The sequence below is a fragment of the Rhinolophus sinicus genome, chromosome 1, assembly GCF_057876585.1.
Source record: "Rhinolophus sinicus isolate RSI-liver-muscle chromosome 1, RSI-T2T, whole genome shotgun sequence".
NCBI lineage: Eukaryota > Metazoa > Chordata > Mammalia > Chiroptera > Rhinolophidae > Rhinolophus > Rhinolophus sinicus.
In genome coordinates this window covers 155,257,830-155,402,008 of record NC_142501.1, presented here as the reverse complement: position 1 = coordinate 155,402,008, position 144,179 = coordinate 155,257,830, and the positions used below count along the sequence as shown (strand labels likewise).

Here is a 144,179-nt window from a genome sequence, read left to right as displayed (position 1 = left end):
GGCAAATAAGAGTACCTCTGAAGAAAAGTGTAAAATGATACATAATAAAAGAGGGTATATTTGCCATAACTAGAACGTAATTCTAAATTGAGATCATTTTTATTAAGTTCTACTCGAAAATCCTCAAGTAGTATTTTTATCCTTTGATTTTCTTAATCCCAGTAGTGTGCTTAATTTTTTTTAATTGAACATACAGAGTTGAATGTACTATATTGATGTGATATATTTTAAATATATACAAGTATACACATTATTTCTTTTGCTTCAATTAAATGATTTATTAATGTTTGTAAATTAGTCTTGCCACTTGTGTTTTGAAATACTGTATGTTGAGATAAGATCCCTCCAATGAATGTGTTCAAACCTTTGTTAGTCATCTTTCAGAGGAGATGTTGAGGAAGGATCGTAGGCATACAAATGATTGGTCTACAAGGCCTTGATAATTCCTCCTAAGCCTGACATTTTGTGATTCAACCTGCCTATTATAATTTTTGATAAGGTTGGAAGGCAATTTCTCTCCAAATCATCTCTATTATAGCAATCATTCGTATTCCTACAAATAGTACGTAGGTTAGCATAATTCTCTTTCAAAAAGCATTTTAATATAGATGCATAACATTTCCTCCTTACACAATTTGTTCTTGCCCGGTTTCCATTTAATTATATGCACATACAAAAAGAACTTTAAAGAGTTTGGAGATATGTTTCAACAGTATTATCACTTGCATAATTCTTATTTCCCAATTAACCCTACAATTAAGGTTACTTACCTCACTGTGGGATGTGGTCTTATGGCTCCTGATCTCAATTTGCTTTATATCGGACTATTGTGTTGTAAAATGGAATAAAAATTCTAGGTTTAAATGATATGCAAAGTGTTATATTCAAATAATTTGCTATTTTGTATATTTCTTCTGTGAAGGAAGATTCACTTATTCAAAACCTGTACTGTTTAATATGTGATATGTCTTGTAAAATATGAGAGAACAAATAATTGCTTTAAGAAAATTATGTGTTGGCAAGGATGTCTATACGCAGAAGGAAAATGGGCCCTGGGAAACCACAAATCTGATATAGGAGGAGTCCTGCAGTTCAAAGCAGGACTCGTTCCCTTGAAATCTCAGAGGACTCAAATTCTGAGACAAGTCAAAATAAGTAATGTATTGGCCTAAGTATATAATTAGAATAAATTGAGTCAAACAGAAGACAAAATTAGTTATGAAGGAGAGCAACCAAGACAAAAAAAATATTACATTTAAGCATCAATCATGAAGTGTTAAATTATCTATAAGGAAGAATTTCCCCGCAAACAAAGAATATTAAAGTTCTAAATTCTAAATATTGTAATTTAAAAATTACATTTTAATTAGTCTATGGAATCTTATTTTGAGAAAGCCTCTAAAATATTTGATTCATCTATTGTATAAATATGAGAATTTACCTAAAGGAAGGATATTATCTTTTGATAATTTTAAGATTCCTTTTCTCTCTAGTTTCTATGGAATTCTCCAAGGGAAGGTTAATCAATTCAGAAAAATTTTCTTGAACTTTGGTTTATTTTTTCAAGTCTATTTTTATCTTGATAGGAACTAGTTTGTATAGAACAACCATTTGTTTTACACCTTTTCTAGAGTGTAATAGGATTATATTAATAGTAGTTTGGTGTGCTAAATTAATTGCAGTTTTTACAATTGTTTTTAACCTTTTAAACCACAATTACTTTTTCACCGACCTAATACATTGAAATTTAGTGTTGTTGTTTTTTTAATTTTCACTGACCATAAATGCTTTTCGAAGTATTAAAATATACTTATAGCTTGAGTTATTTTTACGTACTTGATCAAACCACATGTATATATTTGCTTATGTTAAAAATTATCAAAAAGGTGAAATTGTATTGAAAATACTTCTTTTAATAAGGATACTTTTGTTTTGTGTTGTTTTGCCTGGGGATTTTCCTTAGCCAGCAAAGGAAATATCTCAGAAGTGTCACCTCTTTTTGTCTTCTTGCCTGTCTTGGGTTTCAGTTGTATTGGTCTGGGCCATCATTTCCAGTCTGAATAGTATTTTCCTCCATGGAGAAATAAGAAAACTGAGAATTTAGTGGTTCCAGGTTCTCTCTGTTAACACTGAGTCATTTGTCCTAAGCAGGGGCGTAGCCTGTCCGTTTTGTTCTGATTCTTCCTTTAAACATAGCTTTAACAGCCCTCTTCATTGTCTGCAGCATGTTTCCCAGCTCATCTTATTCTGTGCATTGACTTCCTGACAGTGTTCTTATAGGTTTATGTCATTGTTTATTTGCCCTTGGTCCTGCCCCCTCCCTTCCATCTTTTTTTTTTTTTTTTTTTTAAAGGTCTAATAAGGACAAGTTTCATGGTGCTTTGGTTAAAGGAGGCTTTGCAGACACCTATAGCTTGAATTAATCATTTGTTTTACACTCCAAAGTATTTTTTGTTTTTGTTTTCATTTTGGTAATGTATACCATGGTTAGATTTGGATTGAGCAAAGGTATGCCTTTAGTTTCCTTTAAATAGAGAGCCTGTTACTGGGATATAGTAGACGAGAAAGGTAGACCAGCATGGTACCTCCACCATGTGTTCTCAGTACAAGAGTTTAGAGAAGAATATGTTTGAAAGCTGAGTACCTGTAAATTTATTTCTTAAATATACCCATGTCTCACACTCCTTGGACCATCTTAATGAGCCCCAAGATGTAGCTATAAGTTTGAAGATTGCTGTTCCATGCAATTATAATTTCATGTTAAATATAACTTTTCTTTACTATCGGCCTCTTAAATGAATGCCCTCAAATACTTTAAAAGAAATCTGGTTTTCACCTGGAGGACACATGTCTCCCCTGAATCCCACATAAAAGAATACAACTAATTTTTTCATTAATGGTCCAGAAGTGGTTTAATATTTTTCTCACTTTCTAATATTACTTACAAGCTTCTAATTCTCCATTCATTGTAAAGTGTCTGATTCTCTGAAACTTACACCATTTGATATGTGACTGTCTACCCTCTTATACCGTCATCTACCAAACTCCTCATATCTCAAACTTAGTCACTGAGGACTATGACCTCTTCCTCAAAATCTTCCTCTTGCCTCTAAGTTCTACAGTCATAAAAGTCCATTCAGCAGTCTTCCACGACTCATTCAAAATCCTAGGCATTGCTTCTCTATGGGGCCCTATTGTCATTTGGGAAGAAATAGTCTTTTTTGCTTGTGTTGTTTCATTTATTCAGGATATTAGAAATGCTTGATTTGTCCCTAAGTGACAGTAGCAACCCCTCCCCAGTCTTGTAAATAATCAAAACCAATTCTACATATTTCTATATGTTCCTGTTGAGGAGAGTTAGGAGTGTTATCCAATCCAGTCAAGAACCACTAATTCAATTATTTCACCTCCTCATTTCCACCTATTTCTGCAACCTGCTATTAAGGCTAACTTCAACTTGGACTCAAAAAATGTTGATTAGGGGCTGGCCCGGTGGCTCAGGCGGTTAGAGCTCCATGCTCCTAACTCCGAAGGCTGCCGGTTCGATTCCCACATGGGTCAGTGGGCTCTCAACCACAAGGTTGCTGGTTCAACTCCAAGAGTCCCGCAAGGGATGGCTGGTGGGCAGCGCCCCCTACAACTAAGATTGAACACGGCACTTTGAGCTGAGCTCCCGCTGAGCTCCCGGATGGCTCGGTTGGTTGGAATGCATCCTCTCAACCACAAGGTTGCCGGTTCGACTCCCGCAAGGGATGGTGGGCTGTGCCCCCTGCAACTAGAAAAACGTCAACTGGACCTGGAGCTGAGCTGCACCCTCCACAATTAAGACTGAAAGGACAACAACTTGAAGCTGAACGGCACCCTCCACAACTAAGATTGAAAGGACAACAACTTGTCTTGGGAAAAAAAAAGGCCTGGAAGTACACACTGTTCCCCAATAAAGTCCTGTTCCCCTTCCCCAATAAAATAATAATAATAAAAAAAAGTTGATTAATTACCTAGAATTCCTCCACTTTTAAAAGGTTAATTTGAATCTGTTAGTCTTTTACCCTAACTTTATAAGCTTCTATTTCTCTTATTTGACTATTTTTACAACTGTAGTTATACTTTAAGGGACATCTGTTTCTGCAACAACAATGTTTCTCCTTTCCATTAACTATTTTCTAAGTTGTTTAAAATCCATGATCCATTCAGCCATTCTATTGCCAATATTCTAAATTTCCTAGCTCCAGTGTCCTTTTAAGCTAAATTGCAAAATCCCAATTCTCAGTCTGCCCTGAGTGATGAAGTAGCCCTTAGCCACATGCAGCTATTTAAAATTAAATTTTTAGTAATTAAAATGAATAGATATAAAAAATGTAGTTCCTCTGTTACACTAACCATATTTCAAGTGTTAAAAGCCGTATGTAACTGGTAGCTGCTGAATTGAACAGCACAGAATAGAACATTGTCATCATTGTGAAACATTCTGTCAGATATCCCTGGCCTGAATGATCTATTCTGACACTAGGCTACTGAACCTGCAGAAAACAAAAATAAAAAACAAACAAAAAATCATGCATTTTGATGCCATTGTATATTTCTATGCTTCAAGCTTATCTGGACTGTGAAAGCTTCCCACAAAAATGTATACATTTCCTATTTTCCATTCTTCTATTTCAAATGCTCTATACTAGACATAAACCTGACTACATCAAATCTGCCCTCACTGTTCCTGCCAGTAAACCTGAAAATTTACTCATCTCTACTTTCCTTTACTTTTTCCCTCCCTTTTCAGTAGAACACGTGTCCTGCTTCCTCTTTAAAGTCAGGTCTGCCCGCTATCCTGACTGAGCATCATAAAAGGGACTTTTCTCTAGTAACGTTCTCTTCACTGAACATTTTCAACCTTCTGTCTTTAATGATTCCATTTAGCATGTTGAAGAAGCAATAACAACAAAGCCTTTTTAATCCCACATTCTACTGCTAGGTCTTCTTTAACAGTTTCTTAAAATAATGCCCTATGATTATTCTCTTTACAATCTTACCTGCTGCTCACTCCCTAACATACTGTAGAGTAGCCCCCTCTTATGTGCAGGGATATATTCCAAGTCCCCCAGTAGATGCCAGAAACTGTGGATAGTACTAAACTTAATAAAATAGAACAATTATAACAATGCACTGTAATAAAAGTGGTCTCTCAGAATATCTTATTGTACTATACTTAACTTTTTTCATTTAAAGGAAGCAGTTTATGACTTCTCCTTGGCATCATCACTCTTGTGCTTTGGCACCATTGCTAAGCAAAATAAGGGTTAGTTGAACACAAGCACTGCGATACTGTGACAGTCAACCTGATAACCTAGATGGCTACTAAGTGACTAATGGCCAGGAAGAATATACAGTGTGGATATGCTGGACAAAGGGATGATTTATGTTCCAGGTGGGATGGAGTAAAAGGGCAGGAATATTCATCATGGTACTCAGAATGGCATGCAATTCAAAATTTATGAATTATTAATTTCTGAAATTTTCCATTTAATATTTTTGGACAGTGGTTGATGACATGTGACTGAAACCATGGCCAATGAAAACAAGGGTAAGGGGGGAATACTATAATTTGCCTTCTGCCTCATTATTCCTGGAAATTGTCCCCTGCAGAGCCATTAATGACCTTCTATGGCTGGTTCCCAGTGGATACTCCTCAGTCTATGTATCCTATTAAACTTTTCTGCAGCATTTGATATTATTGGCCTGCATATTTTCAAGGAATGCTCTTTATATATCATCTCTAATAAAACATTTTTCTCCTATCTCTCTGATTTCCTTAGATAGCTCTGCTTCCTTGACTACTCCTTACATATTGATATTTCCAGGAATTTCTTCTGAGTCATTGTAGCAAATATTTGTTATATGTAGGGGTATTCATCTTCCTTGGAAGAACAGTTCTATATATTGGTAATTTCCCATGTTACAACACCTTATCTTCTCAAGATAGAAGCTTTAAATTTTATTTTCTGAGCCTACCTTGCTACCACAGTGAGTCATGTGACCTATGTTTCACCCACCATGTTCACTACGGAGGTATCATAACTGGAAACTCAGTGAACATGAAGAAGAAGGTGTGTGGGAAATTAATTTATTGGTAAGTGTGATGACTAAGGGCTCTAGCTCTACTGGTTGGAGTTTCAGAACTTCTGATGTCTATTCTCCAGTATCATCTGTATGAACTGCAAGTTCTCAAGGGATTGGCCGAAACTGTGTGAGTTTCAGCATTTACCTAAAAATGCCGCACTGTAGGTTTTAGCACTGCTCCTCTAGTTCCATGCCTAGATCTTTGAACCAGATTTTGTGAACTACTGAAAAGCTTTCAATAAATTTACCTGCTTACAAATGGAATAGGTTTTTATGTCAGCAACTGAGAACAATAGCCTTTATGTCAGGCTGTGATCAACACAGCCTTGATTTTCTTTCTTCCTTCCCTCCCTCCTTTCCTTGTTTCCTGTCTTTTTCACTGTGTGAGTGTCTTAAGTAATCTGATTCACTCCCACAATTACATTACATTTATTATTTATATTCTAAAGACACCTGAATCACATAAACCACCCAGACTTGTCTCGTTAGCTTCATATCTGTATGTAAATTGTTCACTATACTTCTCTGCTTACATTTATTCATTCAACAAGTATAAAAAGTATGTGTTCATCATATGCCAGCATCAGACTGGGTTCTGGAACCTCAAAGATGAGTTAAATCAGACCCAGTCTTGTCTTCATTAAACCTAAAGCTTAGTCGCTCAGGAAACACTATTATAATCGCATAAACATACACAAAAGTTCAACTTTGACTAGTGCTACAGAGATGCATGGTGCCTGTGAAAGATGTGTTTGATCCAGACATATCAGTAAAAGCTCTTTTTCCTGAGGCAATGGTACTTAAAGCTGCAATCAGTAGAATCAGAAAGAGTTGAAATGGGCATTGAAGAGTATTTCTGGCAAAAGCAGAGCATGTTATGCAGAGCTTATTGAAAGAGGATCAAGAAGCAACTGCAGGACCAAAGAGACTCAGTGTTTGTTGGAGTGAAGTGAATGTGGGGATGGGGAGGGTAAAGGTGGAAGAGGATACTGGAAAGGTAGAAGCCAGGCCATTCGGAAATTTGTAGGCCACTTTAAGGATTAGGCCTTAGTTTTGAGAATAGTAGGGAGTTACTGAAAGGTTTTAAATAAGAATCTGGTGGGAGGTGACAAGCTCAGATATAGTATGTATAAATAGCTCACTCTGGCTTCAGAATGGAGAAGACATTGCAGCAATGAAGAGTGAAAGCAGGCAGAGTAGTTCTGAGCCTTTCAGTGTTATGCAAATAAGAGGGTTGGTAGAGATCGAAAGAACTGGACAGATTCAAACGAGTTTAGAGAAGAATATATATGGAACTTTGTAATAATTTGGGTATGGAGGGTAAGGGAAATAACACATGCATGGATGTTAATACCATTCATTGAGACTGAGAACTCTAAGGATATCAGGAAAGTCTTACAGGCCTCTCAAATTCAGTGTGTCTAAAAGGAGCATATCACCTTCTGCCTGAGCCTGGCTCTTGTTCCCCTCGATCATTCCCTGAATTTCTCAGTGCAGACACCTACACACCATCCTTGACTCCTCTCTTTTTCCCCACTAGCCAACCTGGCATTAAATCTTTTTGAGTCTACCTACCAAATGTTTCATTTCTAGTTAAGCTACCACCATCATCTTACTAGTCTCTTTCCTCCTCTCACTGCCTCTGAAATTGTTCCTATCTAATCTGTGTCCCACACTTTAGCCCAAGCAATCTCTCAAAAATGCAAAGCTGATTGCGGAACATGTCTTATTAAAAAACATTTTTTTCCCCATTATGTCCCCATTGCTTATAAGATAATAGTCAATCACCTAAAGAATCTGTCCAGTTCTTTCGATCTCTACCAACCCTCTTATTTGGATAACACTGAAAGGCTCTTATAAAATAAATTTAATAAGCAGTTTAATACTTTATAGAAAATAAATGGTTATCAAAATGGCAGCGTGAGGTGAGCCTCTGGAAATCTTCCCTGGAATTTACAACAAATTAAATAGCTATAATTCCACAAAGGACTCCCTGCGCAGCAGACAGGCAAGACGAAGAGTCTTACTATGGAATTCACCTAAAGGTGGGCAAATTGCGTGAGCAGGGGAAGAGGGAAAGGAGAAGTGCAGAGACAGAGCCCTGCAGACACAAGATGCAGACCTAGCTCAGTGCTCCGAGCTTGCTGCATCCCAGAACTACCGCAGCTGTGGGAGAGGGAAGAACTCAGACTGCTAGGGCTCCGTTTATGGCCCACGGCTGAGGGGACAGCATATAACACGGCTGAACCCAATGCTCATGGCAGAGACCTTGGAGAAAAGACTAAGGGAAGAAGGCTGAAAACAGTAGTTTAAGCCCTCAATGCCAAGCAGAGAACGGAAGCCATAGGCACTGAGACTAGCCGACCCCCTCTACCCTCCCAGAGCTCACCCCAACCCCCACCTGCCCAGTGCTAGCAGCGTCAGGTCAAAAGAACAGAATATTTGCAGTTCTGAGAACTGTGGTCCGCAGACACAGATTCATAGCCCAACTAGTTCTAGCAAAGGGGAAGGAGCCGTGGAAGCAGGACAAGCTAAAATGGTGGTGGTCACTGCCATTGCTCTGGGCCAATTCTCACAACTCACCCCGCCCCTGTCCCCACCTATCTGGGCGGATCCCTGCAGGAGTAAACAGAACTGCTGAAACACTGGGGCTCTGAATCTGGTGCAGGAAAGCTTTGGAACGTCAAAAGCTCTCTGCATCCCCACAGGGATGCGATGCCCTATGACCCAGGCAAACTGTTAACAGAGGAGAAGCCTGCCTTCCAAGGAATCACACCATTGTGTGAGAAGTGGGGATAGTACAGAGAAAACATAACACTACAGTGTGAGAGAGACAATAAGGCTGTAGTCGGAGACAAAATAAAACATTCTACCAACACATACTGGAAAACAAAAGAAAGACCTCTTTCTATCAACCTGTTGGGGAACCCACTCCTGTAAATGTCTAGGAAAAGAAATAATAAATCATTAATTGCCATGAATAACCAAGGCAACAAGACAGCTCAGAAAAAAAGTGAAGTGTATCCAGAAAACGAAATTAAAGATACGGAAATATGTATCTTAAATGACAGAGAATTCAAGATTGCAATTCTGAAAAAACTCAACAAGATGCAAGAAAACACAGAAAGACAGTTTAATGAATTCAGAAACACAATCAAAGAACAACATGAACATTTTACGAAAGAGATTGAAATTTTAAAAAAGAACCAAATAAAATTTCTGCAGATTAAGAACTCAATAGAAGAAATTAAGAATGAAGCAGCCAGCTTAAGTAGTAGAGTTGACCAGATGGAGGAAAGAATCAGTGATATTGAAGATAGAAACCTGGAAATGACATGGATGGAAGAAGAAAGAGACTTGAGACTTAAAAGAAATGAAAGAACTCTACAAAACCTTTCCGACTCCATCAGAAAGAGCAATATAAGAATAATGGGCATACCAGAAGAAGAAGAAAGAGAGGGGGGAGCAGAGAGTATATTCAAACAAATTGTTGATGAGACCTTCCCAAACTTGTGGAAAGAACCAGATCCTCCAATCCAAGAAACAAATAGAACACCTAATTACCTCAACCCCAACAGACCTTCTCCAAGGCACATTGTACTGAAGCTGTCTAAAATCAATGACAAAGAAATAATCCTCAAGGCAGCCAGGGAAAAGAAGACAGTAACCTACAAAGGAAAGCCCATTAGATTATCATCAGATTTTTCAGCAGAAACTCTGATTTTTCAGCAGGAGGGAGTGGAACCAAATATTCAAACTATTGAAAGAGAGAAATTATGAGTCAAGAATAATATACCCAGCAAAGATATCCTTTTGATATGAAGGAGGAATAAAGACCTTTCCAGACATACAGAAGCTGGGGAATTTATAATACATGACCTGCACTATAAGAAATAGTAAAGGAGGTTATTCGACCACCATCAACAGGGACAATTTGTGGCAACCAAAACATAAAAAGACGGAGAGTAAATGCCTGAAAGTAAAAACTGGAATATGGGAATGGAGAAAGTAGGCATGCTTAAGAAAATGGAATACTCTAAATATCAAACTTTCTTTTACATAAACTTAAGGGTAACCACTCAAAGAAAATCCAGAACTGAAATATATACTATAATAAAATAAGAAACAAAGGGAAACATTGTAGAATACCACCACACAGAAATAATAGACAACAACAAAAAGACAAAGAAACAATGGAGACACAGCCTTACCAGAAAACTAAAGATAGAATGATAGTAAATCCTCACATATCAATAATCACCCTAAATGTAAATGGACTGAACTCACCAATAAAGGAAGAGAGTAGCAGATTGGATACAAAAACTAAACCCAACCATATGCTGTATCCAAGAGACGCATCTCAGCTACAAGGACAAGCATAGACTCAAAGTGAAAGAGTGGAAATTGACACTCCAAGCAAATGGTATCCAGAGAAAATCAAGTTTAGTCATACTGATATCAGATGAAAAAGACTTCAGGGTGAAAAAAGTAACAAGAGACAAAGGTGGACATTTCATAATGGCAAAGGGGACTATACAACAAGAAGACATAACAGTCATCAATATTTATGCCCCCAATCAGGGAGCACCGAAATATACCTAGCAACTACTAACAGAACTAAAGGGAGAAAATGACCAAAACAATTATACTAGGGGACATAAATGCATCATTGACAGCTATGGATAGATCATCCAAACAGAAAATAAATAACGAAATAGCAGCCCTAAATGACACATTAGATGAAATGGACATAATTGACATTTATAGAACACTTCATCCTAAAACATCAAACTATATATTTTTTTGTAGGGTACATGCAACATTCTCAAGGATAGACCATATATTGGGACATAAAAGTAGCCTCAGCAAATTTAAGAAGATTGAAATAATACCAAGCATATTCTCTGATCACAAGTCTTCGAAATTGGATATCAACTGTAAAAAGAAAGCAGGAAAAGCCACAACACATGGGGATTAAACAACATACTTTTAAAGAACGACGGGTTCAAAGAAGAAATTAGAGGACATGGGCTGGCCCCATGGCTCAGGCAGTTAGAGCTCCAAGCTCCTAACTCTGAAGGCTGATGGTTCAATTCCCACATGGGCTAGTGGGCTCTCAACCACAAGGTTGCCAGTTCAATTCCTCAGGTCCACAAGGGATGGTGGGCAGCGCCCCCTGCAACTAAGATTGAACACGGCACCTTGAGTTGAGCTGCTGCTGAGCTCCCGATGGCTCAGTTGGTTGGAGCGTGTCCTTCCAACCACAAGGTTGCTGGTTCGACTCTCTCCTGCAAGGGATGGTGGGCTGCACCCCTGCAACTAGCAATGGCAACTGGACAACTAGACTGAAAGGACAACAACTTGAAGCTGAACGGCACTCTCCACAACTAAGAGTGAAAGGACAACAACTTGACTTGGAAAAAAGTCTTGGAAGTTCACACTGTTCCCCAATAAAATCCTGTTCCCCTCCTCCACCCACAAAAAAAAGAAAGAAATTAGAGGAGAGATCAAAAGATACATAGAAACAAATGAGAATCAAAATACATCCTACCAAAATTTTTGGGATGCAGCGAAAGCAGTTTTAAGAAGGAAATTTATATCATTACAGGCCTATCTCAAGAAACAAGAAAAATCCCAAATAAATAACCTCACGTTACAGCTTAAAGAAATAGAAAAAGAAGAACAAATGAAATCCAAAGTCAGCAGAAGAAAGGAAATAATAAAAATCAGAGCAGAGCTAAATGAAATAGAGAACAAAAAGACAATAGAAAAAAAAATGTAACAAAAAACTGGTTCGTTGAAAAGATTAACAAAATTGACAAACCCTTGGTTAGGCTCACTAAGATAAAAAGAGAGAAGACACTAATAAACAAAATCAGAAATGAAAAAGGGGAAGTTATCACGGACACCACAGAAATACAAAGCATCATCCAAGAATACTATGAGGGACTATATGCAACTAAATTCAATAACCTAGAAGAAATGGACAAGTTTTTAGAAACACATAGTCTTCCTAGGCTGAACCATGACGAACTGGAAAATCTAAACAGACAGATTGCCAGTAACGAAATTGAATCAGTCATCCAAAACCTTCCCAAAAGCAAAAGACAGGGACCAGGTGGCTTCACTAGTGAATTCTACCAAACCTTCAAAGAGGATCTGATACCAATCTTGCTCTAACCCTTCCAAAAACTTGAAGAAGAGACAGTACCCCTAACTCATTTTATGAGGCCAACATTACCCTGATACCAAAACCTGGTAAGGAAAACACAAAAAAAGAGAACTACAGACCAATATCTCTGATGAATACAGATGCAAAAGTCCTGAACAAAATTCTAGCAAATCGAAAACAACAATGCATTAAAAAGATTATTCATCACGACCAAGTGGGGTTCATCCAAGTGGCACAAGGATCATTCAACATCTGCAAGTCCATTAATGTGATACATTATATAAACAAAATAAAGGACAGAAACCATATGATTATATCAATTGATGGAAAAAAAGCATTTGTCAAGATACAGCATCCATTTATGATTAAAACACTTAATAAAATAGGTATAGAAGGAAAACACCTTAACATAATAAAGGCCATATATGACAAACCCTCAGCTAATCTCATAATTAATGGTGAAAAACTGAAGCCCTTTGCTCTATGTTCAGGAACACAACAGGGCTGTCCCCCTATCACCTCTGCTTTTCAACATGGTGTTGGACGTCCTCGCCAGAGCAATCAGGCAAGACAAAAAAATGAAAGGCATCTAAATTGGGAATGAAGAAGTTAAATTGTCACTCTTTGCAGATGACGTGATGTTATATATAGAAAACCCTAAAGACTCCACCAAAAAGCTATTAGAAACAATCAAAGAATACTGTAAAGTTGCTGGCTACAAAATCAATGTACAAAAGTCCATTGCATTCCTATATACTAACAATGAAATCTCAGAAAAAGAAATTAAAAAAGAAAATTCCTTTTGCAATTGCAGCGAAAAGAATAAAATACCTAGGAATAAACTTAACCAAGGATGTGAAGGACCTATATGCTGAAAACTACAATACATTTTTAAAAGAAATTGAAGAAGACACAAAGAAATGGATAAACATTCTGTGCTCATGGATTGGAAGAATCGACATAGTTAAATGGCCATATTACCCAAAGCAATATACAGATTAAATGCAATCCCCAATGGCATTTTTTAAAGAACTAGAACAAAAAATCATCAGATTTGTTTGGAACCACAAAAGACCCCAAATATCAAAGCTATCTTAAGAAAAAAGAACAATGCTAGAGGTATCACACTCCCTGACTTTGGCCTGTACTACAGGGCAACAATAATCAAAACAGCATGGTATTGGCAGAAAAAAAGACACGTAGACCAATGGAATAGAATTGAGAACCCAGAAATAAAACCACATAAATATGGACAGATAATTTTTGACAAAGAAGCGAAAAACATACAATGGAGAAAAGACAACCTCTTCAAACATGGTGCTGGGAGAATTGGAAAGCCACGTGCAAAAGAATGAAACCGGACTGCTATCTGTAACTGTACCACAATTAACTAAAAATGTATCAAATACGTAAGCATAAGACCTGACACAATAAACTGCATAGAAGAAAATATAGGTACTAAACTTATGGACCTTGGGTTCCAAGAGCATTTTATGAATTTGACTCCGAAGGCAAGGGAAGTAAAAGCTGAAATAAATGAATGGGACTATATGAAACTTAAAAGCTTCTGCACAGCAAAAGAAACCATCAACAAAATAAAGAGGCAACCAACTGAATGGGAGAAGATTTTTGCAAACAGTGACTCTGATAAGAGGCTAATATCCAAAACATACAAGGAACTCATACAACTCAACAACAACAAAAATAAACAACCCAATTGAAAAATGGGCAGAGGACCTGAAGAGACATTTCTCCCAAGAGGCATACAAATGGCAAATAGACATATCAAAAAGTGCTCAATGTCACTAATCATCAGAGAAATGCAAATGAAAACCACGAGATATCACCTCACCCCATGGTTATCATCAAGACAAATAGAAACAAGTGTTGGAGAGGCTGTGGGTAAAAGGAACCCTCATACACTGTTGGTGGGAATGCAGACTGGTGCAGCCTCTATGGAAGGCAGTGTGGAGGTTCCTCAAAAGATAGAATTACCATATGACCGAGCAATCCCTCTCCTGGGTATCTACCAAAAAAATCTGAAAACATTTATTCACAAAGATACGTGTACTACAATGTTCATTGCAGCTTTATTTACAGTGGCCAAGACATGGAAACAACCAAAATGTCCTTCAATAGATGAATGGATAAAGAAGTTGTGGTTTATATACACAATGGAATACTGTTCGGTGATAAGAAAAGATGAAACAGGATCTTTTGTACAACATGGATGGATCTTGAGATTATAATGCTAAGCGAAATAAGTCAGACAGAAAAAGCAGAGAACCTTATGATTTCACTGCTATGTAGTATATAGACCAAAAACAACAAAAGAACAAGACAAACAAATGAGAAACAAAAACTTATAGACACAGACAATAGTTTAGTGGTTACCAGAGCATAAGGGGGGTGGGGGGTGGTAGATGAGGGTAAAGGGGATCAAATATATGGTGATGGAAGGAGAACTGATTGGGTGGTGAACACACAATGGGATTTATAGATGATGTAATACAGAATTGTACACCTGAAATCTATGTAACTTTACTAACAACTGTCACCCCAATAAACTTTAATTAAAAAAAAAAAAAAGAAAAGAAATGAGAGTGAATAATTTTACAGGAAAGATTCATTAAATATTCAAAGAAAAAAATGTTTATATTTTTAATTTCTGTTGGTGTTAAAAGTGATAGTCTCTTTAGTTCCAGTAGGAGGAGGTAAAACCTAAAGAATTTTAAGGAAAGAAGCAGAGCAGAAACATTGGATTTAAATGTCCAAGGCCTGGTCCATTGATGACAGAAATATCTAGACAAATGAAACTGGTAATGCTTATTTTTCAGCAAAGATAAAATAATTCATATAATAAAGTCATATTTAATTGTATGATTTATAACAAGTATTTTGTTATGATTTTTGATGAAGATAGGTTATCTTTCATGAAATTTTTAGAAATCTGTTTAATACTATTTCAATCCAGAATGTCTGCTGCCTAATTAAGCAAAGATAATTTATCACAGAATCTATTTAGTTTTCTACTTTTCTTCGCATTTTTTCATTTGAGCATATCATATTGCTCTTTGAGGCTACCTAATGATCAAAAGTGATATTTCCTTTCTGAAAAGGGATCAAAATTAAAATAAATCTACAGTCCCTTCTCAAATCTATAGGGTAGATAGGGGATTAACTCTCCCCAGGTGTTTGTGTGTGTGTGTGTGTGTGTGTGTGTGTGTGTGTGTGTGTGTGAGAGAGAGAGAGAGACAGAGAAAGAGGAGGGAAGAAATGGTACTTTGTAGTTTCCCTTAATACATTTATTTAACATTGCTTGGTCACCACAACTCTTCCCAAACACAAAATTCAAATATTTTCATTTGGAATGGTCAGAAAGCACCTAACCTAGAAAGCAAAACTTTGAACTTTTTTAAGACTTGGAGTATTTATCACTAAGGTGATTGGAGTTAAAATCAATCTTGTACTCTGGGTTTCTGCTTAGCTTTCAGTTTCTACTCTGCTATGGTCTTTAAAATTCCTTAGGTTTTACCACCTCCTACTGGAACTAAAGAGACTATCAGTTTTAACACCAACAAATTAAAAACATCAACAATGTTTTCTCTGAATATTTAAGACCTTTCCTGTAAAGTCATCTACTCTCTTTTATTTTCTGTAAAGTATTAAATTGCTCATTAAATTTCTTTAAAGGCTATATTATTATTTAATTGTTTATTAAATTATTAAATTTCTTAATTATTTTAGCAGAGTTCTCAATACTTATTAAATAAATGTAATCAAAATTAATGTTTTTTATTTTTGTTATTAATTAAAGTCACATTTTGTCAAGACTATCTCCATTTCATCTTTATTTTAATTTATTGGCAAATAATGGTGCTCATAGATGTCCCATCATTTTCATTTTATAAATCACTTGTTCTCATTTCCAATATTTTTTTGTGTGATATTTTTAACTTAGTCTATTTTGCCTGAATTTCTTCAATTTTAATCTTTATAGCAAATTAAAAATTGCATGACTGGTCTTCTTTAAGCGTTCTTTATTTTCTGATCTTGTTTGTAATACTGAGTTGTGTATTAAGTTTATTCTAATATATTTTTCTCTCTTCTAGTTTTTAAGCTGAATTGTTATTTCATTATTTATTTAATAGTCTTTTAATTTTATAATAGTTTTATTTTTACAGAAAAACTGTGATGATAATAGAGTTCTCATGTACCCTTCACTCAATTTTTCTATGATTAACATCTTACATCAGTAGTACAGTGCATTTGTCACAGTAACTGGACTAGTATTGATTACATTATTAGTTAAAGTCCATACCTGATTCAGATTTCCTTAATTTTATTTAATACCCTGTATCTGTTCTAGGATCCTGTCTAGGCTACCACATTGTGTCCTCATTGTCTCCCTGAGGCTCCTTTTGTCTAGGACAGTTTTTTGTTTTGTTTTGTTTTTTTGGGGTGTGTGTGTGTGTGTATGTGTGTGTGTGTGTGTGTGTGGTTTTGTTTTTCATGTTCTTGAAAATTTTGAGGAGTAATTTCAAGTATTGTGTGGACTGTCCCTTAATTGAGATTTGTCTGATGTTTTTTCATCATTACACTGGAGTCATGGATTTTGGGGAGGAAAAGCACAGAGGTAAAGTGCCATTTCATTTCAGTATATTAAGGGTATATGTTATCAACATGATTTATCATTGTTAGTGTTAAACTTGATCTTGATCACTGGCTGAGGAAGTGTTTCTCCAGTACAAAAGTCTTCTTTTCCCTTCTTTTCTACTGTATTCTTTGGAAGGAAAATACTACATCAACTCACATTTAAGTAGTGGGCAGGTATCTCCTCAAAGGCAAAATACTACACAAATTATTTGAAATTCTTTTGCATGGGAGATTTGTCTCTTCTCTCTTATTTATTTATTTATTTATTTAGTCAGTCATTTATTAATTCATTTATGCATTTCTTTATATCAATATGAATTTTTTGACATTCTGAAGCATGGAGTCATCATTTTAATTTTTATATGGATAGACGTAAAAGTATTTTAAAGTTGTCTGATTTTTGTATTTATGTATTCTACAAATGGTATTACCTTTATTCCATTAGATATGATTTCTTGCTACTTTGTACCTTTTCAATTTGGCATAACTTTATAATTTCACTAATTATTTTGTTTTATGTTTTATCAGACATATTTGGCATATTGAATTTATTGCTTATTTTCTTACACCAAACTGATAAAAAAAATCTTTAAAATTTACAGTGAATAAGTAGAACATCTAAATGTGGAAATCAAAATGACTTTTCATGTTTAATTTGTTATACCATCATTGTCAGTGTTTAATTAGAGCACAGCAGGCTCATCTCAATATTCTTCTTTGATGTTTCTGTAATAACTGTGTGACTACACAATGTCCTCCAAACTTTTCAAGGGCTCCCTAAATTTTTTGCCATCTGAAAAAAAAAGAGTCATTGCTCATTCCAAAATTCAAAAAGAATATTATGCAATAAAAGCTAATTAATGTCTGCAAAAATATCATATTTACTAAACTTAACAATACCCTTAGTTGTTAATACAAAATTTATTTACAAATATCTCATTTGATTTAAAAACAATTTGCTCATCAGGTTTGTTTGTTTTTTTTCTGCAAGAATTCTTCTGTATACCTATTAATTGACCAGGATGTGAACTTTTCATGCTAACACTTCTACCAAAGGGCAAAAATTCCCTGATCCAGGCATTTGAGATTTGCTAGACAAATTTATGATTGGAAAGGATAGGTTTACATATCAAGTTGATTTTCAGAGTTCTGGGGAAAATGTCTAAGGATGTCCAGTTATGCCTTATGGATTAACAAATATTTGTTAACAGATAATTCTCAGTGCAATCCATTCCCGAGGCTCTAACACAAGCCTAAATAAGATTAAGAGGGCATTCCAAACATATAAAAGTCTCAAACATAGGCACGGAATTAGGAAAAGACAAGGCCTGTATAAATTAAGAATATTCCAAATTTGGATGGAGCTAAGATTTTTGGAAAGTGAGTTGGAAGTAAAGTTAAAGATTGAAATATGTTACAGAAAGAATTAAATACCAATGAAATATATTTCTAAAGTATTATATTTAACATAAAATTTCAAGCCTACTCAAAAGTAGAGATACAACAAAATCCATCTACCCATCACCCCGATTCAGCATCAACATTTTCAAAGCTTCTATCTCATCTCCAGTTTGATTTTTCTTGAAGTATTTTAAAGCAAATCTCAGACATTTTGCCTCTGAACACTGTAGTGTGACTCTCTAAAAAATATTTGTAATATAACCACTGCTATAGACTTACTGTTTGTGTATCCCCCAAATTTATATGTTGAAATCCTCCTCCCCAATGTGATGGTATTTTTATTTTCAACCTTTGGGAGTTGTAGTTCCACCCGCTAGTACATTTATAAATCATACAAAGATACATCTTTATTTTGAAATAAAGGCATTAAAGATGAAATCAGTTCATGGCATTTTTTACTAATATAGTGGTGAGCAATATTTTGCGGAAAATAAAAATTGAAGGAGAAAAATTACTTTTAACTTTGATGTCTAATGTAACATCAACTCTACAAATCACATTGTTCCCCTTCATATCTGTCATGCTAATAAGAAAACATAGAAAATGGCTCTGAGCATGATAAATGGATTTTTACATTTTAAACATTTTTTAAATAAAAGATAATAATTCAAGTCCTATTTTGTATCTCTACTTGTTTACATTTCATTAAAATGACTTTACATGAAAGAACTAGCTGTATCATGACATAATACTTAAGAAACATTCTTTTACATTTACATGTCTACGTTAATGGATATTTCACAGTTCACTTAAATAAATCTTCTAGTATTTGCTAAACCTTCCAACAAAGAACAAAATTTGACATTGATCTCTGAAAGCAAAGGTATTCAATATTTATTATTACAGTCTTTAGAAAATACATTTACTTTCAAAACACGTGTAAATCACACATAGTAACTGGTAATAACATTTGACTAATATCCCAAAATTCATCACTTATGGTTGAGTCTCTACATGGCTACTTTTTGTTTGTTTAATAGACAATTTTAATAGAAATTTATTAAGATTATTGAAAAATTACACAGAAAATAAAGAGAGTTCCAATATAGCCTTCCCACCCAGTTACTCCTATTACTAACATCATACATTAGCATGGTACATTTATTACAATGATGAACTAATATTGATACATTGCTATTAACTAAAGTTCATAGTTTACAGTAAAGTTCACTACTTGTGTTGTATAGTTCTAGGGGAGATTAAATAAATGTTAAGTATCCACCATTACAGTATCACACAGAATAGTTTCACCACTCTCAAGATGTCCTATGCTCTATCTATCCATCCTTCTCCTGCCCCCTGAACCCCTGATCTCCTTACCGTATCCATAGTTTGCCTTTTCTCATATAATTGGAATCATATAGGCTTGCATTCATTTTAGACTGACTTCTAATTAGCAATATTAATTTAAGTTTTCTCTATGTCTTTCTTGATTTGATAGCTCATTTCTTCTTATTGCTGAATGATACTCAGTTGTATGGCTGTGCCAGTTTGTTTATACATTCACCTATTGAAGAACATCTTGGTTACTTCCAACTTTTGGCAATTATTAATATAGCTGCTATACACATTCATGAGCATGTTTCTGTGTGGATTTGTTTTTAACTCATTTGGGTAAATATGTGGGAACATGATTGTTGGATCAGGTGGTAAGATTGTTTAGTTCTATAACAAATTTCCAAGCTATCTTCCAAAATGACCACATTATTTGAATTCTCACCAGCAATGAACAAGAGTTCCTATTGCTCCACATCCTCACCAGCATTTGGTGTTGTCATTGTTTTGGATTTAGCTACTCTAATAGGTGTGAAGTAGTAGCTTATGTTTTTTTTATTTTTAATTCCCTAACGGAGTATGATGTTGAACATCTTTTTCATATGCTGTTTTGCACTCTGTATGTCTTGCTTCCTCAGATATCTGTTCATATTTTTTGTCCATTTTTTAACCAGTGATTTGGTTTTTGAGGTGTTTTTTTTTATGGTTTTTTTTTTTTTTTTATGTTATCCACGTTGTTTAATTTGTTCCCTGGTTTCAAGGAAGTACTTTCGGTACCTGGGATCTATAACATCACATCTGCTGAATCTGAAAATGGCCAACAGGATGGAGCTGCCAGGAACAGTTGTCTTTAAAGGACTTGGTGTTACTTACTGTTTGCTAACATTTTTTTTTTAAATTTATTGGGGTGACAATTGTTAGTAAAATTACATAGATTTCAGGTGTACAATTCTGTATTACATCATCTGTAAATCCCATTGTGTGTTCACCACCCAGAGTCAGTTCTTCCATCACCATATATTTGATCCCCCTTACCCTCATCTCCCACCCCCTAACCCCCCTTACCCTCTGTGGTTTTTGAGTTTTAAAGTTCTTTGTATATTTTGAATGGCTACATTTTTAAGGAGAGTGTTTATTTGTGTTAAAATGTTAAAATATGTTTTTAAAAAAGGTTTTCTTTTATCTATGGCATACAATTAGGAGAAGAGAACTAATACCAGTACTGCAATCTTGATTTCTAAGCTATTGTTACAGAATTTAAAAATTCAGCTCACATCTTTCTGTTACAATATATCCAAGCTTATTTCTTTTATAACAATAAACAATATTGGAATATTTTTAAAATCAGGACTATAATGAAAATCTTGGAACAACATCATCAAGCTAAAGGCAACACCTTGGAATTAGTTCTACTTCCAAACAGCCTTTAAAAGTCTTTAAAAAAACAACAACAACAAAAAAAAGCCACTAATTGTCCAACATCGGCTTAAGGATTTTTCAATACTCCAAACTACAACATTTGGAATTCAAAAAGTACATTAAGTACTTTTCATCTGTGAAGCAGAAAGAAAAGAAAAATGGAAGGGTAAAAAAGGAAGAAAGAAAAAAACAACAAAACTAGAATACCAGTGTTTCCTGTGACCTGGTAAATATCCAACCAAATGTTCTATACAAATATTATGGTAACATCTTATTTATCTCTCTGACAGCTTATTAAAGAGCGTGGAATGAGGGCAAGATTTTGCTTATAGTCATGGTGAAAAACTGCTTTATAATTTCCTATCTTGTGAAACATAGGCTTATGAGGAACTACTATAAATGGAATTAAGAGATGAACCAGGATGTAATCTTTTTGGAATTCCATGGTGTCCATAAACATAGTTCATTTGGTTCCCTCATAGTAAGACACTTCAGATTCTGCAAAGCAGTTCCTAATTGCATTTGCCCGTGGTTTACATCAAACGCATGAAATATTGTCTGTCCTATTGCTCCAGCCACACCACGGTGAATAATTCCTGTAGAGGGGTGCTCACCTTTCACTTGGACTAATAGGTACCCTAATTGTGGCAAAAAGGTAAGTGCAGGTAACTGCAGTCACATCTGCGATGGGTCTAGTTATCAATCTGTGCACATGCCCAGAAACCCCCAACACACTTTATAGTGCTCAAACTCATAAACTGGGTTGCACTATAGGGAAAGATTTGAATCATGATTGCATCATTTTCTTGATACAATCCTAGGTCTTGCCTTTTGGGGAACAGCTCACAATGCAGAATACTCCATCAAGGAGTATAGCCTGTAGATGCCAGTGGCATCACAGGAAGGGTTGGCAGCTGCCTGTGTTGCTAACAATAGGGACTGCAGTTGCCAAGACAGAATCCAAGGCCATGGTTACAAACAGCCTATCTTCTAACACCGTGGGGCCTGGTGCAGTCCCTCCTGTTTTCCCATGTCTTTGACTTGCTGAAGAAATCAGGCCTTTCTACATTTTGAAGAAGTCCTGAATTCTGAATTTTTGCAGGTTGCTTCCTTATGATGTTAACTTGTTCTTTTATCTCACATGTTTCTTGTAGATCGGAAGGTAGATCTAAAGTTAAATTAAATTCGGGTTTATTATCTTTTTCAAGAATACTTCATAAATAATTATTTCAAATTGCATCACATAAGAAGACCAATATTGTCTGGTTCTCTCATATTTAGGGATATTGATTGATCAACGCATTAAAAGGATGATAGAATATTCCATTTACATAATGGTGTTGCCATTCTTTGAAAAATCTTAGCCTTCATTTTGGCTGATTTGTTGAGAAATGTTGATTTTTCTTATTCTACCATTCCTATTGTATTTATTATGGAAAATTTCCTGCAGAGATGAATTTTTCCCTCTGTGCTAGGTCTTTAGAGACTCTGAAACCCAGTTCATGCTGGAAGACAGGGTACATGCAAGGGACAAAAGCTGTTCTTTCTGAAATGCTCAGAATAATTTAATGGAAATTGAGATCAAAGGCTGGAGGAAAACACAGGAAATTATTTGACTTAGCTATGAGTTAAAAACCAGCAATATTTTAAATCAAAGGCAAATTAATCCTAGCATTTTATACTGTTTGTGATTAAGTTGTGGTATTTAAGATAATGTGATCTTGGACTGAGTACCAACTGGGCAAGAGAAAAAAGACTACACATGTACGGAAGATATTGAGATAGGTTTAAGCAATTAGAATCTTGGTATTTTCTGAGATAGCTTGAGATAAAACTAAGAAACCTTTTCATCTCCTCTTTTAGTAACTTTTTTTTTTTTTTTTATGGAACAGTGTTGTCCCATATTTCCTCACATCCACGTACCTATTTACGTATATTCCATACTCTTATGCTGTCCCAAATTGTCCTCATTCCTCTGTTTCTTTCCCTTCTTTTGAAGTGTCCTAAGCTCAGAACATGCCTTTACTTTTCTTTTGAAGTGTCCTAAGCTCAGAACATACCTTTACTTTTCCATCCTCTTTACTATTCCAACTCTTCCCTAGTAAACACCCACAGATATCTTATCTATGAAATCAAGTAAAATCTCCTTAGGCAAAAAAAGCCATTCTCAATAAACCTCCATTTATCTTTCAAAGCTTATCACCTATTTAGTATTTTGTTTTCTATCATAGTCGACTGATTGTTGTTCTATGAAAATGTTCCTGATCGTTTTATTTCTGTATTTGTTTATATGGTTGTCTTATTCTTCTTGGCCTGCCAATGTCCTACCTAAGGCCATTTCAAGGTTTTCTGGGTTTTGTTTTCACAAAAGCTTTTGCATATCTTATTGCTACAACTCCCAGAACTCTGTGTTTTATTTCTCCTCTTATTTTATATTCTTTCTTATAGCAAAATATTTATATAATTTGCCTATATATTCAGTCACTAATTCATTAGTTGATTATAGAGTAAATTATAGTGAGGGGGAAGTTAAGTTAAATGAATGGATCATGGATTATTTGTTAAACATAAATAATCCTTAAAATATTCCTTAAGTATTCTTATTAAAACTCTAAATAAAATAGACATCAAGTTAATCAGGCTAGAAACCATTGTTTAAGTTATTTTGTTTTTCCCTTTAGTGTGTTAGTGTGTCTGAAATGACCATGTAAAAAACTGCATGCAGGGAGAGTAATGATCATGGCATATTTTTCCTACACTATGAGTATATCCAAGAGATCAGGATAATCCTAAAAATAAGAGAGAAAAAGACCAGAACCTGCAAAGGATTTTCCAAAAAGTAACATTAAGAACTGAATTTAATTTACACTACTTCATGAAACAGTGGAAGTGTTGGGACGGTTTTTCCTGCAGGCTCCCTAAGAGCTCAATCCCCCTCCTCCTCCCTCCTTATCGGAGTTGTCTCCCGCAGGCACCATAGTTAGAGGCCTTCCTATCAAAACAAAGTTGAGGGATCACAGCTGCTGGGGACAGATCTCCCTGGCATCCCAGCCAGATTTACCCCTCAACCCGGAGGCCTAAACATATAAAACAAAGCGCCTGACGCCAGTCAGTGCTCAGTTCTTTGGGAACAATACCACTGGGCTCTCTAGTGTAATAAAGCTGTGTTCTACCTGCCCTCTGGGAGCCGCTTGAGTTTCTCAGTCCTTGCCGCTTTTCCACAACAGAAGCTGAAGCTAGGAGTTGATAGGACATTATCTGGGAATGTGATAGCTCTTCTCTTATAGAGTCAATAGTTTAAAGATAATTAAACACACAGCAAGAGAAAAGAGATTTAAGGAAGTAAACATACATTAAACAAAAGTTTAATCAAATGTTTAAGGGATTCAAAGTTCTACAGACACAGGTCAACAGGCCAAATCCTCCAAAGGAAATTGAAACCAGCTGCATTATGCTCTTTCACTACATAGTCCTAAGATTCTATAACAAATACACGTCTTCCCATGACATTGACTCCAAGACTGATGATGTTTTCTTCTAAGACTCCATAGCCAAAACAAACTTTTCCATATTTTTGCGGCTGGGTGGATTCTGTTACACGTAGAATTTATACTGGGAAAGTTTCTTTGGTGGGTGATGATGTGGAGTGAGGCACTAGTGGTAAAAAAGAGTTGGTGATCCAGTATTCTGCCTACTGACCAATTCAATAATCATTCTTGTAAAGTGAATGTAAAAGACACCATGTAGTTCTTAGTTTATTGATTCCCTGGAATATCAGGTTTTTATCTCTTTTTCTATAATATCCAAAGTATAAATTGTTAGAACTTATGCATTTTCCAGAAAAGGACCATTCAAGCAAAATTATAGATGAAATTATCCATGACACTTTATTCAATGTGGCAAAGGACAATCCACAAACCAATTATACAAGACTAGATTCCTTTGGCACTAAACAATAGTTTTCACATTTACGAGAAAGGGTGAATTCTGTGAGGCATTTGTGCCACAGAGAAAGTAGCAGTGCTAAGAAGGATTACTTAATATTATGTATTATTGGTAGAAGAAGGAATTAGGAAACAATTTAAATATTATTTTGCATTTACCTTTATACACAAAGCAATCCTTAAATCTAGTCATACTCAGTACTTTCTAAAAACCATACAAGACATTTTAAGAATAATTAAAGGTAATCTTTAGTTCTGGCACTCAGAATGAAGGAGAAGGAAGACATTACTAAGGAATGAGCAAATTATTTAAATGTCTCTTTAATTATTTTTCCTAATAAGAATCTCAGGAGATTGGAAGAATCACTACACTGTGGTTCAAAATGAAAGGTTTGACATGGATTATGTGGAAAAGATTGACACTGAACTTCTGAATGGATATTTGAAAAACCATGTTTTTATATCTTCTTAATATTCAGACCTATGTTTTTGCCAATTAAAAAGTTTACTTTCTACAATGAACATCGGAGTACATACATCTTTACAAATAAATATTTTCAGATTTTTGAGGTAGATACCCAGGAGAGGGATTGCTAAATTATATGATAATTCTATTCTTAATATTTGAGGAACCTCCATACTGTTTTCCATAGCAGCTGTACCAAATTATATTCCCACTAATGGTATATGAGGATTCCTTTTACTGTACAACCTCTCCAACACTTATTATTATTTGTCTTATTGATGATAGCCATTCTAATTGGTGTGAGGTGATCAAGACATGGAAACAACCAAAGTGTCCTTCAATAGATGATTGGATAAAGAAGATTTGATGTAATGTAATATATATATATATATATATATATATATATATATATATATATTATACATAATATGTTTATATATATATGTAAAATGGAATATATAATGGAATATATATACTCTGCCATAAGCAAATAAGAAGTACTGCCATTTGCAACAACATGGATGGATCTTGAGATTATTATGCTAAGTGAAATAAGTCAGACAGATAAAGTCGAGAGCCATATGACTTCATTCATATGTGGGATATAAAACTGAAGGAAACAAAGGAACAAGACAAACAAGTAAAGAAACAAAAACTCATAGACACAGACAAAAGCTTAATGATTATCAGAGGTAAGGGGGCGGGGGATGGCAGAAGAGGCAAAGGGGATAAATATATGGTGATGGAAGAAGAACTGACCCTGGGTGGTGAAAGCATAATGCAATATATAGATGATATATTATAGAATTGTATACTTGAAACCTATGTAGGTTTTTTAACCATTGTCACCCCAATAAATTTTAATTAAAAACAAATTTTTTTTAAAGCTTACTTTCTTTCCTATATTTGAAGAGATTTTGTGGTTCTTTAGAATTCTTTTCTCTAAATATGTTACACTTACTCAGAACTTAAAAGATTTGAATACATGATTTAGAATATTCTTGGTAGACACTTCGTTATACAAAGTATGGTCCATGGTTTAGTAGATTGGTGTCACCTAGGAGTTTTTTAGAAATACAGAATCTCAGACCCCACTCCAGATCAGCTGAATTTAATAGAATCTGTATTTCAATAATATCTTCAATGATTCATATGCACATTTAAAAATCCCTAAAAATGCCTTGAAATAGATTAGTTGATGCACAAATTTATGATCAAAGCATAAAACGATTTTGAATAACAATATTAAAATAAAGCAAACTTTACTAAATTGTAATTAGTTAAAATCATTTGTATAATTGGAGATTATTTCATTAAATGGAGTGAATAGTAATGAAATATACAATAATGAAGCACAATACTAATAGAATTTAAAATACAGGAAATTCTACAATACAGCACATGTAGGTATGGTGTTGGTATTAGGAATGGAATGAACATTTATATGATCTAAAAATCTAAAAGATAAAACTGTACTTCAATACATCAATAAATGCAAAACTCCTGGATATTTCAGAAAACAAATATTTGTGAAACAGTCTCCTTTTATCTGGGATAATTTTATCTCTTTATATGTATATTCATGAACCTAAATATATGGCTTTCCAACTCTTTATGTGATGTAAAACTCCTGCAATTTTTATTTTGGAAAAGTCAGATTTTAAAGACTTTCTGTAATGCTTTTTGGAGGTAATCCCAGTTGAAGATTCTCCATCCATTAAATTTAGAAATAACGAAAAATGAAAACAATGAAATCATAAGAACAGAAATTAATAAAGTAGGATTAATAAAGTCATAATTTAATTACATGTAAAGGATAATAAAATTGAGAAACCTATGGTGAAACCAACCAAGAAAAAAAGTTGACAAATTTTTAAAATATGTTTCAAAAGCTAGTGATTTTATATGCTATCTTTCACTTAGAAGCTTGTCAATAAAAATATAGAACACTGAATTTGGGCACAAATACATATAGATATATTTTTTTAACAACTGTTAGGGAAAAATCAGCAAATGTACAATTTCCAAGTTTATGAAATTATCTTTACTTAAGTTTTATCTAACTTTAGCTCCACAAACATCTTTTTTTCTAGGTTACCTTAGTATTGTAAAAGAAGGGGTAGATGGACAGAAAGATGGATCCTTATAAATTATTGTTTAGGAATAGACATAGATATTGAGATTTGTAATTTCATTTTATGATTTAATACAATAAAGTTTATAATTAAACATTTGAAAGAATTGGAAAAACATGTTTAAATCTAAAATGGAGGTATTTATCCAGTCATTAGTGTTCACATTCTTCATTTCTTCTCATATTTTTTTTTCAAATAGATTCCTCCTTCAGGAAGTCTACTGTATTTTCAAAAAATTGATTTTAAAACAATAGCCGCAATACCATAAATCAACTTGAATACACATCTATTCATAATTGTACATTAACATAGCCCAAAGTATTTTCAATTCTACACAAATTAAGATTCTTTCACAGAATTCAACTCAAAGAATAAACACTTTCTTGATTGACCAAATGACAGTTACTAATTTCCTTTTTAACTGGTGAAACATACACTAGGAAAATTTATTAACTTACAATGGGAAAGCACAATAAAAGTAAGCTTAAAATCACTTTAGAAACAGCAACTTTTTTCCATCCAGTTCATGTCAACAAAACAGACACAAACCATGTTAAAAATAATTTACTAAAATTTCAGAATTTGAAAATTAATTACACAAATTAGTGCCATTTGCCAGAAACACCAAAAGCCATATTTTATAAACAACAGTCTCCATAATTTCAGTAACGTAAAATTTAAAATTCATTTATGTATTTGCTTAGGTTGTACAAGTATCAAAAAATCACATTTGCACTCTTTCATTTTGGGCATTAAACTCTAGTATTTGAAACATGGTATTTATGAATTTATGTATCTTGTACATCTAAAATCTACAACTGGTAACCAATCTGTGCTTTCTTTTCTGTAAAACTTCAGAGTGTACATCTGAATATTTTGGTGTTGGTGATCCGGTCTGTAAATCTAAAAATTGCCTCATATGACCATAGTAACTGTGACAAAACTGATTTGCTCCTTAAAAAGCCTGCTGTTCTTTGCACAGAAAAAGGTGTCATGCTTTGGACTACTAAACCAAATGTTAAGGAAACGAGAAACACAAATGACACAATGAAGAAAGTATGTGAAGGAGACTCCGAGAGATCCAATCAATAGTGGGCAACAGAAGCCACCTGGTGACACACAAAAAGAGGCACTCCCTTTCAGAACTTTCCCATATTAATGTAGAGTCTCCGCGACATTGCCCCCACCCCCAACCCCTTCCACTAGTGGGATTCCATCAAGCAGGAGCTTGCACGCTACTCAGGTACACTTCTAAGGGCATCCATGGGTGTCACTGTTGCAACTTCTGACCAGGTTGAAGGCTCTGGCTTCTTCTGGAGTCAGGTGGTTCTTCAGGGTACTTCACAGAGATTTCTGTTTGGCCTGGGAGTGCTTCATCTCCTGGGGCACCACTCACCGACTGGGCACTTGCGTAGCCAGCTTGACTAGGCAGTGCATGATCTCATCGACTCCATCATCCTTGACATTCAGGCAAGTCATCAGTTCCCATAGTCCTTCAACTAGCAGATCCTTCAGATCTTTGGCTTGCTTGCCTGCATGTGGGGATTTGTAGTCCCTGTAAAGTGAAAGTCTTATGATCCCAGTTAACTCCAAAGTGGCTAAGAATAGTAGTCTTCCAAATGTCCGCGAAGGGTAGGAACACCAGGTATTAGGAAACAATTACAGTCTATATAATTGCTCACTCAGAATACTCAGAAAGTTCCCTCTGTTTAATATTACAACAGCTCTGGGATTTTGATCTTCTTACTTATAAATATACAAAAATAAGTTGTTGCATAAGTATTTATTGAACAAATATTATGTGTCAGGAAATGAATGGGGAAATTGCAATAACTAATAAATATTCTGCTTTCATGAAGATTATACTTTATTGTGATGGTTGGGCGGGGGAGAGAGAGAAAGAAAGAGAGAGAGAGAATAAAACAATTCATACAAATGTATAACCTTCCATATGGAGATAAATCCTATGGATTACCATAACAAGGACTGAGAAGCTCAGGATTTGGGGAAGGCTGCATTTAATATAAATTGGTCTAGAAATGCCTACAGAAGTGATATGTGAGCAAAGAACTGAATGACAGTTACACCTCATTAAGAACTGAATACCCCATCTATGTAGTACAGTATTATCTCCATATAGGAATTCTTTTCTAAAATAAAAAATCTATTAGACATCTTCACATAGATACCTAATTGATATCTTAAAATTAGAGTCCAAATCTGAACTCCTATCCTCCCTTCCCTAAAGAGAGTAAATTCGAAATAAAACATTCTTTGACTTGCTCAGCCCAAAAACCTTGGGGTTGTCCTTTACATTCTCTCACTTACCTTTCAGAAATACTGTTGGCCCTATGGCTACTTCTTACCAATTCCACCACTTTAATTTTTGGCCAAATCAGCACAGTCCATTGTCTGGATAGTTGTAAACGCCAAGGCTTTTCTTTTTGTTTTTACTCTCACCTCTACCTCCAACCTAATCTTTATTTTCAATACAGTTGCCAGGGTAAATCTTTTAAAACAGAATTGAGATCTCAGTCCTCTGCTCAGATCCCTGTGATGAGTCTTTCCAGGACAGCCCAAAGAAGTTACAGTGTAGTACAAACCCCTCTGTGATCTGGCTCCCCATCTTTCTTACCTCATCTCTTCCTACATATAGCTTTTTCTCCGCCATCCATATTAACCTTCTTGCTGTTTCCCAAACATATTAGGTATGTCCTTGACTTGGCACATTTGCACTCACCATGACATCTTTTCTGGAACGCTCTTCCACAAATTTATGGCTCACTCATCTTATTCAGATCTCTGTTCAAATGCTACCTCCCCAGAAACAACTTTCCTGGCCACCATGTTTAAAATAAACTACACCCTACCATCCTAGAAATTGATGCTATTTGGCATTCTAAATGATTCACTTGTTTATTGTGTCTATTGTCTACCCCATCCTAACATATTGTGAGGATTTAGGACTGTTGTTAAACTCTCCTGTACTTGGGTGCCTATTAGGTCCTCAGTAGATATGCATCAAATGAATGAAGTAAAATTAATGTCTTTCAATCTGTATTCTAAAAATTATAAAATTTAAAAAAATAAGACAAAACTGGGAGACAGCCACTTTTAACACTGCCACAAAAGCATTACTCTTAATGGAACTAAGTATTGATGCTGTGGTGTTTTTAATACATATATTTGTTTATATTATCTGAAAGTAATTATGAAGTTTCTGCAACAGAGATCAGAGGTTACGGATAACCTTATCAGTTCCCCTTTGTCCTTTTCACTTTGCCTTTTTCTTTCAGAAGCAATATAATAAGAGCTAGGTGGACAAACCTGCAAACATAAGGGTGGTTTTTGCACTACAAAAGAGGAACCCGCAAAATATGGGTTTATTTACCTGTTACGCGCCTCTGGTCTTGAGAGAGGAAGGCTAAATCTTCCTAACCTAACATATATATATATATATATTTTCATATATATATATGAAATAATGGAATTTCAAGATTCTTATTCTTTGGGATGTAAAAGATTTTGTGGGTGGTGGGGATAGGCCAAATGCCTCCAGCTTTGCAAGCCCAGGAAAATTTACAGATTCCAGATTTTATTGCCCTTTAAAATGTAAACATATATCTCTAGGGGAGAGTGAATATCAATTCTCCCTATCTGTTCGTTCATCTTTTAACTGCTAAGCTTTGTTTGTTAACTTAGGTTCCAGATTTATTTGTTCAGAAAGCCTTAACTATCCAAAACTATAAAAATATTTTCTCTACAGTCCTCCTGTCCTGTCATCTTTTTATCTATGCTTTTTTATTCTATTGACTATTTTTATTATTATTTTTCTACAAGTTGTTTTTAATTTCCCAAATAATATGCTAATACACACACACACACACACACACACACACACACACACACACACACACACAATCCTACACCATTATATCATATATATTCAATTAAATTAAGCAAAGCCACTATTTGGTGCCACCCAAATTCACATCCTTTTTCTGAGATCCTTCCTGATGAATGTGCAAGTATTTGTCTGTGTATTTACATATACTAGGATACATATATACATATTAAGAAATACATAATTTTGTTTTCTCCATTTTACATTAAAGATATCACATTCTATGAATTGTTTTCCCTGCAGTTTTTGTCACTCAAGAATATCTTAGAGATAATTTCTTTTCAATATATACACATCATTATTTTCAGGTACTAAGTAGTTAAATATCATGTATCTGCTGTAGTTAAATGTCATGTATCTGCTCCTCCCCCTAATTAGAATATTATTTCTCACTGTCTTTACCCTTTTGAAAAATCTGAGTTGCGTTTAACCCTTAGCTCAAATATTGTCTTTTTTATAAAGCCTTTTTTTACCATTCAGACCATGTAAACTTCTGCTATAATGACCTGTGAGGCTGGGAGGAAAAGAGGAATCACCACAGGATTAAGGGAACTGAATGTAGGGTTTGTCCCCTTGGAGAAGCATTCACAAATTAAAGCACAAAGTCCAGTGGACAATTCATATATCCATATCCATGGGAGAGAAGGGTTTTAGATGGGACTCTCCAATAGTGGTGATATTTGTAATTCAGTGGGTAGGAGGAGAAAGGTTGTGTGTTCAGGTTCTGCTTCTTTTCCTTATCTAAAAATAAGATTTATCCCACTAAGCAGCGTGACTAGGGAAACTGTCTAATCCTAAAGAAGAAAAAATTGGGGCACATGACAGGATTATTTCTAATTAGTCTGAAGTTTAGCACAGAATTACAGCCCTAGTTTAGGGACTATAGAAAAAGTGTTTTCTTGTGCATTTGCACACTTTTGAAGTTAATAGAAAAGCTGTAATAATACAGTAAATAAATAAAAAATTTTCCCGAGGAATAATCTTAAAATTAGAAAAATAATTTTAAACCCTCTTCTCCTCTAACAAGCTTTATAAAATTTGATTCAAGAACTACTGGGAATGACACAGTAGAGAAAAAATGTTTTCTCTGAAATTGATCAAGGATGGGGAGAGTGAAGATATTACTCTTCTTCTCTGTTGTTTCTTTGTACTTGACCATCATGTTCATGACACTTTCTGTTAATATTATTATAGTGTGAGCTTCTTGAGGGTAAGATTTACCTCTAATCAAACTATGTGTGTTCAATGACTAACATAATGTCTGAGACTTAGTTGAGGCTAATAAATTGTTTCTTAAGTAATTCTTAATTAATTATTTGAATTACATAAAAAAGATAAGATTCAGATTCATTCACTCTCACAGAATTAAACAAAATAACAGAATATGAATAGAATTGACTACCTTTAAACTTTCTGATGATATTTAGTATTTATTACATTCCAAGTCAGAAATCCAAAAATGATGTCTAATCAATCTAGGTGAAGATATCGATACGTGGCACTAGAAAGCAGCATGATCCTGTACTGCCAATGACAAAAAAAAATCTCTCCTTGACCAAACTTTAGTCAGGTTCCTCTGGGCCATCTGCTTGACTAGGCCTGATCTTGGCCATCATCTCAATGCTCATAGAGTCTAATTTTGGCAAGAATCCTGCTAACTTGATTTAACCAGAATCTTCCATTTTCAATATCTGATCACTTAAGATATGACCAAATTCCTCATGCCCTATCATCCCCCAGGTAATATCTGATAACCCTGGCCTACCTTCAGTAAGAATCTTGTTAGGTCAGTTTAGCAAATAATTATACCCTACCGTCTTAGTAATTTTCCATCCACTGACCCCATCCCTCCCACTCCCAATCTGCTCCATGGCTGTAACTCCCCAGTTTCTCTCCTCTACAGCCAGACCACATTGCAGTAATCCCTGTACCCATTACAATAGTCCTGAATAAAGTCTGCATTACCATCTTTAACAAGTCTTATGAATAATTTTTTCTTTAATACTGGCATAGGCTAAAGCCTCAAAAAATTCTGAGGTTGATCCGATGGCGCGAAGTCTTCAACAGTAAATTACTTTTTTATAAGAAATGTACTATATGGATTTAAAAAATCAAATACTGAAAAGATATAGTCTTATTCTCAAAGAGCTGATATTTATATAATTAATAAGTGTTTTTTTCTTTTGGTATTGACAATGCATTAATTTTGCAAACACTTCCCAGAGAGTAAGACTTAAACAACACCCTAAATACCATAAGTTTGAAAGGACTTATATTTACTTATTTATATACCTCCTTTTTCTATAATACATTTGAGATATATATATATATATATATATATATATATATATATATATATATATACACGTACACACATATATATCACAAAATAATGAAAATTAATGAGTGATTATTTCTAGAATATATAAAAAGTATTTGTTTTTTATTTCATCTATTAGATTTTTGGTTTGTATGGGTTATTTCTCTACAATGACTATGTGTGTCTTTTCAAATTAAAATGTAAATGTGGAGAAAATACTTAAGACATTTGTTGTCAACCTGTTTGCTTGAGTTGAGGTTGGGTAAATCTAATAGTGAAGAAGTGAAGAGAAGAAGAGAAGAAAGGCAAGAAGAATACTCACTGGTGCCTACTTGTAACCACCATCACTTCTAAGAATGAAAGACTCACTCTGAAATGTGACTACAGTGCAAAAAGTTGCAATTAATTGTGGAACCACTGGTAGAAGAGATAATGGAGAAACCCAGCTATTCACAAAACAACCATAATAGCTGAGTAACAATAAAAGCAACAAAAATGAAATATCCTGCCCCATATTGCTGGAATCATGTAAGACATGAAAAAAATTATTAAACCCACAGAAAGATGCAAACTGAGATTTGACTAATTGAAAAATTCTATTATTTTATATAGGAAGACACAAACTCATACATTTGACAATTCTTCCTAAGTTAGTTAATAAAACAAAAGTGATAAAAACACAAGGTCTGTTTCATATTTTAATTAGACATGCTGATTCTAAGGAAGGTCTTATAGCAAAGTCAACAAGAATAAGAAGCTTTAAAGCTCCTGCAAGGTGGTCCCTTCTCCAGTTCTCACTGAGCTCTAGTAACACCCTTCCTTCAGGCCAGGAGTGGTGATAGCTTCCTATTGAAGCAGAGCGCTGTGTTCCTCATTATTCCTTATAGTTTCCTTGATCTTGCCTGCATCTTTATAAATAATCTCTTCATTAAATTGTCTTCATTCAAAGCTCTTGAGTGGAATTATATTCTTGCTTGGTTACAATCCAGTTTTTGAGTGATTGTAAATTGACTTTTGCAATTAGATATTTTTCAATTGAGAGTTAAGCTTGTGTTGATGAGTTTAAGCTGGATGAGAGGAAATCAAACTATTGAGAGACTATTTTAATTTAGTAATAGTTGAGTGTATCTTGCTTTCCATTTAAAGTAATTAATTAGTAAGGTAGCACAAGCTATAACGTATGCTGGTTTCATCAATAAAATATACTTCTTTCATGGATGTATGGATCATATGAGGTGTGATCAAATAATATGGTGAATGTTTAAATTAAAAGAAATGTATCATAGTAAAAGACACATTGCCATTAATCCCCCTCAAAATACTCCTTTCGCTTTGAACACACTTTTCCCATCATTATTGCCACTTTCTGCAGTTCTGGAAGTCCTCTTTCATGGGTGGCTTTACTGGCGCTGTCAATGGATGTCCTGAATGGATTCAAAATTTTTACCTTTCATGGTCATTTTGACTTTGGGGAAGAGTCAGAAGTCATATGGTGCAAGATCTGGTGAATAAAATGGATGAGGACACATAGTAATGTTTTTATTTGACAGAAATTGCCCTATCAGAAGTGATGTGTGACAGGGAGCCTTTCTCTGTTGTGATAAAAAATACAGTGAATGCTGCTGCCCAGTGCCATCCAATGGAAAGGCAGGGATCTTCAATATGGGAAGCAGCAGGCTGAATCTTAGTAACAGTGTGTGACAAGTTTCAACTTGTTGTGGTGCAGTCGGGTGTGAACTATGGTTGAGAGAAGTTGTGTTTTAAAGTGTGCTGTAAATCATATCATCCTCCATCATAACACACTCTATGTCACACTTTGCTTCTGTTATATGGCAATCTCTCTCAAATAAAAATATTGCTGTGTGTTCTCATCCACCTTATTCAATGGATCTGATACCATGCAACTTCTGGCTCTTCCCCAAAGTCAAAATGATTCAGGACATCAAGGCAACTGATGAAAGAGGACTTCCAGAATGCTTCAGAAAGTGGCAAGAACAGTGGGATAAATGTTCGAAGTGTTTAAAGAGGATTAATGGCAATGTGTATTACTGTAATAATTTTTTTTTATTTAAACATTCACCATTGTTTGATCACACTTTGCACATATAGTCTCTGCTTTACATTTAGTCTATTTTGATTCAACTTTCAATTCTACATTCCAAAAATAGAACGATAATAAATATTTGAAAACGGTTATGTTACATAAATATACAGCTTCTGAAACTACACACACAGTTTTCCCATAAGGATACTATTGGATCTTAAGGATAGGGTGCAGTTTTCAGAAAGGCACTGGAAACCAAAGAGAAAAGCTGCCAGCAATTTATCTTTCTGTCACGTCTGCTCTCTTCTCCTCTCCCTATGTGGCTCCCTCGACTCTTCAATTCACAATGCAAATGGAATTTGGCTACTCTTTTGCCCTAATTGACTTATATGTTCGATAGACCCGCCCAAAATGATCTAGAAATTGTAGGTTCAGATTTTCACTCATAATTTGATTAGCTGTACCTGTGGAATCTCTGCTTCCTTCTGGACCATTTGTGGCCAAAAGAAAAGGTTCACCTTTACATAATTGACTGCTAAGGTTTTAATCCTATAGCGTTGAGAACATCATTCTGGAAACATACCTTGGCAGAGGTCTATTACCTTCAGATGTTGTGATCACCTTTTTCAATATGTAATTTCACATAAAAATTCCAGAAACCTTATATAACTAAGTAACTATATGAACCCCATTTATAGATAAAACCCAAGAAGGTGTGAAAAATAATATAAACTGAACCACTTCAAAATGGAGTTGGATCTGCCATCCCAGAGGAATTGCCTTGCACGTCTTACTCCTTAGAGCTTTGGAATGTTTGAAATGGGCAATATAACCTTTGGACTAAGTCAAATGAACATTATATTCCAAACAACTGTTACACTAACAAAAAAGCAGATGAAGGGATTCAGAGCAGGCATCCACAAGATGTGCTACTTGGCATGTGGACTATTTTGGTTTGAAGACAAATGAGACCCTGTGGGCACAAGTCAAACTTTACCTCTCCCTTAACAAATTTACATTGGGGACTTTCCCATAATAAAAATTATCACCAGAAATAACTTTTTATGACCTATCTATAGGGCAGAGCAAACTTCTAATCACTGAATATCTGTCCTTTTCATACTGCAAATGACCTTTCTTCCCTCTAAATCTCCAAGGCACCTTACCTCATGCTTAGCTCTGAATGTCACATGTGCCTCATTTCTACCTTTCTGTCTTTGAACCACACCTGTATGCGGGTCCCCATATGTACGTGTGTAATTAAATTCAGTTATTTTTTTCTTGTTAATCTGTCTCATGTTGATTTAATTATTAAATCAGTCAAAAGAACATAGAATGGCAGAGGAAAATTTATTCCTCACCACACAGACATTCTGACTACAGACTCAAAACTGAAGACATTCTTTAGAATTATACTACCATGTATAGCTAAAGAAAAACTTAGTTTATTTGTACCTATAGAAATTCCTTCCTTAGTTTATTAGCACCCATAGAAATTCCTACTTCTACCGTATTCATATAATTATTTCCCTACTCTTTCTCATAAAAAACCCTTGCTTTCACCTCCTAAACAGAATAATGTTTGGATTTCAGCCTGAATCAGAATTGCAATTATTTTGGATTTCAAATAAACACATTTCTTCTCACTTTGGTCTTTTATTTTTAGATAAAATAAATTGAGAAAGTTATCAATGATTAAGTTTCAGAATTGGGATTTAAATTCAGGTCTGCCTTAAGTCAAAAGTTGAAGCTCTAAACCTATCCTTGGAGGATTGTCTCAGTGGAATATTTCTGTGAGGAGACAAAATCATTCACTCTGAGTACATATTCTTTGATGGTCTGGCTCAATCCAAGGTTAACATTTTCAATATCCAGAGGAACAGATAGACTTTACTCCCTCCAAACAACTTGCCATAAATAACACTTATCGTAACCAGGCTTTTGATAAGTACTGGACAGCAGAGAATTCCAAGTCACTATCTCTGACAAATTAAACTTAATTTGTTTGTTCTATTTGAACAAGATGTGGGGGAAAGCATGGAACAGAGGAAGCAGTATGTTCTAACAAACTAGAAAAGAGAACATGGAGCTCTTCTTGTCCCCTCATACATCTACACACACCCATGTGTTCAGCCAATGTTCATTTCACACATATTAAAATAACCTCTGTAATTTTTGTAATTTACAAAACATATTTACAAAAATTTTAGTATTTGTCTTATTCCACATAGTAAGAGGAGATAAGAGTTATTGTAGTGAAGCAGAATTTTCCACTCCAAAATATGTCTCTTTAGAATAAGGACTATTTTGGACTGATTATTTTTCAGAAGCTGCAGACACAGTAAAGCTCTGAAAACCAAGTAAAAGTTACTCTTTTGTAAGATACATTTACATTTATAAGAGAAACCTCCATTTGTAAGGGTGTCTCCTTCTCCATAACTTATAAATGGAAAAGACACTGACAAATCTGCATAACAACTATATACTTGTCTACTGGGCTTTTCCTGCTAACTTCCCATAACTAATTACCCATTCCCAATATCTTCTTTTGTTTTCAGCTAAGATGGTATTTAAGGTGATGGCTTTGGCCACTTCAAGGAGTTACTCAGTTTTGCTGGGTATCTTCCATGTATATGAAAGGTATATATGTCAGTTAACTTCAGTTTGTTTTTCTCCTGTTAATCTGTCTTATGTCATTTTAATTGTTTGAACAGACAAAGAATCTAAAAGACGAGGAAAGAAGAATGAAGATAGGAAATATATAAAATGGTCATTTTAACCAAGTTGCTAAAATTATTAACATTACGAAGGCAGAGGCATGAGGAAAGACTCCATTCTTATTCTAACTAGCCTGGGAACTTAAAGTTTTTCAACTTTCCAGTCTTGCATCCATGCCTGGATATACATCTGAACCTCAAAGTAATCCTCTAATTATAACTTTGAAAGATTTACATATCTAGGCCACCTGACTACCTCCTGAAGAACTCATGGATACATCTACTTGACATGCATTATCCAGAACACTAGGACCTGACCAGACCTCCTGGAAATCATCTTCTGGACCCCCTGGCATCATCATCCTGATTGCCAAATGACTAATAACCATCCTGGACTAATCCTCGGGTTAAGAATGTAGGAGTGATAATTCCTCTAGACTCTTTTTGAGCTCATTCAATGAATGGGAAAAGGGAAGATTTTTTTCTACTCCAACATAACTTTTATGTTAAGAGATTGTAGTTCAAGTAATACCCTGCATTACTCAGTTTATAATAAGCAGAGCTGACTGCATTAATGTCAGATCTGTTCTCATTCCCAATCTTTTGTTTTTGGTATGTTAGGGATTCAGAACAAGTCAGCCCAAGATAGCCTCTGTGGTAAGTGCATACTTGTATGCCAAATGCAACCAAGGCCCTGTGGGCTCAAAAGAAACTTCTGACCCCGCTCAACAACCTAGAAGAATTTAAATTAGTGGTCACGCACGTAATAAGAGATTATCAGAGAAAACATTTTTTTGACGTCTCTACATGGCAGGGCAAACTGCTAATCACTGAACATCTGCTCTGTTCTGGAATGGAATTAACCCCGGGTCATTCACAAAAGGTGAAAGCATTCACACAAGACTCTACAAAGTGGGAGGGCAAAGAAAGATTTTATTAAAGCTAGGAAGCCAGTGGCAGCCTGGTAATAAGGAGAGAAACAGCGGTGGGGGTGGGGGGTGCCAAGGCAGAGTCTCAGAGTGTACAGCTGCACCTAACTTCAGGTTAGCTTTTTCTTATGTAGGAAAGGGGGAGTCAGTAAGGCAGGTTTGAGGGCTGACATTGCTTCCTGGGGTCTGGTCTGTTGGAAGATGATGTTATTTCCGAACTTTGGACTCAGACTCAGCCATCGTGGCCTGGGACTTTATGTGTCACCAGTAAAAACTTCAAGGGACTTGTAAATTGGATTCCAGTGTTCAGGTGCCTGAGGATTAAGAAATTGCTCTTTTCAGTTAGGGTTTTGTTAATTAATGAGGTCTGGGTAGCCTTGAGAAAGGGAACAAAACAGAGTTGTTAAGTTAATCAGTGAGGGGAGAAACAAAGAGAAAACAGCTGAATATCAGAATAACCCAAACTGCAAACAAACTAAGTCTGGCCAGAGAGCAGTTTCCAGGCTCTCGGCCTCACATGGAAAGGTGCTGGCTTGGATATTAGATGGTCATCAGCTGTAATCAGACAGCCATCCGCTGTGACTGGGTGGCCGTCAGCTGTTACCGGTTAGCCATTAGCCACTAATATAACTGCCGTGGCTACGCTCGCAAGGGGATTGGTTGGTTAGTTGGCAGGTAGAGAGGCGAATGGCTGATTGTGGATCATGAGGCTCCTGCTTCCTGTGTCTCCAATCCAGTCGCCATCGAGAATATAGTGGTATGTGACTCCCCTATCTATGGCTCCGTTGGTGTTCCTTTATGGCCTCACCATATACTGCGTTCTTGTGCGGGGAGCGGGAGCTGAGACCCCGCATGACACAAAGTTTAATAACAGGTAGCTAGATAGCAAACTATGCAGTGAGTTAAACTGCAAACTGGCAAAGTCTAACTGCATTGTTGAGTTACCAATCACCCTTACATGCTCTTTTTTTCATGCCTTCCTCCCCTCTGAAGGCCCAGGGTGACTTGCCTCATCCTCAGTTCAAAATGTCATATGTAGTTCATTTTCGCTTTCTGTCTCTGAATCTGTGTTGTATGAAGGGTCCCTTATGCTCTCACATATGGGGAGTTCTGATGAGCACAAAGTGGAATTTGGTTTTCTTCGTCAATTTGTTTCATGTCAATTTGATTATTCAGCAAACCAAAAGAACCAGAGGAAGGGGAATTTTTCCCTTCCCTCACAGTATTCAATGAAGGGCACTGCGGACTTCAAAGGGAACAGATAACAATATTTGATTCCTAATCTTAATATAGTCACAATTTTGTGACATTTCTGACAATGTTGAATTTTACCTGAGGCCTGTGTTCCTGGAAAACAATAAAGGTTAAAGAAGTCTACCATTTTGAGGTCTAAAAATGGGCTTACTGCAAATAAACACCCTTCTCCATATTGTTACTGGAGAGCTGACACTTCTTGCAGCGATATTCAGGCTTAGCTTTCACACCAGGGGTCGAACCTAGTAAAGTCCAGACTAGATTCTCAAACTGGGGTTCGAACCCAGGTCTTGTGCAAAACTGGGAATCTTAGCTGCTCCAGCTCTCACACCAGGGGTTGAACTCGGCGGAGTCCAGGCTAGATTCCCAGACCGGGGGTCAAACCCATGCCTTTGAGCAAAATTGGAAATCTTAGGGGGCTCTGGCTGCCAGAGAATGGGTCCTCCTTGGCCCAGTGTTCAGGTGCTTGGCAATTCAAGCAAAGACTTGAATCAGATAGTGAGGCAAAATAGTGAAAAAGCAATTTATTAGAAGAAAAAATACATTTCAAAGAGGGCGTAGGAGGCCCGAGCAGAAGGCAGTGGCTCAAGGGCCATTATTCGAAGAGAAAATACACTCCAAAGAGTTTGAGTGGGTCGAGCAAAAGAAGGGGCTCAAAAGTCTCAAAGGCACTGACAGGCAAGGACTTGGAGTTTTTATTCTTTTTTTCTCTAGAATTGGCTGTTCCTTTCCAGGCATGGGACAACTTGATTGACACCTGTGATTGACAAGAGGCTATTACCTCTTTTTAGACTGCACATGTTCCTTCACAGAATTCAGTCTGTTATAATAATATTAATGAATTTCTGGGCATATGATTTTATAATGATGGTATGAGGCTGAGGTGAAATGAAGGTCATTGTGGCCTTTACTGTGCAGGTATGAGTGACTGGTTTAATCTAGTTGGGTATTTTATACCCATTTGTTTCCTTATAGGGTAGATAATTATGGTGCAAAGGAGAAGTTTTGGGTGGAGAAGGGAGGTTTTTTGGGCGGTTGCATTCTGTGGGTTGTATTGGACATGCAGGAATGCAGAGGCCCAATGCCTATCTCTAACAGCCTGCCTAGTTTTTCCTTGAGAGATGTGATCCCCATAAAATCTCTGTGGGAAATTGAGGGACAGGAGGCCTTTTCTTCTATATCTGCTTCCTGTTGGGCAGAGGCATAGAGCTGTCCATACCTACTGGGGGATTCATGGAGCTCTCACCCTCTCTGATCTTAGATGAGTAGAAGGGGTCTCGAGATCTGCCTGGAAGATCATGTTGGCTTCTTTCTTTGAGACTGACAGTCTTGCTGGAGTATCATTTGTATCCCCAAAGCTCCAGAATGAGGAAAAAAATAGATTTTAATTAATAAATTTCTTAAAGAGCAGAGCTCAAAGCTATTGATGTGAGGTAGCTACATGACGGAAAATCCATCCGTCCTATGGAGCCCATGGCCACTTAACCGGTTATTCAGGTGACATTAATTGTCCAGGAGCTGGGCCCAGAACGGGTGGGAAAGAACATTAGGCTTCAATTATTATAATTAACAAGTATGAATTACAAGTTTTAGGGTAATTGTTTAAAGCAGGGGATAGGAACTAAAAGACTGGGGAAAAGGAAACTTTAAGGAAAATGAAACTTAAAAGTTTTTCAGTGGGGGAGGCTACTCACTTGGCCCATATCATTCCTGCTCTGATAGTAGTAGGGTCTCGTGTTTGTGAGACTGTTGGTAAACTATGAAATTCCCGCCCCACTTGGTTTAAATGTGAGAGTAGTATTTCTGGGTTAGCTCCAACCGCTGAAACTGGCCCAGAGCCCTGTTGAAGTGTCATTTGGAAGTTGATGGCTTATAGGCAGGAAGAAATAAATCTGTTAAAAGATTTAGCATGCAGGGTCCAACAACAAGGGTTAAAATGTTCATTAACAATGGGAAGAAGCCAGGATGCCCAACTCCAAATCTTGAATCAAGATCCCCAAGATTCGCTTAATTGTTGACAGATCCTGGAAGCTTTATCTTGTAACTTTTGGGCGGCATCTCTGACTATGTCAGGCTGATTAACATAGAAACAGCAGTCTTCTTCTAAAAATAAGCATAGCTCCCCTTTTCTAGCAGTTAGGAGGTTTAGTCCTCTGTGATTTCAAAGGACTACTTTTGCCAAGGAGTCTAATTGGTTTTCTGAAGCAATGATGCTCCTAGATGTATCATCTAGGCTATCAGAGAGATGTTTAGATAGGCTTTGGTAGTAAGTGATAGAGGTGGACAGCCCTGCTATGCCCATGCCCACTCCTGTGGTGATACTGAGGCCTATTAAGAGGGGAATGAGTTCTATGGTCCATTTGGCCCTTATATGAGTCTTCAAAGGAACTGTTAGGGACTGATTATTGGGGGCTATGTTGATCTCCGGAGCCAAGTAGACTACGGTATAGGTTCTTATGCAATTAGCTAGAAGGTGTAGATGAGACCTAGTCCCACACAGGAAAAATATAAAGCAACAGTGAGTTTTGTTTGAAGAGGAGCTTAAGGTCTTCAACTGGCTCACAGGAACAAGAGTGACAGATTTCCTTCTGGGGGCGTCCTGTGGAGACTTAAATAAAATAATTTTAATTTGAGGGAAGTGGAACCAGCCACTGACTCTCTGCACCCCAACAACAGTTGGGGTGCTTGGAAAATTTGCAAATGGTTCCTTTTTTGTAGGAAGAAACCAGTTTGTTAGAGACCCCTGGCTTTCCAGGGCTACAATGTGTAAAGGGGTGGGCCTGGGGGAGGTGCTAGTTCCCCATATTTCCTAAATGCCTGTTGAATCTTTCCCAAGCTAACAGCATAGGACATAACAGAATTGAGGTGAGAATTTAAAGCAATGGGCGGCAGTTATTGCCAGGGCTTAGAGTTCTTTTGAAAAAACGTTTCCAGAGTTCTTTTTAAGTTTAATTTGCTTATTTTACATTTCCTCTAAGGTATAGACCAATGATAAGGAACAGGCTGAGTAAAATAAGCCCAAATCTGGAGGCTCTCTTTATCTTAACAACCAAGCAGTTTTCAGAGGAAAAAGGTCCAAAGTGAGCAGTTGAGACCAAATAAATGGCTTCTATATCAATTAGGAAATGAACAGGCTTACCGGCCACGACATGGTCGCCTGCATTTAACTCCTGCGACGAGAATGGCTTGGGAGCCGCTGGGAACTTCAGGCCCAACAGTGATTGCAGGTATTTGTGGGGAAGGAGTTGGTCCCTGCTCCCTTCAGAACAGGGGCAATTCTTTCTCCAGTGCCCTTTGGAGGATTAGGACACTCCTTATTCCAGTGGTCTGTGCTTCCCCATCCAAAGCAGTCTCCTTTATCTGGCATTTCCCCTTCTGGAGACTTTGGGGTGCCTTGAGGTGGCTTTAGCCCTGAGTTGTCCATAACTGTGACCAAAATCTGGCCTGTCTTTCATTGTATTCTTTAGCTTCACTGTTCCTTTATTCCTCGTTTTTCGATCTTGGTTAATTTAATTTTTTAAATTAAAATTTATTGGGGTGACAATTGTTAGTAAAGTTACATAAATTTCAGGTATACAGTTCTGTTTTACATCCTCTATAAATCACATTGTGTGTTCACCACCCAGAGTCAGTTCTCCTTCCATCACCATATATTTGATCCCCTTTACCCTTATCTACCACCCTAACACCTTACCCTCTGGTAACCACTAAACTATTGTCTGTGTCTATGAGTTTTTGTTTCTCATTTGCTTTTCTTGTTCTTTTGTTGTTTTTGGTTTATATACCACATAGCAGTGAAATCATATGGTTCTCTGCTTTTTCTGTCTGACTTATTTCGCTTAGCATTATAATCTCAAGGTCCATCCATGTTGTCACAAATGGTCCTATTTCATCTTTTCTTACTGCCGAATAGTTTTCCATCGTGTATATATACCACAACTTCTTTATCCATTCATCTATGGAAGAACATTTTGATTGTTTCCATGTCTTGGCCACCATAAATAAAGCTGCAATGAACATTGGAGCACATTTGTCTTTATGGATAAATATTTCAGATTTCTTTGGTAGACACACAGGAGAGTGATTGCTGGGTCATATGGTAATTCTATTCTTAATTTTTTGAGGAACCTCCACACTGCCTTCCATAGCGGCTGCACCAATCTGCATTCCCACCCACAGTGTATGGGGGTTCCTTTTTCTCCACAGCCTCTCCAACATCTGTTACTATTTGTCTTGTTGATGATAGCCATTCTAACTAGGGTGAGGTGATATCTCATTGTGGTTTTTATTTGCATTTCTCTGATGATTAGTGATGCTGAGTATTTTTTCATATGTCTATTTGCCATTTGTATGTCCTCTTTGGAGAAATGTCTCTTCAGGTCCTCTGTGCATTTTTCAATTGGGTTGTTTGTTTTTTGATGTTGAGTTGCATGAGTTCCTTGTATATTTTGGATATTAGCCCCTTATCGGAGGGGCTGCTTGCAAAAGTCTTCTCCCATTCAGTTGGTTGCTTCTTTATTTTGTTGATGGTTTCTTTTGCTGTGCAGAAGCTTTTAAGTTTGATATAGTCCCATTCATTTATTTTAGCTTTTACTCCCCTTGCCTTTGGAGTCAAATTCATAAAATTAGCCGCTTGGTTTTAAAAGTGTCCTTTTTTTCCCCTGTCAGTTACCTTAGCCTCAGGCATTCTTGGTTATAAGTGGATTAGGGAATGGATGGAGTCCCCTTTTCTTTAAACTATCGATTTAGTTTTCTTTTTTTTTTTTTCAAAGTTTATCATAATTTGGATCTTTTGAATTCCTTTTTTTATGCTCCTAGTGAGGGCTTCTAGAAACCTGGCATGTCTGGCTTTCCTTTCTGCAATGTTATAGTCCCAGTTAGGATCAGCAAAAGGCACTATATCTGGTCCTGGGGCATTGCCTTGTGGCTTTCTGGCAAATGCTTTATCTGTCTCTGGGGTGGGCTGCTTCTAACATGTGCTCCTTTTCAATCGCAGTACAACGGTGGCCAAGATAAACTGAACGTCCCTCCATGAAACATCAAAGGCCAAAGTTAAAGTTTGAAACCCATCTGCAATTCTGTCAGGGTTCTCAGCATACTTGCCTAGTTTTTCCTTACATTGTTGAATGTCTGTTATCGAGAAGGGGACTTGAACTCTCACTGTACCCTCTGCTCTGGGTGTTTCTCTAAAGGGAAAGAGAGCGGAAGTGGATGGTGGGATGGTAGGAGAAATTGTCCCACTCCTGGTATGAGGAGGGCTAAGGATAATGTCAGGATCCTTAGAGGGGGCATTGGCTGGGGAGATAGATACGACGGAGGGAATGCCTTCCCTTGGGAGGCTGGGGGAGCTTGTAGCCTTCGAGGAGCAGAGAGAGAGGCTTAGATAGGGTGTCATCTATAAGGTCTAGATGATCTGGGCTTTGTTTTTGATGTTTGCTCATATTGATTCCTTTGTTCCCACGGCATAAAGAGGGGTCCTGATAGAGGTATATGAAAGCCTGAAAATATGGAATTTCTGACTATTTGCCTTCACTTCTACAGAAAAAAATCTAACTGTAAAATAGTATTATAATTTGAACTTTCATTAGTTGGCAAATTTCTTGGTCATCTAGTTTGTATTGGGGCCAAGCAACATTACAAAAAATGACAGGACATCTTTTCTTTAAATTATTGGGATCACATTTGTCCCAGTAGTTAAGGATTCAGCTGAGTGTTGAATCCGACAGGATTGAGGTTGGTGGCCCATTTCCCATGCTGGTCTGCAAAAGAAGGAAGAGTCTAGGTAAGGGAAAACTTCCCCCTATGAGGTGTCCCCCTAGGGGATAGTTAGTCCAGATTGGATCCTCCAGAGCATCCTTCTGAGAGGTTCCTGACTTAGCTAGATTCCCCAACTGGGGTTAAATCTGGGCATTCGAGCAGAACTGGGAACCTAAGGGTAGAACTCCTGGGGCATCCCCTGAGGGGTTTCTGGCTTAGGATGCCAGATGTCTGTGACTGTTGGGTAGGCACCGGTGCCACTTTGACTTAAACTTAGACGCGGCACTCTTCCAAAGACTATGTCCTATGATAACCTTTGGTATCTCTGGTTGGAATGTTCAGCTCTTTGCATCCTGCCAGTTGAGGAGACCTTCAAGTATGGCTCCATGAGTGGCCAAGGTTCTAGTAATAATTGTTAGGAAAGTTTGGAACAAAGGGAATGGGGGTGGCTCAGAATCTGTCAGGTCCCTCTCTAAAATTCATAGGTGAGCAAAGAAAACCCATAATCACCCTAAATCTTGGGTATTTTTAGGAAGAGAAGGAGGAGGTTTGAGGAGAATCCTCTGAGTCACGGAGACCATTGAGTTGGGCAAAAGAAAAGATGACGTAGAGGTGCAAGCCAGAAGAGTGGGTTCAACCTCTCAAAGGTGGCCTTAGTGAGAGGTGCCCAGCTGAAAACAGAAATGGGGCAGATAGAATGTGGCCCCTCACAGCAAGAAGTAAAGCAGAAAAGGAGGACAACTTGAGGTCCTCAGACGATGTTGGCAAGGTGAGAAAAACAACTGGGGGAATGAAAAGTCAAGTCTTCAGAGAGATATTGTGCCGTATAAACATAGACCTGATGAGTGCTTGGATTTGTTTTGAGCCTGGCATGTCCTGAATGACCTGTTCCAGGACCAGGTTATCCTGTTATGGAAGTCTTCAAGTGGCAGATGCCCCACTGGCTGTTAACTGTCCGTCTCATTCCCGCCAATGTTGGCAAACAAAAGAGGTCATAGAAGAATGAGTGAGAAGTTTTGAGATCTCCTAAACAGGGCTTACTTCCTGGCTGGCTCACCAAAATGTTAACAGAGAGCTGGCCCTTCTCAGACAGATGTTCAGGCTTGGCTTTCACACAGGGGGTTGCACCCAGCAGAATCCAGGCTAGATTCCCAGACCTGGGGTCAAACCCAGGCCATCAAACAAAACTGGGAATCTTAGCCACTCTGACTGTGGGAGAATGGGCCCTCCTTGGCATGGTGTCCAGATTCTTGGCATTTCACAAAGACTTGAATGAGATACTGAGGTAAAGTAGTGAAAGGGCAATTTATTAGAAGAAAAGGTACATTTCAAAGAGGTAGTAGTGGACCCAAGCAGAAGGCAGTGGCTCAAGGGCCATTATTCAAAGAGAAAGTCCACACCAAAGAGTTTGGAGTGGGTCAAGCAAAAAAAGGGGCTCAAAAGTCTCAAAGGCTCAAAGGCGCTGACTGGTGAGGACTTTATTCCTTTTTTCTCTAGATGGGCAGTTCCTTTCCAGGCATGGGACAACTTGATTGACACCTGTGTTTGACAAGGTGCTATTACCTCCTCTTTTTAGACTGCATATGTTCCTTTCCAGAATTCAGTCCATTATAATATTAATGAATTCCCCAGTATATGCATATTATAATGATAGTATGAGGCCAAGGTGAAATGAATGTCATTGCAGCCTTTACTGCACAGATGTGACGGGTTTAATCTAGTTGGGTATTTTGTACCCATTAGTTTCCTTATGAGGTAGATAATTATAATGAAAAGGAGAAGTTTTGGGCAGAGAGGGGAAGTCTTTTAGGTGGTGGCATTCTGTGGGTTGTATTGGACATGCAGGAATGTAGAGACCCGATGCCTATCTCTAACTGCCTGCCTCATTTTTTTCTTGAGAGACGTGATCCCCATAAAATCTCTATGGAAAGGTGAGGGACAAGAGGTCTTTTCTTCTGTATCTGCTTTCTGTTGGTCAGGGGTGTAGAGCTGTCCCTACCTATTGGGGGATTCATGGAGCTTTCACCCTCTCTGATCTTAGATGAGTGGAAGGGGTCTCAAGATCTGCCTGGAAGATCATGTTGGCTTCTTTCTTTGAGAATGGCAGTCTTGCTGGAGTATCATTTGTATCCCCAAGGCCCCTGAATGAGGAAAAGATAGATTTTAATTAATAAAATTTTTAAAGAGCTGAGCTCAAAGCTATTGACGCAAGGTGGCTACTTGATGGAAAATCCGTCTTCTATATGGAGCCCATGGCCACTTACCTGGTTATCAGGTGACGTTAATTGTCCCGAAGCTCATCCCAGAATGAGTTGGAAAGGACATTAGGCTTCAATGATAGCAATTAACAAGTATGAATTACAAGTTTTAGGGTAATTATTTAAAGCAGGGGATAGGAGCTAAAAGACTGGGAAAAAGGAAACTTTAAGGAAAGGAAACTTAAAAGTTTTTCAGTGGGGGGCTACTTGTTTGGTCTGTATCAATATAACCTAGTAAGACTTATGGATGCCCCCTTGTTTACTGGTGACATGCCAGACACAGACCCTCCAGATTCCCATTCTTTGCCTTATAAATGATTAGCTAAACTGCTTGTCCTACTGATTGATGGAAACAAAATGCTTGCTATCTAAACTTTGGTTAATATTCTCTTCCTTCCCCCCAGAACCTTAAACTGTGTCTTATCCTCAGCCTGAATCTGTAAACAACCTTTCCTTAGCAGACTATCTCAAGAATAGGGTGGCCTAAGTTTCAAATATTCTTTTATCTTCTAGTCCATCATGCCACTCTTTCATCCCATTTCTACATGCATGGTTCTTTCTAAATTTTTTTATTTATTTGAATGAAAGAGAAACCCTTTGCCTAACTTCTCCCCACACCCCAAAGACCTACTCTTTAGCAAATTTCAAGTATACATACACTATTATTAACTATACTTACTGTACTGTATGTACATTAGATCCCCAGAACTTATTAATTGTATAAATGAAAGTTTGTACCCTTTATCAAACATCTCTCCATTTTGTTACCGGGTTAAGATCCAGCTGCCTGTCTCTCGCAAAGTCAGTAATCGAGAGACAAGTTTTGTGGAAGAAAAGCAGCATTCATTCAAAATGCTGGCATTCCAGGAAGATGGCGGATTCCTATCCAAAGGCCATCTCCCTGTTCCCCACATGGCCAAAAGATTTTTTTATTTATTTTTTTTTATTTATTTTTTTTTTTAATTAAATTTATTGGGGTGACAATTGTTAGTAAAATTACATAGATTTCAGGTGTACAATTCTGTATTACATCATCTATAAATCCCATTGTATGTTCATCACCCAGAGTCAGTTCTTCCATCACCATATATTCGATCCCCCTTACCCTCACCTCCCCCCCACCCCCCCCACCCCCCTTAACCTCTGGCAACCACTAAACTATTGTCCGTGTCTATGAGTTTCTGTTTCTCATTTGTTTGTCTTGTTCTTTTGTTGTTTTTGGTTTATATACCACATATCAGTGAAATCACATGGTTCTCTGCTTTTTCTGTCTGACTTGTTTCGCTCAGCATTATAGACACATAAGAAGAGACAGAATAAAGGAAAGGGAGAGGTGGTCCAGCAATTCCTGAACAATTTGAAATAGAAAAGAAGGTGCTTCCCAGAGTCTGGTTTGTTTCAGGCAGAGTCATTGAAACTGGTATGTGTAGTCTTGAGTAAACAGAGTCATTAAGGAGGGAAGCAAAGAAAAGAAAAGTTTTAAAAGGTTTTAAGTTAAATTCTATTGTTGAATGGAACTAAATTTTGGGCACCCTTACATTTCCCTCCAACCTCCCAGTCCTCTGGTAACCGCTATTCTATTCTGTGCTTCTATGTGTTTGACTTCTTTAGATTTCATATATAAGTAAGATCATGCAGTATCTATTTTGCTTAACTCTTAAGATGCTTACTGATCCCATGGTCAGAATGTTCTCCCTATTGCAGTAGTCCTTCCCTCCACCCTCATACCCTGCCACGTTACGAATAATTCTTATTAATAAAGACCTGTCTTACTAAGTCAACATTTGTTGTTGTTTGGGGGTTTTATTTTATTTTATTTTATTTACATAGCAATACTTAATACCTAGTCTAATTGTAATTTCAAGGTCTCCTAGGAGTGGAATTTTAAGCCTACAGTCTGGAATTTCCTTTACATCACTAGTGAGGTAATCTGCCTCATAAAACCCCCTGACTTCCCCTAGGGGAATGTAACCTTGCCTGAAATAATATACTTTTTGAACTTCTTGTCCCACCCTCTTCCTGCTTATAAAACAATCTCCATTTTGTACACTTCTTGGAGCACATTTCTTTTTACTAAATAGGATACTGCCTGATTTTTGAATCATTCAATAAAGTCAATTAGATCTTTAAATTTCCTCAACTGAATTTTTGTTCTTTAACAATAGCTCCTCACCACTAAGTACATATGCCTTATAGTCTAGATAAAATAAGAAATGTTTGTTATACTTTAGAACCATGATTTTTTTCTTTGACTTGTGTAAAGCATATAATCCCTAGATTACTTTAGTGTCCTGTGTAATATTTTGCTAAAATACAGTTTTCTTCCCTTATGTTAGCCTATATTATATACATTAGGATATATATTAATGTAACCATTATTTATTTATTCAGAAGATTTCATTTGAAAAAAATATAGATTTATTTTCTAGGACTTCTATTTTAGATGTCATTAATTGAAAGAACAGACAACTGCAAAGCATCAGTGATTTAAATGAGAAAAGTTAATTTCTTGCTCATGCTACTTGAGGGCTACAATCGTTATATCTTAGCTGGGTTGTGCTGAATTTCATGTATCTTCTTAATCAGGGACTGAAAATGAAAGAGGAGGTATTATTGGGGATGTTATATTCTCACCATGAAGGATAAAAACAAGAGTAAGAGCCCAAACACATGAAGACATTCCAAGCTTTTGCTCATACATAGCCTATGACATGTCTCTCATATTTTATTGGACAAAGCAAGTTACACGGTCAGTTGTAGGATTATTGGAGTAGACAACTATATTCCACTGACAGGTAGCAAGATGTGGATGAAAAAAGGGGTGCTGTGATAAATCTGACTAAAAGTAACCTCACAGGATTATCTGATCATAATTGCTTAACTGGGCAGGTCATGGTGGGTAGTCACACCTTAGACATACGACTTCTTCAGTAAAAGGTTTGCCTTAAGCAAGCTCAGGTCATTGTTCTTGTGCATCTAGGTTAACAAACCTTTGAAATGCCAGAGTAATCTTCTTTTTCAGACCCTTGAGTTTTAACCACCCTCAAAAAGAGCACATAATTGGGTAATTGGAGATCCATGATGGTGGAGTAAATAACATCTGTGCTTGCTTCATCCCATGAACACACCAAAATCACAACTAAATTATGGAACAGTTGACCTGCAGAGCCATCTGAGGTTTAGCTGAACAGAAGGTATAATAAGGATATAAGGAAGACACACATTGAGGATGGTAGGAGGAGCAGAGATGTGGAACAAGCTGGCCCCAAACCTCTGTGTGATATATGAAAATTGGGAGGTATATATCAGCCACAGATGTTCCCTGTGGAGGAGCAAGGGACCCCAGCCCCACTCCAGGATCCCAAGCCCAGAGTACTGGAGCAGGGAAGAGGAGACTTCACAACATCTGTCTATAAAAAACAATGGGGATTCCAATCATCTAGGTGGGATGAAAGGTTGCAAGAAACACAGATGTCTTCTTAAAGGGACTGTATAGACTTGTCTGTAGGCACTCATCCTGGACTCAGGAGGAGGGACAGTGACTCGAGAAGTATTGGAGACATACAGAAGGTGGGGGAGGGGTGCAGACTGGGGTATGTGGTTTCAGGTGAGGGCGGGAAGATAGCATCATTTTCCTTGTGTGGGGTCCTTCTTGAGTGCAGCTGGCAGGCAGTCACCATCTTTCCTGTGTTGAGCCCTTCCCCATACACATGGTCAAATCTGAATCGGTCTGGTGAGCTTTCCTTGCCACACTCTAGTGACTCACTGAGACCGTGCAACACCCAACTCCTGTATGAGGCTTTATAAACAAGAGCTGAACCTTATGGAAACCAGCAACTGGCAGCAGGCCTTGTTGTGTCCTGGCTTTTTGTGGAGCTACCCCAGACCTAGTACTGGTGGCAGTCATCCTTGGTTCACACTGTGGTTTGTCCTATGTGCCTCCAGGTCCATCACAAGTAGCAACCAACCGTGGATTACTTTGTAGCCACTACCAGGTAGTTCCTGGCTAGTCACAGGCAGTGGATGACTTGGACCTGCACCAGAACCCCACCCAAGAGGACCCAGAGTAAACATACTTGGAGGTTGGCTTCAGACCACAGCAGAGCACCACTTAATTAGCCCCACAAGCAGCCCACCCAAAGGGCTGTCTTACCAGGCACTAGAGGCAACTGGGGTGAATCCCACTCTGTATGAAAAGCTGTGGACTTGGCCAAACCCCATAGCCAGTCAGCCTGAAGGTCAATCCCACTCACTGATGTGCCTATACTGATCAAGGCTCGCATATAACAGATGATCACACACAATCCACACAACTGACACTCCTGGAGCACCTAGCTCAGGTGACCAGGGAGACTGTGCCACTGGTTCCCACAGAACACCTACTACATAAGGCCACCCGGCAAGACTAGGAGACATAGCAGACCTACCTAATGCATAGAAACAAACACAGAGAGGCAGCCAAAATGAGAAAACAAAGAAATACATCCCAAATGAAAGAATAGGAGAAAACGCAAGAAAAAATAACTAAACAAAATAGAGGCAAGCAACCTACCAGAGACAGAGTTCAAAACAATGGCTATAAGGATGTTCAAGGAACTTAGTGAAAGATTCAACAAAGAGATAACAAGCATATAAAAAGACAGAAATGATTGAAAAAGAACCAGTTAGAAGTGAAGAATATAGGAACTGAAATGACGAATGCACTTGAAGGAGTTACCAGCAGACAAGATGAAGCACAGGATTGAATCAGAGATTCAGATGACAAGGTAGCAAAAAACACTCAATTGGAAGAGCAAAAAGAAAAAAAGAATAAAAAAAAAAGAAGATAATTTCAGAGACCTCTGAGACACCATCAAACATAACATTATCATCATAGGAGTATCAAAAGGAGAAGAAAGGAAGCAAGGGATTCAGAACCTATTTAAAGAAATAATAACTGAAAACTTTCCTAAACTGGTGAAAGAAATAGACAAACAAGTCCAGGAAACATAGAGAGTCCCAAACAAGGTGAACCAAAATGGCCCAACCCAAGACACTTCATCATAATGAAAATGCCAAAGGTTAAAGACAAAGAGAGAATCTCAAAAGTAACAAGAAAAAAGCAGTTAGTTACTTACAAGGGAGCCCCCATAAGACTGTCAGCTGACTTCTCAACAGAAAATTTGCAGGACAGAAGCGATTGGCACAAAACATTCAAAGTGATGAAAAGAAGGACTTACCACCAAGATTACTCTACCCAACAAAGCTATCACTTAGAAACAAAGGATAGCCAAAGAGTTTCCCAGACCAGAAGAAACAAAAGGAGTTCATCACCACCAAACCAGTGTTACAAGGAATCTTAGAGGGACTCCTTTCAGATGAAATAATAAATAAATAAATATAAATAAAAGATATGAATAATAAAATGGCAATAACTACATATCTACCAACAATTACCTTCAATGTAAATGGATTAAGTATTCCAGCCAAAAGACATAGGGTAGCTGAATGGATAAGAAAGCAAGACCCTTACATATGCTTCCTACAGGAGACTCACTTTAGATAGAAAGACACACACAGACTGAAAGACAAGGGATGGAAAAAGTTATTTCATGAAAGTAGAAAAACAAAACAAAACAAAACAAAAACAAACCTGGGTAGCAATACTTATACCAGACCAAATAGATTTAAAACAAAGAAGGATCCAGGAATTCCATTTCTGGGTATTTATCCAAAGAAATCTAAAATGCTACTTCGTGGGTATATGTGCATCCATATATTCATTGCAACATTATTTATAACAGCCAAGATGTGGAGACAGCCTGGGTGTCCACTGATGGATGAACCAATAAAGAGGAGGTGGTACACATAATACAATGGAATATTGCTCAGCCATGGAAGGGAATGGGTTTTTGCCATCTGTGGTGGCATAGATGGACCTGGAGGGTACTGTGCTGAGTGGAGTATGAGGCAGAAAAAGACAGATGCAATGTGATTTCACTTATATGTGGAATCTAAAGAACAAAATAAACAAATAAAACAGAAACAAATTTGTAGATACAAAGAACATTTTGATGGTTGCCAGATGGGAGGGAGTTGAGGAGGTGGGTGAAAAAGGTGAAGGGATTAAGTAGTACAAATTGGTTGTTACAAAGTAGTAATGGGGATGTAGGGTATACCATAAGGAATATAGTCAATAATATTGCAATAACTATGTATGGTGTCAGATGGGTACCGGATTTATCAGGGTGATAGATAGAAAGGGTTTGGGGGACAGGGTATAAAAGTTGAAGGGATTAAGAAGTACAAATTTGTAGTTAGAAAATAGTCATGGGGATGTAGAGTAAAGCATAGGGAATATTATCAATAATACGGTAATACCTATGTATAGTGCCATGTGAATACAAGTCAGGGGGATCACTTCTTAAATTATACAAATGTCTAACCACTATGCTATACACCTGAAATTTATATAAAATAATATTGAATGTGAACTGTAATTGAAAACTTAAAAAAAGAGGGGGCAAAATTGAAGAGGAATAAAAAGTTCAAATTTCCAGATATAAAACAAATATGTCATGGGAATATAACATAAAGCATGGGGAATAGTCAAAAATATTGTGATAGAATAATATAGAGTCAGATGGTTGCTGGACTTTTGGTGATCACTTCTTTAGGTATATAAATGTTGAACAACTATGGTGTACTCCTGACTGATATAACGTACATTAGCTATATTGTTTTTAACAGAAATCTTTAAAAAGAACACATAGTCTTCTTAAATATTTTGTAATCCAATCCCTGCCTTTCTTTCTCCTACCTTCATTTAATCTTCCTTATATTACCTTCTTAATTCCAAATGCATAAACGAAACTGCAAACTGTCATAAGAAGCATTTTCCTCAGTCTGTTGAGATCTTGCTTCCAACCATATCATCTCTTTGGCTCAAATAAACTCTTATAAAAATTTTGGAAGTTCTTATGTAGAAAAAGGGAAGTTTTCTCGGGCTGCCATAACCAAGTACCACAAACTAGAAGGCTTAAAACAACATAAATTCTCTCACAGTTCTGGATTCTAGAAGTCTAGAATCAAGATGTCAGCAGGACCATACTTCCTTTGAGACTTTGGTTAGAATTCTTCTTTGCTTCCTGCTAGCTTCTGGTTCTGTCCATCAATCCTTGGTGTCCCTTAGTCTTGTGGACCAAAAAAAAAAAAAAAAAAAAAAAGGGGGATTCTTTGGAAATTCATAAAACAAACTGCAAAACAGTTATTCTCCAGAACACTTGAGCTCTTGCTGCCTGGCATATGTCATCAGTTTGTCTCAATAAACTCTTATCAAACTTCTCTACAATTCTGGACATTTCTGATATCAACAACTTTCAGCTGCATAACACCATAACTCCAATCTCCACTTCCATCTCTACATGAACTTCTTCCCTCATATCTTCACATTGTCTCCTTATAAGCACATCACCACTTTGGATTAAGGTCCCACCCTACTACAGTTAGATTTTTATCTTGACTAATTGCATCTGTAATAACCCTGAAGGAGTAGAAAATATTCCTTTCTTCCCTTCTAGGTTCTTTGGCTGGTCTATTCATAAAATTGATATAAGACAGATGAACAGAAGAAAAACATATGTTTACTGACATGCATAACTCCTGTATACATGGGAGAGACCTAGGAAAACTTAGTAACTCCTTGAAATGGCTGAAGGCATCACCTTAAATACTATCTTCAGCTAAAGACAAGATTTTACGGTTGGGGAATCAATTATGAGAGATTATTAAGAAAAGCACAGTAAACAGGTATATGGGTGTTATACAGATTTAAGTCTTTGCCTTCTCCATTGATAAGAGTTTCTAGAGATTTAGAATTATGCTTCTCTTCCTGGAACACAGAAGGAGGCACCCTTACAAATGGAGATTTCTCTTATACATGTAAATTTCTTACAAAATGGTACTTCTCAGTGCTCAGAGCTTCTTTCATGCCATGTGCCTTTTAAGAATAATGAGTTTAAAATAATCAGTATGCCAAAGGGGCATATTTTGGGGTGTCAAAATCTCCCTTAACTTCATTTCCGTATAAGGCCACATTCTGAGGTACTGGGGATTGGACTTTAGCATCTTTTGGGGGAGGCGGTACAATTCAACCAAAAACAGGCAGAGAGGGAATACATTCTGTTGATGTAAGAATGTCCAAACATATAGAGAAATTTTCTAATAGTTTATTTGAGCCAAACTGGTGAAGCATGCTGAGGAACAAGATCTCAAATGCTTTTGAGAATAATAGTTTGCAGCTTCTTTTATGCATTTAAAATTAAGAAAAGAATGTGAGGAAGATTATATGGAGGTGGGAAAAAGCAAGTCTGGGATTGAGTTACAGGATTATGTGCTCTCTTGAGGGTGGTCATGCTTTATTTAGAAAGAGGGGACTGCAAAGGGGGACATTTCAAAGGTGTGTTAACCTAGATGCACAGAAATAATGGACAGGGCTTGCGTAAGACAAAGATTAGCCTTTTACTAAAGAAGTTATATGCCTGGGCATGACTACCCACCTGCCCTGTTAGGAATTTATGATCAGATCATCCTGTCAGCTTACTTTCCATAGGACTCCTTATTTCGTCCACAATTCTTATGAACAAATCATAAATCTACTACCATTTTTCTTTATCCCTGAACTTTCAAAAGTATAGACTACAAACCTTACCTCAAATTGAGGAAGTAGAGGAGTGGATTAAGATGCAAAATGGATTCCTTTCTTAGAACATGGCTATGTAGGGGTTCAGAGCAGGTCATCCAAAATGTGCCACTTTGGCATATGAATTATTTTGAGCTGATGGCCATTAAGTCCATGCAGGCTCATGAGAAACTTCTACCTCTTCCTTAAAGAATTTAAATTAGGGACTTTGCCCATAATAAGAGTTATCACCAGAGATAACTTTTTATGACCTACCTATAGGACAAACTTCTAATTTCTAAATAGCTGCTCTTCTTATCATCCTGTAATGACCCTTTGAAATCCCCAAGGAAACAACTCATCCTTAGCTCAGCATGCCATATATACCTCATTTTAGCTTTCTGTCTCTGAACCTCTCATATATGTGGAGTCTCTGACTCTCTCATATACATGCATATGTATGTATTAAATTTGGTTATTTTGGCTTATTAATGCTAATTTGATTATTAGGCCAGTCAAAAGAAACTTGTGAGTAGAGGAAAGTGTCTTCCACCACCACAGCTAAAATAGTAGAAAGTGGACTGACTACAGAGGGGTGATCAGTGCAGAAACTCATGGTTACAGTAGACCAGCATAGGTGTAAGTTATTTTTGTGTCTCAGATCTTTAGAATTTACCCCTAGATTACCAGCCCTCTGGTCTAGTTAACTCCAAAAAAGATTCCTTGGGGAAATTTTAACATGGCAATTTCATCTGAATCTCTATAAATGAAGGCAGACGCCTTTAGGTACGTTGGAATGATTCTGATATGTCTTGCCTCTTTCAGAATTGACTCAAGTCTGACTAGGTGGTTTTCTCAGAAACAGAACTATAGAGAGCTAGCGAAGAAAAAGATAAGAACTATGATGCAGAAATTCAATATGTTTTTAAATGTTACCAGATGCCACCAGGTTTGAGAATACTGGGCTAGATTAAGCAGTTGAGAGAAGTCTAAAAAGCAGTCTCTTCCTACTCCCTCCCCCAAAAGGCTTTCTTATATATCATTACAGAGATCCAACAACAGGAATCTGATAGAAGTCATATAACAATACTCCTAAATCTCAGCCCAAAACTTTCTGATTCCCACAGCTGTGTCATTTCCTTATGTTCTGAGGAATGAGGATGAAGTAGGAAGTGTAGAGATGAAACTAGGGGTGGTTCATAGAGATTAGCGGTATTGAGCTGGTTCAGTTCTTTGTCATGGGGTTCTATGAATGGATTCTTGGGTTAGTTGGCTTGGGTTCAAATTCCAAGTCAGCCACTTAATGACTGTAAATTTGTGCAACTTACCTAGCCTACCTGGGCTTCTGTTCTTTTGTCTTAAAATGAGGATAATAGTATTAAGTAGTAGGGTTATTGTGAGAGCGAAAATAGATAATCCATGTAAAGTACTTAGCATATTCCTGAGATATAATAAGCCCTCATGAAACATTACATAATAGCTATGATTTAGCAGCTTTACAAATCAGGAGCAGGACTGTTTCTTATGACCAAAAACCTGCCTTATATTCCAGCTTTCTCACTTTTTCCCCATATCTGAATCTTCATCTGGTTACCTTATTTTCCCTCATATAGGAATCAGAATTACTTTTTCTGTCTGTCTGGAAATTATTTCTGCTCCTGAGCTCCAGGAATGTAGCAACACCTCTCCCACTTGCTTGGCTCTTTGTCACCCTGTCTGTCTGCCAGATGTCAATGTATTGCCTGATCCTTAGAATACCACAAACTCCCCTGTGTTCAAATTCCTAACTGCTAACACCCACCTGCCTATTACAGGATTACCATATTTCCTCAATTCCATTGTCCTATCACTTTCGGCCTATTTGCTCTGTGATTATTATTATTATTATTTTGATCAAAAAGTCAATTCAAGCCTAGATCATTTTAAAGATGAAGGATATGCCTTCTGGAAAAGGTTTATGATTAGCCCAAGTTCTCTCACTCTTTCTTTACCACGAAGGTTCTTCTTGTTGCTGGATTACAATATCGTAGGTGTGTCCTTTCACCTGCTGACCAAATCTCAGAACATAGTTCTAGGACACACGTCCGTATTATAAATGAGGAGATCACAGATAACTATACATAAACTAGGTGGCATATAGTAAGTATTCTCTAAATTTTACTATCTCCTCTTCTTATTGTCATTGTTGTTGCTGCAGTAAAGAAAGAGCCCACTTATTAGATACAGTTAACATGGTACCAGAAACAAAGCTGACTCGCTATAAGTTTTCTATTAATATTTTTTCCACAACATGTTTTAATTGGCCATGAATTTGGAGTAGAGGGTTCAGGAAAGGGTGAATGAGGAAAGCTGAGCCTACATATTGGTATTATCTTTGAGAATTAGACACATTAAGAAGGAAAGGAATCAGAACAAGACAAATATATAATTTCACAATCTTCCTGCCAGCTTATATTTGCTTGAATTCAAGGGGGAAAATACCCATAAAATAAATAAATGAGAAAAGAGTAGGGCGACAATGTGAGGATTTTCAGAATGTTTACAAAATTATCAGTGCTATTTTTAAAAGCATAATAATACTACACTAATTGTTGATGACCCATTTGGTAAAATATACATATACATACATATATATATATATATATATATATATATATATATATATATATATATATATATATGAATTACAGTCTCTTCTGCATGCAGTTTATTTTCAAATATACAAGATTTTTAAAATAATTGCATAAGTCTAACTTGTAGTTAACACTACAATTTATAGGTGAACAACTCCTGTTTTTAGCTTTAAAGCTAACTCAACAATTGGATAACAGGAATATATCTTATAGGAATGACAACGAAATGATAAACTACTAAATTTGACATTGCCAAAATTTGAATTCAAGATTTTTCTTTTATTAAGATTTAAAAAGGATGTTGAGTTTTATAAATCATTTAATTTTTTTTGACATTTCAAAGTACCTATATGCTCAAATAACTGCTACTAAAAAGTTAGTGGTTATGTCTTTCTTTTCTGATAAGAGTCCCAGGGACTTTTCATGAGTGAGAGAAGACTGTTCAATTTTACTTTTTAGGCTTGTTAAAGAGAAAACCACAAGCCCCAAATGGAGTCACTTGTGCTAAAGTCCATGACACTGAACATAGACTTAAAATCTGACTGAACTGCAGTTTCCCTCTTCTCCAGGACTATAATCTTAGTCAGTCTGGAATTTTCTGGTCAGTATTAATGAGGTAATCTGTCATGTGAGCCCTTACCATTCCACAAAAGAAGCCAGAAGCATTCTGCTTGATAAGAACCACCGCCTAGCGCCCCCAGCCCTCGCCATCCTTTCCCCTAAAGAAAATAACCTTGCTTGAAACAATCCTTTCTTTTCTTTTGCTAATATTTTCTTTTGCTAATAATTTTCTTGTCCTACTCAATTTCTGCCCATAAAAGCCTTCCATATTTTACAGCTTCTCAAAGCTCCTCTGCACTTGCTACATGGAATGCTGCCCTTTTTATGAATTATTTAATTAAGCAAATTAGATTTCAAATTTTATTTGATTGGATTATTGTTCTTTGACAAGTCTTACCATAGTATCCAGAAATGACTTTCCTAAATATTTACCCAAATGAGGTGAAAACTAGTCCACACAAAAACCTGTGCATTAATGTTATTAAAAGCTTTATGTGTAATTGTAGAAATAGGAAGCAGCCAAGATGTCCTTCAATAGGCGAATGGATAAACAAACTTGTACATTCAGACAATAGGATATTAATCAGCAATAAAAACAAATGAGCTATCAAGCCACCAAAAAACACGGAAGAACGTTGAATGTACATTGCTACGTCAAAGAAGACAGTCTGAAAAGGCTACATATTGTTTGGTTCCAACGAGAACCAAAACTTCTGGAGAAGGCAAAACTATAGAGACAGTAACAAGATCAGCAATTGTCAGGAGTTCAGGGTAGTTAAGTGTGGACAGGGGAAAAAAAATGGGTTCTATGGAAAGTAACCTCACAGGGTGATCTGATCATAAATTCCTAACTGGTCTGGTGAGTATAACTTCTTCAGTAAAAGGCTGATGATCTTTGCAAGCCCTGTCTATTGTTTCTGTGCTTCTAGGTTAACACACCTTAGAAATGCCCCTTTTCAGAGCCCTCCTTTTAAAGCATGACCATCCTCAAGAAAACACATAATCTTGTTAACTATCCTGTAATCCAATCTCAGCCTTGCTTTTTCCCATCTCCATGTACTCTTCCTTTCATCCCTTCCTTAATCTCAAATGCATAAAATAAACTACAAAATGTATTCTCTGTAGCATATGAGATCTTACTCTCCAGCACGTCATCAGTTTTGACTCAAATAACTCATAAAAATTCTCTACAGGTTTGGATGTTTCTTAAATTGACAAGAGGCAGATGACTAGGTGGAGCACAAGAGATTTTTTTAGATGGGTGAAACTATTCTATATGATACAATAATGATGGATGCATGACACCATGCATTTCATAGAACTGTACAATATAAAACACAAACGTTGGTGTAAACTATGGACTTGATTTACTACTAATGCGTGAGTATTGGTTCTTCAATTCTAGCAAATGTACTACACTAAAGCAAGATGTTAGTTAATAAATAGGGAACACTACATGGGAGAAACCTCTGTGTACTACCTGCTCAATTTTTTTGTAAACACAAAACTATTCTATAAAGTCTTTTATTAATAATTTTTAAAATGTTCAGTCACACTGCCACTTATTTTTTCATTAGTAGTATTGAAATCTTGCCATTTATTAAAAAAAAAAAAAAAAAAAAAAAGGTTAGGATCCTCAAACTAGACCCAAAAGAAGTTAAGTATGAGATACAGAAGGAAAAGAAAAAGGTCAATTGTCACAAATAAGGAACAGCCATTTTCTTAGAAACATTTTGTCACACAAGCAAGCCAGTTTCGTTTATTTTATCAGTTTTAGGGTATAACAGTGGTATGATGACAGATCTGCCCAAATTTTAAGACTCAAGATAAACATTCTTTAAGAGGTTCTTATCTAGGATTTTTTTTTTTTTTTTCTAGATTGAATGTACTAAGGAGGAAAGATCAAACCAAGGACTCAAACATTCTGTCATTTCTTCTGTACTCACCGCTTATGGAGAAGAATGAAGGTTAAGCTGACTATACTGCCTATTGTTTTATTTTTATCATCAAGTGACTCTTCATCATTTAAAAGATTTTTTAAGGCTAAATGTGTTTTGACCTTTGGTAATTGCCAGCATCATGTGATTTAGAAACGTTTGTAACATTTCTGTAGCCAATTGTTTATAAATAAAAGATAAAAGGGATGGTCTGAAGTTTAAACCTATTCACATTTGCTTGTGCTCACATCCTGAAATTTTGGATGGAAGAATATTTTTGATAAATAAGGAAGGAAGCCTCACAGATCTTCATCATTAAAAACTAATAATTAAGAAAAATAAGCTATGCAACAGGCCTAAAAATCTTAATCCATATTACATTTATATATTTAAAGATCAAATGTTTAACACATTTTATTTTACACAAATAAATATAAAATTATAATGATCAACCGCATAAAACAAAACAATACAAAATGCAAATTTGAGTCCCTGGGTTCTCATCCTACCCCTTGATCTTCTATCACGAAAAGCCCTATTTCTCAAACTAGTTAACTATTCTTTTTTACTTTGGATAGGGCTGGATATTAATGTCTTTTATAACTAACAACCATGGTTCTCTTCTTATCTTTTTTGAAAACATCAGCCACTTTTATTCAGTTAGTATGTATTCAGTGCCTAGACTCTAGACGCCATACAACGTGCTAATTACAGAGTAAGACTTTGTTTTTAAGCTTATATACAGTCTAGTAAGCTTTCTTCAAATCCCCTGATAAGGAAGCTGGGCAAATAAATTTTAACTTCAGCTCAGTGGAATAGGGGTAATTAAGAAAAAGTACAGGATTTGAAGGTTGCTCAGGATATTCAGTTTTACAAGAGTCACCAAAGGACTTTCAAAGGAAGTGCAATCAATAAAAATTGAGAAACAAATAAAAACTAATCAGGTTTTGAACTGAGTTGGAGATATTGGTGGGGGTGGAGGTGTAGGAGCAAGGGAGAATTTCCTGAACTGAAAACAGAGTAGGTGCAGAGACACAGAAAAAAAGGTGGAGTATTCATGGGTTCCACAAACCCTTAGCCTCTTATTTTTCTCATCCTCTTTTCTAAACTCCAGTGATGTTAATGGATAACTTTACCTGGAAATTCCACACTAAGCCTTGCATTAAGCATGTGATTGGGAGCAGAGAGAAGTGAGAATTTCAAGATAATAATCCAAAGGTGAAATTTACATTCTTAGCTGTCATATATATATATTTTTTTTCTTTTTTCAGGGCTGCTTACAAGCTAAAGACAATGATTTTAAATAGAAGAGATTTTCTACTTGTTAGGACACAACCAAATACTGTGAAGCTTTCTAGGACAGCACTCCTGATCCAGAGTTCGCCTGTTTCTTCCTTATCATTTTCTTCTCTCCTCTCATTCCTCAGCAAGTTTATTCTTTTGAAGGTCAATGTTACCCATTTTATTATTCATCGGTGAGTGAGTAAAAAGGCTTTCCCTTTCCACACTGTATTATATTTTGCTCCAATTTTCTCCCTCATGTTCCCCTTTACTTTCTCTCCCTCCCTTTTCCCAGCCCACTGATTGCTATTGGCAAATCTAAGAAGTTGATTATGAGTCAACAGAGAAAAATAACCCCAGAGGCTTTCTACTTCTCTGTGTGAATAAGCATAACTGTGTGTGGCTGAATGCATTTGCAGGTATGTATCTAAATTTGTGTTACTCCATTGCATCACAGACTCCAGAAAGCCAAGCCCCACAAATGAATCTCCGCCTCCTTCTCTGGCGTTTGGAATAAAAACTCCTCAGAAACATTCCAAATGCACAAGTGGTTCTCATCTTTTTTGCAGTTTAAAACCTGAGTGGAGATTCAAGGAAAACTACACTGGATCACCCAGTTTCTTTTACCGGGTCATCTGAACAGGTTGTACTTTTATTATTATTACTGATACTAATATTTAGATTTAGAAATAGGAAACAAAGGTGCAAATTGTATATCATGAAACTATTAAAAAAAGGAAATACAGGAAGTATAAAGTCTTGATTAATACTTTTGTCGCTTAATAATGTAAAGCACTTAAGCCTTTTTAAGTCACTTGTGTGTAATTAAAAATAACAACTTGCATTTATGTATTGCTTTGCTGTTTAAAGGCTTTTAACATAAAACTGCTGTATCATAGTTACCTTGCTAGTCCTGCTTCTTGCTGGACATGTTCTCAATTTTATTGATTAGGAAACAAATCAAGCAAGGTAGAAACTGACTGAAGACAGACTTCTAGTCTGGTGTTCACTTGTGTGGAAATATGTCAGAAGCAGTCTATTAATACCTTGGGTCTTACAAACATTACTATTACTTTTAAGCAAGAGACATCAGATAAATACAGCAGAAATACAAGTCCTTGGTAAATCATTGACAAGTAGATCTTTGGCAGGATTGTACTTATTTTATCTAGGAGTCCTTAGTAGAAACTAAAGAGCCCAGAGAGATTTGGGATAACAGTTAAATTTAACGAGTATTTTTGAGCATCTACTTTGTGACACAGTGCTGAGGCCTGAGAGAGAATGATGCACAAAAGGATATTCTCTGCTTTTAGCCACTTTCCCCAAATCCAGGCAAGTCCAAGATGGTGAGGACTAAGTGAGCACTGTGCATCTCTATTCACCATGGTATCCCAGCCCTTCACACTGTGCCTGAGGATGAAGTAGGCACTCACATAGAGTATCAGCTGGAAAGGCAGATTGTGGGATGGAGGAGAGGAGGACAAAGAAAGGAAGTTAAAAAAGAGTAAGGAAAGAGGAAATATAGAGAAAAAGAAGAAAAACTCTTTCTGAATTCAATTGAATTTATGAATCACAGTTTTAACAATTTTTTTGTTGGCATTTCTATACAAAAAGTAACCTGTATACTCAGAAAATAAAATTGAAAACTACTAACTGAAATACATCTTCTGAGAAAGAACAGCTAGAGGGTGTGTCCATACATCATGATAAAAGATAATTTACCAAAAGAAGTTAAACAAAAAGAAGAGATTTTATCATATACCACCTAGTTTAACTTTGAGTCCAAAATTGATAATGAAGGAGAGGCCAAAAGTCATCCAACTCTTTAATGATCAATCAGCTACACCCAACTGACTATAAGCCAATTCTTACGAACTCAGCAGAACATCAATTAAGTTGTTCACATGAATAAACAAATCAGTAGCCAGAGCAGCTAAGTCTTCCATACATATTTCTTCTAGTGAAAAATCTGTTTTCTCAGAACAAGAGGAGTTGATAAATCAACTTATTACCCAATCAAAACAAGTCTGATTCCCAATTAAAATATTATACTTTTGAGGAGATTACATCTGGTATACCTGAGAGGGAGATTTTAAAAGAGTTAAGTTAGAATTTACTTGTTATTATTTGTCTTATTGATGATAGCCATTCTAATTTGTGGGAAGTGATATCTCACTGGGGTTTTTATTTGCATTTATCTGATGATTAGTGATGTTGAGCATCTTTTCATGTGTCTATTGGCCATCTGCATGTCCCATTTAGAGAAATGTCTACTCAGTTCCTCTGCCCATTTTTTAATTGGATTGTTTGATTTTTGGTTGTTGAGTTGTATGAGTTCCTTATATATTTTGGATATTAGCCCCTTATCAGAGGTGTTGTTTGCAAATATCTTCTCCCATTCAGTTGGTTGCCTTTTTATTTTGACCCAGCAATCCCTCTCCTGGGTATATACCCCAAAAAATCTGAAAACATTTATCCATAAAGATATATGTGCTCCAATGTTCACTGCAGATTTATTTACAGTGGCCAAGACCTGGAAACAACCTATATGTCCTTCCGTAGATGATTGAATAAAGAAGTTGTGGTATATATAAACAGTGCAATACTACTCTGCCATAAGAAAAGATGAAATAGTGCCATTTGTGACAACATGGATGGATCTTGAGATTATTATGCTAAGCAAAATAAATCAGACAGAAAAAATCAAAAACCATGTAATTTCACTGATGTGGGATATAAAACTGAAAGCAACAAATGAACAAGAAAAACAAATAAATAAAAACTCATAGACATAGACAATAGTCTAGTGGTTACCAGAATGTAAGGAGGGAGGAGGGTAGTAGATGAGGGTAAATGAGATCAAATATATGGTGATGGAAGGAGAACTGACTCTGGGTGGTGAACACACAATGTGATACATAGATGATGTATTGCAGAATTGTACACTTGAAACCTATGTATCTTTACTAACCATTGTCACCCCAATAAACTTAAATATATATATATATATAAAATAAAAGTATAAATAAGACAACATTTGTTGAAATGCTGTTATCACAAACTCAAAATTGGGTAATTTGGGGAGGGGAATGGTACTGAAAGTTGAAAGCCAATGAAATAAATTTTGCTTAATTAAAATTCTACAACTAACCCTGAACATGAAATATGTTGTTATGGGATCAGGAGATGAATTACCAAATGACAACCATCTTGTTTAAACTTATAAATTTCAGACAAGTCAGTCAATGGGATTGTCTACTACTTTACTGATTATTCAGTGAGAGAGAAAAGTAAGGGTAATGTCAGAGGTCACAGAGGAAATTTTCATACCCTCAAGAATCCTTGTCTTAGATATCCATTACAGTGTCATAATTTCATCTTCTTTTAAATACATTCACCAAGCATTTGAATTGTTTCATTAAATGAAAGATATTCAGGAACTAAGGAAGTTCTGACTTTGAGATCTGGCAATAGCTATAAAATGTGACCATCAATCTTTATTGTTATTTAATGTAGACATAATTAATCAAAGTGATTCTTTCCCAAAATATTGTTGTATTTCTATTTATATGCCTAGCAATTTTGACAGAAAACTTGAAGGCTCTATTGTTTTCATTCATTATCGAATTTATTATGTATAAATATTACATATAAATATGGTAATATAAATGTACACATATTTTACATAGTTTTAAATATTTTACTTTATAATGCCTTGTGCTTTATTATTTTTTTATATATTAGACTGATCTCCTTAATAGGATTAGAAACTCTTAAAAACACCAAGACTATGTTATATACTTCTTTAATATACATTTACCCCATATGCTCAACAGCTAAGAAATGATCGACAGCCAGGAAACCTTAGTATCCAGATCTATTATTAATGTTAAAACATAAAGTACATGCAAAGTGGGAAACATAACCTTTTTTTTCTTTTTTAGTGTACAATTTATGATGGATTCTTCTAAACAGGACTACTTTCAATACTTTGCCAGAGTCCATGGAATTCTAATGTATAAAGATTTTGTCAAATATTGGGATGATGTGGAGACATTTGAGGCAAGACCAGATGACATTGTCATTGCCACTTATCCCAAATCTGGTAAGTCTCCCTGTTATGTCTAAGTTATACCCTTTTCTCCTAGAAATGATAAACCCATCTTGAATGGTAAATATTAACTTGTTTACTTCCACCACACTCATTCTTCATATTAAATAATGACAGACATAGTAGTTTAGAAATAGCATAAAAAAGTAGCTTATGATAGCTCTATTCTAAGACCACAATCCATTCCTATAACTTGTGCAGCATATTGAAAAAAATGGGTATTATTGACCACTTTGGAAAATTATGTAATATACATGGGTGAATATAAAATCATAAACTAAACATAAAACTACTAACTGTGTTTACCTTACGTCATTATTGTCATGGTTATATAAAGTATAACCAATTTTCACAGATTAAGATTAAAAACAACAAAAACTCTTTTTCAGCTAACCAGCTCCTCTTTATAAGTCTATGCCCAAAACTTCATTTTTAAACAACATCTTTTTTTTTCTGAGATTAGCTCAGCTGTTAATTATAGTTCCGAGTCATATAATAATAGACCTTTAAGAGTTAGAATGGTCCAGTTAAGACTTCTCTCTTGTTATGTTTAGCAGTTAAATATGTTCAGCACTTAATATGTCTTAGGCTACTACTAAATCTGTTCCTTCACTTCTCTTCCCTGTCAGAATCAATGTCAGCTCAATACCAGTCATCTGAAGAAGAAACCTGAGAACTATTCCAGATTCTCTTCCTCTTGCTTCTTCACCTGTCAAATGCAGTCAATCAAAATGTTTTGCCCCTTTTGTCTTGTAGATATGTGTACATCACAGTCACTCTCTTACAAGTCTCTTGTCTGTCTTCTTTTTTATTTTTAATGTTTTTTATATTAGTTTCAGGTGTACAAAACAACATAATGATTAGATATTTACACCCATCACAAAGTGATAATGCGCCATTGTCTCTCTTCTAATTGATCCTTCACTCCATTCTTTTATTTACTCTGCCACTAGATGACTTCTTCCAAAACACAACCCTGATAATCTTGCTCTTAATGTGTGTCAATGCCTTTCCAAACTTTTAGAAAATAACTCGAATTCTTTAATATGAACTACAAGGTATTTCATCCCCACCCATCTCTTCAGGTAGACTCTTTGATTTAGGCTTTACAATCTATTTCCCATTCTTTTCCTCACTACTATACTATTCTTAAATATCTAACCTTTGATTTTAAAAAAAGGAAAAAGAAAAGAAAAAGGAGAAGACAGTTCTTCTGCTTGGTAAAACCCTTCCATATCTCACAAAACTGGTGCATTTATGCCACTAATTTGTTCAGGCTAAGCTCAATTATTATGTTCTCTTGAAGGCATTTCTTGTCGAAACATTGCATCAGCAGCAGCATACTGAATTAAATGTTCCTCCTTTGTAGTTCTTTAAATCCCTGTGCCCACCTGTATTATAATATCTCAAGAAAAAGGAAGTGTTGTAATTACTGAACATTGTTTTTGACTTTCAACGGGCTTTTGATCACAACAGGACAGGGGACAGGTTTATTATTTTCTATATCCTCTCAACTTGACTCAAAATGAGGAATAAGAAGTTAACTGTAAAGTTTGTGGTTTGAAAGCATATTTGAGTGTATCATCTATTATTTAAGCCTCCTTACTTTTTTTTTTTTTGTCATGGGACATTTCATCATAAATCCAAATACCTTCTTCAAAAGAACCAAGTGACCCCACTCTTAGCTTCTGAGGACAGTTGACCTGGAAACAGGAAGTTCATAGACATGTGACATAGTCTGGCTCAGATAAGAGGAACGTGACCAAATTCTCTCTAAAGAATTTGACTTAGAAAATGCAGAGATAATGAAAAAAGTAGTAATGGAAATTGAAAGTAAAAAGATAACAGGTGTAGGTGGGTTCACAGCCATGAGGTTGCATGGGAAGCCCAAGTTATGTGGGATCAGAAACAAAGAAATAAAGAGAAGAGGAGTCAGTGGGGTCATGGGATGAGGCTAGGGAGGGAGAAGAGGTGGGGATTTAATTAATCACAAATAGTCAATAATTTAATCATCCATGCCTATGTAACAAAATATCCATAAAACACTAATCCAGAGGATGTATCTCTTCCAGATACAGTTACTAGAACCTGAAAATAACTATCATATATATTGTTCAGCCTTCTGTCTTGGCTTAATAGCTTCATGTACTTCAAACAACCAATCTTTTTTATAAATATATTTCCCTTCCACCATCCTGATTAATATGATTTACATCATCCCCTAAATGTAGTGGTCCATATTATAGCCATGAATCAAATAATAAATAGTCATAATAATATGAGTTTTACCAGGAGTATGAGGGTTTTAATCACTTTTGTATCCCCCCCAACACACTCTACATTACCTTTCATATATAGTTCCCACAATAACTATATTTGCAATGATAGCATATTGTGGTCCACATAGATAGCAACACAGAAGAAAAACCCTATGGATATGAGCCTCTATATTTCTATTAACCCATCCTAAGACCTAAGACCCTTTGATCCTGCGAGATTCATAAGCAGACCCATTCTTCTGAAGGATAAATGTGTGTGTGCGCACACATACACGTACATGCCTATTTTTCAGTTTGGATTTCCTAGAAATAAAGCTCTCTATCATGAACCACCTCTCTAATCCCCACCCCTAGCTCACCAGAACTGACTTTCAAAGGGCTTTTGATCACAACAGGACAGGGAGCAGGGAGTCATTTTTGGTAGGAGATTTTTTTTTTTTTTTTCTTCATTTTTCAAGTGAATTGCCTTTAACAAAATAGCTGGGGTTATTGAGAAGTGGGGAAGGAGAGAAGGGGAAGGGTGGTAAATTACTAGAGGTGAATGTATGATCTTCTATAAACAGGACATAAACAAAGCATATGGAATTCTAGAGACATTGAAATCAAACCAGAAATAAGCAAAAAGTAAAATGAATATGATCATATTGAAATTTTACAGTGCTCTGAAGTTTGTTGTCTCATTCTATAATGGTTATAATGAAACTCCCTACTCATATCTGTCTGCAGAAGACCTGCTCTGAGGAGAATATATGCTGAATGTCCAGCTTTCAATAATTTTCTGATGAAAATGCTCATTGTCTTTGCAAAAAAATAAAGATCAGGGGATTTTACAGGACACAATAACATGACCTGAAATAACACAATAAGAGTAGAGCAATTTCAGTACAGCCTGGGGAGTTGAAGCTAGAGGCAAATAAGAATAAAATAAATTAATAATCGTGTATTTATTGGCATTGCAATATGCTCAGCACTAATTATGTGCATAGGGTACAAAGGCAAGTATACAAGTTGACCTCTGCATGGAATGAGCTTATATTCTATTAGGTAAATGATGATAACAACATGGTGATGATGATACATGTCCAATCTGAACTGAGTGCTTACCACTCTGACAAGTACTTTTCATAGAAAAGTAATTGCAATGAGCTTAGCAGTTAGGTAAGTCACATAAACAAAACTGAGGCACATAAAAATTAAGTAACTCAAGCATGATTCTAGGCTAGTGAATGATTGGTTAAGACAATATTTCACACTAGGTAGAACTGGAAGCTCTTGCTTTTAACCACAGCTACACCTTGTTAACTAGGAAGACGCCTCCTTACTTTTTAAATGTAAAACTTTAGATCCAAACTATTATCAGCTTGCATAATGTCACAGTTCATCATGGACAAATTGAGACTCCTACCACAGGTATGTTTTACTATAATATTCATCCTTATTTATTGAGGCTATTTTGGGGTCCTATTAGATTAAATATTAGAGAAAATAATTCTTAAGTCCTGTGGCTATTGTGACACCCTTCAAATAATATTGCATTGGTACCAATCTACTTCACCTAGCTATAAATTCATCATTTCTATCTTCAGCCCAGCATGGTCAGTGAGAGTCTCAGGTTTGTTTAATTTTAACAGGCACCACCTGGGTTAGTGAAATTGTGTACATGATTTATAAAGAGGGTGACGTGGAAAAATGCAAAGAAGATGTCATTTTTAATCGAATACCTTTCCTGGAATGCAGAAAAGAAGAGATGATGAATGGTAATGTTTAAGTTGATTTTAAAAGCTATATGAATATATTTTTAAGTGTGAATGTAGATGATGCAAGGAAAGAGACTGTACGCAAGAGTGGCAATTAGTATTATGTCTCCCATATAGCAAAGCATGTAAATTTAAATTTAAATCTTGACAGAGTTTATGGTATAGCATGTGTCTGGAAAAGAGTGAATAAAGGTAGCTCATAAATGCTTTCAGCAGAGCCTAGCAATCAATATGAGCATTTATCTCTGTATGGGCTACATGTGATGATATTTTAAACACTAGAAAACTATATTTCTTTTTTAGGAGCTATGCAAAAGGATATTCACAGATAATTTTAATATTGTGAAAAATGAGAAACACCATAAATATTAGTCAACACAAGAATATTTAAAAGTGATATAATAACACTGTAAAATCATTAAAAATTTTAGGATGTCATATGTTTTCAACATTGCAGTTTCAGTATCATATTGAGGAAAAAAGGCAGTCAGAAAATATTAAAAATTCGTGTGTGTGTGTGTGTGTGTGTGTGTGTGTGTGTGTGGTACTTGAATGGCTATGACTCTGGGCATATAGAGATATATTTATATAGGAGGCTATTCACCAAAATGTTAATAATGATTTTTCTAAAGTGGTAACATTTTATTTGATCTTATTTTTTCTCTATAATTTCCTCTATCTAATCTTTTATAGTGAGTATATTATTATTATTATTATTATTATTATTTAAATATAATGTAGTATCTTAAAGTTACTTCTATTTTTAAAATATCTATAAATGCCATATAAATATTTATGTTTTGAAGTTGCCTAACCTTTCATTGTTTTTAAAAATCAGGAATAAAACAATTAAAACAAATGGCATCTCCTAGAATAGTGAAGACTCATCTCTCAGTGACGCTTCTTCCAGCCTCATTTTGGGAAAAGAACTGTAAGGTAACCAGAGTCAAGTATTCTTAAAACTTTATCCAACTCAAAGAAATTTTAGAATGCTCAAGTCATAACAGTGTCATATACAACTTGTTTATGTTTTCTTTCATTAAATCTATAAGTATTTAACAAATGTAGCTTACAGTCAGTATAGTCAGAGTCTGTATTTTAATTTCAACTCCAGAGGTGATTCTGAATAAAACAAGTAAACTCTCTAAGGCAGTTTCCTCCTCTGTAAAAGAAGGTTAACAGTAGCATCTTCCTCATATAGTTGTTATAAAGGTTAAATGAAATAGCGTTTATAAACTGCTTAACATAGCACCTAGCATATTGTAAACAATAAATTGTAGCTACTTTTGTATTTGTTATTAGTACTGACTGTATTGAATATTGAATGTACTCCTTTTGCAAACTTTAGTACTTGGTACTATGAGGTATGCAAATGAACTAGACAGAGATAAACCAGACAAATATTATATAATAATTATTTACTGAGTGCCTATCGTACACCAGCAATATAACAATTAACAAGACATATGCAGTCCTTGTCTTCATGGACACATAGTCCATTGGGGGAAAGGGACAAGTAAATAGGCAATGCATTGTCACAGGTCAAGCAAGAGAAGAATTCTAGCCTATTGAGGGCTGGGAAGGCATCCAAGAGCAAGTAACATCTCAGTAAATATTTGCAGAATGCACAATGGTTAGTCTGTATAATCCCAGAGGCAACCCAGGGGGGATTTGAAACCAGTTTAGATTAACTAGAAAATTGAGTGTACATATTGGCTGGATGAGTGAAGGGAGATAAGCTAGGGCTTGATTACAATAGACGTTGAAGTCAAATTATGAAGTTTGGACTCTATTTCACGATAATGAGGAGTTATAAACATATTAAGCTGATGATTAACATGATCAGTTTCACTTTTTAGAAAAAATGATGAGTAACCAAAAATACATACAAAACATTAAGTCTTGGAACACTGATACTGTTTATCAATGCCTTTCTAGCTTTTTTAAGGATACACTATGACCCATACCACATATATGAGATATTAAAGTACCATATGCAGTTATTACTAATCCAAAAGGTGATTTATCACAGTCATGAAACATTTCCACTTTGTACTCTGTTGTTACATGGTGTATTTGATGTTTTCTGAGATCCATGATCCAAAATTCTGTAGATCCCAATGTTTCTTTGTTTTCTTTTACCATAAGCAATCCAAGATAGACCATATACATTCTGCTGAATTCATTCAATACATAACGCTCTCTCAGTATATTTTCTAGATGTGTCATTACCATTCTTTCAAGAGATTTGACTAAGTTACTTTATTTTTCCTTTGAAGAATGGGTGATAGCCTCCTTTACTTTTCAAATGGAAATAGATACTATACTTTTACAATAGTCGCAGTCTTCTCAAAATTGTTTCTTACATCAGAGATCATCAAAGCGTAGAAAATAGTTGGATGGATTCATGTTCTGAGTATTTCCAGGATATTCACTGCGGGACAAAAAGGCAGATGAATTGAGACTATTAGTGAAAGTGTGTATGAAGGTGTGGACCAGAAAATATAAGTGATAAAAAAGTGGAAGAAAAAAAAAGGAAACAGGTGAAATTTAGTTCTAAGATAATTGGTGTTTTGCACAAGATGATAGAATTTCTTAATGCTAGAACTAGCAACTAAAATCAAGTATTCCTGGTTGTTAATTTGTTGGTGTTTCCACTACAGGTAAAACAGAAACTCACCAGGGTGTTGTTGAAGGTTATATTTTCACTGAGATCAATGTGCACACAAACCCTCTTACACATGTTTTTTGTCTGTTTGTTGTTAAAATTATGAGTGTGGAAACAATAGGACTTTTTTTCCCCTTTAGTATACAGCATGGTAGTATAGCATAAAAATCGGAGGACTTTATTGTTGACTGAATGATTTACCAAATCATTTACTCTCTTTGATTTATTCCCAGTGATGCATTCTGACTCAGCTTCAGTTTAGTTTCTTCATATAAACTGGGGATAATTATCTATCTGGCCCAATTTGTATCAATAGAATTGTGACACTCAAATGAGGTATTATATGTGAAAATGGCATAAAAATGTAGAGAACTAACATTGAACAACACTACAAAAGATGCTGTCACTTCAGGTTATTGAAGGACTTTTCTTCTTTATAATTTTATATATTTTATAGACTTTCTAAAACAAATATGTATTATGTTTATAATTGAAAACATAAATGCTTTCTTTTTAAGTCTTGAAGTATTTTTAATACTTGAAAAATATTAGGTGATTTAATATTTGATTTTATCCTCTTAGATGATCTATCTTTGTCGGAATGCCAAGGATGTGGCTGTTTCTTATTATTATTTCTTTCTAATGGTATCTGCTCATCCAAATCCTGGATCTTTTCCAGAGTTTGTAGAGAAATTCATGGATGGAGAAGGTAAAATAACTTATTTTCTCTGAATTCTTTCAAGGTAAATGATACAAGACAAATGGCATCTCTGAGCAAAAATTTTGGTCATCTTTTCTGGTCTGTTATCTTTCCTGATCCTTAATTAAAACACATATGTTCTAGATGCTCTTTAATTTTAGAGAAACCATAGGGTTTCCAGATGTGAATGGCAAATTGTGGAATATGACAGGTCAGTTCAATGCCTAAAAATATATAGAACTATACTTGGGATTTGGAGGTAACATTTTTTCTCTTTAAGATTGAAACTCAGTGTCCAATTCTTTGTCTTGTCTGTTTTTATTAGAAAAGTATTTCAAAGCATGTTGTTACAACTCCATTGAACAACAAGAAGAAAGGAATAGGGGAGAAAGAATGCCCCATTTTTCCCAAGTTCAGGTGTTAGGAGGGTCCAGAATTCACAAAGAAGTCTGAATATCTACAGAGTTCTTATTCATTTTACCCAGTGTACAGTCTAAATGATTCAACTACATTCCTCAGAATAGTGCGAGAGTTACTTGAGCAGAAATTCCAGGAAATTTTGCCTTTTTATTTAATTCCATTCTAGAGCAATTGAATATTTAGATTTGAGGAAAAAAGGGTTCAAGAGATTCTATTAACTGAAGAAGGCCATTCTGATCCTGTAGTGATAATTCCGTGTTTCCCTGGAAATAAGACCTAGCCAGACCATCAGCTCTAATGAGTTTTTTGGAGCAAAAATTAATATAAAACCTGGTATTATATTATATTATATTATATTATATTATATTATATTATATTATATTATATTATATTATATTATATTATATTATATTATATTAAGACCCGGTCTTATATTATAGCAAAATAAGACCAGGTCTTATATTAATTTTTGCTCCAAAAGACGCATTAGAGCTGATGGTCCAGCTTGGTCTTATTTTTGGGGAAACACGGTTGTAAGGAAAATAATAATAGCACTTTGATAACCATAGAAGCTAATATTGACTCAATAAAAGTAGGATATGTGTGCTTTGTGTTTGTTGCTACATTTTGGGAAAATGTATACTATAGCATCATGAATAAAATATAGGCAGTGTGATAAAAAATACAGTGAATGTTTTAAATAAAAAAAATTGTTACAGTAAAAGACACATTGCCATTAATCCCCCTCAAAATACTCCACCCTTACTTTGAACGCACTTATCTCATCATTCTTTCCACTATCTCGAGGAATTCTGTAAGTCTTCTTTCGTGAGAGTCTTTAGTTGTGCTGTCATGGCTGCTTCCGATGTCCTGAATCAGTTTGACTTTGAGGAAGAGCCAGAAGTCGCACAGTGCCAGATCTGGTTAATAAGGTAGATGAGGACACACCAAATGTTTTTATTTGACAGAAATTGCCATATACCAGGAGCAATGTGTGACATGAAGCATTGTCATGATGGAGGAGATTTATGGCACACTTTAAAACACACCTTCTCTCAACCATAGCTCACACTCAACTGACTACACCGAACAAGTTGAAACTTGTCACAGACTGTTACTAAGGTTAGATGCACTGCTTCTTGTATTGAAGATCCCTGCCTTTCCATTGGATGGCACTTGGCAGCAGCATTCATCATATTTTTTTTATCACAATGTGGAAAGGCTTCGTGTCACATATTGCTTCTGGAATATGGCAATTTCTGTCAAATGAAAACATTACAGTGTGTCCTCATCCACCTTATTCACCAGATCTGGCACTGTGTCACTTCTGACTCTACTCCAAAGTCAAAATGATTCAGGACAATTGAGGCAGCCACAACAATGCAACAAAGACACTCAAGACAGAGGACTTCCGGAACTGCTTCAGAATGTGGCATGAATAATGGGGTAAGTGTGTTTGAAGTGAAAGGGAATAGTTTGAGGGGGGTTAGTGGCAATGTGTCTTTTACTGTAATAATTTTTTTTTTTAATTTAAACATTCACCGTATTGTTTGATCAACCCTCATATGCCTCAACATCATCAAAACCCACATTGTAAAAGAAAGATAAAGTTGCACCTTCACAAAACAGATGAATAAGATCACTATAAATATTATTATGTAACTTTTTTCTCTAAAGAAAAATCTCCAGTAGAATCAAAGAACAAAAAAGGTATGCAATGACTTAATGCAAAGTGGAATGCTTTGACTCACACATCTTATATCATTCTGTCATCTTTTTATTGGGTGAAACACTTGGATATACATGAGAGAAGATAAAGGAAGAGAATGAAGAGACAGTATTTGGTCATATCACATCCTCTCAAAAATCTAAATTTTTTACAGTCAGAATACACTAAAGGTCCCAAGAGAGCACCCTTTGCCAATAAAATGCATGTAGTATTATATAATAAACAATTATATAGCTACTGGCTTCAGTTGCCAAAGCTAGTTTGTAAATGGCAAATTAGAGACCTGGACTAAATTCTGATTGTAAGAACATTGATAGATCCACTAACTCAACTCCCTTTACTAACACACACACACACACACACACACACACACACACACACACACACACATTTCAAAAATGCTTTCATAAGCTCTGAATCAAATTGATGGGAGGGGGACTTTCTTCACTTTCTCTCTGTGCCATAAACCATGTCACAATGGTGAAAATTGGAAATATGTTTCTTTATGTTGTTTATTCAACATACTTTTCCTCGTTTACTGTATAAGAATTTGCTTAAGATGTGTAGCTGATCTCTAGTTTTCATTCTATGATTACTTATTTATATTTATTTGTAGCTACTGTTTGAACACTCATTTTCAAGCTGTATACAGATGATACTATGCCCTTATGTTGTTTTTATTCCTAATTTTAGTTCCTTATGGTCCCTGGTATGACCATGCAAAATCTTGGTGGGAAATGAGAAAGAATCCACGTGTGCTATTTCTTTTCTATGAAGACATAAAGGAGGTGAGAAACTGAAAACATATGGACATCTTAGTAATGTCTAAAATGTAGCATTTGACAACAGTCTAGAGACAAAAATCAGCTTTTAAATAAATGATGTAGTCACCTCTAAAAGTTATAAGAATCCACATACTTTAGCACAGATTTAAAACTAGTAAACATAAATCTGTGGATGAGTATATTTAAAACCAAGTGTCAAAAAAATTAGCAAAGATACAATTTGAGAGAACTTGAGTTTATGAAACAAAATAAAACAAGACCACCACACACACATGCGTTCGCGTGCGCACGCGGACACCCACACACACACACACACACAAACACACACACACACACACAGAATCATGACAGGCAAAAAGAGTCACCTGACCTGTCTCCAAATCTATAGATGTTGGAAATATCAGAGAACTTTAAAATAACTATGCTTAATATGTTTAAAGATATAAAAGAAGAAGTTTAAAATTTTACAAAGAAACAAGGGCTACTAAAATTAACAAGTCAGATAGGGAAAAAAAAGAGCAAAACAGAATTTCCAAAATGATAAAAAATTGAAATTAGAAATCAGGAGATGGTTTAAATAACAGATAATACATGGAAAATCATGGGTTAGTAATGTGGAAGATGGAGCTGAGGTAATTACATAGAATTTACCACACTGAGATAAATAGAATACTTTAAAAAGAGAGTAATGGATATGTAGGATAGAGTGATAAGAGTTGATACATATATATCAACTCAAACTTTCAGAAGAAGAGAGTACAGAGAATGTTTGGAACAGAATTTGCAAAATTCTGATGTCCTCAAAATGTCCTTATAATCCAGTTTTTTTATAGTTTCATTCGTAATCAGGATAATTAAAAATAAAAAAAAAATCACTATGAGATGTCACTTCACACCCACCAGTCCGACAACAATGAAAAAGACTGACAATAATAAATGTTAGTCAGGATGTGGATCAGTGAGAAGTAACACACTGCTGACAGTAGTATAAAAAGATACAAACACTATGGAAACAGCTTGTCATTATACACAAAGGTCAAACATGCACATAAGACCCGGGAATTTCACTAGTAGATATATACTTTTGAGGAACTCTGGCTTATGTGCTTTAGGTTATAGGTACAACAATCTTCATAGCAGCATTCTCCATAACCATAAACATTGGAAACAACCCAAATACACAAGAATCAATACATAATGTATATTATTATCCTATAATTAAATATTATATTGCAATGAAAAGGAATAAACTTCACATGTGTATATCAAAAACACATATATAGTATTGGTAAAAAAAACATATATAGTATTGTCTAGGGATACATATGTACTAAGTTTCAAAACTATAAAGTAAAGCACATGATTGATTAGGTCAACTTCAGAGTAGCAGGTCTTTTGTTGTTCTTGTTTGTGGAAATGGGAATGGAAAATGAAAGGAATGCCAATGGAAACTTGCAAATGGAAGAATTCAACAAATTTTGAATGTTCTGTTCCATAAATTGGGTAGTAGGTAATGGGTACTGTATCATTTTAGTTCTTTAAGCACAAATGTATACATATCAAATAATTTTTTAAAAGACAGACAAAATACTGCGTCTCTTTATTAAGACAGGAGAAATGTCTTCTTTCATTCTTTATTAACACCAAGAAAGCAATTGATATCCATGTCTTGTTCACTTCTTTATATAATTATTAAAATCCATGTTGCTGTACTTCTAGAGGTGTTTTGATGAGGACATTTAAAATAAAATAATAAATAATATTTTAGAAATTTAATTATAATTTATTTGTAGAATTTAACACTAGCACAAATTTAAAGGAGAAGCAGCCATGATCTGTAGTTTATTACTTATGTAATACTGTGTTCTGTAACTAGAATACTGAAGACAGGAAATTTAAAAGGTACACAAGCAAAATTTATTATTTAATCCGACCATTAACTAATCCAACCATCTCAACCCCTTCCACCCAAATTGTCCATGTCCACTCATTTCCCACTTTAGTTAATAATGGCCAGGTTTAACTTTGCTCTATATTTGAATCAATAAGGAGTCTAAGAATGAATAAATAAAGGTTCTATTTTTTCTACAATTTATCAAGTAGAGAATAAGACATATTAACATTACTTATAAAGGCACAATATTTTTTGTGGAAGACAGACAAGTAAATAAAATATTATAAGAATAATTATATGGTACAATAGATTTATATGATAATTTATGGGAGTAAAAATAGTCATCTAACTTAAATTGGAATTGTCAAGGAAATCATCCCAAAGAAGGTGACACTTCAGCTGAAGTTTAATAGGTAGCTATAATTTGTAGGACAGAGAATTTGAGAACAGCATTCTATGTAGAAAGAACTACACACAGAATAAGCATTATAATTGGTATTGCAAATACTTAGTTGCATTGAGTGATTTAGCTGGATAATAGGGTACACTATAGGAGTGACATAGAGATAGGGATGTTTGTAGCTATGGTTTATATATTACTTCTGAGTTTCCATGCTGAGGACTTGACTTTTTACACATTTTCTTAATCTTTCTGGTTCCTTTGCTTTTCACTAGTTACACAAAAAAATTAGGAGAAAAATTAAAGCTGTTTGCATATTTTCAACCCTAAACTTGATCTATCACAGGAAACTGTAGTCTTTGAGAGTATATGTTAATATTCATAGGTATTTATTGAGCTTATACATCACCTCATTTAGTGTTCTAACAGTCTTTGAAGTATCTATATTTAAAATATTTTTGATTAAAGTATAGTTGGCATAATATATATTAATTTCAGATATACAACATAGTGATTCGACATTCATATAGCTTACGATGTGATCACTATGGTAAGTCTAGTAATCATTTGTCATCAAGCAAGTCATAATGGTATTATTGACTGCTTTCCCTGGATGTAAACTACATTCTGGTGTCTTATTTATTTTATAACTGGAAGTTTGTACCTCTTATTCTTCTTCACCCTTTTCACCACCATTCCACCATTCCCCTCACCTCTGGCAACCATCAGTTTGTTTTCGGTATCTATGAGTCTGTTTCTGTTTTGTTTATTTTTTTTTTGAGTCAACATATAAGTGAAATCATATAGTATTTGTCTTTCTCTGACTCATTTCACTTAGCATTAATACCCTCTAGCTCCATTCATGTTGTTGCAAATGGCAGTATTTCATTCTTTTTTATTGCAGAGTAATATATATATATATATATATATATATATATATATATATATATATATATTACATTTTATATATATGTTTTACATCTTCTTTATCCATTTGTATATCAATGAGCACTCAGGTTCCTTCCATATCTTGGGTATTGCAAATAATGCTGCAGTGAAAATAAGGGTCCATATATCTTTTAGAATTAGTGTTTTCATTTCTTCAGATAAATATCCAGAAGTGGAATCACTGGGTCAAATGGTAGTCCTATGTTTAAGTTTTTAAGGAATCTCCATAAGGGTTCCCTTTTCTCCACATCCACACTAACACTTACTTGTTGACTGTTGATAACAGGCATTCTGACAGGTGTGAGATTATATCTCATTACAGTTTTGATTTGCATTTCCCTGATGATTAATGATGTTTATAGCATTTTTTTGTGTGTCTGTTGGTCATCTGTATATCTTCTTTGGAGAAAAGCCTATGTCCGTTGCCCATTTTTAAAATTAGGTTGTTTTTTGATGTCATGTTGTATGAGTTCCTTATAGATTTTGGATATTAACCCCTTATTGGACATATAACTTACAAATATCTTTTCCCATTCAGTAGGTTTTATTTTGTTTTGTTGATGGTTTCCTTCATTGTGCAGAAGTATTTTAGTTTGATGTAGTCCCATTTGCTTATGTTGGCTTTTGTTGCCCTTGTCTGAATTGACATATCCCAAAAGATATTGCTAAGACCAATGTCAAAGAGTTTACTGCTTATGTTTTCTTCTAGAAGTTTTATGGTTTCAGATCTTACATTTAAGTATTTAATCCATTTTGAGTTTATTTTTGTATATGGTGTAAGAAAGTGGTACTTTGTATATGGTATAAGAAATTATGGTGTATATGATGTGACTTATTTTTTATGTCCTCTCTATGGATGAGGAAAATTATGTTTAGAGAAGTTAAAAAAATACCACTTCCCCAAGAAGTGTTGTTCATCAATAGAAGCCAAATTCCAGTATCAGTGGGGGAAAAAATAAATTAAGGTTTCTCTCTCTTTCCCTCTTTTTTAATCCAAATAGTAATGTGTTCGGTTTTAGTAACTGAATCTTCAAAATATTTTTTTTCTCCCTAGGATATCAGAAGAGAGGTGATAAAATTGATAGAATTTCTTGGAAGGAAGCCATCAGAGGAGCTTGTGGACAAGATTGTACAACATACTTCATTCCAAGAGATGAAAAACAATCCTTCTACCAATTACACAACACTACCAGATGAAGTCATGAACCAAAAAATATCTCCTTTCATGAGAAAAGGTGAGAGAATCATGTGATTCGTCTCTATTGCTATAGGATGTCACAAGTTGAAATAATTATAGGGAAACACCTATTGAGGCCTATTCATACCTTGTTTTCTTCAGAGTTGTTTTACATTTGAGAATTCTCTTTATTGAGTTAGCAGTTCTTCAGAGGCATAAACCACTAGTACTACTAGTACTAATAATAAATAGCTATTACTTGTTGATTATTTAGTATATGCAGCATGTTATACCAAGAATGCTCAGCAGCCACTGCAGCTTCAGCGCCAGCACTAACACCACATCTACTATTATTATTTACTAAGCCTGTGTGCATTGGTGCTGGATCATGTACGTTATATAAATATATATAATTTTAAAATTGTCATTATTTTTCAATTTTAATCAAAGACTCAGGAGAGAATTTCTGTAATTATTTCATTTTGAGACGAGGAAACAAGCTTATAACAATTAGTCAGCTTTTCCTTGACCAAGTGGCCAACATTTTTCAAGACTAAGTGGCAAATGATCAAATTCAATAAATTGTAGATATATTAAGTACATATAGTTCTTTATATATAGATTGTACCTCAATAAAGCTGTAAAAAAAGACTAAGTTTCAAAACCCTTAGTAACAAATATGGCTCTGTTTAGCAAAAAAATATCAAAATATAATAAAGTGACATTCTATGGCGAGGAGACATAGTCTGATGAGAAATGTAGTCAGTTTATAAATCCAAAGGGATGTAAAATATACAGAGTATGTATTAGGACATCTGGTCTTACTGATGTGTGAGAAAACATATCTGTTTGTTTTTTTTCCGGAGACCTTAGTAAAGCTTTGTTACTCTTCAATTACTTTTTTTTTCAATTGAACTCTTTTTTTCTTTTTTTTAAAGATTTTATTGGAGAAGGGGAACAGGACTTTTATTGGGGAACAGTGTGTACTTCCAGGACTTTTTTCCAAGTCAAGTTGTTGTCCTTTCAGTCTTAGTTGTGGAGGGTGCAGCTCAGCTCCAGGTCCAGTTGCCATTTTTCTAGTTGCAGGGGGCACAGCCCACCATCCCTTGCAGGAGTCGAACCGGCAACCTTGTGGTTGAGAGGATGCATTCCAACCAACTGAGCCATCCGGGAGCTCAGTGGCAGTTCAGCTCAAGGTGCCATGTCCAATCTTAGTTGCAGGGGGTGCTGCCCACCATCCCTTGCAGGACTCGAGGAGTTGAACTGGCAACCTTGTGGTTGAGAGCCCACTGGCCCATGTGGGAATCGGACTAGCAGCCTTCGGAGTTAGGAGCATGGAGCTCTAACCGCCTGAGCCACAGGGTCGGCCCTGTTTGTTTGTTTGTTTGTTTGTTTGTTTGTTTGTTTGTTTTTTAAGGAGCAGAATAAATAAAAATCTTGTTCTTTGAACTAAATTGTCAGTGAGAAGGCTAGGGAAATTTTTAAATAATAGGAATAACCTGCCACTGGGTGAAAAGAGGGAGCCCATGAAAAGAGAGTTAACACACAGATTACACTTTAATTATTTATTTCTCAAATTATATCTGTCTCCTTTCCCATTAGGTCCATACATATTTTTAAGATAAAACATTGGACTTTAATTGTCATGATTGTAAAGGGCTGCTTACTGCTATACCCTCAGAACTTACCCAGGATACATATTTTCTCTTTTGTTTTTTTGGGTATTTTACTGGGAAAATTTAGAGCTGGGATGGGATGATTTCCTTCTGCAAGGGCAGGGTTAGATATGATGGAAAGTAAAAGAGAAGGGCCTGTTAGACTGTTATAATAACCTGGGTGGAATCACTGAGGAGCCTCTCTGTCAGAAACAGCAGAAATGGAGAGGAAGCAATGAGTATTAAGCAAGTCAGAATATGAATAAGGAATTAGATGTAGGGGTTTATGGGATAATCTCCAAGTTTATGCCTTGGATACCTTGAGTTGCAGTTAATTGGGTTACGGAGGCAAAGGGGGAACCACAATTTTGTGGGGAAGAAAATGAATTAATTTTTGAACTAGTTGTTTTGGGGATACTTGTATGGAATCCAGGTGACAAGATCATGTAGACAATTAGATACGGAAACATATGGATTTGAGTGTTATTAGCTTATGGATGATATTTAGTATCTTGGAAATGGGTAAAACAACGGGTCTCATCTTAGGAGCCCCAACATTTTAGAGGAAATTGGAGAAGAAAAATTCAGTGAAGTAACATTAGAGGGAAGAGTCAGAGAAAGAAATGTGCTGTTTGTTGTTGTTTTAACAATCACAACAAATCCTTCTTTGCAAACTCAAATATGTATGTTATTTTTGGTATATATTTTGTTCCTATAATTGAGGATTACAACAATAAAATTTGATTCGGTATAAATGAAAGTGATGTATATTAGAAAACTTCATGATTCTGACTTGAAGACATAATATTTATTGTTTTTCTCTTTGTTACAGGAATTGTAGGAGACTGGAAGAATCACTTTACAGTAGCCCTGAATGAGAAATTTGATAGGCACTATGAGCAGCAAATGAAGGGGTCTACACTGAAATTACGAACCGAGATCTAAGGAGGGTTTTCTAAATATGTCTGAGATTAAAGCTTTCTTCTCATCATTCCTCAACTTTTCCTATTTTAGATGAATAGAGAAGGAGTCATGTGAAAGATTAAGGTCAGGTTCACATGGTTATTGAGATCTTCATATAAAAAGACAAGAAAGATTTTTTTCCTGCTATTATCTTTTTATTTTACTTTCTCTCTTCTTCTACTTTTCCTCCTCCTCCTCCTCCTCTTCCTCATTCCCCTCCCCCTCCTTCTCCTTTTCCTTCTTTTTACAAATATGCACAAAGCTATAATCTATGGGAATGGTGTAGGAACACAGAGTTTGAGTTGTCAGAGGCTCATTAAAAATAATCAAGCTCTCCAAATTCTTTATTTTTGTGTTGGCTTTTTTTTCCCCATTATGTAGTATGTTTTGTGTACATATGAACTTTGAAAATCGTGAGAGACAGAACAAAAAAATAAATAAATTTGGGGCCTTACTAGAATATTACATCCTCCTAACCTAGAAGGTTAAATCTAAGGATAAATAAATATGGTTTGTTTTCTTGCTCTTTGAAGAAATGTCTAGGGATTTCTGAACACGCTGTTCAACAGTATGATTTTTCAGAATCAAAGCTATTTTTTAAAAAAAGTATAACATAGTTATGCATTATTAAAAATTGAAGAGTGTTGGAAAATATTAAGATTTTGTTTTGGTCGGATGAGAAGCAGAATCTCAATCACTGAAGGCAACAATTGTTATTGATTTCTTTGTTTAAATTAAATTTATTAGGGTGACAATGGTTAGTAGACTTACATAGGTTTCAAGTGTACAATTCTGTAATACATCATCTATATATCACATTGTGTTCTCTCCACCTAGAATCAGTTCTCCTTCCATCACCATATATTTGACCCCCTTTACCCTCTTCTACCATCCCACTTCCCTCCTTACCCTCTGGTAATCACTAAACTGTTGTCTGTGTCTGAGTTTTTGTTTCTTTATTTGCTTGTCTGTTTCCTTTGTTGCTTTCAGTTTTATATCCCACATAGGAGTGAAATCATGAGGTTCTCAACTTTTTCTGTCTGCCTTATTTTGCTTAGTATAATAATCTCAAGATCTGTCCATGTTGTAGCAAATGGCAATATTTCATCTTTTCTTATGGCAGAGTAATATTCCATTGTGTATATATACCACATCTTCTTTATCCAATCATCTATCGAAGGACACTTTGATTGTTTCCATGTCTTGGCCACCATAAATAAATCTGCAATGAACATTGGAGCACATATGTCTTTATGGATAAATATTTTCAGATTTTTTAGATAGATACCCAGGACAGGGATTGCTAGGTCATATGGTAATTCTATTCGTAATTTTTTGAGGAACCTCCACACTCCCTTCCATAGTGCCTGCACCAATCTGTATTCCCACCAACAGTGTATGAGGATTCCTTTTTCTCCACAGTCTCTCCAACACTTGTTATTATTTGTCTTGTTGATGATAGCCATTATAACTGATGTGAGGTGATATCTCACTGTGCTTTTGATTTGCCCTTCCCTAATAGCTAGTGAAGTGGGGCATTTTTTCATATTGATTTCTTAAATGCCCATTTTGTTATGATTTTTTATTTAACATCAAAGTGTACAATAAAATGTTAATTTTATAATTTGTAAAACTCATAGTTGCTGTTGCCCACATGTAACTAAACAAGAATAAACTCACATATCTTTCTGACTTTAGTTCTTAGTAAACCAATATATTCCAAATTTGCCTGATTGAAATTTGAACCACTCACATTTCCCCACAGCTTGTTCAAACTTCTCTGCAACTTCCTTGGAGAAAGAAGGTACTTGAGATAGCTTAAAATTCAAATAGAAACTTTAACCCCCCTGGGATTCTTTGACATCTTTCTGGGGCTGGATTTTTTTATTTTTTATTTAATTTATTGGGGTGACAATTGTTAGTAAAATTACATACATTTCAGGTGTACAATTCTGTATCACATCATCTATAAATCCCATTGTGTATTCACCACCCAGAGTCAGTTCTCCTTCCATCACCATATATTTGATCCCCCTTAACCTGATCTCCCACTCTTACAGTGTGTGTAGGCTGGAGACAATGAAGAACTTGGATAGCATCATGTGGTGAGATATATAGGGGTAACCACTGTAGCTTTGGTTCTGTGCTTCCAAGAAAGCAAGAGATTTCTGGTTACCTTAGTGTTTAATATTTTCTAATAATTAGACCTCCTGAATAATGCTTTCAGGCCAAGTGTTCAGATACTCAGAAGCACTTAATAAATGTTTATTGACTAACTGATTAATCAATACCGTGTTAAGACTGGAAAGTGCTCAATAAGCATTTATTAATGAGGGTTGTAATAAGACATAATTTGAACCATGCCACAGAGTTTCTTTATATGACTAAAATACCTGAGAATTTGATTTGGGCAACAGAATAAATAAAGTAGTACTGAATTATACCCATGGTATAAAATTAATATCCATAAACACATGCTGATATAAATGATTGAATAAATAATTAAGTGGAGACGAATAGGTAAATAACCTATAAAGGAGAATTCAAACTAATTATGTGTAACATCCCATCCCTTAAGTGTGGGATTTACAGAGTGACTTCCTTCTAAAGAGTCTGCAAGGGCTTAGGGGTAGGGTGCACAGGGATAGTATCTTTACAGTAGAGAAACCTGGCAAATACTACCTCAACCAGTTAACATCATCAGTGATCAGACATGTTGATAGTAGAAATCCTTGAAATGTAATAAAAATGGTTCTTCACCTCGTTGGCCTTTCTTTCAAAATTCTACAATCATTGTGAAACGATGGGGAAACATCATATAAACGAAACTGAAGGAAAATATGCAAAATATCTGACCACTATGCCTGTTTTGCCAAAGTCATCAAAAACAAGGAAAATCTGTGAAACTGTCATAGTCAAGAGAAATCTAAATATACATGACTTCTAAATGCAACATGGTATCCTGGGTGAGATCATGGGATGATAAAGAAGGACATTAAGGACATTAAGTAATAACAAAAAATTCTTAAAATATATAGACATTAGTTAATAATAATGTATCAATATTGGTACATTAGTGTGTAAGAAATGTACCATAGTACTGTAAAAGTTTAATAATAGGGGAAAACTCTGTAATATTCCCAAAATTATTGTTTTTCTGTAAAGGACCAGTTAGTAAATATTTCCAATTTTACCGATTGTTGTCGGTCATTGTAGCAACAATTCAACTTGGTCACTAGCTTCAAAGCAGCCAAAACAACACATAAACAAATGAATGTATCACTTTGTTAAAATAAACATTTATTTACAAAAGCAAATGAAAATGCGGATTTGGCCTGAGGGTTGTAGTTTGCTAGCCCCTACTCTAGATAATTTTTCTTCCATTTTTAGAAATGTAGAGATGTCCTCTATTTTTAGAAGACCAAAGAATGAACCAATAGTTATATTTTATCCAGAACTTAGTTGCTCTTTTTTGATTGTCTTTCAGAATATCTACACAGCCATATTGCTGGAAGCAAATGTCTTTTTTTTTTAAATTTAAGTATAGTTGGTGTACAATCCTATATTGGTTATATTAGTTTCATGTGTGATCCTACACTTCCAATAACTTACAATGTGATCACCCCACCAACTCTAGTAATCATCTGTCACTGTGTAAACTTATCACAATATTATTGATTATATTCTTCTTCTCCTTTTCACTCATGCCCCCACAACCTTCCTTCTGGTGACTATCCCTCTGGTCTCTGTTTCCATGAGTTCCTTTTTGTTTCGTTTGTTCTGTTTTGTTTTTAGATATCACATGTAAGTGAAACTAGACGGTATTTGTCTTCCTCTGCCTGACTTATTTCACTTAGCATAATACCTTCTAAATCTCTCCATGTTGTCACATACATCAAACTGAAAAGCTTCTGCACAGTGAATGAAACTTTTTAACAAAGCAAAAAGGCAACCTATGAATGGGAGAATACATTCACCAATAAAACATTTGATAAGGGGTTGATACCCAAAATATATAAGAAATTCACACAACTTAATAACAAAAAATTAATCCAATCGAAAAATAGGCAGAGGACATGAAAAAACAGTTCTCCAAAAAAGACATACAGATGGCCAACAGACACCTGAAAAGATGCTCAACATCACTAATCATCAGGCAAATGTAAATCAAAACCACAGTGAGATACCATCTCACACAAATCAGAATGGCTATTATCAAAAAGTCAACAAATAATATGTTGGTGAGGATGTGGAGAAAAGGGAACACTTGCGCATTGTTGGTGGAACTCCAAATTGGTGCAGGCCCTATGGAAAACAGTATGGAAATTTTTCAAAAGACTGAAAAGAGATATACCATACACTCAGCAATTCAACTTGTGTGTATTTATTCTAAGAAAACGAGAACCCAGAAATCCCTCTTCTGGGTATCTACCCAAAAAATCTGAAAACATTTATCCATAAACATATATGTATCCCTATGTTCATTGCAGCATTATTTATGGTGGCAAAGACATGGAATCAACCGAAGTGTCCTGTGATAGATAATTGGATGGTATGAGAAGGTAAAGGTGGTCAAATACATGGTGATGGAAGGAGAACTGACTCCACGTGGTGAACATACAGTGCAATATATAGATGATGTATTACAGAATTGTACACTTGAAACCTATATAATTTTACTAACTAATATCAGCCCCAATAAATTTAACAAAAAATATAAATAAGTAAATAAATACACAAACAGATCCACAGTAAAGTGCAATATTTCTTAAAACATAATTGGTGTGTTTTCACTTCTGCTGCATTGAATAGGCCAAAGATATCATGGCCAAGTCCAAAGTCATTGGGTAGAAAAGTACACTTCTTACACAAGCAAAGTAGAGGACAGTGAATATTTCCAACATTAACAATCAATTCCCACGGTCTTCTCTTACCTTTTTATAGCTTTCCATAATAAGAATTGCTAAAAATACGCAGGAACAAAATTGCATTAGGAAGAGTTCAAGCACATCCCAGTTTCACTCTTAACCCCTTGCCACACCTAAAACTCAGTCAGTTATACATTTTCTTCTTATGAAAATGCTGAATTCATCACATACTGTGTTTCGCCCTAAAATAAGACCTAGACAGACCATCAGCTCTAATGCGTCTTTTGGAGCAAAAATTAACATAAGACCCGGTCTTATTTTACTATAATATAAGACTGGGTCTTATTTAATATAATATAAGGCCGGGTCTTGTTTAATATAAGACCGGGTCTTATATTGATTTTTGCTCCAAAAGACGCATTAGAGCTGATGGTCTGGCTCAGTCTTATTTTCGGGGAAACACGGTAGTACTTGCATTGAATCCCCTGATATTCCCAATGTTTGGTCCAAAGTATCAGAACATTTGAGACTGCTGGGCCATGGTGAAAACATCAAATCGATCCACACCTTAAATGTCATCCATAGTACATACTACCAAAGCTAGTGTAGTTATGAGGAACTAGAAATCTATGCTTTGTGATACCCTGCCAATAGGTTCAGCCTTGTAAGAGCCAAGAAAGTTTTGTTGAAATACAGAGAGTACCAAAAAAATGTATACACATTTCAAGAAAGGAAAAAACTGTATTAAAATTGTAATACTCAATATATACCTATAACAAAAGATGAATACAAGTCATGTGCATACTTTTTTTTGGCACCCCTGGTACATGGATGCAATACCCTCCCTCAAAAAATCATAGTCTTGTTCTATGTATAACCCGTCTTTAGACTAAAGCATTTCTTTTCATTCATTTCAATCTTGATTTTTGTTTTTATATTCTGTGTGTATAGTCAAACTTATGTATTATATGTACATGTCTAAATAAACACAGTTTCTGCAAATTTGTAAAATTTATTCCTAAGAGAATATTTACTTATAAAATGTATCTCTACAAAAATATTTAAAATATGTTTCTCCAATCAAATTGACAATGCTTTTTAGAAAAATAATTATTAGGGTCACGTTAGGGTGTTCCCTCTGAAACATGGGATGAGTGCTGGATATCATTAATTTACCCCTTTAGATTTATTCTCACCATTTTCCATCCTGGACTGTGCACTGGGAGGCTGATTTGTATAGGTTACATCAACAGGATTCTGGACCATCCGGTTTCTATTTGGCAGGAGATCTGAGGGAAGAAGAAAAGTGAAGTCACGTTGATTATTTCCCTAGCTCTTTCCCATGAGGTCAAATTAAGTGGACTCCATACTTCAATCAAATTAACTGAAAGGGTTTTATCACTTAAATTCCGTGTTTTCATTATGACACACTTTCTTTCCTCAGCTATATCTAATGACCCTAAAGCTGTATCTCTCTACAATTTTTCTAGAACATAAATCTCCAATCTCCTGCAAAGGGCAGAAATGGGGGCATGCTAAGAGCCTGAGGATGATTTTCTGGTTGCAAGGCATGTGGGGAGGCAAACTAGGAATGTTTTTCTCTTGTTTTTCAGGCTAATCTGTAAAACTATCTAATTGCCTCCAGTTGTTTTGCCTTCCTGTAATTCTGCAGCAATGTGACATTCGGGCTCTTTCTTGATTACTGCTCTGAAGCAGACTACAAGAAAAAATCTTAATCTAGATTTTCCCATTAAATTCAAAGAAAATATCTGTTTGGGATGTTCACAGAAAACAATAATATAAAATATTTACATCTTCATATTTTGTTGAATGAGAAGTTTCAACTTCAAATTCCATTGTTGTGCAGACTGATAAACTCACAGATTTTAAAATTTTTGCCTTTTTAAGCATCGTGATTTCAGGACGTAGAGACAAAAAGGAGCCATGTCATAGAAGTATTTTGATCATATGGATAACGACAAGAGTCTCAAAGCAGTTTTCCCTATCTTGAAACAGGCCATTTTACCACAGTCACCACTATGACTAGGTGACTAAGAAAGATGACATACAGAGCTGCCTCTGGACGGTACAGGCATAATTTAAGACGCAGAATGTGCTCCAACTTTTCTTGGCTGCATTTCATTTCCCCTCTGCTCCCACCCAGGGAGCATGCTCATGCCTGTCTAACTTCCCAACTCTAGGAGTACAGACAAACAACTTTTAAGCGAGGGCTTCTAATTGGAGCACTGGAGCTATGAAACAGCCAACTGTGTTTCACTTTGCTTTTATAATTGAAATCGAAACAAAAGTAAAAGTAAATGTGAAAAGCTTCATTTATTATACATACTCATAAGTAATTCCAGAGACTTTCTCTGGGCTCTTTGTTTCATTCTATTTCCTCCCACAAGTGACAACAAAAGCCTTCCCTTAATCCTTTAATCTTTAAAATAAGAACAGACTTTATACAGCTTAATCATTAATTTCGTACAGCTCTACAGAGTTCACCTTTTGCCTTCTTATTGCCTGGTAACAGATTATCTTGTTTGACTGAAACAACAGAGTGAAACTTCCATTAACCAATTACTGTAGAAACAAAATCTGGACTTCCAGCTTCTCAAGACAGGCTCCTGGTAAGTGATTTATCAACTGTATTTAAAGTGCCCATATTTTATATAAAACTAAATTCAACAATTGAAAAATTAGAGAATGTGAAATGGAAAGTTCTAGTATGAATGTTTTTCCATAAAATGGAAAATACTTGGGGATTATTACATCCAGATTTCTTATCTTAAAATCACAGGATTATTTTTCATATTTAAAATTGTGTTAAAGTAGGCTGCTCTACTAATTTTAGGTTTATAAAGCTAAAATAATATTAAAGGCTATTAGTCTTTACCTTCTCAGTATTTCTATTTAATTCAAAGCAATAGTCTTGCATCATCCACCGCTAGGATGAGTTCTTAAAAATTCTAGTGTGTGAATATGAAAATGAGGTCTCAGCAAAGATATAGTTTTCACAAGTCTGCTTTTGTGTACTTCTCAAGATTCCCAAAGACAATGTATTGTACAGATACTAAATAAGTGCATTTTCCACTGATGACTGCTTTATTTCCTATTTCAAAAATATTTTAACTCTATGGAATGTTTTCACTACAATATATATTCAATCTTTTTAATCATTAAGTCAGAGAACCACTATAGTGTTGTGTTCTTCAAATTTCCAGAAACTCTTACTTCCTAAAGTGTTTTGAAATAAGATTTGATCTATTTTATTTTTTTCACATATACCCTCCTCTTGTCATTTTAATGAATAACCACTTCAGTATGTTCACTTAAAACATCCCTGTTTTTTCTCTTGTGTTTATTACCAAAGCATTATTTTAAGAACCCTACATTAGTACAAAAAGCCCTGATAAATGAAGAGTCATGTGACATCATTGTTTATCATAGTAATGAAAATACTTAACATTATATTTTAACAACAAATGATAAAAGCTTAATATATTTTAAATCCAAATATTTTAAATTAAAACAACTTTAGTAAGTCAGTATTTAGTCTAATGCTTGTGATTAGCCATTATAAGTTTTTCTCCAGTGGATAAATACTTCACAGTTACTATTTTTTAAAAATCTAAATACTGTATTTCCCCAAAAATAAGACCTAGCCGGGCCATCGGTTCTAATGAGTCTTTTGAAGCAAAAATTAATATAAGACTGGGTCTTAATATAATATAATAATATAATAATATAATGCCGGGTCTTATATTAATTTTTGCTCCAAAAGACACATTAGAGCCAATGGCCCATCTAAGTCTTATTTTCGGGGAAACACGGTATTTTCCACAGATAGTTGAAAAGTTATATATTTGAAATGTATAAGCCAATGTCCTGAAAATGTTCCAAAATTATATTTTTATTTACTTATGTTTTTCAATTACAGTTGACATTCAATATTATTTCAGGTATACAACACAGTGGTTAGACATTTATATTACTTACAAACTGATCCCCCGTAATTCTAGTACCCACCTGGTACCATGCAGTTATTTCAATATTGCTGACTATATTCCCTATGCTGTACTTTACAACCCCATGACTATTTTGTAATTACCAATTTGTACTTCTTCATTTCTTCACCTTTTTTCACACAGTCACCCAAGCCTCCTCCCATCCGATAACCATGAGTTTGTTCTTCCTATCTATGAGTTTGTTTGTTTTGTTTGTTCATTTATTTTGTTTCTTAGATTCCACATATAAGTGAAATCATATGGTATTTGTCTTTGACTTATTTCACTTAGCATAATATCTATCTCTGGGTCCATCCATGTTGTTGCAAATGGTAAGATTTCATTCTTTTCATGGCCAAGTAATATTGCATTCTATATATGTACCACTTCCTTATTCATTTTTCTATTGATGGACACTTTAGGTTGCTTCCACATCTTGGCTATTGTAAATAATGCTGCAATAAACATAGAGGGGCATACATCTTTTCAGATTAGTATTTTGCATTTTTTGTATAAATACCCAGAAGTGGGAATGCTGGATCATATACTAGTTTTAATTTTTTGAAGACCCTCCATATTGTTTTCCATAGTGGCTAAACCAATTTGTAATCTAACCAACAGTGCATCAGGTTTTCCATGCTTTTTTCACTTCCTCAGCAACATTTGTCATTTGTTGCTTCATTGATGATAATCATTCTGACAGGTGTGAGGACATTCTATTACATTTTTTATTTGCATTTCTCTGATGATTAGTGACCTTCAACATCTCTTCATATATCTATTGGCCATGTGTATATCCTCTTTGGAGAAATGTCTATTCAGGTCCTCTGCCCACTTTTTAATCAGATTTTTTTTTTTTTGGTATTAAGTTGTATATGAGTTCCTTATACATTTTTTATATTAACCCCCTATCAGATGTATCATGGGTGTATACTTTTTCCCACTCAGTAGGTTATCTTTTCATTTTGTTCATGGTTTCCTGCCCTTGCAAAAACTTTTTAGAGTGATGTAGTCTCTTTTTTTTTTTTTTATTTCCCTTGCCCAAAGAGATATGTCTAAAATACTATTACTAAGAGCAATGTCAAAGAGTTTACTGCCTATGCTTTCTTCTAGAAGATTTTTGGTTTTGGTTCTTACATTTAAGTCTTTAACCCATTTTGAGTTAATCTTGTACATGATACAAGAAAGTGTTCTAATTTAATTTTTTTGAATGTATCTTTTCAGTTTTCCCAATACCATTTACTGAACTGACTGTCTTTACCTCATTGTATATTTTTGCCTTATTTGTCATAGATTTTTTAAAATTTAATTTTTATTTTTAATTACAGTTGACATTCAGTATTATTTTATATTAGTTTCATGTGTACTGCATAGTGGCTAGACATTTATATAATTTACAAAGTGATCTGCCTGATAAGTCTAGTACCCACCTGGCACCATAAATAGCTTGGCATTATACATAGTTATTTCTATATTGTTGGCTATATGCCCTAATGCTGTACTTTACATACTCATGACTATTTTGTAACTACTAATTTGTACTTCTTAATCCCTTCAACTTTTTCACCTAGCCCCCAATCCCCTTCCCATCTAGCAACCATCAGTTTGTTCTCTGTATCTATGAGTCTTTTCTGTTTTGTTTGTTCATTTATTTTGTTCTTTAGATGCCATATATAAGTGAAATTATATGATATTTGTCTTTCTCTGTCTGACTTATTTCACTTAGCATAATGAACTCTAGGTCCACCAAAGTTTTCACAAACGGTAAGATTTCAATCTTTTCAATGGTTGAGTAATATTCCATACTATATATGTACCATATCTTCTCTATCCAATTGTCTATAGATGGGCACTTAGGTTGCTTCCGTATCTTGTCATTGTACATAATACTGCAATAAACGTAGGAGTGCATATAGCTTTTCAAATTAGTGTTGTCATAGATTTGTTGACCATATAGTTATATAGGTTTATTTCTGGACTCTCTATTCTGTTCTCTGCCCATGTGACTTTTTAAAAAATTTATGTGTCTTTTTAAAAAAAAATTATTGGGGAATATTGGGGAACAGTATGTTTTTCTAGGACCTCTCAGCTCCAAGTCAAGTTGTTTTCAATCTAGTTGTGGAGGGTGCAGCTCACTGGTTCATGTGGGAATCAAACCGGTGATCTTGGTGTTATGAGCACTGCACTTTAACCAACTGAGCCAACTGGCCACCACTACCTGTCTATTTTTAATGCTAGTACAGTGCTGTTTTGGTTACCGAAGCCTTGCATAGTTTGATATTAGGTAGCGTTGTACGTCCAACTTTGTTCTTCTGTCTCAAGATTGCTTTGGCTATTTGGAATCTTTTGTGGTTCCATATAAATTTTAGGATTATTTATTCTGGTTCTGTGAAAAATGCCACTGGTATTTTAATAAGTATTGTATTGAATCTATAGATCGTTTTGGGTAGTATGGACATTTTAAATGATGTTAATTCTTCCAAGCCATAAGAATGGTACATGCTCCATTTATTTGTATCTTCTTCAATTTTCTTCTTCAATGTCTTACAATTTTCTGAGTACAGGTTTTTTTATCTCCTTGGTTAAATTTATTCCCAGGTAATTTACTCTGTTTCATGCAATTATAAATGGAATTCTTTTCTTAACTTATTTATCTTTCTGATAGTTTGTTAATGGTGTATAAAAATGCAATTTATTTCTGCATATTAATTTTGTATCCTGATATTTTATTGAACTCATTTATCAGTTCTAAGAGTTTTGTGGAATCTTATTTTTTTTAATGGTATGTAGATTTGTTAGCTATCAACATGTATAAAGCTATACTGGACTTTAAAATCACTACACCCTCAATTTAAAGTGAGAATAATATAATTGAAGTCTTATACTGTCATATGATATCTAAATTTCCAGATATACTAGAAGTTTTTATGTGATTTAAAAAAAAGTTAATTTTGGGTCACATGACTCATTTAGTATTTCATGATGGCCCACAGTATTTAGAGGATGTTTTTCAACATCAATTGGATTCTTTGTTCTTCCTGGAATGTTAGTAAATTTATATCTTTCTTCATTTCTTCTAAGAGCAACTTCCTCTTTGGTGCTGTAACTTGATACCAAAAAATGTAAAAGAGTCTTTGAAACTGATTTCAAACACTGACAGGAAATAACTTTCAAAAGCATTTATAAATTTGCAGAATACTTTCATGGACCTGTGGCCAGGCAGAATCTAAAATATTCCAGTGTAAGGTACACAAGTGGATTAAGGCAGGCAGTTATCTACTTCTATGAAGAATTAAAGAGCAGTTCTATCAAGCTTCACAATATACATGTCTCATCCCATCTCATCTTACCACATCCTGGGAATAGGTTTTAAAGAGGAAGAAGAGTGGAGATAACATTAATCTTTCATAGAGAAGAGAAATTCATTGCTAGGGGAAAAGGTTTGGCAACAAGGAATCTGACATTGCCCAGATAATTTTCTTTAGGTCTGATTCAGCCCACCATGGGTCACTTCACCCTTGGAAACGTGGATTTAAGATTAACCTTAACTCTAGTCTTCTCAAGTTAGCAGAAATTATCAATTCTTTTATTCTATAGAAATACTATCATTTCTCAAAGAGACTGCATTTTTTATCTTACCTTCAAAAGAAACTCATGCATAAAAGTTACTGTACTCATGTAAGTTGTAGATGAGTAAAGAAGAAGGAAACATTTTAAATACAATAATGAATTTCCTCTGTTAATAAAATGACTCCTTGGTTTAAAAAAATCATATATATATATATATATATATATATATATATATATATATATACACACACATAGTATAGATAGATAGATAGATAGATTTTTTTTAGAGTTTGTGTTGAGAAATCGATAACAGATATATGCAAAAAAGGTAACAATATTATTGTGTCATAAAACAAAAATGACTAAAGTTGTAGAAAGCTGAATCTATGACAATAAATATTATATTATATAATAAATACAAAACAAATAAAATGTTATGCTTCAAATAGCATATTTTCAAAGTAAAAATTAAAACTCATACTGTATATGTTAACAGTTTTGAGATAAATTGATCAAAACATGTTCAGAGGGAGATCTTACACAATCATAATCTATTTAACAGATTAATTTTTTAAAAAGAGTAGCGGGGTCAAATATATGGTGATGGAAAAAGAACTGACTGTGGGTGATGAACAAACAACACAATATAGAGATGACGTATTATAGAATTGTATACTTGAAACTGATATAATTTTACTAACCAATATCATCCCAATAAATGTAATAAAAATATAAATTAATAAGATTTTGAATATTTAAAAATACATTGATATTGAATTCATTTGTATGTGCATCTATATATATATACACACTCAATTAAGTTCATACTACCAATAGATAATAAAACTTACAATAAAATGATCATTTATTGGTGCAAGAAAATCACCCTCACATCTAAAATGTAGAATTTGTAATGTTTGCATTCTCTAGACCAGCAAGTTAACATTGAGAAATGAATTAAACATTGTTATAAAATACAATTGATTAGAAAATTAAAGCCAACCAAATATATTTTCTTTAAAATAATCTATTGGGTAAGGAATCTTCCTATAATTAAATACAAATTATGTAGTAAATAATAAAAACTGGCAATATTAAAAATCTCAGAATTGGCCAAAGCTGTGATCAAGGGCAAATTCAAAACTTTAAACACTTTTATATTGGGGTTTTTGTTTTTTTTAAAGAAAGTGAACTAATTATTTTACTGAAGGAAAAAAAAGGGAACAAGGTGGTTGCCAGAATCTGTAAAACCGATTATAATTTCTTACTTTATTTCATATATGTTGTTTCACTTTGGGAAATGCTCATACCTCTTCCAAGCCTCAGTTTCTTTTTCTGTAAGATAGGGATAAATAATATCTATCTTAAAAATGCTATAAGGCTAAATTATTATTCTAGTTATTTTTGTTGTTAGTGTTTTATTGATCTTTAGTCTGTGTCAAGCGTTGTTCTATGTACTTTACTCATTTAATTCTCACAACTATCCAGTGCAATGACATGTAATATTCCCATTTTACCAATGAGGACATTATGGCAAAGAAAATGTATTGGAAAATTATTGAAAACCACACTTGGAAGGTTCTTTTGAAAACTTAGTCCTATCCATAGTAAATACTCCATAAATGTTTATTTCTCAACCTATCTACTTTTGCCTACTTTGGGTTTTATAAAACAGGAAACTTTCACTTAGTTGGTTGTCTTACTTAAAACTTCAGGTAAAATCATATAGCCCCATGGTGTCAGGAAACTAAATCATTAAAGAAACAAACAAACAAACAAAAAATCGCCACATATACAAACACACACACGCACACTTATGTTTTTAATGAAAATACATGTTTATCTTATTTCTAATATGTATTTCATTTAGGCTAACAAGTAAGGCTTATTACAAAGCAGTTTTTTATGTTTTTGGGAACTGAAATGATTATCTTACCAATGTTTTCCATTGCTATGGCACTGGAAAGCTGGTTTCTGGATTTTATTAGGCCCCAGGGTTCTCAGATGGAGAAGAGTATAATTAATTCTTCACTGTCAAATACCTTTGTTGAAAGACCCTGCCAATAAAAAAGTGCCTAATAGCAAATGGCATCCAATACTTCCTGACTAGGTACAATTAATTGTCTGAGGATATCAAAGAGTAGTGTATATATAACCTTAAAATTTCTGTGTGAGATGGAGGATACAGGTAAGTGCAATTTTCTCCTCCTAAAAGGCTAAAGTTGCCAAGCACTTGTAGGGTTAATGATTGATTGTTAGGCAGAGATTAAATATAAAAATTTAGACCCATTATCTCTTTTTGTGTGGGACAGTGACAGATGGAGAATTGTTCTCTAGGTACAAGAGAATGCACTTTTCTTTGAATTTGAGGCAGCATTAAAATTTTTAAAAAGCATAGACTTTGAGATTATGATGGTATTAATGGTGATAATATTAAATAATTTTAGTAATACTTAAGCTGTATTCAGCAATTTTTGCATGCCAGACAGCATGCTGCATCTTTATGCACTTTCAATTATTTCATTTATGAAATTATAACAATGACGATGACACAATGATAATGATTCTATGAATTGGATACTATCTGCTAAAATGAAGAATTCTGTGCACAAAATAAAGTTCGCTTGCCTAAGCCACATAGTTGGTAAATTCTAGATTTTTCTAACAGTAGCCATTCAGCAACAAAGCTGAGTGCTTTTATATTCGGTATGTTATGTCCCAGGATTTTAAACCTGATTTTACCATTTATAAGTTTTTTGTAGTTGGGCAAGTTGCATAAACTCTGAAAATTTCTAATGATAATATGAATTTCAAAGCTATTGTTATTAGGCTTAAGTGGACATGTGTGATATGGAAAGTATAATGCCTATAAGTTTAATACATATCAATCTTCTTTATAGCCCATGTCTTAAAATTGCTCCATGTTGTTTTAAGCAATTAAATTTGGTAACTGTAATATGAGCTAAGACTGTTTATAAGATACAGTTTTTGGGAAGAGAATATGGCCTCATTTATAGGTACACGGCAAACAACATACAACAATCAAAAGCCATGTAATTGGATCATTTATTGCAGAGATAAACTGCCACGGGTCGTGTGAAAAATACAGAATAGTACTTGTATTATTTTTGAGTTTTTATAAATGAGAAGTTTTATAAATGTGTACTTTGAGTTTTTATAAAAGCAAAGAAGCATTTTAATTAGGAATATCCTAATGGGGTGTTTTAGTGATAAAGGAGTGTTCTGTAAAAATGCTCATTCCTTTCTTGTTTCCATTGTTGTGATGTAAAGCATATAGTTTGGTAATCAAAAAATATTAATTTCACTTAAAATTGTATAATGTTAGGTGTGAAACAAACTGGAGTAACCGCTTGGTATATTTCCCTTATTTTTTAGATAGGTAAAATATGGCTCAAAACTGTGAGGTAAGTAAGTAGCTGAGGGTCATACCACACTGGTTTGTGGAAAAGCAGGACTTATTTGCCTCTACTCCAGTTCTCAAAGCTATGTTTAGAAAAACCCCACAAATACAGCATTCCTATTAGTAAAATATTTAGCTTTCACATATTGAAAAAGGAACTAATAAAATCTGTCCTGTTTAGGTTAAGAATCTGTTGAATATCAAAATATCACTTTCTAGGAAAATAATGTATTATTATCAGTTTAGTATTCAATTTGTCTTAATGATTAAGATGTATCATATCCTTAAGTACAATATTTCATTATTTTTATTCACTAATGGGCCTGAGAGTCAATAGTTTTGCTCACGTAAACATGGATTAACATTGACTTTAACAGCCTGAAGAATATTAAATTGTTTCCAAGGTTTTGCAGTTATCCCCCAGAGGAAGTATGTTTCAAGGGACATTTTCAGAGAAGTAAACAAAAGAGGTCTAAGGGAAACATTCATCTTCTTACAACATTTCCTGAGCTTTCACCAGCTCAATTTCTCTCACGTAGTGTTGTTATATATCACTCAAATATCATCCTTTTAATGATTTTTAACTTGAAGATACTCATTTAAAGCTCTCAGGAGTTTAAAGGTAAGATAAATTTGACTGCATTTCTTCCACGAATACTTTTGGGTTTTTTAGGAGTCATATTGTTAATTTAGAATATTAAACTCATGCAAAATTTGAATAGGATACAGGAAATATTAAAATACACTTATATGATTAGTTCACCTTTAATGAATGACCTGTAAATAACCAGATATTGGCAAAAACACAGATATTACAAAAAGCTACATAAATTGAAATATTTTATTATACAGCTTTCCACATGAAGCAAGGTCTAAAATGTACAATTTATCCCTTTAGAAATGGTCCCAAATAAAATTTTATGTAATGAGATAAAATATGAGTATTGAATAAAGACAAATATTATTGTAATAAATCATCAGTGTGATTCAGATTTTCTAAAAGTCATTTCATATGCACTATAGTAGATTAAATCTCCATATATTTACAGAACACTTTAGTGTGTGCATTATTGAGCAAAAAGGAACACTGTTTCTCTATCTTTTCTACCTAGAATATTCTTTTGCTAAACGTCATGGTCAAAATCTGATTAGCCAAACATCATGGTCAAAATCAAATCATATCACTTGTACTATAGATCTGATGACCACTTTACCATAATTTAACACTTCTTCTGTTATGTTGCCTTGTATTAAGATTTATTTCTTCAGTGTTTATATTTCAGTGGTGAACATTGCTAGCTGTGTAGTAAGACTATTAGGGTTTAAACCCAGTCCTGCCATTTAGTGACAGTATGTGATCTGGGCAAGTTACTTAAACATTCTCTTGGTTAATTTCTCTCTTGGTCAAATGGGGATAATAAGACTTAAATTAGGAGATTTTTTTATGAGGATTAAATAACAAAATACATGCGCTAAAAACAAGGTTGTGTGTGTGTGTGTGTGTGTGTGTGTGTGTGTGTGTGTATTTTGGATAATGATTTACAATGTAAACTCCTTGTTGATCGTGTTTATGACATAGTATAAAAGTGCTAGTTTGACAATAAAAATTATAGTGGTAACATAAAATAATTTGATACCTGATTATTCCACCTAGACTATTAGGGAAGCTTCATCTCATTTCAATATACATTTATTAACCTCAATAAAGTAAAGGCCTTGGATTACAAAGTCAAATACATGTTCCAATCCTGGGACAAGGAACCTAAATTCTAATGAAGAAAACACATTGTAAACAGATAATAACAACACACTAAAATGTATAAAATTCTATCAGTATGTTAAAGATATGGAATTGGAGAAGAGAGTAATTTTGAGAATATCTGAAATTTGCACAAGATTTTGAGAAATGAATTGGCATTTTCCAGATAGACAAGAGAAATAAGAATATCAGGTCAAGGACAGAAATGTCCAATTGCAACAACTAGAGGGGAGGAAGTAGAATTTTTGTTTTTTCAATGGCCTGGTTGCTAGAGGCTAAAGTCTAAGTGCTGAGTGGAGGTAAACAGAAAGAGGGTCAAAGAAGTTTAAATGCAAAAATCATGATAACGCTCTTTAAACTTTATCCTTTCAATGACGAGGCTGTGATCAGGTTTTTTTATATCAAGGTGATAACAGTTAATGAACATCTCAAAAGAGAGAAAGTTAATGTATTTTTCTTTTTTTTTAAATTAAAATTTATCGGGGTGAAAATTGTTAGTAAAGTTACATAGATTTCATGTGTACAATTCTGTAATACATTATCTATATATCTGTGATCAAGTTTTCAATATAACATAATGAGAGTTGGCAGGTAGAAAGGAGGAACTGAGCTTAGAGATAAGGAAACTAATTTTAAAACCATTGCCATAGTACAGGGTATATGATGATAGGACATTAATAAAGGCTTGCTTGGACAATAATAATGATAACAGTAATGGCTACCATTTACTAAATATGCACCATGTTCTTTCAACAACCAAGTTATATCCATCTTCTATTCTCCACCACAATAGCTGCATAAATTAAGTAAATCATTACCTTTGTTTTATGATTAGAAAATTGAAATCAGGTTTTTTGATTTGTACAGAGTCACTTTGGTAGTAAATGATAGATCTGGCATATGAATCATTAATCTAGAGAACTTATAGTCTTAACCACTAAGCTAGTTCATGAAGAGAAGCTGCTTTTCCCAGGGATTCTTGAAAGACAAAAACAATTAGATTTGTGAACCAGCTGGATTTGGAAGAGTCAAATATAGAATCTAAGATGACTTCCAGATTTCTGACTTCAGTGGTGGGTGAATATGGTATCACCAAAATATAAGGTACATAGGAACTCTCAGACAAGAACTGTTCGCTAGAGAGTGAGACTCATGTGTTAAATTTGTTGTTATTAAATTTGAGATGGCTAAGGAACATCTGGGAGAAGATGGGCAATAGTAGTTGGATATACAGGTCTGCAGCTCAAAACAAAATAAAGATAAATCTACCTTTTGGAGGATCAGCCTATAGGTGGTTGTTAAAACCATGGTAAAGTGTGTAAAGTAAGATAAGAGACAAATATCAACTATAGGACTCCAAGAAAAACAAAACAAAACACACTTCTGGTCTATATATTCATTTGGGAAATTGAGAATTAATAAAGAGACAGGAGCATAAAAATCAAGAAAGTTTCAGAAGAATATATGGTCAAAAATATCAAATACCATATGTAAGTAAAATTAAACATGGATTTAATCATTTACATCGTATGTGAACACTGCAAGAGCATTGGGAAGTGATGAGGAGAATTACATGTTTCTTTATTTACAGTCAACACTTCCTCACATTTCCATATTAGTTCAATAATGTCATTCCTCTGTTCAAAATCCTAAGTAGCCCTTCATATCATTAATTGAATATACACTCTGGAGCACAACATTCACAATTGTCTACAATAGGGACAATTTTTCAATTACACATATATCCTTCACTACCCACTAGACAGCAAATTTTATGTAGGTAGAAGGCTTTTCTGTCTTTTGCCTGGCCAACTGTTAGTATGTAGTTGACACATAATTGATATTGTTGAAGGAATCAATGAAGGAATTACTCTCCTGAAAATGAAGAAACTTTCAGTCAGTGTGATCCACTCACCCTCTCCTGAACATATCTCATACATTTCTTCTCTTTTACCTTTATTCTTGCATCACATACTCTCATGAATAATCATGATATCTATTCTTGTTAAAACTCTATCAACCCCTCACACCTGATCTCAAATGTTATCATTCTCCAGGTCTTTTCTAGTATCCTCAATTAGATGTCTTCCTTCTTTAAATCTTGATGAAGGATTCTATTTCATGATACTTATATACATTCAGCTTTGTTTTATAAACATTTTTATCTTCAAGAATTACATATTTATTAAGATAAGAGTTTACAAAAATAAGTGTTATCTGTGTATATATTAGTGCATTGCACATAACAAGTACTTCAATAACTATTGACCATAATAAATATAATATATATTTTAAAGCTTGTAATAAAGTAATATATATGTAATTTCAATGTAAATGTACTGTGATGTGATGTAAACGTACTCAGTCAGATATGATACATCTGAGTATATTTCATCTATTGGGGTCAGGTTTTTCGGTGTCATAATGTAGACCATAACCTGATTCCCATGCTAGCCAATCCACTATTCAATATAAAAAAATTGGATATTAGATACTCACAAATTCATAGAAGGATAGCTTTCGAAGGGCTCTCAGACATAATATATTTCAACCCTTTCATTTTATAGATGAAAAATGGAAGGTCAGAGAGGTGAATTGAAATACTTAGAGTCCTATAAGAAAATGATGTCCATATAGGAGGGCAAATATGGCTAACCATGGAGATGAAGTGATGTCAGCTTCAACTCCACAGGCAAGAAAGGCTTTTTTTCTATCACATCTTTGAGACGCTATTATTACCTAGTAGCAGTATCAAGTGTGTCACTTAGATCATATGTATTTGAGATAGTTGGGATATTCAGAAGCTGTGTCTACTATTGAGAAAAGCAGATCTCATTTCAGAAGATTACTTTTCATTTCTCATAACTTAATTTACTTTAACTTAGCAGAAGATATGTTAAAACTCAGAGGGGATGGTGTTCTGTTGTTGCGAGTGTGTTTTCTAGAGATTTATAGTTAACTTAGAACCTAGATAACAGAGTAGGAAAAGCAGATTCCTGTATAGGTTGGAAAGGGCTGATCTCATATTGATACATTTTGAATTTGCAACACAGTTTGAGACATTCACGAAAATGTTCAGAAGGCAACTGAATATATAAGTCTGTCAAGATATTGAAAACATTTGTATGTGTAGATCAGCATAGAGAGAGTGTTTAAAACTTTGAATTGGATGAAATCACTGAAAGAAAACTTACAGAGTAGAGAATGCTGAAGCCATCTGTGAGGCTTACCACATTTACAGTGTAGACACTCATTTATCTGTCCTTCATGTATAAATTCTAGTTCTCATTTCCTTACCATTGAACTCTTCATTCTTTACACTTTACCGTATTTTATTTTTTTTCGTGGTTCTTACATCTGTATACTATAATACTTATTCTGTGTTTATCTAACTCAGCATTGACTATAAGCTCTGTAAGAATAGATAGTTTCTCTGAGAATTTTCCTACACTATCCACAATATATTTGGCTGTTCAAAAAAAAATCACCAATATATCAATGACTTAACATAGTAACGAGTTACTTTTCACTGTCACAGTCTGAAGAAAGGTAAAGCAATCACCTCAGTCTTGTATCTAGGCATCTGAACACATTAACTCCAAAGGCTCCATGGCAGTAGAGATAGGACTAGAGGATAGAGGAAAGATTTTACATCACTTACAGCCCAACAGACAGAATTCAGTCGCATGCTCCCAATTTAACTGCAAAGGACAGTGAAAAATACAGTCTTTGTGCTGCGAAAGAGAATGCATTTTCTCTGCCTCAAACCCTGCTCTATCACCAGGGTCCAGAATATTCTTTGATACCCAGTACTTCCCAGTAAATGCTATTAAATAAATATAATAGAATTTGTTATTTAGAAAAAGGGAGGGAAATAACCTCAAATTCTGAACTTTTTGAATTTCTACACTTTCTTTTCACAGGCAGATATCCATGAAATTTAGCAAATATTTTCAGGAAATAGTGCAATAACAACACTATTAAATCATAGCACAATGCTGTCATAAATTTACTTTTGAGGCATAGCAAACACTAGAATCAACTTATCACCTACTGGAGGCATAGCAAACACTAGAATCAACTTATCACCTACTGGTATTGAAACTTTATAGTATTGATAAATCCCAAGACTTTTGGTAAAAGCAAAACGAACAAACAAACAAAAACTATCTAAATATATACTCCTCCCACAGTGACAATCAGGAACATCCCAGGATCGGTTACATATCACCATCCTCTCATATTAAGACAGAACTATGTTTAAAACTGTGCATAATTGCAGGGCAGAGGACACTCCTGTTCTGGAAGAGACTAGTCAGAAACCCAGTATTTCCCAGACAAACTTAATAACCCTGAAATCTCCAGTTTCTTACCACGTAATTTGGCTTAGTATTAACCACCCCTCCTTGCTTTCTGCACTCCAGGCACACAGGCCTTATTCCTCTCTCCTATCAGAGGTTGTTTCTACATGCTATTTCCTGCCTGGGAAGTTCTCCTCCAAATTAACTCTTGCTCTTTCCATAGAGAAAATATTTCTAAGCGGCATCACTGTCAATTTTCCTCTATTTGTGGATAAACCTCTGCTTCATAACAAACTGAGAATCTGATAAACATTAATGGACTGAATACATATGGAAGGAATTTCTAGAAAGTTTATTCCAGGAAGATTATAAAATCTCTTCTAGAAATCCTCTATCAGCATAGGTACATTTAATATAAGTAGTCATATCACAGAGCACAAAGAGCCCTTAACTCGTGGGATGAATTGCAAATCAAGTCAGTTTCAGTGGGGCTGGGACAGGGGCAAGATAGAGTAGAGAAGGTCAGCATCTCACTGAGCATTTACATACTGGTTTCAGAAGTGCTGATTACGTACTACATAGCAATGATACCCTAAAACATTTTTCATTTTGATTGTTTTTCAATGTAGTAAATAACAAAAAAATTAAAGAACTTGATTTGGAGTAATGAAGCCTGAGTTTTAGTACCAGCCTGACAACTATTTCTTGTGAAAGAAAGAATCTGTGGGTAATTGAGAAGAAACAAGGTAAGGCAACTGGAAAGCTGAGCCCAGTCTAATAGAAATATGAAAAAAGAAAAGACCATGGACAAGATTTGAGAAGTATGAAGCAGGGACACTGACCTTAGCTACTTTGAGAAGTTAATATATAAAGAAAGCAATCATGATCATAAATTTAAAGTATTAAAATTATTTTTCCTGTTATTATATTTTCCTCCCAAGATCTTAATTTCTGGGTGGAGGGATGGAGTGGTTAGAGGAACATAAATGTATCTGAGGGCTATCATATAAATTTATAGGCTTTCTGTATTCTGAGGCTGAGTTACTTAAGGTAAAGTTGCAGCTCTTTTATGAAATTCTTGGTAAAATGATTTGGATTTTAATTAGAAAATAATTGTTAAATAGTTTCAACCATAATATCTTACAAGTCAGAGTAAATTTATTTAAGGAGATAGACAATATTATTTTTATTGAGATATAATTGACATATAATATTAGTTTCAGATATGCAATGTAACAATTCAATATCTGTATATAGTGTGAAATGATCACAATAAATCTAGTTGACATCTGCCACCATACATAGTTATAGAATTTATCTTGTGATGAAAGCTGTTAAAATGTAATCTTTTAGCAACTTTCAAATATGCAATACAGTATTCTTTTTTTTTTTTTTTAAGATTTTATTGGGGAAGGGGAACAGGACTTTATTAGGGAACAGTGTGTACAGTATTCTTAACTACAATCACCGTGCTGTACATTACGTCTCCATGGCTTATTATTTTTTATAATTGGACATCTGTGCTCTTTGATTCCTTTCACCCATTTTGCATATTTCCAAAATCCTACCTCTGGCAATCACCAATCCACTCTCTGCATCTATGAACTCATCGTTTATTTGTTTTGTTTTGCTTTTTAGATTCCACATATAAGTGACATTAAATGGTATTTGTCTTTCTCTGTCTGACTTATTTCACTTAGCATAATGCCCTCAGGGTCTATCCAGGTTGTCACAAATGGCAAGATTTCATTATTTTTTTTTTATGGCTGAATAATATTTCATTGTGTGTATATACCATATCATCTTTAGCTACCCATTTTTGGGTATAGACTTAGGTGATCTTCGTGTTCTGGCTATTTTAAATAATGCTGCAATGAACATGGGGTGCGGTGCATATATCTTTTCAAATTGATGTTTTCCACTTTCTTCAGATAAATACCCACAAGTAGAACTGTCAAATCATTTGTTAATTTTATTTTTAACTTTTTGAGAAACCTCCATACTATTTTCCATAGTGGTTATACTAATTTACATTCCCACCAACACTTCACAACTGTTCCCTTTTCTCCACATCCTCACCAATGCTTATAATTTCTTGTCTGTTCTAAATATGTGAGATTATATCTCATTGTGGTTTTGATTTGCATTTTCCTGATGATTAGTGGTATTGAGCACTTTTTCATGTCCTTGTTAGCCATTTGTATATCTTCTGTCCATTTTTTAATTGGATTGTGTTTTTTTGTTTTTATTTTGTTTTGTTTGCTATTGAGTTGTATGAGTTCTTTATATATTTCGGATATTAGCCCCTTATATATGTGATTTAAAAATATTTTGTCCCATTTGGTAAGTTATGTTTTTATTTTGTTGATGGTTTCCTTGCTATCCAGAAATATTTTAGTTTAATATAGTCCTACTCGTTTATTTTTACTTTAGTTGCCTTTGCTTTTGGTGTCAGATCCAGAAAATCATTGCAAGACTATTGTCAGAGAAATTAAGAAAACTATCCCTGTTTTCTTCTGGGAGTTTTATGGTTTCAGGTCTTACATTCAGGGCTTTAATCCATTTTGAGTTAATTTTTGTGTATGGTGTAAGATAGTGGTCCAGATTCATTGTTTTGCATGTGTGGCTGTCCAGTTTTCCCAACACTATTTATTGAAAAGACTGTACTTTCCCTAGTGTATATTCTTGGCTTCTTTATCATAAATTGACCATATATTTGTAGATTTATTTCTGGGCTCTCTACTATGTTCCACTGATCTATGTGCCTTTTGTTATGCCAATACCATATTATTTTGATTACTATAGCTTTGTAATATACCTTGAAATCATGGAGTGTGATGACTCCAGCTTTGTTCTTCTTTGTCAAGATTGCTTTATCTACTTGGGATCTTTTGTGGTTCCACACACATTTTAGAATTGTTTGTTCTATTTCTGTGAAAAATGCCATTGGAGTTTTGATAGGGATTGTATTGAATCTGTAGATTAGTTTTGGTAGTATGGACATTTTAGCAATATTAATTTTTCAAATAGATGAGCACATATATTTCCATTTATGAGAATTAGAATATATTTCCATTTATATGTCTTCTTCAATTTCTTTCATTAATGTCTTATGGTTTTCAGTGTACAGGTCTTTCATCACTTTTGTTAAATTTACTCGTGGGTATTTTATTCTTTTTTTGATGCAATTGTAAATGGGATTTTTATTTAATTTGTCTTTCTGATAGTTTGTTATTAGTGTGTAGATATGCAACAGATTTTTGTGTATTGATTTTGTATCCTGCAACTTCATGACCTTTGAAAATAAAAGGTCTTTGGATGAGGTAGGGTAGGGATGGAGTTGGGAAGACTTGAAAAAAAAAAGAAAGAAAAAAGACTGCACTTCAGAAAACGTGCAGATTAAACTTTATCTATGACTCCAGAGACTTCTGATTTTAATTCTTAAAGACAGATTCAGCAGCTGCTAGAGGGTCTCAGGAAGCCTTTTAACCCCAAGATTGTTTTTCTAGAACTTTAGAGAAAGAAAAATAACCATTCAGCTCATTCTAAATTGGGAAACAACATGTTTTAGAGTAGGATTTAGGATATATTTCAAAGTCTTCCACTTTTATATATAGCAACTAAAGAGGAATAAGAATACCTTCATTAGAGCTATGCCCAAACTACAAAATGACATATGATGTCACTAGTGCTAAAAACTTCACCAGAGCATTATATTTCCAATGCTACGCTTACCTCAAGCTCTTTTCTTTTACCTTGTCCTTTTTGTCATTTAATTTCTCTTCTCTATCCTTCCTTCACACACCCTTTCATTCTTGTGGTCTGTTGTAGATAACTTAGATATAATCATTTACCAGCCCAACCAGTAATTTAACAGAGGCAGGTACTAAGTTAGGCCACTCCTGATTTTGCAGTTAACAAGGCCCAGCGCAGTTTGGAGCTTGTTCAGATTTCCACTGCAATGAAACGGCAGTGCTGTGGTTGAGACACTTTCTCCTGACTCCAAAGTTTAGTCACATTATTACATATCCCAGAAATCCTTGCCTGAGGAAATGTTGTACAATATTGAGTACACTGATAAACAGTGTTGATATTTACCGTATAAACAGCACATGTGAAATAAATTGTGCAAGACCTCATTAGTTTTTAATAATATTTCTTCTTTCACTGATTCATAATACACTGTACCATAATATGATGTTGCTGGATCTACAGTAATATTAATTTACTTAATTAAATATTAATTTGTTTTTTAATTTGATTGATGCTACTGAAACAAAGATGTTTTAACATATTTCCCTTTGTATAAAATCTAGTCTCAAAAATGGACAAGCTGGATGTCTTCAGAAGGGAGTTAGTGGATATCCAGGGTGTCCCTCTCTTCTGGAGCATTGTTGAGGCATGGTCCCAGGTGGAGTCATTTGAAGCCCGACCAGATGACCTTTTGATCTCCACCTACCCCAAATCTGGTAAGATCTTTTCATTTATTTGTACAGCTGACCCTTGAACAACATGGGTTGGAATTGCACAGGTTTACTTATTCACAGATTTTTTTCCAATAAATATAGTGTCAACCATCTGTATCCCAAGGTTTTGCATCCATAGATTCAACCAACCAAAGATAGCAAACAGTATTTTTAATCCCCAGATGGGAATCAGTGGATGTGAAAGGCTGACTTTACACATTGTTTTACATCATTTTATATAAGGAATGTGAGCATCTGTGGATTTTGGTATCCACAGGATCCTGGAACAAATTTCCTATGAATAACAAGGGTTATCTGTACTTAAGTTTTTGGGAAGCCAAATGTTAGTGTTGGCACCCCTAACCCCCATATTGTTCAAGGGCCAACTGTACTTGCTGATTAGTTATTGATCCATATGTGTAAGCCCACTGATCGGCAGATCACTAGTCAAGGGAATGCTGTAGCTATTGCTGAAATAGTTTTGTGTCAAATTAGACAAACTCACTGCCTATTCTGAAAGGTCTGCAATTAAATGGAGGCTCTGTCTGAAGGAAAATTAAAGCTGTCTGTCTCATTTTCCCTTTTAATTTCAAATACAAATTATTAAAACTGATATATAAATGATTTTGTTGCATTAGAATATAAATATATGTATATATACCCGCTATACATTTTAAGGTTTAGTTTGTTCATTCTAATATTTAAAAATATTTTGTCAAATATTCATATTTTATTATTTTAAACATATTTTATGAATATGTTTAGAAATTATTTGTTATAAATTTAAACAACTGCTGACTTAAGCATATGGTCTCAGAGAAGAAAACTGAAGATGACTTAATAGGAATCAATAACTTTTATATCTCCAGATCTTTTTATGACAGAATCTTCCAATTTACCCAGTGATAAATGTACAGAGAAATAGCAGATAATTGAGGTTCTCTCACCTTTTGTCCAATTAATTTACTTGATCTCATACTAAATCAGTTGTTCTAATTACTAAACTCTCTAAAGTCAACTTTCTTTTATATTCTTGCCTCATTTCTTAAAGGAAATGAGGAAAAGGCATTTTTAATAAGTATACAGACCACTGATCTTTTTTAGATTATAAATATTAAAATTACTTCAAAAGAATATGTAACAAGTCCTGGGAGGAAGGCCCAGAATTTAAGGAATTCTAATGTGACAACATTACAAACATTGCGTGAGAACAAAGAGCTTCCACCAGAAAGTAAACAAACGTACTGTACAGAACTTTGTAGATATAAAAAACAAGCTTGTTTTGGCAAAAGCTTGTTTTTTTTCTTTCTTTCCTACTGCTTACATTGTTCTTTGAGCAGTTTATTGTACCCAAATTATTTAGGACCAAACCTACCTTTCATTTCCTTGTTGAGGTACAAGTTTAGAAAAGGAAGGGCAATCACTGAGAATGTACCTGCTCTTTTGTTTTTGCTATTTTTAAAAAAATATGTTTACAAGCAGGAAACCATTACAATAACCTTTGGAAGGTATCATTATACAAATAGTTCATCTACAAAGATGCTCTTTGAAGCTGAATTTTTTCTGATGTAGTGAAAGTTAGATAGCTAGACGGCTACACATAAATTAATCATATGCTCTTCAGTCATATTTTAAATTTTGTTTCCTCTACAAGCTGTTGTGAACATATCTTAAAGTTATTAATATACCAGTGCCCTGTTCATTTTGTTTTAAAAGATCTAAGTTAACTACCACCTTACATGTACTAAATCATGTATTTAAAAAAAAATTAATGGAAAATAAACATTTTACAAAGCATAGCTAAGTTGGCACTTCTTCCAATCAGGTTTCATTGACTACAGTTTCAAACACACACTGATAGAAAATAAAATGTGTTATATCGTACTTTGGAATTTAGTTTGTTGTTTGTTTGTTGATTGGTTGGTTTGTTTTTCTATGAAGCATTGCTTAAGCCTAAACCAGACCAGGCAACAAACTATTCAAGTGTAGTATCAATTTGACCCACATTTTTCTTAGCACTGTAATTGTGTCAGAATATGGGGGACAGAGTCTTTACTTATGATTTAAGGACAAGAAGGAGCGAGAGTTGTCCACAAGAAAGGACTAAATAAAGTGAAGCCTAAAGTATGCTAATATCTGGAGCCAATTCAAAATACATCTGTGTGCCGATCATCCTTCAAAAATTTTGCTGTTTTCACAGATTAACTTAATTTTTTAGTTTCCACCCATGATTATTCAATTTAGTGACTATCATTACCCGTTTGGTAAAGAAGAAGGAGATGGGAATAGTTAAGAAGATATTTTTCTCCTATGTCTTATAATCTCTTTTTCAGCAGTGCCTTGATAACCACATCATCGAATTCCATAGACAATTAAGTAGACCATATGCTCACGTACTTTAGATCCATTTCTCAAAGACTGGTGAGACACAATCTCAAAAAGATTAGAATGACTTGATCTACTCTGTTCAATCAGGATATATTGTTTTTTGTTTGTTAGTGACACAGTAGTTACCACGGATACAATCACAAAGTTGTCTTTGTTTCCCTTCATTCGTCTACCAAATGTTGAACATTTTTGACTGAGTACTCTTCATTCCCAAAGTCTAATAGTCTTTTTGATGTTAACAGGAAATATACAAATTTGTGGTCAGACTCATTAAACTTGGCTGCTGCTTCTATCTATCCCACACAGGAAGATGAGTTATCATTACTTACACAATGTCTCTTTTATATCCCATATTTTACTTCCTTTTCAAGTTTTACTTTTGTGATTATTTTAATCAGATTTTACACACATACACACATAATACATATGTATCCTGTTACCCCGAAAATAAGACCTAATCGGACCATCAGCTCTAATGCAGCTTTTGGAGCAAAAATTAAGGTAACCCTGCCTTATATTATGTTGTATATTATATCCAGTCTTATGTTATAGTAAAATAAGACTAGATCTTATATGGTCCAGCTAGGTCTTATTTTCAGGGAAACATGATATGAGGTTATACAATTAAGTTTGCGAACTCATCTTAGGAAAAGTGCCACATGCCTCATTGCCGAATATCACTAGGGTCACCTTTGAACTACTCCCCTTGGGAAGCTATGCACCAACGCCAACGCCTAGTCCACCCTTCAAAGCAATTTTGGAACTCTTTTCCTAGAATGGCCATCAGAGCTGTTGTCATAATACCCTTGATGTTCTGAATTTCACCAAAATGCCTTCCTTTCAATATTTACTTTATCTTCAGATAAAGAAAGTGTCATTAGGGGCCAGATCAGGTTAGTAGGGAGGGTGTTACAATGCAGTTATTTGTTTACTGGCTAAAAACTCCCTCACAGACAGTGCCGTGTGAGCTGGTGCATTGTCATGATGCAAGAGCCATGAATTGTTGGCGAAAATGTAAGTCGTCTAACTTTTTCATGCAGCTTTTCAGCACTTCTGAATGGTTAACTATTTGTGCAGTTGGTACAAATTCATAATGAGTAATCCCTCTCATATCAAAAAAGGTTAGCAACATCATTGCAACAAGTTTGCAAACTTAATTGTCAGGCCTTCATATAAGTTCAAGATAGATAAGGCTATCTCTTAAGAAAAGGGAGAAGAGAGAAAGGGAATGTAAATGGAGAGCACATTTTTGTTTTTGATGTTACACAACTTCCTGTGACCCTCTCACACTCTTTTTGACAGAGAGTTTAGAGTCCCTTTCATTATCTTTTTTTTCTTTTTTTTTTTTCAGGAACAACCTGGGTCAGTGAAATAGTGGATTTGATCTATAACAATGGAGATACAGAAAAATGTAAACGGGATGCAATATACAACCGTGTACCATTCATGGAATTTATAGTTCCTGGATTCTCAAATGGTATTTCTTTTAATGTTTCTTTTCATTCTAGAAGTAAATAGATCCTCCTGTCTTTTCGTGGTATCTGAAAGAATCATGATGGAAAATGATACAGATAGAGCCTGGACAGTTGTATCATAAGTGTCTATAATAGAAGAGTAAAAATTTGGTTATTCCAGTAACCATATTATACTTCTCTTCCACCAAAAGATATTATCTGCATAAGAGGACATTTTGATGAGTATATTTTTTAATAGAACAGGTGGAAGTCTTTAATGTTTAAATATTGTATGAGCATTGTATATTGAAAATTCAGCATTTGATCCAATATAGAATCCTATCTCCTGCTAGTTAGCTGATGTTCACAGACACAAGAAAAATAATTATGAAAATATATGGTCTTCCATTATGAAAAATTTTTAACTTAGCCATGGACTTCACAGCTTAATTTGATCTCAGAATTTAATACAAGAAAGCTGGAAAGGGATTAAGAAATACAAATAGTTAAAAAATATTCATGGGGATGTAAAGGGTACTAGACTTATTGGGGTGATCACTTCGTAAGGTATATAAATGTCTAATCACTATGCTGTACACCTGACACTAATATCATATTGTATGTCAGCTGTAATTGAAAAACAAATACATTGAAAGGCCAAAAAAAGAAAGCTGGAAAGGGATTTTGAAAACTTCTATTAATAGTTCAATTTCCCCACATTGTGTAAATGAGACAGAGGAAAATAAAGGAAAAATTTGGACATCTTCACACTTGACCTACTGCTAGTTTTGCCTCATCAAGGCATTATATCTGGGGATTTTATAGACACTTATAAAGATAACAAACCCTACTATTCATAGGCAATAAAACAGCCTAACAAACCAGAATTTATCCCTTTTTTAATCTCATTGTAGATTTTAGAAGTATATGAGACCATATAGCCATTTCAAGCCATATAGAGGGGTTAATGTTTTAAAAGTCTTAGATTATAATGTAATTGACCTTTGTGATTCTACATTTATAATGTAATTAACTTTTGTGCTTGTAGGTGTTGAGGATTTGAAAGGCATGCAGTCTCCTCGATTAGTGAAAACACACTTACCTGTTCAACTTCTCCCATCTTCATTTTGGAAGAATAACTGCAAGGTAGCAAATTTTAAAGAAAAAAATCCTTATTTGTGTTGTAATTTCTTTTACTAATTATGCAAAAATTAAGGTGAGGGATTGCAACCCCTGAATAAATCATTGCAAAAGTAATAATGTGGTCCCTATATCCTAAGGATCAAAATAGTTCCAATGCACGCCAGTGCTATAGATAAGTGATTACACTCAGTGCCCTGGCCCTGAGATTCTCTCAGGTTTTTCTGTTCTCTAATATGCCTGTCTTTCTGTCTAAATTGCTTTACTCACTGTCTACCTATAAACAATAGATATTTAAATAAACCCAGAGCTGCTTCTTCATGAATTCAGTGTAATTGCAATTTATAAATATATAATTACATAATTTATGGATTATAAACTATATATAATTGTATAGCTAATGGAGTAGTTTTAGGCTTCTTATTTTTGTAATCATTCTAACTTAAGCATAACATTTAGGGAGAAAAGTGCATAAATCCTAATCTACGGCTGATGAATTTTCATAAAGTGAGCATACCCATGAAATCAGCACCCAGATCAAAAAATTAAACATTACCAGCCCCACGAAAGCTCTGTTCTTGCTCATTTCCAGGCAAGAATCCTCACATCCAAAGATAACCACTATCCTGAATGTTTTCAACATGAATTAGTTTGCCTGTTTCTGTAAGGATCAAGTATATAACCTTGAATATTTAGCTTATTTCATTTAACATAATGTTTGCGGTACAATCCTTATTATGTTTGTTATTTTTTTCTGTTTTGTTTAATGTAGCCTGCTGGATCACAAAATATGGTACTCTGAGCAAAGATAGCTCATTAGAGATGCAAATTCTCAGGCCCAATTCTGACCTACTGAATCAGAAACTATGGGGTTAGGGGTCCAGCCAACTAAGTTTTAATAAGACCTCCAGATGAATTTGATTCATGCTAACATTTGAGAACAACTGATGTAAGGCATTTCGTTATGTTAATTACTTATCCATGGTACTATTGGTGGATAGTTGGGTGGATAGTTGCTACTTGTCAGTAATTAAAATAGTGCAGCAATGAATGTTCTTATAAAGTCTTTCATTGCACAGTATGCACACATTTTTCTTGTTTAGATAGCTTGGAATGGAATTGCTGGATCTTAGGATATGCATTTGTTCACCTTTAGTAGTTATTTTCAAATCATATGCACCAATTTACACTTTGACCAGTGTATAAGACCTGAAGTTACTCCACTTCCTTATCAACACAAGATATAACTAAAAGTATTTATTTTTAGCCATACTAGTAGATGTCTGGTGTCATTTCATCGTGGTTTTACTTTGTATTTCCCTAATGACTAATTAGGCAGAGAACCTTTTCATAACTTACGTATCTTCTTTTCTGAAGTATTTGTTCAAGTCTTTTGCCTTTGCTCCTATAGGGGCTTCTTTTCTTTTATTATTAAGGTAGAAATTCTCCATATACTCTGGATACAAGTCCTCTGATTGTATAATTAAATTTTTTATATCTTAATCCACGCTGCTTTTTTTTCTTTATCAATTTCTTAACAATATCTTTTAAAGTTCTTAATTTTGAGGTTGATCAATATATCATTTTTTTCTTTATTGTTAAAGCTGTTTGTATTTGTTTTAAAAAAATGCTACCTCCCAAAGTTATGAATATATTCTGCCTTCTGCTTATTTCTATAGGCTTTATTGTTTCAATTATCACATTTATAGCTTAATATCTGCTTTATATCTATAACATAAGTAAACATTATTTTTTAAAATTTCTAATATACTAGTAATTCACATTTTCTTCCCCCCCTCACTTTCACTTTCTCCCTTTCTCTTCTCACATACGCATGCACACATACACAGTCACACATTATTTTCTGAATGTTTGTTGCTAATATATGGACATAAACCTTTTATGCTAACATGTTGCTAAATTCACTTAATAGATTTAGCAGCTGTTTTGTAGATTCCATTCATTTTTCTATATAGATGCTCATGCTGTCAGTAAATAAAAAAATAATCTTACTTCCTTTTTCCCAATCTGAAGGCCTTTTACTTATTTTTCTTGACTTATTGAACTAGATATAACCTCCAATATATTACTGAATAGGAGTGGTGAGAGCAGAAGCCCTTATCTTGCTATTGATCTTAGGTAAAGTACATTAGTATATCTCTACTAAGTAAGATGATGTTACCTATAGGCTTTTGTATGTGCCGTTTATCCAGCTGAGGAAATGCCATTCTATTCCTAATTTGTTGAATTTTTACCAGGAATGCATTTTTTATTTTGTCTATTTTTTTTTCTGTATCTATTAAGACCTATCATATTGAGTTCCATTATTTTAGTCTGTTAAGATGATTAACTACGTTGGCAGTATTTCATCTTTTCTTATGACTAATATTCTATTGTGTATATGTACCATGTTGATTGATTTTCAAATATTCAAATGAACTTGCGTACCTTGTATTTAGTTATGATATATTGTATTTTATATGTGTTGGGTTTAATTTGCTAATTTAAAGAAAATTCCATCTTTGATCATGAGATATTGGTCCATAATTTTTTTTTTCTGTTTGTTTTTTGGGTTTGTTTCTTTTGGTAACATTAGAACTCCTTTGTAATGTTACAAGTTCATCATTAATGGTATTAGGGTAATGTTGGCCTCTTGAGTTGGGAGGTATTTATTCTGTTTTAATTTTCTGGAAGTGTTTGGTTGGAATTAATATTATTTCATTCTTAAATACTTTATACAATTTATCAGTGAAGCCATCTAGGCCTGAAATTTTCTTTTTATCTGGAAAGATTTTTAAGTGCAAATTCAATGTACTTAATAGATGTAGCATTATTCAGGTTATGTATTTTTCCTTGCATGATCCTTGGTAGTTTATACATATATGTATGTCTTTCAAAAAATTGGTCCATTTCATTTAAATTGTCAAATTTTTGTAATAAGATGCTCATGGTATTTCATTAATATTTTTAAAAATATATCTGTAGAATCTATACTGATGTCACCTTTCTCATTCTTCACGTTTCTATCAGTTATTAAGAAAAGGATATTGAAATATGACTGTAATTTCTTTATTTCTCCTTGGAATTCTGTCTCAACTTCGTATAAGCAAAATCATTCAATAAGCATATAATCAGTAAACATATATGGAAGAGCTACCATGTATGTATCAGATATTGTGATTTTCATTATAAATGCAAACATAAATAAGATATTCTCAGCCATCAAAGAGCATGTTATTTTATTTAATTTCTATACATAATATTAAATTTGCTTGCCAGTCACTTTTATATGACGTGTTATGTAATGGTTAAATATTCAATGATCTCTGCTCTGTATAGCCTATGGTCATGTAGAACACTTCAAGTAGCAGGAAAAAAAAAATATATATATATAAAATAATTACATATTAGTAAGATAAGTGCTAATATATGAAGTAAAAAAGAATACTTCATGTAGTGGGAAAAATATATGTATGAAATATATATACACGCACTGACACACACACACAACCACACACACACTCACACACACACACACACACACACACACACACACACACACACATATCGTGTTTCCCTGAAAATAAGACCTAATCAGAAAATAAGTCCTAGCATGATTTTTCAGAATGACATCCCCTGAACATAAGCCCTAATGCATCTTTTGGAGCAAACCTTAATATAAGACCAAGTCTTATTTTCAGGGAAACAGAGTGTGTATAGATAGATAGATAGATAGATAGATAGATAGATAGATAGATAGATAGATATGTGTATATGTATATTATATATGTATACACATATATATATACATATATGTATGTATATACATATCTATAGATATAAATCTATATATACATATATAGATATGTATATATAGATTTATATCTATATACATATATGTATCTTAATAAAATACATATATGTCTTAATAGAATACATATAAATATACATACATATATATATATCTCATATATATATATTTGAAAAATAATTACAAACATAATTACAAACCTAAGTGCTAATACAGGATGTAAAAAAGATTCTATGGGTCAATGACATCTCAAAAATTAAATCAGCATCATAAAGAAAGAGTAGGAGTTTTTCAGATGCACGAGGATATTTTACAGAAAGAGAACTACATGTACCTAGGCTAACATTTTACAAGTGGTTCAGTGTAGTTGTAAAATGAATTTGGGAAAGTAGGCAATCACCAGTCCTAGATCTGAGGAAGATGTTAATAGTATTCCTTTTACCACAGCACCTTTAATAGAATAACCAAAACAGCTGCTTTCTTTTGAAAAATTGATTGTTTATACCTTCACCCTTGTTATTCAAAAAGTCTTTGTACATGTGTTTATGTGTGACTTCCTTTTTTTCAAAGTCTAATTAAAAACAAAAGTGATAAGAAAGTATACATAAAGTTCATAATCTTAATTCCAGAAATAAAAATCCATAGAAATCCCCAGAAACACATGGCCTTGCTATTAACAGAACTGGGAGATATCTTCTGGATTGCCTTATGTCCACACTGAGGCAAGTGGAAACAGACCTCACTAAGGAATTTAGAGGTGATGATGATAGAAAAAGAAAACAGTAGTTTCATTACCACAGTGTCTTGGTTTTGAAATAAGAAATAATTGGTAATGTTTATAAGGTTTATTTAGTATTTTCTCAAGAAATAACATCAGCAGCAGAGTCTCAACTCTGAACGCTATAAACAATCTTTTGAAAAACTCCTTTCCAGTCATTCCCTTCCTCCCCCCACTCTTCTCCCAGAAAGTGAGAACTACTACCAGTGACTTGGTAATATAAAAGTTATCATTTCCTTTTTCCATCAGTTAGAAAAGAAGAAGGAAAGATACCCAGGAGAGGGATTTCTGGGTTATATGGTAATTCTATTCTTAATTTTTTGAGGAACTTCCACACTGCCTTCCATAGCATCTGCACCAATCTGCATTCCCTTCAACAGTGTATGGGGGTTCCTTTTTCTCCACAGCCTCTCCAACATTTGTTATTATTGGTCTTGTTGATGATAGCCATTCTAACTGGGGTGAGGTGATATCTCATTGTGGTTTTTATTTGCATTTCTCTGATGATGAGTGTTGTTGAGCATCTTTTCATGTGTCTATTGGCCATCTGTATGTCCTCTTTGGAGAAATGTCCATTCAGGTCCTCTGCCCAATTTTTAATTGAATTGTTAAAGGTATATATGCTCCAATGTTCATTGCAGCTTTATTTATGGTGACTAGGACATGGAAACAACCAAACTGTCCTTTGATAGAGGATTGGATAAAGATGATGTGGTATATATACACAATGGAATACTATTCTGCCATAAGAAGAGATAAAATAGTGCCATTTGTGACAACATGCATGGATCTTGAGATTATTATGCTAATTGAAATAAGTCAGACAGAAAAGGTCAAGAACCATATGATTTCACTGATATGTGAGATATAAAACTGGAAACAACAAAAGAACAAGACAAACAAATAAAGAAACAAAAACTCATAGACACAGGCAATAGTTTAGTGGTTACTAAAGGGTAAGGGGCAAGGGCATGGTAGATGAGGGTAAACAGAATCAAATATATGGTGATGGAAGGAGACCTGACTCTAGGTGGTGAACACACAATGTGATATATCAATGATGTATTACAGAATTTTACACCTGAAACCTATGTAAATTTACTAACCATTGTCACCCCAACAAATTTTAACTTAAGAAGAAGAAGGAGAAGAAAACGGAGGAGGAGGAGGAGGAGGAGGAGGAGGAGGAGGAGGAGGAGGAGGAAGCTCTGTTTCTATTAAATAAAAGGAGGTTTCTTCTTGAATGCATTTTCCCTTAGAAATATATTTACTGCATGGGTATCTGGAGCCTCAGCATTATTAGGTGTACTTCAGGGGAGACGTAGGCTTAATGGATTTCAGTGGACTTCATTGAAAACCTAATTACTAATGAGGTATAACAATGTCATGTCTATTGGGAAATATGTTCAAAATTTCTGCCTTCAAGCAGACTTGAGGGCTTCAACATAAAATAAACTTCAATCTCATACCAATCATTATAAACGTAATGATTATTATGTAGCCATGATCATGGACAGAATGTTTAATCTTTATTGACTAAATTTACCCAAATAATAACTTATTTTTAATAAAAAGTAGGACATTTTTTCAGTTATAAAAATTGCTGTTTCTTTTTATTTGTTTTAATAAGTGATGATACATTAAATATTCTAAATTTGAGAACCATATTAATTTTTGTTATTTAATATTTACTGTAATTTTTATGACACTTGGTTTTCCATGTTTCAAGAGATGTTCTTTTCAAAGGCTAAAGAGAACATGGTGGTATTAGAGATGAGTACTCTTTGTATTGTGAATATCCTGTGTGAGGATATAGATATGAACACCCAGGTCAGGAAATCAGAAAGACAAAATAAGCATTCTGTCAAGGTAGGCAAAGGTTTATAAACTATTAAAGAATAAAAACAAAATTATGATTTTCTATCTCTCCACAGATGGTCTATGTGGCACGGAATGCTAAAGATGTGGCTGTGTCTTACTATTATTTCTACAAAATGGCAAAAATTCACCCAGAGCCTGGTACCTGGGAAGAGTTCCTGAATAAATTCATGACTGGAAAGGGTGAGACCAACCCTTATTTTAATCATGGAATTCCATAATGAAAAGGTTTTTTTGCAAGAAGATAGTTCAGATATAAATTCTGTATTCATTATAAACCTAATATGTGTCCAGAACTTTACTAACGCAGAAGACAATAGAAGGAGAATACATAGTCATTTCTTCCCTTTAAGGACGTTTGGGGAATATGTGGTACACAGATTTTAGTCTCATTGGTTCATTAGTACTTGGTGATTACTGCTAGGTGCTTTCTTCTCTTGCTGTCCATGTCATTGTATTGTTTTGATTTTATACATATTTCTTGGAATCTCTTTTCTCTACCATTCCTTCACTTTTATTCTGTAAACTAAAAATTCTTGAAGTTTATATCCTCAGGCTCTGTTTTTGTATCCGTGTATCCTCTCTTTCAGCAAAACATACTAGTACCCATGGTAGTAACTCTACTTACAATTTTCATATAAACATTCTCCTATAAAAAGTGTCTTTTCAAGGCAAATATATCTCAATGGTATCTTGCAAATTTTTACTCTTGCCATTGTTTGGACTATTCTCTGTCCATAGAATGTCTACTCATTCTTCTTATTATCAATGCCTCTTTTTACAACCAGATGCACTCTGCTTCCTCCACTGTCCTTTCTTAACCTTTTCATCCCTATTGTTTTCTCTTCCTCTTTCCCTCTCCTATGACTTCCATACTCCTTATTGTCTGCATTACTATTTGACATCTTGCTCTTGTAGTTTTAGTTTTATTTATTAGAAGTTGTACTCATTTGCTCGGGCTGCCACGACAAAGTACCGCAGATTGTGTGGCTTAAACAGAAATTTATTCTCTCACAATTTTGGAAGGTAGAAGTCCAAGATGAAGGTGTCTTCACGATAAGTTTATTTTTAGGTCTTTTTCCTTGGCTTGTAAATGGCCATATTCTCTCTGTGTCTTCACAGGGTATTCTCTCTGTGGCTGTCTGTGTTGTAATCACCTTTTATTCTAAGGAGACCAGTCATATTCGATTAGGATCTTGAGGATAAGGAAACTTTTCCCTTTCCTTCTTATTTCTTCTGGCTGGTAGAATTATTAAAATGACATAAGGCAGATTAACAAGATAAAATCAAGTTTTAATACATGGGGGATTCACATAGGCATAAAAATTCCAAAGACAGTAAGGTAAAATGAGGTACATATGTCATTCTGGACCAAGGAGGGAGAAGCAGGGAAGTATGGCAAATGTACCAAAGATGAAAAGAGTTAGTGTTTAGTAAACAAATGTTTTCTGGGCCAACTTGAAACAATGGGATACAGGGAGGTCTCTGATCAAATGGGCATTGCTAGGTTCCTCCCTGTCTACCAGTTCAGATTAAGCTGTAGTTATCTATTATAATATTTATCTTCCTGGAGTAGGTCTGCTATCTTAAATTATTTTGGGCTGTGAAGGGGAAGACCCAAGTTTCTTCCTAAACCTTCTGAGCCTTGATTGTTTTTAGCTTGAAATAATCTGCATACCAGAGTGGCACATATTGGGGAGACTCATTCTGAACACCTACACACCCATGTTAATGATCCAATTTTAAACTAATTACCTCTTTAAAGGTCTATTTCTAAATTCAATCATATTCTGAATTAGTGGGGGTGAGGACTTCAACATAAAAATTTTGAGGGGACACAATTTATCTTATAATGGAAGTATTTCCTTCTTTCTAAGTAGATTGTAAATTCAGTGAGAGTAGGGGTTATTCGATATACTTCCCTAATACTATCATCTCTCTTTTTTGAACTAATAAGTAAACAGTATGTATGTATTGATAATGATGACTTGGAATAATACTTAATAATTTTTTACTTCATGTACATAGTTTTAATTTCGCAAATATTTTATCTTCCAATGTAGTAGCATTTGGTTCTTGGTATGACCATGTGAAAGGCTGGTGGGAGAAGAGGAAAAATTATCGTATCCTTTACCTATTCTATGAAGACATGAAACAGGTAAAAAGCAGTTACAATTTCTTTATTTTTTAAGGAAACCTAAGATTCACCTTCTTCATATCACACTTTTCTTTCCTCTTGATCTATAAATATGACTAATCTACTACCCTGTTAACTGTGCCTTGAAAATGTATCTTTCATTCAATCCACTTCTTTCTACCAGTACTGCCTCCTACTGTAGTTCAGGCAACAATGTTCACTTATTTGGATTACTTCATTTTGGTTCTATTATTCATTCAGAGAGAATGATCTTGAAACCTAAATCAGAATATGTCCACTGCCTTCTACAAATCTCTCAATGGCTTTTGTCCCTACGTGAAATAGAAAATCATCAAGATAGTTTATGAAGTTCCATATTATTTAGTTCTTGTCTCTCTCTCCAGCCTCTTCTGGTGCCACCTTTCCTTTTCTCTGTAAGTGAGCCTACCTGAAACAACTTTTTCCCCCTATTTTCAGATTAACCTCTTCTCATCCTTCATGTCTTTACTTAAATGTTAAGGGTTCTTTCATGTCAATAATGTCAAATAATGTACCTTGTTATTATCTATTACAATTTCTTTTTCTGCTGTTGTTCTTTTCATAGTATGTACCACCACTTCTCATTATTTTAAGTATGTGTTTCTTTACTTATTTTTTCTTTCTTTTTTTTTTTATCTCCTCTACTATAATATAATCTCCTTGAATGTAGAGACTAAAATTATCTTGTCCATGGTTGTTTCCCCAAGTGGCAAACATGGTCGGGAAACAATGTAATTTACTTATTTCATCTATAAAACATCCAGTTTTTATTTACTGATCTTCCGTCTGATTATTAGTGTGGAAAATAACTCACTCTCAATTTGATCAAAAAATTATTCTAATTGAATTGTTTAAAATGCCCATTTAAGAAATGTGGAACATTTCTTAACCTGAATGTCTATCAGATAGCACATCTACACCTCCTCTTTTCTCTTTAAAATGGTGTCTAGGTGTGTGGGACAAATGGTAAATTATGACACCACAAAAATGAGAATGTGTTGGGATTCCTGGCAACAATGTCTAGTGACCTCTCCCCCCAACAATGTATCTGGTTTATCTGCCTGAATTTGCTCAGAATCCAGTACCTTGACTCAGCCTCATCTTGGTTCCTTATGTTTCTCCAAATTCCTTTAGATGACTATGACTACCATTGATTGATCTCTTATTTGGGAAATCTAGTTTACAGTCTCTAGGGAAACCACTATGCCCAGCTAAGGTGACTCCCTCTGGCAGATTTCTTCATCAAATTTTCTGTCTCTTCTGTACCTTGTTTAAGCCATTTTGTACCTGGCACTCTAAATTATGGTGATCTATTATGCTAGTTATGGATCTAGAAGCAACAAGTAGTAGCTGAGGTGGGTCTTGAAGAGCATAGACACTGTCTTGAATGGAAACTTCCCATATTAGGTCATAATAAGGTCTTCCAGCAAAGGAAGTTTAGTTTCTTCAAATATAAGAGGGCAATTTCCATCTGCTGGCAGAAAAGCCTCAACATTATGCAAGGGTTCCAGATCTCTGTGTAATCAGGTCCACCCCAGATAGTCCCATTACAAGTTTGAGCAGTCTACTCTTTCCCCATCACTTCCATTTAACTTTCACATGATGGACTTGGCACCACTGGGAATTCAATTTTCATTATAATATACTTGAGTAATTAAGGTATATGTCTAATTTCCAATAAATTCAATTCTGTAGCTACAAGAAGTAGATTATTTTAGAGCCACCAAAGAAACTCTCTGGTTCTGTTTCCATGAATTGAGATGGGTAGCTCAGGAAAGCTAAACTTTAGATTGCCTTTCTGTCTGATCTCACCAGGGCACTAAGATTATGGCTCTCTGCCTCAGTTTGGTTTGGACCACTAAGAAAACTTTCCTGATGTGTAGGAGAGCACAAACTATTTGGCTTGAGTGTTATCCTTTCATCTTGTCTAACATGCTGTCTTATGTACAGACAGAAGCACAGGGAAAGGAAATCATAATAAATACACGAAATGGATTTCTCCTCTTCATTATTGCCTCTTTATCCTTCCCACCTTTCCTTAGACTGGAAAATGGACAGGCTTATATTTTACTTCCTCCTGATATAGACATACTATGAAAAAAATCTATGTGGGTATGAGAGGTAGAAAGAATATCTTCTTTCCACTATAAGAGAACTCTCAGACAGGTAATCTATTCTTTTTTTATTGAGATGTAATTGACATATAACATTAGTTTCAGGTATACAACATAATTTTTGGGTTTTTTTTTAAATTAAAGTTTATTGCAGTGACAGTTGTTAGCAAAGTTACATAGATTTAGGTGTACAATTCTGTAATACATCATCTATATATCACATTGTGTGCTCACCATACTGAGTCAGTTCTCTTTCCATCACCATATATTTGATCCCCTTTACTGTCATCTACCACCCCCTACCTCCATACCCACTGACAACATAATGATTTAATATATGTGTATATTGTGAAATGATCACAATAATTCTAGCTGATGTCTATCATGACACGTAATTACAAAATATTTTTCTTATGATGCCAACTTTTAAGATCTACTCTCTTAGCAACTTCCAAATATCCAATATAATATTATTAGTTAACAATTGTTCCTGATCTTAGAGGAAACACTCTCAGCTTTTCACCATTGAGTATGTTAGCTGTGGATCTGTCATAATTGTCTTTGTTGTGTTAAGCGGTGTTCCCTCTATACCCATTTTGTTGAGAGTTTTTATCATAAATGCAAGTTGAATTTTGTCAAATTATTTTTCTGCATCTATTGAATTGATCATACGAGTCTTATCCTTCATTTTGTTCATGTGGTGTATCATTTTGATTTACTTCCTCTCTTGCTTTCCCTCTGGTACAGATAATGAACCATCCTTACATCCCTATAATAAATCCCACTTGATCATGGTGTATGATCCTTTTAAAATGCTGTTGAATTTTGTTTGCTAGTATTTTGCATTGACATTCATCAAAGATATTAGAGTATAATTTTCTTTTCTTGTATTGTCCTTGTCTGACTTTCATATCAGAGTAATGCTGGCCTTGTAAAATGAGTTTAGTAATATTCCCTCCTCTTCTACTTTTTTTGAATATTTTGAAAAGGATTTGTATTAATTCTTTCTAAAATGTTTGGTAGGTAATCTATTCTTGATGTTAGCTATGTAAAAAAAAAAACAGACCAAGGGATTTTGAAAATTATAGCTCATAATAATAGTATCTTGCTTTTTTCACCGTCTGTTATTAATTCTATTTTTGAGTATGAAATGTTGAATATTAAACCAACCTTTTTATTTGCAGATTTTGAAACAAATTTTAATCTTCCTTCTAGTAGATGGTTACTTGGTATAACCAAGAGTAGGATGTATACTTGGGAAATGGAACCGAAAATTGCATGTGAAAATATAAAATAATTTCCTTCATCAAATTGATATATGTAGAACTTTATTAAATGTATTGTCTACTTCGTGACCAAATCTACCTAAAATAATTGCTTTTCTGTATAATTTCTTTAGGACCCAAAGTGCGAAATTCAGAAGTTGTTAAAATTTCTAGATAAAGAGCTGCCAGAAGAAACAGTGAATAAGATCATCTATCATAGCTCTTTTGATGTCATGAAGCAGAATCCTAGTGCAAATTACACTACTGTACCAGAATATGATATGGATCATTCTGTGTCTCCCTTCATGAGAAAAGGTGAGAACATCATATACTAGGTTCTATACAGTTTGCTAGTCATATTATAGAGAGTGCAGGTGGGTTGATAAAAGTAATATTATAGCAAATAGAAATAAACTGAGTGTGCTGGGAGAAAACAAAATGAGAAAAATAAAAAACCCTAGGGGAAATAATCTGTGGCAAGGAATTCTATCATTTTTGTGAGCCTAACATGTAAAACAAATCTTCTAATGAGATGTGTATATTCAAGAACCTACGCATCGATAAGCATGAGTCTTGGCACCAATTTCTATCTCATAAAAATACCTTTCATTTGTCTGACTTATCTACATATTCTTAATTTTTCTTAGAAATTTTGCTGTGGTAGATAACTAGCTTACATGATGTTAGACGCACTAAATTAACAACTCCTTGAGGTTGTTGCTATGATTATGGTAAATTCATTGCATCCTCAGCATGGAACTCAATGTATAACTAACATCTTGCACAAAACAGTTCTTTAACAAGTAATTAAAAACTGTTGAATTGCAGTGTGTGTGCCTGCATGTACACATGAGAGAGGGGGAGAGAAGAAGGAGAGAGAGAGAGAGAGAGAGAGATTGATTCTGTTGTTTTGTATGTATTAGTCAGCTTTGCTATAAAACAAACAACTCCAAGAATCTCAGTGGCTTAAAACCACAAGATTTATTTTTCTTTTAATGCTCATGGATGTTGGTCACCCATGGCTGCTGCATTTTTGCTCAACTCTTTTTGACTCTGATCAGTTTTGATTGTCTTTCACGGGCTCAACCTCTTGTGTCTTCTCTTTCTGAAACTCAGGCTGAAAGAGCTGTCCATTTGTGGGATGTGCCTAACATTATGGTATAGAGGGAAAGCAAGAGAGGAAGTGAAATCTTGAAATACCTTTTAAACTTTCTGTTCAGATGTGGTATATATTTCACATATTAAAATTCAATTGGACCAATATCAAAAATGCATATCAAAAATCCAAGCCCAAAGTTAATGAGGCAAGGAGGAATCACATACAACAAACGCCAATTGGCAGAGATATAAAGTCTGCTTACAGTGGAGGAAAGAGTGACTAATACAACCTGAGACAGTTTTGGAGAAACAGGTGTTTTTTGGTAACAGCCTATAAAGGGGCTATTAAGGGTAATTTTAATTATAATGCGTTTTTGTGAATTCTAGAGATTTTTTTTGAAGAAAGTTAGGAAACATGCCATTGATAAGACTTTCTGGGACTATATGGATCACTTCCAGTTATAATTTGGCCTCTCAGGGGTCATTTGGCAACATCAGGAGACATTTTGATGATCATGATAGGGGTATGCTACTGACATCAAACATGTAGAAGCCAAGGATGCTGATAAACATTCTACAATGCACAGGACAACCTCACATTGCCCCCTGACCCCCAGCAAATAATTGTCTGGCTTCAAATGTCAACAGTGGAGATACAAATAAAATAAAAAGCTAAAGTTGAGAAATATTGGGCCAGATCGACAGAGTTATTTTGGCATGTTTTCATCCCTTTTTTCTCTAAAACTGGGCTTCCAAGTGTGTCTTCTGAATTACTCTGTAAAATATTCTATGAAAATGACATTATTTTTGTTATCACATATTCATTGCAAATGCTCTGTCCTATATTCCTCCTTTGAGGTTTTAAATATGGTTAGTATCTTGAAAATTGAACAATCCTACAATTAACACATGTGTTTACCTACATTTAACACGTTTCCAAATCTTACTTGATTATAGAACATTTTAAATAAATTTTAACTTGGTATCGGAAAACATAGTTTTAAAAGTACAGAAAAATTCTCCGTATTCTTTGTTAACAAAGCTCTTAAAACCAAAGAGTGAATATTTTGAGATGTTGGATTTTATCCCAGTGACATTTCTTGAAACTATTTAAAGGACTATTTCATTATATAAGATACTAGAAAAATGAATAGGAATTTTGGGAAAACCAAGAAGGTCTAGGAGTCTGGGAGTGGTATTAGGGGTAGGTAATAGAGTTATGGGGTAGATATGACATTCTAAAGTTAAAGGCTTAAAAATACAAGTGTGATAATTTAAAGTAAAACTAATCCTAGAAAGAAATTTCACGTTTTCACCTTTTAACCATTTTACTTTTCTTTTCAGGTATTTCAGGAGACTGGAAGAATCATTTCACTGTAGCCCAGTATGAGAGATTTGAAGAAGATTATGAAAAGAAAATGAGAGGGTCTACACTGCAGTTTCGTTCAGAGATCTAAGAAATACCTGTTCTTTGTCCAACTCCATAGCTGGTACTTAAATTAAAAGAAAGAAATCTCTTAAAACATTTAGTGAAAGAAAACTGTTTACGCGAGTTTTCTTTATTTACTGTTAGTGATTTGTAACAGAATATTCAAAGAATTTCAAAGTCTACATATGAAAAATCAATACTGTCTCTATGATTTTAACTACCATCCACAATGTTATTATTCTTAAAGACTAAGTAATAAAGTTAAGTTTAAAATCTATAACTTTACCTGCTTTATTTTTTAAATTCAAGTTCTGGGTCTTTGGACTTGCAGAAAAGATATTTAGGGGAATCTTCAATATGGATAGATTAGAACCAAAATATCCCCTTAAAAGGCTTTAATTTCTCTTTGTTATATACTTAGAATGAAAACTATGTGTGGTGGTGGATGTTAACTAGACTTCTTATGGCTACCATTTCACAATATATACATACATCTAATCATTATGTTGTACACCTGAAATTAATATGTTATATGTCAATTATACCTCAGTTAGAAAAACAACAATTGAGAGTGCCATTGTCAACTCCTCTGTCTTCCTAGAATTCCTGTTTCCTCAGAATATTTGACTGTCATACATGACTCGTGGTCATCTGACATAAGGAGAAAGTAAGGATGCCAATGTAAATCTATACATTTTATTAGAGTAAAACTCAATTTCTTTTTTTTATTTTGTCCTTATATATAACTATACATACATACATACATACATACACACACCAGGGGGCACCAAAAACATGTATACAAGTGGACACTTTGGTCAATGTTACTCAAGCAGTAGTTCGCCGTAATCAGAAGTGTCTGGGCGCTGATGGTAACCACTTTGAGCACCTCTTGTAATTGCAGAAGTCAAACGTGACTTTTATTCATCTTTTGTTATTGGTATATATCGAGTATTATAATTTTAATAGTTTTTTTTTTCCTTCCTTAAAATGTGTATACATTTTTTGGGGGGTACATACAAATCATGTTTGACTTCTGCAATTTCAAGAGGTGTTCAAAGTGGTTACCATCAGCATCGAAACTCTCTGATTACAGAGAACTGCTGCTTGAGCAACATTGACCAGTGTCCACTTGTATAGATTTTTTTGGCACCCCTGGTATATATGAAAGAATCACTATTTATATATACCATATATGAAATACACACACACACACACACACACACACACACACACACACACACACAATACCAAAAAAATGTATACACATTTTAAGAAAGAAAAATCTGAATTAAAATTGTAAAGGGCATCAAATATATGGTGATGGAAAGAGAACTGACTCTAGGTGGTGAACACATAATGTGATATATAGATGATGTATTACAGAATTGTACACCTAAAATCTATGTAACTTTGCTAATAATTGTCACCCCAATTAACTAATTTTTAAAAAAATTATAATACTCAATATATGAATATACCAAAGTCAGGCCTCGGATGCAGATGTCTCATTGGACTTCTGCAATTACACAAGGTGCTCAAAGTGGTTACCATCAGTGTAATTTTAATAGTTTTTTTTCCTTTCTTAAAATGTGTATACTTTATTTTTTTGTCATGCTCTGTATTTATAAACTACATTTTCTTGAATCACATTTTTTTTGGCTTGGGTGCTCCATGGAGTGCATGCATAATACTTTGGAGACCAATCTTATAAATCAGAAATAATAACCCTCTACTTGTTGTCTACCTTAGAAGACAAGTCGTTAACTAGTTTTTTCCATACTTCTTTTCTATCAATATGTTATTTTCAGAGGCTCCACATAATACTACCTACCTTTCACTGACTAAGAATTTCCCATAACTCTATACTTAGTCTCTCATGCTCTTAGAACTCAGGTTTCTGAAAGATGTTTTTTTTGACTCCAGCATTTAGATCACTATCTAGACAAAGACTACAATTAACTCATTGACTTACTCTGAAGTTGTTTGATATCTTAAGACATCATGACTTGGAAATAGTCAATTTTATCAAGGTCATGATGTCAGAATTCCTCATTTCCCCTTTATGGTTCATTTAGATACAATACATTTCAAACAGAATGGGCCAACAGTAATAATTCTGCAGCACCTAAAGCAAGGAAGTTTAGGATGATTCAGTCATTTTCATTTTTTATGTTGCATATTGAAACTATTGTGAAATTCTGCTGCTGTAGCTGGTGATATTTGCTCAAAATATTACCAGCAATGACCGACATTTTGTTTTAATATTTAGTAATATTTGGATCACTTTTGTCAATATTTTCATGTATAGTGAATCCCCTTTAAGTCAGACCTGTTTTCTTTTTTACATGTCTTCTGTCCTACATTAGAATACTCGGCTATAGCATTTCTACCTCTAGCATTAACCATTCTTACTTGTACAAACCCTTTTATCCAAGATTTACTACTACTGAACAATAAAAAGAAACAAGCTACAGATACATGAAACAACTTAAAGAATCTCCAGAGATTTATGTATAGTAAAAAAGCAGGCTAATCTCTAAAGGTCAAAGACTATATAATGCCATTTATATTGTAAAACAAAAATGACATAAACAGAGCCATTTCAAGATGGGGTTGGAGCCGCCATCCCAGAGGAACTGCCTTGCATGTCTTATTCCTTGAACACTTTGGAATGTTTGATTGGGACAAAATAATCTTTGACTGGGCCAAACCAGCATTGTCTTATAAACAACTATTTGTAAAGCTAACAAGAAAGCAGACATTTGACCACTGGACTGATAATGATAGACAGTCTTTAGAATCAGTAACTAGCCATATATAGCTCAAGAGTAACTTAGCTTGTTAACACCAATAGAAATCCCTTTCTTCAATGCAATTATTTCCTTTCCTGTTTCTCATAAATATCCCTTGTTTTCACCCTGAAATCAGAATACTGTTCGGGTTTCTGCCTAAATCAGCGCTTCCAGTATTGCAGTCCTTTGATTTCAAATAAATACTCATTGTCTCTCACTTTGGCTTTTTATTTTTAAGGTTAACAATATAAAATTCTTGAAATGACAAAATTTCTGAAATGGAGAACTGATTAGTGGTTAACACAGAATAAGGGAGGGACTGCAGTGAAGTAGGTGAAGCTATAAAAGGGCAACCTGAGGAATCCTGTGGTGATAGAAATATGCTATATCTTAATTAACTATTAATATCCCGGTGTTGATATTATGCTACAGTTTTGCAAGTTGTTACCACGGGGGAAAACGAGATAAAGGGCTTTTAGGTTCTTTGTATTATTTCTTATAATGTCATGTAAATCTATAATTATCTTAAAATTTAAATGTAATAATTAAGAAAATAACAATTTTAAGAAACTCATGGTAACTATAGCCTGTAAGAAAACCTAGTTAAAGTAAATGAATTATAGTGCAATTTAAGAAGGTTCTAAGGCTTGATTAAGGGGTGTGATAAAGGGAATCTCTAAAGAGGAAGTCACCTGCTAGTTACTGGGCACTTGACTACCTGTTTATAAGGCTCACTTAGGTCTGAGTCCTCAGGATACAGAGATGAATATGCCTTTTTTTTTTCATATCAAAATATTCCTTTTCCTCATTACAGAGTTAAAACTTTAAAGAATATTAGACAGTCACTTCAATAGCAAGGACCACAAAACAGTTGATATAAGGTAGTATGAGAACTTGCAAAAATAGAGTATTGTAATAATCCTAAAGGTATAGCATCAGGAAATGGTGTATTTCTTAAGTGCACAATCAGATGACAAAGTTCTAGATGAGGTTGATATTACTTGATTTTATAGTAGGATGAGAGCTTAGATGTAAAAAGTCAAGGCTAGAATCCATTGTTCTTTCTGTGAACACTCTGGCCAGGTCAAAGCCAAACATGAAAAATGGGATAGAGGTCTAAGGTTTAGGGAGTGAGGTCATTTTAGGAAGCGAGAAGACGGGAGAAATCACAGGGCTGGAACTCAGGCTCCAATATTATTAAAATAAAGTGCTTGTTACTGACAGGATTAGTGTTACTAATTTTTCCCTTTTGCCTCAGGCTCTAACAAGGCTCAGCTGATCCCGTCTTCTTCTTAAAAGTTTGGTGTTTTGTTCATCCTGCTTCTTTTTGGTGTTTTTAACTTTTTTTCAAAAACGATGGTAAATGTTACTAATTTTGATTACTAAGGCTTTTGACATGCCCTTAAATTTTGTGCCCACTCATTCTAGTCCTGGCCCTGCAAAGGAGAGGGAAAATGATGCAAGAATAGGACCAAAGACTGATTTCAGAGTTTGAAAGAAAGAAGGGATCAACATTTATAATCTTTCTGTGGTCTGCATCTCCATATGCTCCACTTCACTGACTCACCCCACAACCCCCACAACCCCAAGTTGGGGTGGCACCGTTACTTCTGATCCCCTTAACCATCTTGATTAAACTATGTAAAATCTCTTTTCCTTTGTATCCTGAAATGTGAGAAATTACAAAGGACTTTTAAGAGAAAAATAGTAAAACAAACACCATGCGGATGGTTAAGTTTAAAGTACACATATTTGACACTCTGGTCTACCGCTCCACCTTGTCAGTAAATAAAATATGACTCACTGTCCTGGGCTTGTTCTAGTGTGCCACTCTCAGCATACATACCATTGTTTGTTGAGTTTTTACATATTTTGAGAAATCTTTGCCCTTACTCTAATAATCTTGAATTAAGTAAAAAATCTGCAGTGGCAAGGTATATATCAAGACTGTTCAGTCTTACATGCTCCAATTAAAAGGAACAAACAGTGGTGTAGAGACAAGTATCAGGAACATTTGCTGTGCTCAACACTCTGAACATTTCTTATATAAACTAAGGATGACTAGACACTCAAACCACTGAGTGTTTTATTGAATAATTACTGAAGTGGTTTGAGCAAAATTCTATAACCATTTAATTCCTTTCCAGTGGTATGGCTGGATTTTAACTTTTTCTGTGAATATGAGAACCTGTACTTGAAAAAGCATAGGCTTGTGTTTGATGAGATATATCTGAACCGTATAAAGTATTGGGGGTTTTTTGGTACAAAATACATTAACCTCAACATGTCCATGCTTTAAACATAAATATAATTGATAATAGCTTATGTTTTTACTGAAATGCATCTGTGTAAATGAATTATAGTTTATCCAGAAAATCATTTAGAATTTCCTGAAATATCCAAATTAAATAATGAAATAACACATTTTAAAAAACATCTTTTGTGGGTGAATTTGTATATATTTGTATACTGGTTTATATAAGCATCTTCCATCCAAAAAAGACACCATTAATAAGCTATGAAAGGTAGACAAACTCCACGATGACAGAATTTCTACATCAAATTCTTTATATATTTTTCCTAACTTTTTATTTTAGCGAAATAAGGGTTAATAGTTTATGGCTTCTCCCACTCTATAATGTCTACAAAGTGAAATTTCTGGTCAAGATATGAATTTGTAAATTTTATACCTGGAATTAACTTACAGGAAAATAATAGAAACTTTATGACACTGAGCTAACAGTCTTTCGATAAATACAAATTAAGAGCATATTTAACAACGTGGGAATACCTAACTATCAATAAACTCAGATGTAGGTGTAGGCAGGATAGTTTCATACACCTGAATTCCTTCTATTTTGTTTTTTTTCTATACATGTCTTACCATCACACGTTGACCAACAGAGAACCTAGCACCAAAAGAGAACCTAGCAGGATGGTGAGCACTCCTATGTTAAAGATATTGTCCCACTTGAGACCTCATAGGCAGAACTATGTTTTAATTGCCAACCTTAGTGGGGCTTTCTAAGAAACTATGCATATGAATCAAGGACATAAAACAGAACTTCAAAGGAAATCAAACATTAGCTTCTTGTAATTACATGATAAGAAAAAGATTCAGAATGAGTATTTCAGTTTTAAAATTAAATGAACTACAATTAATATTTCAAACATTCTTTTATAACTTTAAATGAATATTAATTTAAAAATACTTTCATAAATATTAAAACCTATAACATAAAATTAGTAGCAATTAATAGCTTCTTTTTTAGCTTTTCTATATAAATAATCAATGAACCAGTTTTTTTCTCCCAGTCTTGCAAAACCAAATAATCAATGCAATTGATTTCAGATTTAGCATTTTTAAAAATAATCACTCAAATATCCATAAAGTTATTTTACTAGTTTTGAAAAATTATAGGAATATGGAAGAAAAATTTTAAATTCTTGCACTTTTTACTATTAGGGAGTTCCAAGACATTGCAAAGTATTTTTCTTTTTAACCCAGGTAAGAATTATAATGTGCAGAAATATGAGAGATTTTTGTTATACAGGTAAGTAATTGTGCTTCAGACTGTAATTGCTTTTGAATTTATGTTATTTTCCCTCTAAAAAGAAAACAGAAAGAAGAGAATCCTGTGAAAGTCATAAGACATCCCAGGTGCTTTCAAACAATTCGGTTTCATACAGGAACTTCTCAGCAAGTACACTATTGTGTGGTTGTGGGTATCTTCCCCTCACTCCTATTCTTCTTCATCTGGCAGACCCAGTGAAGCTATCTAGAGAAGATCTCAGAGAAAGAACACTCATGAATGCAGAGGCATATGTCTCCTCTGATGGCAGCTGAGTCTGGGCAGTTTTCTGCTCATTGCCAAATTAGCTAGTTTCTGTGCATTGAGAAGAGGAAGACTCATCATAAAAATAAAAAATACAAAAAAGAATTGTTGAGGGCGGCCTGATGGCTCAGTTGGTTAGAGCACGAGCTCTCAACAATGAGGTTGCCGGTTCAATTCCCACATGGGATTGTGGCCTACAGCGACTGGACTTGGAGCTGAGCTGTGCCCTCCACAACGAGATTGAAGGACAACAACTTGAAACTAATGGCCCCTGGAGAAACACACTGCTCCAATATTCCCTAATGAAAAAAATAAATAAATAATTTTGAAATCTCCTTTTTCTGCTGTACTAAAGTGGAACAATAGCTCTCAAAGTAAACCAAACTTCTTTGAATAGTTTGTGCAATATCTGTGTGGCTCTTCTCACATTCTAAAGACAAACCTCGAGTGTATATGCCCATCTCTTAAAAGATTAATAGTCTTGTGATACCAACAGATAAGTGTAAAAAAACAAACAAAACATTGAAATTTTTTAAAACTGCTCTTCTGACCTTAACTGAAGTAAGGTTGTGTCAAGTATTTTTCTAAATAGTCTGACTTTTCAGTTATTGTTTGTAGAATAGCAAATATAGGAAAATAATATTTATTAGTATTCTGGTGGTCTTTTAATAACGGCCTCATATTATTTAATTATATGTGAAGTAGTGATCATATGATGTATCCATTAATCTCTTAACAGGAAATCAGTTTAACGCAAGCTGATTAAACAGCTTGTCTCCAGGAAGAAAAAAATCTACACACATACTGTTCCTAAAAGAAAAGAAATATATCCATGCTGTAGAATTGGGACTTTCTTTTAAGCCAGATGGGTTAAAATTTTTCCTTCTTTCCTCGGGTAAGTTTCATTATTTATTTATCCTTCTCAATTACCTACACCTTTACCATACATTAGTTAAATGCTTCTCAGGTTCCCAAGGCATTCTACAAAGTGAAATAAAATATTCTACCTATTTCAAAAGTGCTGTTCTTGCATCAAATTATTTTTCTTATTAAATTTATTGAGATGGCATTTGTTAATAAAATTATATAGGTCACATTATACTACGTACTGTGTGAGGATACTCACACCAGGTTTAATAAGTGTGGTTAACTCATCTACGAGTTACCGAAGGATGAAAAGAAAGCAAGGAAAAAAAGAAAAGGGATTACTGATTGAGGTCAATTTATTGATACAGCCTAAAATATCTGACAGCCTGGAAATAAAGGCAAAAAAGCTGTAAAGACTTCTGCCCCCATAGCTTTTGGTCCACTGTTGCATGCTTGTGGAGCAGTAGGGGACATTAACATAGAATCTTCTCATGCCAGGGGTGCTTCATGGGTGAGATAACTGTGCAGTAGAAAAGAATGTCTTTCCGTGATCTCCTGAGCATAGAATCTGTCCACGTGTAGTAGCTGTGTGAGCTACTGTGTTCTTTAACTTCTCCAAGCTTCATTTACAAACACATCTATGATAAGGATAATTATAACAACTTTCAAGATTACTATGGGGAATTGGATTTCATGTAGATGAAATGCCTAGTACAGTGTCTGGGATTTAACATACACTCAGTAAGTATCAAGCTGTTATAAATATGATTGAGCAAATGGAAGAGAAGTACCTTTAAAGGTATATTAAAGGAGAATACCTTTAGCAGAAGTGCAGAGGAAATAATCAGCCTGAAGTGTTTTTGGAACATTCTTCTGTTTTTCTGCTCTATTACATAACATTTTCTAAAGTGTCATGAATACGGCCATGAACATGCCATGGTAGTATCATAATACTCCTTATCCAGTTACTTCCTCATTTCATCAGATCAGTTTCACTTGTTTTATTATTTTTTTTAATCTTTTATTGAGAATACATGGTAAAGAAAGCTCTTTGTTAAACACTATAAAGGGTGTTAAGATGAACCGGATACAGATTTGCTCTCAGAGGATTTGTGTGGAGGTTGGGCTCAGATATCCAGTTATGGTAACCGGAGGAAGGACTGTGAGAAGTGGGGAGCAGCGGGACGAGTGGGAGGTGCTGATTACGGCTGAGCCAGCCTAAAACCCTGACTTAGGACTTGGACACTTCCCAGACCACTGGGGGCCTGGCTGCTGGTCTCCTGGTGTGGGAACAGGTGAAGATCTGAAGGACAATACCTTTTATAACCTACATTTGAAGTTTGAATGATGGTGGACAGTGAAGAAGCACTTTCTTTAGGGTGTTCCCCCAGCATCTTGGAGAACTTTTGGAGGGATACTTAGGACTACCTGATGAAAATTTGATCTGAAGTGCTCTTGTTGTCCTTTCTTGTATTGTATATTCTTTGTGGCAAGTGTGCTCTCATTGATTCTGTGTTTGACAGTGCAAATAATGTCTCATTTGTTATTGGCCTATCTCGGTATTAGTAACTTCACTTGTCCCCGATGTTATTCAATCTAGCCTGCTTTTAAAATGTGTAAGTAAAGTTTTGTGGACTGGATTTTCTTGAGGCTTTCTTTTTTATCCCCAGCACACCCTAGTCCCCTCATCCTTTATCTCACATGAGGTTAAGTTTCTTCCCTGAGTCCCCAAACTCAAGGCATTTTCTTGAACGGTGGCCAGACTCCAAGGAACTGAGTCCTGGAGTTTGCTCCTAACTCTAGAAAATCAAGTCTTTACATCTCAGCTGGAAGCCTCCAGAAGTAGATTGAATAGGAATTTTTATGATTGAATATGAATATTATTATAAAGTAAAAAAACTGATATTTTTCACTAAAACAACAACAATATGGCATTTTTAGATCTAACGAAACAGTGTTTATCCAAGTAGTCATGTTTAGTGGAGCTTTTTATATGCTCTTTTAGAGTGGCATTAGAGCAGATTTCCCAGCAACAGAAGGTTCCCCATCTTGTGACTGGATTTTTTTTTTTTCACTGCTTAAGATCTCCTCCATTTATTTTCTTCACATCCCTCCCTTGGCCCTTGGCTAGTGCATCAAACTCTAAAATATTAGATGCCATATTTGAAGTATGAAATTACAGAAGTAATTTAGAATAGTTCTCTATCTACCTTAATATAATTATATCCATTGTATTTTTTTCATTGCCTTTGATTTGTTCAACTGTGTTCACCTACTCGAATGAAATATGCAAATAAGAACTTTATTCCATGATAGAAAAAACATTTTGAAATGAGAAAGCTATCCTTTTGTTTTTTGGCAATAAGGAAATTTCACAACAAAATACTGAGTACACTTAATATGCTTTATTGTACAAGTATTTAATAAAATCTAAGATTTACTTAATGATTAAATGAAAATCCACATTTAAATATGTGAAAATGCCAATATATTGTTTGGCTAAAAGAATTTTATTTAATTTTGATCTATAACTTATGCTTTTGTTCTTAAGACATATTTTGTAATAAGCCAGCCCTGAACCCTGTATTTGCTCCAGCTGACAGGTGAGAAGGATTATCATTTATATTGGAGAGTTTTCTTAGTAAGAAAATGGATTTCTTGTGGAACACACGAATTTTGAAACAGTATGGAAAAAAATTACTTATTTTAAAATGTTCAAGTCAAAATAAATAACTTCTTGGATATTCTTTTTGTTTTTCTTGTCTATGATAGATATACATAATAGAGATTTAATAAGAATGGAATCAATATTAAATGCTATAAACCAATTCTTCAAACTTATTTTAGTCCATGTTTATTTTCTTTTTTGACTTACATTAGATCTTGAAGTATCCGTCACTTTCCTTTATGCTATAGGTATTCTTAACAATTATGAGTATTTTACATAAAGAAAATGCATCACAAATTAAAATAATTTTTTAAAATCAAATGTCTAGAAAGCAATCAGATTTGATCTATAATACAAATAACTGATACCTGTTTTCCCAGTGCAAGTCATTGAAATGAACCAGTGGACATCTCAAATTTTCTATCAATATCCTCTATGCCCTGTCCTTTCTTTTATTCAATTGAGATTTTAAATGGTATTTTGAATATATCAAGGTATTATTTTTTGCTTAAAATATGCTAGTTTGGGGCTTCTTTGTTTTGTTTTGCTTTCATACAACAATAGTGGAGAATCAAACACATTTCAAATTTATGTAAAATATAACCAACATGCAGCTATGGACAAAACATAACTCCCATTCAATATTAACGCTGCAACTATAAACACTGCATGCTCTGATAAGGAAAACAATGACATGAACAAAGAGACCACACACTCTGGATTTTCCATAACAGTTCTCATTTGAGATAGTTTGCCTCCTTTTTCTTATATGTATGCAAATAATTTTCAGATCATTTTCCCAGTATTTTGATTCAGAAAACACTGGGTACTGGACATGTAATTCTTGACTTAATCAGTATAAAAATAACAACTTGGGCTTTAAAAATATTAACTTTTGTCTATTTACAGCATTCAGTTTCAATGGAAGAGTTCAAATGGACTTATCTAAAATGTACATTTGACATACAAATAATGTGAAGAGTGTTGATAAATACTGTAATCTCATGTGATTTTGAGAACCAGGTCCTTTTCAACTTCAGCAATTCTAATTTTATAATAACCGTCATGAGCTCTGAATTGAGGATAGGAAAACTTAATTTATTGAAATTAGCCATTGAATAGTTGAACATGTCATGTTCCTGATTTCTATTAGGAAATGTGATAGTTCTACTTTGAGTGTCTAACATTCACCTAAAACAAATTATAAGACAGTTGTCAGATACCATTTTAAACATAGCCACATTATACTTTTAAAACTAAAATTAATATACAAAGAATAGATATTCAAGATTAAAACTGCAGGTGGTTGCTCAAAGCAACCGTCTTATGTTACAGTGAGTGATGTGTAGTCACTTTTCTTGTGATATTAATTTTGCAAACCAATAACATACTTATACATAATGTTAAATGGCTCATTTCTAGTGATTAAATAACTTTATAAAGTGTGTATAATGTTTCATAAATTCAGTAACAATACAATATTTAAATATATATATGTACATATATATATTTGTACACACACACACACACACACACACAAATATACCAACTCTAGGTGAGACATGTTGGCATACTTATTACTTATACAGAATCCAAAGAAAAAAGGGCAAAAATTGGAGCTGTTTCTAAGGGAAAAGAATGTAATTAAAAATACATGTGATTTAAAGTTATACATATTCTATTCATAATGACAACATTTAGAAAAATTAAAGCCATAGAAGTAAATAGAATTCAAAGAATCATTAAAAGAGACTGTTTCTCTAAACCATATTTTTCTAGAGCTTATTCACTTATTTCTGTCAAACAATTAATGAACATGTGGATCTATGTTTTTATCACTATACTAGTCAAAGTTAGAAACAAATTAAAAAACAACAACAACAACAACAAAAACAGAGCACATGGCTCCTGTCTGTCTTTGGGGAGCTTACAAATGAATAAATCAAAGATAAATGTGGGATTGCATATTATGTGTTAAATTGTCTTCTGCGGATACTAAATACTTACGGAATACTGATATTTATTTCAGCTGTTAGAGACAGAGTACATATTGCCTGTTGGCATCAGACTTTGTCTCTAGACAAAAACAGTAGGGCATTTTTCTTTAGGATTTTAGCAATTAATTTTCTTAGTAAACCCCTACTGCTCTATATGGGAAAAGATAGGGACTAAGAAGATGTGAAGCAAATTACTAGAATCAAAACAACTAGCTATAGATCAGAATTTCTATGTTAAATGTTAAATAGCAAAAATGGAAGAAATATTTTAAAAATAACTTTAAAGAGTTGGTAAGAGGTAGAAGAGAGGAGGAAAAGAAGAGGGCAGAGAAAGACAGAGATAAGAGAGAAAAGAGAGAGAGATAATTCCATTTTATACATGTGGTCTAAGACTACTACATGAGAGGTGTGAAGATGAAACTTATCTTCCATTTCTTCCTATTCTTTATCTTCTTTAGAGAGATAAAATTTATCAATACTAGAAATCGAGTCTTTTTTTAAAATTTATATATTTTTCAAAATCAAAATCTTTTTAACAAGTATAGAATCCTATGTGATTACTTGAACAGTTTAAACCAAAAATAAACTTTATAAATCCTGTTCATTAGTATGGTCTGCATTTCTGTCTTTCAAAGTGGAAAAAAAAAAAAAAAACTATGCTGAAAAAATGGAGAAATATTTTACATTTTTAATCTCAACCTAGGACTTTAA

At 34.6% G+C, this 144,179-nt stretch overlaps 2 protein-coding genes and 1 long non-coding RNA gene across 6 annotated transcripts; 2 read left to right on the top strand and 1 right to left on the bottom strand.

Moving 5' to 3' along the window:
* Positions 1-64,383: 64,383 nt before the first annotated feature.
* On the top strand, positions 64,384-86,621 carry LOC109436823 (sulfotransferase 1E1). Its single transcript, XM_019715659.3, has 8 exons — positions 64,384-64,539; positions 67,841-68,001; positions 71,918-72,043; positions 72,882-72,979; positions 75,294-75,420; positions 78,254-78,348; positions 82,642-82,822; positions 85,252-86,621. The coding sequence occupies exons 2-8, from the start codon at positions 67,851-67,853 to the stop codon at positions 85,362-85,364; spliced, it is 891 nt and encodes a 296-aa protein (XP_019571218.1). The 5' UTR covers positions 64,384-64,539; positions 67,841-67,850; the 3' UTR covers positions 85,365-86,621.
* On the bottom strand, positions 72,995-92,398 carry LOC141569964 (uncharacterized). The gene is made up of 3 exons (XR_016018653.1): positions 92,063-92,398; positions 91,447-91,539; positions 72,995-74,477 (listed from the first exon to the last, which is right to left on the bottom strand). It is a non-coding gene; the product is annotated as an uncharacterized LOC141569964 (long non-coding RNA).
* A 38-nt stretch (positions 92,399-92,436) lies between these two features.
* On the top strand, positions 92,437-131,585 carry LOC109436821 (sulfotransferase 1 family member D1). Of its 4 annotated transcripts, none has more exons than XM_019715656.2 (8): positions 92,437-92,880; positions 111,625-111,777; positions 115,514-115,639; positions 116,665-116,762; positions 123,280-123,406; positions 125,287-125,381; positions 128,913-129,093; positions 131,221-131,585. In XM_019715656.2, the coding sequence occupies exons 2-8, from the start codon at positions 111,633-111,635 to the stop codon at positions 131,331-131,333; spliced, it is 885 nt and encodes a 294-aa protein (XP_019571215.2). In that variant the 5' UTR covers positions 92,437-92,880; positions 111,625-111,632; the 3' UTR covers positions 131,334-131,585. The 4 variants fall into 4 exon arrangements, with proteins under 4 accessions (XP_019571215.2, XP_088647350.1, XP_074180588.1 ...); XM_088791224.1 differs by lacking the exon at positions 92,437-92,880 and adding an exon at positions 95,998-96,021; XM_074324487.1 differs by lacking the exon at positions 92,437-92,880 and adding an exon at positions 101,847-101,870.
* Positions 131,586-144,179: the final 12,594 nt, after the last annotated feature.

Bases quoted from the DNA above. Each gene is read 5' to 3' on its own strand.
- LOC109436821 (XM_019715656.2), top strand. From the start codon at position 111,633: ATGGACAAGCTGGATGTCTTCAGAAGGGAGTTAGTGGATATCCAGGGT. The intron at 116,763-123,279 runs GTAGCAAATTTT...ATCTCTCCACAG, and splicing joins TTTGGAAGAATAACTGCAAG to ATGGTCTATGTGGCACGGAA. The intron at 123,407-125,286 runs GTGAGACCAACC...CTTCCAATGTAG, and splicing joins TAAATTCATGACTGGAAAGG to TAGCATTTGGTTCTTGGTAT.
- LOC109436823 (XM_019715659.3), top strand. From the start codon at position 67,851: ATGATGGATTCTTCTAAACAGGACTACTTTCAATACTTTGCCAGAGTC. The intron at 75,421-78,253 runs GTAAAATAACTT...TCCTAATTTTAG, and splicing joins GAAATTCATGGATGGAGAAG to TTCCTTATGGTCCCTGGTAT. The intron at 82,823-85,251 runs GTGAGAGAATCA...TCTTTGTTACAG, and splicing joins ATCTCCTTTCATGAGAAAAG to GAATTGTAGGAGACTGGAAG.